This window comes from Pelodiscus sinensis, chromosome 11 (genome assembly GCF_052426305.1).
Source record: "Pelodiscus sinensis isolate ZL-2025 chromosome 11, ASM5242630v1, whole genome shotgun sequence".
In the NCBI taxonomy this organism is placed as follows: Eukaryota; Metazoa; Chordata; order Testudines; family Trionychidae; genus Pelodiscus; species Pelodiscus sinensis.
The window spans coordinates 10,234,261-10,378,439 of NC_143062.1; the positions used below are offsets into that span (position 1 = coordinate 10,234,261).

A 144,179-nucleotide genomic window follows, 5' to 3' on the forward strand; every position below is an offset into this window, starting at 1 on the left:
TACAGGATCCGAAGCCAAGCTGCTGAACAGGAACTGAATTCACAGAAGAGTAAGTCAAAGCTCAGAAAGGGCCATTCTAGCCACGAAGAGCATCGTTAACGTACAGAATCACAGGCCCCAATGTTTGCATGAATTGCTTGAAATCACCTTCCTCAATGGCATTTCTAAGGGTCCTGCTACCTCGGCATCTACACGCTGACTGTAATTTACAAGCACTAAAAACCTAAGCGCCGTGGGCAATCAACCAGCTCTAATTTCTCCACCTTCCTGGGGCTCCGGAGAATGTGGTGTGTTCATTCGGCACTCTCTCTAAAGCCCACCCAGGTTGTATCACTGACCTTCAGGAGGCTTTTTTGGAAGGTGGAGCTTCCATTTCAGTCTACATTTAACAAAATTCGTGGTCAGGTGCGGTCCTGCTGTTCAGATTGTCGACCACGGCTCTAAAGCATTTTCTCCTGTGCCCGCTGACTCCAATCTCCCTGTCTCTGCTGCGGTTGAAATGGTCTCTGAGAGATCCAGATCCTAGCTCAGGCCAGGTCTACACTACACCTGGAAGGTTGGCTTTAAGGTACACAACTCGTAGCCGGAGTCGGCTTACCTGAAACTACGTTTAGCGCCATCCCTACAGTGGGCAGCCGCCGGGAGCACACACTCCCATTGGCTTCCCTTACACCTCATGACTGCGAGGAGGAGTACAGGCGCCAGCCGGAGCTGCCCTCAGCGTTCGATTTATGGGTCTTAACTAGACCCACTAAATGGAACGCCGGAACGTTGATCTCCATTGCAGCGAGTGAAGAGCGCATTGTCAATTGGAACCAGTTCCCCCAGAAATCGATGTGGAGTCTGTGGAGTTTGGCTTTAAATCACCCTCCAGATCCGAATCCAGAGCTGCCCGGAGTAGGTTAGAAGGCAAAACCAGAACCCCATGCAGAAAGGCAAGTCACAAAGGCCTGGATTCTGCAAGGCGTCAGGGGATCACCCAACCTCTTGTTATTTAAGAGCTGGCCCTCATCCTGGGGCTGGAATGGAGCTTTACCCATGGATTGCATTACAGGCAGTGCCAACTGGATGCTGCAGTTTGGGGCTGGAATGGAGACTGTCTGCAAGGCCATGGAAACAACCTTGTGTGATACATGAAACGGGACCGTGTGTTGTCCGATGGCAGCTCGGGGGGAGGGGGAGGTACTGGAGTTCTGAATTTGCCCAGATGATTCTGTTTGCTGCCACGCTGTGCAAATAGGGTGCTTTGTCAGTAGCCGGATTATGGACGGACAAACTGCACTAGATAAAATCATCTGCATAATCTCAGCAAGGAGTCCGGGGGCACTTTAAAGATTAACCAATTTATTAGGGCATTAGGGCATAAGCTTTCATGAGCTACAACTCACGTCATCAGATGCCGAAGAAGAAAAGAAAAAAAGGATACAGAGAAGGCAATGTGATCTCAGTACTAATTAAATAAGAGTGGATGTGGCTTCTCTCCAGCCGTACCTGATTGGGAAACTACCTATTGTAATGCGAGAACCATGCCATGGGTCTATTTCAACCTTGGCTTAAGGTGTCAGGTTTGCATCGGGATGCCGGATCAGCAGTTTCCTGGTGCAACTCAAATCTTTCCCGAGAAGATGCAAATTGTGTTCAGTGTTTCTAACATTTTTGCTCATCTCTGTTCTCTTTGTCTTTGGGACTCTAAACAGAAACACCAAGGTTGGGAAAAAATATTTTCCGTGAAAAATTTGGGGAAAAAAACCCAAATGTATGTTGGGTGGGGTTGTTTTTAATGTTCACAGAAATTTTCCACTTTATGGGCCTTACTTCATTCCTTTTTTCCTGTGAGATTGTTTTGCTCAGCTACTTACAAGGAAAATCTCCCAGGATGGAATAGTGCCTGTATTTTGGCCCCTCTTTGTGTTGTGGTGGGAAGCAAAAGGTAGACACAGGCCAGCACTCACCCAGCTCTTGGGAGAGCCCAAATCTTCAGCACGGCAGCGTGGTACCTACAGGAGTCGTTTCAATTAGAGGAATCAAGTATAAGTAAATACTCCAAGGGCTTCAGAATAGGCCTCTGCATTAGAACTTCACCGGGGGGTGGGACTAGATGAAATAGCATCACTGGAAGTCATGGTGTCACGAGAGTTCACGCTGGATTATTGGTTGCCACTGTCCATTTAATCGTTTTTGTTTTAAATTCACACCCAGGGTACATCTCAACTACGTTCTTTTTTCAAAAGGAGATATGCACATTTGGCACTAATTTGCATATCTTCTTCCGATCGCTTTTTCGAAAGCATTTTTTTTGAAAAAGAAAGCAGTTTAGACAATGTTCTTTTGAAAAAAAAAACTTTTTTTGAAAGACTTTGTCTTCCTCAAAAAATGAGGTGTGCAGGGCTCTTTCGAAAAAGGTTTTTTTTCCCCAAAAGAACCGCATCTAAACTGCTTTCTTTCTCAAAAAAAAAAAAAAAACACTTTTGAAAAAGCGATCCGAAGAAGATATGCAAATTTGCATACCTCCTTTCGAAAAAAGAACGTAGTCTAGATGTAACCCCAGAGAGAAATACTTTTTGTGTGAAAAGTAGGAGGTTTAAGTAAGGTCATTTTGCAAAGGTAAGGACACCTGGCCCTGGTCTACACTAGGGAGGTATTTCAAAATAACCCCCCCTTATTTTGAAATAATAAGCGGAGCGTCCACACTACCAAGCCCGTTATTTCAAAGTAATGGATTGGTCATTTCAAAATCTGTACTTCTGCTTTCCCCAGGGAATAATGCTTAGTTCGAAATAGCAGCAGTATGGATGCTCCGCTGCTGCTCTTTTGAAATTATTCCCCAGTGTCATTTAAATCAATTACTCCCCAGTGCTTTCTGGGGCTCTAAGTCGAGGTAGTGTATTCATAATAACAGAGCTTAATTCGGACTCATTTTGAGGCTTCCCTATAGTGGGGACACACTATGTCTATTTTGTTATTTCTGGAGTTATTACTTCAAATTGAGTTATTTCAAAATAGTTTCCTAGTGCAGACATGCTTTTAACTCTTATGGAATGGCAATGTATGAAATCTGCCTCCTAGCTGAACACCAATGAGGATAATTGCATTCAGACTTCCTAACATCCCCCTGACCCTCCCACTAATGCGCGGTCCTTCTTCACTTCCTGTCCTAAACTCTGGCACAGGGCTGGTGTCCTTTGTCAAACAGCTCTTGGCCTCTACCTGAAATCTGCTGCCTGTCCGTGGTCTGAAGGAATTTAATACCCCTGTCTATCAGTTGGAGATCTGGCCAGAATGAAGGCTCTTGCTGGGAAATGGCTGCATGACCTGCTGTGGGAGCAGGTAACGGGCACCTTTGGAAATGGACGTCAGGGCACCTGGCTTACCCATGGGCTGGAGAGCCTGGGTCTAAGCCCTAGCTGATGGCAAGGTGAGCCCGGCTGGAGGATCCGGGAGCTGTTGAAGGAGTTGTGATTGAACGTGTAGCAGGAGACCTGGCAGGGAAGTGAGGGAGAGGAGCCTGTGGCATGAACGATGCGCTTTTGGACCGGGGCGAGGGGGGATAATGAAACCCGACTCCAAGAAGGGCGGTGAGGGCGTGAGACTCTGTGGGGCTTGTTGGAAGCACCCCAAAGAAGAGGAAAGCAGAGGCAACACACCGCAAAGCGACCTTTGGCTGCAAAGGGCAGGGCTGGATTGAGAAAGAGGCATTAGCGGCTGCAACCCTGGGCCAGTGATCCCGGTGTGCGGAATAAATTGTTTCTGTGCACCGAGGCACGCGGGAGTGTGCACCACCAGAACCGAGCTGTGGGCTCTGCTAATCAGCTGGTGGCACCGGACTCTCCTGAGCGGCCCACACACGCAGCTGACTGGGAACGTTACTCTGGGATGCAGCCACTAAAGCCCCTGTGTTCAGGGCCAGCGCCAGTTCCCCGCTGCCGGCAAACAGGGGACAGCATAGGCTGCACGGAGCCCCCTGTTTGCCCCCCCCCCCACCAGATGGGAGCTGCCCCAGCTGAACCCCTTGCCACAGCCCCCTGCTGCACCCTAACTCCTACTCAGACCCCGCACCTCAACTCCCTGCCTCAGCTGAGCCTGCTCCTACACTCCAACCCCCTTGGCTCCGGCCTGCAGTCCCCTCCTGCAGCCTAAATGCCTCATCCCCAGAGCCAGCAGCCCCTCACTTGGGCCCCACCCTGAAGTCCAGGGGCCCCCACAAAATCTACTAGCCCTGAGCCCCCACAAGAGTTAATCCAGCCCCAGGGGGGGCGTGGGCAGGTTCAGGCCAAGCCTTGTTCCATGGCCAACAGAAGGAAAGAGGCCTTGGGGGCAGGGAGGGGGCAGGCCCCGCGTTTTCCCTACCCCGGCCCCGGCTGGTGCTTTGAGCTGTGCTCCTTGGGAATGAAGCCAAATGGAGTAGCGCCTCTGAGGGCTCAGAGCATTCCAGCCACTCGTCGCGTCCCCCGGCCTCTCGAGGGCTCTGGCGTGTTTCGAGGAGCCCCGTCAGCACTTGTCCTGTGCTCGCGGAGGGCTTTTGAAGTTCTCCGTGTGATCCGCGGCCAGCGGTGCTGCGGCCCCAGCACACAAGACCTTTTTGTGTTCTCCCCACCTGGTCTCCCGGTGAGAGATAAACCAGAGACGGCCGGTGAGTCTCCAACAAACCACAACTGGGGCCACCGCAGCCCTCCGCGACTGGCTGACGATGCGCCATGAGGTGATCTTTATGGCCCTTTGCTTTGATGGCTGGCCGGCCTGCTCTGATGCCTGATCCCTCCTCTTTCTGTAGTGCCTACAGGCCCCACCATGCTTGGCACCTGACCCACACAGTGAGGGAAACAGAGACACAGAAAGGTGAAATATTTTACCCAAGTTCATAAAATCAGTGGCAGAGCCTCGGATTCGAACCCTAACAGTGATCCCTGTAAGCTGAGTGCTTGGTGTCCTCCCAGGAGGGATACCGATGCCACCCAGCTGATTAGCAGGTGTTTCTACTTGTGGTTCACCTCCTTACATGTCTTGGTGCACAGAACAAAAGTTATTCCGCACAGGGATGGGAAAAATTAGCGGGAACATTGCCTCCCACTATTAAACACCTGTCCACTAGTGAGATCCTCCAGATAATCCTGGGTTGTCGTCTTTGCTGTAAGATACCACAGTCTAAATGCCCAGATACACAGAATTTCATTGTACTAACAGTTTATTTGGCCCCAAATTAAAGATCCATTGGAAGCAGATAAATTGAAAGAATCCAGGAGGAAAGGGGCATATTCAGGAAAGATTTGCAGCCAGACCCACCATCTCGCTGGTCCGTCTAAACCTAAAGCAATAGCTCCGCCGTGGAAACAGGCCAGGGAACTCTCACCCAGCCTCTAGATCTGCTGAAATGCCCCATTGCTTTCAAATTACTTCCGCCCTTTGGGAACAAGAAGGGATTTTCTTTGTCTTGAGCATTCAGTCACCGGTGGGACCGCGCGTTCCCGCTGTGTTGGGATGGGGCGAGCGTGTCGTTTGGACCCATTCTGGGCTAACCGGCTGAATTTCCGGCCTGCCTGTGCTGCAATCCGAGACATGACCCAATACGTTCGTGCTGCCAGAGGCAGAAGAAATGCTTAAGGACCCACGGGCTGCTTGGTGTGCGCTGAGAGCTCTCATTAAGCTTAATTTCTTCAGTGCTGCCCTAATGCACGAGGCAGAATGAACCTTCAGTGCCGTGGTTGTGAGTCCTGAGACTCCACCTGCTGCGAAAAATGCCATTGTAGTGCGTCTAGTCAGAGGGAAGAATGGGAGGGTGGCAGGGCCCTATAAATCCAGCCCTGGGAGAGGGCTGAGATGGTGGAGCCTGCAGTTGAGGTAGATACAGACAATTAGGGCCCATCTAGGGCTGTATAAATAAGGGCAACTGAAAGGAGAAGACTCATTCGCTCTTGCTCCAGTTGTGGAGCAGGAGGGACCTGGGTGCCAGGGAAACGGGAGACTTCCTGAGACAGAGCAGGGCTGGGGAAAGGCAGGCAGAGCTGGGGAGCTCTGGCCAGGCAAACTCCCAGGCTGCAGGGACTGAGGCAAGGCCGAGGGTACGAGGGCTGCGGGGAGACAGCCAGGGCAGGAAAAGGCAACATGTCCACACCCCTTGCCAATGCTGAGGGGCCATGTCAGGCTGCAATTTGCCCCTGAGGGAAGGGGCTAGATGACACCTGGCTGTGGGTCACGGAGGCAAAGTGGGCCTGGGGGTTGGGGTTTCCCTGAGGCGAATGACCCCATAATGTGGGGCACTGCTGTGGGGCAATACTTGAGGAGAGGGACATGGGTCCTAACGCAAGGTGGCAGAGCCATTAATAGGCAATAGCCAGTGCGACACTAGTCGGAAGAGGGCGCTCCATTGTTGAGCAGAGCCAATTCCCAGAGTGACCAGCAGGAGGCGCTGCAGTGGTGAGACACACGCCTTGTTACAGGGAGAAGGAAGCGTTTTTGCACCCTGGGTACTTAGCAACCCCAAGTGCTACCCGATGGCCCTACGACCTCAGCTTAAGCTGAATGTGGCCTTGACTTCACGGAAGTTTTGCTTGTCCCAGGACGCTTCAGAATATGCAGCCGGAGAGGGGTCCTCGCACGTCGCACGACAGAACTTGACAAAAGTGTGGGGTGGAGTGGGCGGGACTGATGTGGCTTGGCTGGCAGGAGACGCAAAAATGAATCAAAGGCTTCTTGTCCAGACAGACATCGCAGCTGAGATTGACGAGGCCGGCTCGGGGATCCAAGCACCTGTCTTCTAGTCGTGCCCGTGAAAGCAGCCTGCTGGTTGAGGCCCAGATCAGGCTGAATTCCAGAGTCTATCACTGGTTTCCTGACTGACCTGAGGGAAATTGCTTAATCTCTGGCGGCCTCAGTTCCCGGGCTGTAAAACAGAGATAATGGCTGGAGTTTTCTAAAGCTCAAAGAGAATCAGGAGATCGAGGTCCATTACAAGTCCATGGGACTTGCGCTGCTGCAGCCCTTAGGGTTTTTTGAGTTTTTATGGAAACCCTCCCCTGGTCTGTCCAGTCAGATTGCCAGCCCCGAAGGGCAGGGACTGGTCTAACGTGTATTTGTGCGGCCCATGACTCAGTGGGGCCCCAGCCTCAGAGGAACTCTCTTGCTCCTGCCCCATCACAAGAATAAATAAATCTCAGTCCAACAGGCCTCGTGGGCCAACTCCTGAGAGGTTTTGGGCATCTCCATCGCCCGTCAATTCACTGTGCCTAACGGAAGTTGAGCATGTCTGTCAGGGCATTGCTGACCTCCCGACACGGTCCTGGGCTCAGCCTACCTCTGACAGGCTCTGCAAAGGGGGAAGAGGCAAGTCAGGTCCACCTGGGATTAATTAACTTACTGAGCCACTGAGAGGCAGTTCTCATTGGATAGGGAAGCACCCAGACATGAGACAGGAAGCTCCTCGCAGTGTGGAGGGGCTAGAGAAGAGGTTCGTGGGGAGAGGAAGAATTCCTGGCACACTGATAGAGAGATCTTGTACGGCCAGGCCTTCCCTGAGGGACATAGGGAGAGGGCTCACCAGCAGTGTTCCCTCTAATTTTTCCAATCAGGTGAGGAATACATTTTGTTATGTGCACCAAGGCATGTGCCGATGTGCACCACTAGTAGAAACCCATGCTGCCGGCTGTTGGCGCTCTGTTAATCAGTTGGGTGGCATTAGAATCCCTGCTGGGTGGCCACCCAAGTACACAGCTTATAGGGAACACTGGATCCTGGAAAGGAAACCAAGGAAGTGTGTCCCCAGGAGCAATGAATGAAGCAACAGCTGGCCCCATTGAAGGACTCCATCCGGAAATGGGGGGTCATGGTTTGACCCTTATGGGGCCCTTCCCCAGCTGATGACAAGAGGTCCTGGCTCTAGAAGAGGGTTCCAGGCCAAGGGGCATTCTCGTAAGTGACCTGTACATAAGTGGGGTCAGGGCCGGCTCGAGCCATTCCTGCGCCCCGGGAAGTGGGCACGTGACGCATGCGCCCCTAGGTGCTGCGCCCCTTAGAGCTGCCATCAGGTGCCGAGCGCCCGGGGCTGCATGGTGCCCCTTACAGCTGCTATCAGGCGCCCCCCATAGGTTGGCGGCCTGGGCAGCTGCCCGGCTAGCCCCCCCCCCCCCTTAATCCGGCCCTGGTGGGGTTGATGGGCTATGGTCACCTCAGTGCCCTTGTTTGCCCCCTGCCATGTAGGGACTCTGGCATGGAAGCCTTTTTGTATCAGATTCTCTGTTTGGGTAAAATAAACTAGATCCTTAAGCAGCTCTCTCTCTCTCTCTCTCTCTGTATACACACACATACTTTCATTGGACATATTGGAGCCCATTAGGGGAAACTGAGGCAGAGACATACTTGGGATGCTGCGCCACGCTGCCCAGGGGCATTCTAGTCAGGAGGGCAGCACCACAGTGCCTTAGGTGGTGATCATAGGTATAGAAACCGAGCCCATAAAGGGGTGCAAGTCTGTGTCACTGTGTTGTTCCCAGGTGGCACCTGAGCTTCCCCAGGATGGAGGCCTGGCTAGAAGACACAAGGAAAATTGTTAATATTAAGCAGAAGGGGAGACAATCTGTCCTGATTCTTAATTTCTAGGTCTGAAGCCCCAGGTCCGCAGAAGGCAGACGGCAGAGGTGATGCTGCCCACTGCCAGGAATGCCCTTGGCAGCTGACCTCTCATAAAGCCCCTTCCACCCACTAGCCACGACGGCTCCGGTGCGACTCTCTTAATGGCCGGGGGGAACATCACTGAGTCTCCACCAGCATTGACTTAACCCCTCCCCCACTTTACAAGGGACTTGGCCTCGGCCCTACCCAGTTCTTTCCCAGACAAGCACAGTCCCGTTATCAGCCCCTCACTTTTAACGGTTGCATTCACTTTCTCTGCTGTAGAAGCCGCGGAGGTGCAGGCTGCCAAGTGCCTGTCAGCAGTCTCCCGGAGGCTAATCTTCCCTCACCGGCTCACACCCTGCGCACAACAGCTAGCCCCCAAAATCACATCGCCTCTTCAACCCGCCCCAGTTCTGCCGGGCTGGGCTCATGATGGCGATACGCAATCTAGCTGGCTTTGCGCTGCAAGGCGGGTAAGTGGTGGGTTGTACACGGGGATGCTGTGCCCGCCAGGATGGGAGGTGCGATTGGCAAAGAGGGGAAAGGCACTCGGAGGGTGGAAACTTGGCTTTTAACCCTAAAATGCCTTCTCCTGAGGCAATGACCAGGATGTTAATTTGCAGTCTCCATGGGGTGGGCGAGGAGGAAGTCACTGCGTGGCAGCAACGTGATGCTTGTGAAGACAGATTTGTCCTTGCTGCCCCGATCTCTGAGGGCCTTGCAAGCCCCCCAGTTTGCAGTCCGAGGTGGCTACGTGCCGGCCATTTTGTCAAAGACCGTACTGAGTGAATAGATGTGTTGTTGCTAAGCCAGACTGTGCCACCTCATGCCAAGTAGCCCTTTGCTCTGTCAGTGGTGCCATTGATTTCAGTAGGCCTAAAGGACAACACGACAGGAACAAGGCGAGCAGAACATGGCCTCGAGCTACATTTATAAACAGCCTGATTCGCCAACCGTCCTACATGCTGCGCACGGCCCGCTTCGGGAAGCAGCCCCGTTGACGTCAGCATGCTGCCGTGGCTAATTGGCGCCCAGCGGGAGGGTGGGCTGCAGACGGGGCTGAGAGGGGTGTATCCAAACAAGGGGTTGTGAAGCAGGCCGGAGGCCCAGAGACAGCAGAGGCAGGGGGTGGATGACTTGCGAGGGCTGAGGTGCCAGCTTTGACGGTCTCACCTACGTCGCTCCCACCTAAGGACATCAGCAGGAAGAACGGTGCGCTTTGCCATGGCTATTTAATCGGCCGTGAGGGCTGAGAACACTGCCCTTCACACACATCTGTGTGGAAAAGAGAAACCTTAATATCCCAGAGCCCTCTGTTGGTGATTCATGCTGCTAATAACCTGCTAGTGTTGCTAGTTGATACAGCTGTGGTGGACTTGGCCTGGCCCCGGGAGACCTAGCTCTGGGGGGCTAACCGCTCCTAGACAGCCTTTCATTTAAAGGACCCAGGACTCTGGCTGCTGCTGAGCTAGTGGCAATGGTGGCTGGGAGCCTGGGGCCCTTTTGAATTGGGGGGCGGATGCCCCTTTGCTCCCCGCCCCCATCGGTGGCCCTGCTTGGACACAGAACAGGAAAGCAAAAGGTCACTTCACAAAGCCTGGAGACTTAGGGATCCAAGAGCTGAGTCCCCAGCTAGGCAACTGTGTAAATAATAGCAGAGCTCAGATCCCAGTGATACAATCTCATGCTTCAGGGTCTCAAATGATCTCCGGAGAGGCCGGGAAGGAATGTTCCTCTGTCTACTGGATTGTGAGTTTAGCCGAGGGGGCCAGATTTCGATGCTCCCCCAGTGGGACGAGGTATGGGCTGGGAATCAGGTTGGTAACTTTATGAAACATATTTTTTTCCTGTCCTCCCAGATTCCTGGTATTTCCCAGTATCCACCTGGAGCAGTGGTCTAAGTAACCATCATGACAGTTTAGTCCTATGTCTTTAAGAACTTCTTAGAGGCATAGTACAGGTTAGACCTCCCTGGTCCGGCACCCTTGGGACCTTGCTGGCCCCAAAGGAGGGAGTGTTCTGGACCAGGGGAGGTCAGACCCTCTTCCAGGCTCCCCTACCCCGGGCCACCAGGCTCCCAGCTCCTCGACCAGCCCCCCAAGGCTACCAGACTCCGCTGCTCTGCAGACACCGGGGCTCTGCTCCTCCGGAGATGCTGGGGCTCTGCTGGTCTGGGGCTGACGGAGCTGCATGGCCAGCCATGGGCCCGTGTGTGTGGCTCTTCTTCCCTGGGCCACTGGAGCTCTGCAGCCAGCCCAAGGGCCGCTGGCACTCCACAGCCCCGAGGCTGCCCTGGGGCACCAGGACGCTGCTGCCCCGAGCTGGGGCTTTCTGGTCCAGGGGCTCGCCTGATGTCGCTTTGCTGGAGAACGGGATAATGTTCCTGGCTCTAACCGGGGCCTACTGGGTTACTTGGGCAGACACGCCATGGTTCCGTGCCTCGGTTTCTCCATCTGTGAAAAGAGACTTACCTCCTTTGTAACATGCTTTGAGATCTGCTGATGAAAAGAGCTGGATGGTAATATCGTTTCGTGGGACGACTAGAGGAAATAAGTATGGAAATACATGTTTCCAGAATCAGGGTCTTGGTTTGATCTGAACTGAGCCTAAAGATCCAGTCTGTCTGTCTGTCTGTTTCTCTATCCATTTAAAATGTCCAGCAGAGCTTTTTCAGCATCACACAGCTACGGATGGTTTGTCGTTCATTGAGCTGGCAGCTCTGCTGGCCTTCTGAACTATCATTTGGTTTCACACACTGCAAACTTCCGCTTGCATGGTTCCAAATGCAAGGTTGCCACGTACAACAGGCTGAAATGATGGGGACACGCACACAACGCAAAATCAACCCCCTGTAGAAGCAAGCGAGTTACACTGCTCTGGAATTTGTTCCTGCTAGGATAGCGGTTTCACGATTCTTTGCCGGGTGTATGATGACTTATTTCTGAGCCAAACAATGCTCAGCAGTAAAAATAAGGGGAAAGCAAATGAGTGAGGACTATGAGCAACACTGGGAATCCAGGCATGGATGAATCATGATAGGGGATCTAGCTGCAGGGAATCCATATGGCTCCTTTTGCCGGGTCGGGGCCTAATTTTGGTACAGCGCTCACCCCACCGTTCCTGAGCGTAGAGACGTTACAATAAAAGAAAACAAACTGTAGGCAGCCCAAGAAATGGGCAGAGACTGAGGGGCCAACTCAGCAAAGCAGGTAGGTGTGGTCATAACTTTAACTGTGTGCTTACGTCTCATTAATTGTAAGGGAACTTAATGACTTTTTTACTTCAGTGGTGCTTCATCGTATGACTCAACGTTTTCCTGGATTGAGGCCGAGGGGACTCAGAAAGGGACTAGTAAGAGGAAGCATGGACTGGCAAACTGATGGATAGTTTGTGGGTTACTGGCAGCATAGAGGAAGTGAGCTTTAAAAAAGGCATCTGAGGTGGCCTAAAAATGGGTGGCTAATACCCACGCTCGGCTGTGCGTGTGTGAAATGCCAAGGGTTAGGGTTAGAAATTCCAAGGCACTGGGGCTAGAATTGGCCTGCTCTTGTTGGCCAATGGCCAGAGGGGGTGAATGGAAGCTGGCCCTGAAATTCTTGAAGTCTTACCTTCATTGTGAAAAAAGCTGGGTTTTTTCACTTCAGGGAGCTACTGCTCGTGTGCTATCCTGAGGTAAAATATTGTGAAGACAAGAAGGTTTCATTTTACCGTGAAGTAAACTAGGCGAGGTCATAGAGGGGGCCTAGCGCTGATCTCGGTGACTAGGCCTCGGCTGAAAACTAATGGGTCTGGTCTTTGCTGGACTTCGAGCTCTGGGTTGCTCTTTTGTGGTAGTTTCCAAAAGGCGCAAACTGCATTCGTTTTAGATGTGAATACAAGGCCACAGGCAACACAGGGAGTGGGGAACTGCCCCTGGGCTCCATGTACTCATGCATTTTGCTTGTCCCTGTGCACCCAGCGTCTTATCACCAAACTCCTTATCGGCATTAACAACACCTTGACCGGGGTTAATGCATGCGATAAGGCGCGGCCGCTCTTCGCACTGCAGTACCATTTCCTTCTCCACACTAGATTATGCGGATCGAAACCCATCAGGGCAGTCACCTTGTACATCCTTCCTCTGCTGCCAAAAGTGCACATGACACAGGGTTTATTCTAGACGGTGCCTAAAAGGAAAATTCAGACCGTTGCACTTTCGCACAAATGTGCTGGGTATTTTTCACCCATTTTATTGTGTGGAATTTATTATTTTAATGAATCACCGAGATTACGCAGCTGCAATCTGTGTGATAATAAAGATAGAGTCATTGGCTGACTAATACCGATGCCTTGTTTAGATGCCGTGTTAGAGATACAGCCAAGCAGAGATACAGCCAAGTGCGAGATACAGCTTTAATGTCACTACCTCTTGCATAGAGGACCAAACTGGGTGGGGAACCTGGTGTGTTGCCCTGAAAACACCAAGGCTGTGTCTAGACTGGCCAGTTTTTCCGGAAAATCAGCCGCTTTTCCGGAAAAACTTGCCAGCTGTCTACACTGGTCGCTTGAATTTCCGGAAAAGCACTGACTTCCTACTGTAAGAAATCAGTGCTTTTTGCGGAAATACTATGCTGCTCCCGTTCGGGCAAAAGTCCCTTTTGCGCAAAAGTTTTGCGCAAAAGGGCCAGTGTAGACAGCTCAGATTTGTTTTCTGCAAAAAAGCCCCAATCGCGAAAATGGCGATCGGGGCTTTTTTGTGGAAAAGCGCGTCTAGATTGGCCACGGACACTTTTCCGCAAAAAGTGCTTTTGCAGAAAAGCGTCCGTGCCAATCTAGACGCTCTTTTCCGCAAATGCTTTTAACGGAAAACTTTTCCATTAAAAGCTTTTCTGGAAAATCATGCCAGTCTAGACACAGCGCAACTGCTGGAACGTTCATCCTAATGGCCTGTTTTTATGAGCAGGATTAATCTTTGTAGTATCCTCCCATCGTTTCATCTGGGTGACCTGCTCATGGGGAGATGTCCACCACATTCCTGTAGAGTCCAATACCATGGTAAATGGCCTGATTTCCATGGCTGTTTCTGCAAATCTGTAGATATTGGTGTGACATTTTTTCCATCCATGTGTGGGTTTCTTCCATCCATGCGCGGAATAATTTTTTATGTGCACCAGTAGAAACATAACCTACTTGAGGGCACTTGGCTAATCAGCTGGGAGACATAGGGATCTCTCCTGAGCAGCTTACCGGGCACGCTGAGCAGGTCCCTACCGAGCCAAGAGGAGCACAGTGAGAAAGGCTAGCGCTTCCATTTCAGAGATTAGCGCTTTCACACACACCCGTAGATTGCATGGGATTCTGGGCTGGATTGACCTACTGTGTTTATTTAAGAACACAGTTCTGTACCGGCACATTAGCTTGCCAAGGGCTCTCTGGCTTTTCAGTGACAGAGAGGTACAGAGCTCCCCAGTTATACCAGAACAAAGCTGGGGACAAAGGGAGAGAGAGAGCTATGAAATATGGGCAGGTTGGCAGGTTATGTAGGGGAGCCCAGAACTGGAGCAGTGGGAGGGCTATGGGGCCTGGTCAGAGCTCTGTGGGAAACCCCGGACTAGAACAGCCAAAAGTGAGGTGCGTTGGCAGGCATTTCATTGTTTCTTGATGGCCCCTTTTTGCCATTCGTGGCCTGTGACTTAGGAGACCTGGTTTCAGTTCTCAGATGTACCACAAATGTCTGCAGGCACGTCATTGAGTCTTCAGGAGAAAACGGGGCCTGTTCATGGGCGGTAGGTGAACAGAGGGCTGGGGTAGGCAAGCACCCAGCCCCGCCCCCCACAGGAGCCAAGGTCCCCCCCGCACCACGGGGCCAAGGCTCCAGCCCCCATGGGAGCCTTTCGGGCCCCAGAGCACTGAGGCGGACGACCAGCCCAGCCTTCCCACCCTGGAGCATGGAAGGGCGCAGCGCCCCAGCCTCAGTGCAGCTGAAGCCCAGGGGGCAGCAATTCTCTGCCCCCCAGAATGCCTGCTGCTTCAGCATGGCTCCCAGGATGCCTTCTGGGGGCGGAGTGTGGGCGGGGCCATGCCTTTCCAATATGCTATCCATATTCCTAAATGAATACAACGTAACCAGAGTGTGCTTGACGCAAAATGTTTCTTGTGGTGCAAGAAAAGCAATAATCCGCTGAGCGTGTTTATTCTGCTTGTGCACTTGTGTCGTTCCTGTATTTGAAATTAGAAATACGAAAAAAGCCTGCGTTATTAAAGCAGTCAAGGGAAGTGAGGGCCATTAAGGGCACTCTGGTATCTTGATGGCCCATTGACAAGAAAACAATGAATTGTTAATTGATTTGCTTTCCTGTAAGCCTGCCAGATAGGGGCTATGATTGGTCCTACCAAGTCACGTGGCTATGTCACCTGAGACTGGGACCCATCCTGGATGCTGCACTTTGCCATGAAAGTGAGAAAAAGTTTAAACTGAACACAAAGGATTCCCAACTCTGGCAGAATCTCTGTAAAGGTGGGAAGCCAAACACCCCTACCGAGGGCCCCAGAAGATGGCTGGGAACATCTAAGACTGATGGGGAGAAAGAGACTTTATCTATAATGAGAAGGGGAAGGTCTCAGAGGAGTAGCCATGTTAGTCTGTATCTCCAAAAACAACGAGGAGTCCTGTGGTTCCTTAGAGACAAACCGATTTATTGGGGCATGAGCGTTCATGGGGAAACCCCACTTCGGCAGATGCATTAAGATTGATTTATCTGGAGTTCCGATCCCACTGGGGTTGTGCATTTGGGTGCTGAGTCAAGTCCCTTTGGCTGAGCCTTCCCCGGGCTGAGCTGAGCTCAGCGTCTGTGTTCCACTGCGGAGGGCTGGGACCCCGACTCTCTGTCGGTGCTGGGGTAGGGGTCAGCAAGAGAGAGGAAAGGGGTGACCAGGAAGGCAGGATGGTCGGCTCAGTGATATTTCCACACATCACGCACCAGTCTCAAGGGGTTCTCGGGCTGAACCCATCACGGGGCCAATAATACTGCTGACCTCGAGGCAGTGTGGTGATACATACAGTAATAGCCACAGAGGCCAACCTTTTCAACCCGTCTCAAATAACAGGAAAAGAGCAGGTAACACACCTAGGGGCAGGGACGGCTCTAGGCACCAACAAATCCAGCATGTGCTTGGGGCGGCACATTTCCAGGTAAGCAGCCGTCACCGGCAATGCCCGGCCCCACCCCGCCAATTTTAAAGGGCCGCGGGAGCTCGGCCCTGGCTGCGTGTCCCCTGGAGATGGCTGCGGAGCGCGGCGGCCAGGCTCTGGCCACCCCGCTGGCTCCAATCCTGCCACGGCCCCAGCCCCCTTCGCCAGCGAGAGACCGCTTCCTGCCGGCCACCCGCCCCACTGTGCCTGCCCCGCCCCTCTCTGGCTCTGTTCCTCCCATTCCCCACTGTGAACCCTGCTCCCTGTTCCTCATTCCCCTCTGGCTCTGTGCTGTCCCTGCACCCTGCTTCCCCCGTGGGTTGGGAGTGAGGGGTGCTTGTCCATAGGGAGGGGCTGGACAGGGCAGGGAAAAGGCTGCTGTGACCCAGCAGTGAGTGAAAGGGGAGGGGAAGTTTACATGAAGTGCCTTTGCCTTTATGGAAAAAAAATCATTAAAATTATATTTGCTATTTATAGGGCTAAAATGCCATGACGAAAACGGAAAAAAAAAAACCCATTGCAAAGGGCAAATGTGTAAAAGCCAACAGAAAAGGGGGGGGAGCAGCCAACTTTTTTTTTGCTTGGGGTGGCAAAAAACCTAGAACCAGCCGTGTCTAGGGCAGGTCTACATGAAGAAATTATTTCTCAATAACATTTGAAATAATAACTCCCAAAATAACAACATCAAAATAGTGTGTCCCTGCTACCGGGCAGCCTCGAAATAGTGGGAGGCAGACTCCGTGAATGTGGACGCGCTACCTCGTTCCAGGAAGCACTGGGGAGTAACTTCAAACTCCTCTGGGGAGTAGGTATAGCAACAGCGGAGAATCACACTATCGCTATTTCGAAACAAGCGTTGTTCCCCGAGGAAAGCGGGAGTCCAGATTTCGAAATGACCAGCCCATTATTTCAGAACAACGTTATTTCAAAATAAGAGGCTTAGCAGTGTGGCCGCGCCGCTTATTATTTCGAAATAATAGCATAGATAAGGGCCTAACGTGGTATGACACATTGTGGGAAGTGTTTTCAAGTGGCCAAGTAGTTTGGATTCCAAAGTCCCATTCTCAAAACAGACTCAGGCATTTAGAAGCCGGGCGCTTGTGCAGCCACTCAGGAGAAATTCCAGAGCCGCCCAGCTGATTAGCAGAGCTCCCCACGGTTAGGTTTTGTGTTTCTATTGGCAAGGCTGGCCTTACCATGAGGCGAACTGAGGCGGCCGCCTCAGTTGCCAGACTGTGTGTGTCGGGGGGGTGCCACTAGGACCCAGAGTGTAGAAAACTGTCCGCTGCTGGTGCATATATATTCTCTCTGCTCTAGATGGTGGAGTGCTGAGCTGGAGGAAGGAGGGCACAAGAGATATAACAGGCAGGCAGCAGGAGAAAAGGAGGCATGGGGGCATCATTTGAGCTCCCTACTTCAGGTGCCAAAATGTTGTGGGCCGGCCCTGTCTATTGGCGGTGCACTTTTGTGCATTGGTGCACATTAAAAATATTCCTCACATTGATGGGAAAAAACTCCGCCTATGGATGGAAAAAACAACATGGAACATTGTTTAGGAGACTGACTTATTGAAAGGCAAGGGGGTTTAGGCACTAAGGTGCTTGTGCAAATCCCACTAGGTAACTAGCTGCATCTTTAGGTGCCTGAATAGCTTTGCAAACCTGGCCCTACATCACTTTTGAAAATGAGCCTGAGGCCCCTAAATCACTCTGCTTTTGAACATCGTAACCCAAACTTTCACAGGCAGATGTCACTCCGATAAGCTGCCTGGCATTTTCGTGATGTGAGCCATGGACTTGGCTGCAGCTGGGTAAATGGGACCGGAGATCTGAGACAGATTCTGCTCTGTGTGCTGCATGTTGTCCTGCCCGTGAATAGGTGCCGAACAATAGCCCTTTCATGTAACTCACAGTCGTAATGACTTTTGCCCACACAGTACACACAGGGACAAAAGAACATTTCATAATTGTTTCTCCAGATAAACAACGCTGAAGCCCGCAGCTATGAATTGGTTGTGATGTCTTAAACCAGCCGTTATCAGCAAAGGCGCTGCTCCTATGCGATTGGCAACTCGGGAAGTGTTTGTGCTTCTCCTTATCGCTGGAGTTTTGTTGATCTTCAGCTGTTAAAAATCAGAACGAGTTCCTGCCCCTCAATGGGGCTGCACCAGTATCCACGGGTGGGAATTCTCCTGCAGAAAGCTGGCAAAGGTCAGGAGATGGGTTGCTATCAATAGACGGGCGCCCTTAAACGATTAGCTGTGAATTGGGTGAACTCTTATGTCAGCGACTTCCCCGGAGTGGGAGGTGGAAAGCAAAACTTGGAGAGAAGAGCTATTCTCTGCAGATTGCGTGTCATGGTGAAGCACATGAAAGAGGTTAAGTGAAAGTCCCAGAGGCTACGTCTACACTGCGGCGTCTTTTGAGTGTGCCTGTTAATTCTGCCTCTGTAGGGGAGTTTATTCTCCCTGGGCTCACTTTCATATCAGAAGCATGTGGTGAATGACGTGATGTAAGAGACAGTACAATACCACCTCCTATAGTAGTACCTGTCATTAGTAGGTCTTCATGTCCTGCCCAGACATTATTATTCCCATTTTACAGATTGGGAAAAGCAAGGCACAGAGATGAAGTGCCTCAACTAAGGTCATCAAGATCATCACTAGCAATCCTGGGTCCAGAACCCAGATTTCTTGTATGAAGAGCCAGTACTTTAGCCATTGGACGACACTGCTGTGCCCCACTGTGTTTCTAGGAAGAATTCTGCAGAGGACACTGTTCCTGGCAAAGAGAGCCTAGCATGCTTAGGAAATGAATTGCATGAAACAGACAAGCATAAATTAATGTGACCTATGAAACTGGGGTAATCCTATTTGGAACAATGACTAGGCTTTGTAAGCAAACAACACCATCCATTCGCCGGCTGGGTCCTCTTAGGAAAACCAGGTAACGAGTGCCTGGTGGATTAGTTCTTAAGTGACTAGCTTTTGGAGCGTGACCGATCTAATTTCTTTCTCCCACCCTGGGCCCTCCTGGAAGCTTCTCAGATGGATCAGGTACAGCGGGATGAGCCACTCAACTTGCTCCAGTTCAGCAACAGGCAAGATCTTCTTGGTGGCTTTCTCCCTGGACAAAGAGTGAGTTGTTCCTGGGACTAGGTTTGGCTCAGGAGTGCATTCTCGCAAAATAGCCCCGTGGTCGGCTCTAGCACTGTCCGCAGTGGGCGAGAACGACGTCTTGGCCAGCTGTGCTCCTGGGGGAATGGGTTTGAGCAGACAGGATTCAACAACCAAATAGTGTGCTGGCTGAGATGGACTCTTCCATTCAGAGACGCGAAGCATGTTAGGTGTCTGTTGAGATGGACAGGAGCACACAGGATACTGGAGGCGATAAGAAGTGTCTTGCTTTTTTCCTTAGGGCATTAGGAGGAGGACAAAGATTAGAGGGATCATACAAATAAAAGCTCTTACAGAACAGAAGAAATGTTATTTGTATTGCATTAGCACTGAGAGGCTGCAGCACTCCATGTGTGCACCTGGAAAGAAATAGACATTGCCTTCAGGGCCTACATCTAAACTGAGGAGGCAGATAAAGGATAGGAAGAGGAAGTAATAGTATTTCCAGTTTATAGATGATATAAACTGTCCAGAGGATAAATGACTTGTCCAAGGTCACACAAGACTTCTGTGGCAGAGGCAGGAACTGAACGCAGACTTCCCTTGCTATACACAGACTCTTACATACATAGAAAGATAGATTCTGGTAACTCTTAGATAGCATGGCAACATTAGAGGTGAATTTTGCAGATGCCGTCTCCTTTGTTCCTGCCAGGGCTGTATAATCGCAAACAAAATTAATTAACAAACACGAAACAAAGGAGAAAGCCAGGGGGAACACAACAGCACACGCTGGCACTTACTTAATAATGAACAATTAATAATGAAGTTAATATTTGCATCTGAATTTCCCCAAAGCTCAGGAGTGTTTGGATTTCAGATTTTATTTCGGGCCTCTCTCTTATCATTACCAACGTGCTAGCCGTTTGACTTTAAAGGTCTCTCTATGTTTGAGCTTGATGCTTTCAGAAGGGACTTGTGAACAGGGTTGCCTCTTTTGGCCTGAGCAGCCAGACAGTTCTGTAGTCTTGGGAGATGCTTCTGTGAGGAGGCGAGATTAACGACAGTCAGGCATTTGTTTGATGCAGGCCTGCTTGTTTACAAAAGGGGCTCACAAAGTCCTGTTTGCGTGCAGACTGTAGGATTCAAGCTGCAGGACTCAGAGATGGTTCCTCTTCTCGCTGTTCCACGCCTTCTTCCTGCCAGCCCTCTACCCCCAAAGCTCTCTCGCAGAGCTTTGTCTCGGGGTCACACAACAAGTACATGTCTGGTTGACTCTCAGGCTTCCTTGTTGCCTTATCTGTGTGCAGCTGTGAGGTTTCTGCTCCTTCCCTTACAAACACAAGGCAGCAGCTAAATCAATACCTCACTCCTGCATTTGGTATCAGACCTCAGGCCAGGTCTACATTAAAGGGGACGGTCGAATCAAGATACACAACTCCAGCTATGTTAACTACATAGCTGGAGTTGACGTACCTTATTTCAAGTTTCCCCTGTCACCTTCCCTTACTCCTTGTAGGAGTACCGGCTGCCAACCATGGCACCCTCTGAGTTCGATTTAGCGGGTCTTAACTAGACCCGCTAAATCGAACTCTGGAAGATCGATTGCGGCAGTGTCAATTTTCTGCTTATTGAAGACATGGCCTCAGGAATCTCCTTGGACCACATGACACAGGCATGCATGGAGTCCAGTCCTTGAGCAGTTGCTCATTGATAGCTGAAACAATAGAAAACCAAGGGACATTTAATTGTTTCCTCTCCTAACCTAACTGAAGCTAGCCCTCAGACTAACAGCTTCAAGGAGGGGCTGCAATTTTTTAGTGCCTTGCACAAGAACATAATGCATTGCATGGTATTAACACGCAGATTTAAAAGCCCCATGCTGTGTGACATTAGATAACAGGTTTGCTATTATCTCTGGAAGTCAATGGCACGGGCATATAGGGAACGAGTCCATGTCTCTCATCACATCAGCAGTGGTGGGTACAGCTGCAGAAGGGCCATTGCGGGCAGTGGGCATTCATCAGCCAAAACACGCCCCGCTCTGTACAAGCTGCCTCACGTTAGTGTGTCAGCAGTGTGAGGCGGCTGCCCGTTCGCAAACCCACCAGAGCACCAGCAACGGGAGGAAGCCACCCCCTCCCCTGCCTGCCCCACGCAAGCCTCTAGCATGGTGGGTCTTCCAGTTCTAGAACCAGCGCATCAGCACATGCCCACCAACCTCCATGGCCGCTTTGACCTTGGGCCTCGCACTGAATTGGAAGAGAAAGCTGCTCTAGACTCAGCGGAAGGATGGCTTGCGACAAGGTCCCAACAGGCTGTGAACCAATCGTAGATGAGGTCTCATTTGGGCTGCCCAATAGGAGAGATGCCTCATTCGTGAGGCTGGTACCCAGTGTTCTTCTCACCACGAGTGGAGTAGCTGAAGCAGAACATTCCTTGAGACGGTTCTACCAGCTGAGAAGGGGCTTGTGATTCGCTTTGCTCTTGTCCTGCCAAGTGGCCTCCAGTAACAACTGCTTTGTGGTGTGCGCGCAGGAAGGAGATGCTGGGTAGGATGTTTATATTGGAAAGCTTTTTTATCTCACTTGACTATTTCCTCATGACTTGCATTGTAGAATTCTGATAATTCCCTTCCCTAGCAGGCCAATAAAATTAAATTGCTAAATACAGTTTTGTGTAATTCTATTTGCTTTTTGTACGGCCTTAACCTTTATCATAGCAGCATGTATGTTGGGAAAGTAGCATAAACAAACAGTGTGTTAGGAGACTAAGGCAAAGTACTAGCTCAGGAAAACCAGCAGTGTCCTATTGGTAAAGGTCCTGCCGAAAAGGGAGAGAACCACAGAATGGTTGCTGCCCACATACCTAAAGCTCTCCTGCCTCAGAATTTGGTCAAAAATGTCTCCTAAGATGAGAAACAAAGGGCTTAAATTGCAGCAAGGGAGGTTTAGGTCGGACATCAGGAAAAACTAATGTCAGGGTAGTTAAACACTGAAACAAGGTGCCTAGGGAGGTTGTGGTATCTCCATCACTGGAGATACTGAAGAGCAGGTTGGACAGACACCTGTCAAGGATGGTCTGGATGGTGCTTGGTCCTGCCGTGAGGGCAGAGGACTGGACTTGATGACCTCTTGAGTTCCCTTCCAATTCTAGTGTGCTATGACACTATGATTCTAATAAGTGTAATAGTAGCAGACGTTAGCTCAAATGTCTCTTTTTATTCACTGGTTTTGGCAGACCTGGATGAACAGAAGGGCTGTGTCTACATTGGCACCCTTTTCCGGAAAAGGGATGCTAATGAGACACTTCGGAATTGCAAATGCCATGGGGGATTTAAATATCCCCCGCAGCATTTGCATGAACATGGCTGCCGCTTTTTTCCGGCTCGGGGCTTTGCCGGAGAAAAGCGCCAGTGTAGATGGGATCTTTTGGAAAATAAAGCCTTTTCTGGAAGATCCCTTATTCCTCTCAAAATCAGGAATCAGGGTATGTCTACACTACCCCGCTAGTTCGAACTAGCGGGGTAATGTATGCATACCGCACTTGCTAATGAAGCCCGGGATTTGAATTTCCCGGGCTTCATTAGCATAAGCGGGGAGCCGCCATTTTTAAATCCCCGCTGCTTCGAACCCCGTGTAGCGCGGCTACACGGGGCTCGAACTAGGTAGTTCGGACTAGGGTCCTATTCCGAACTACCGTTACTCCTCGTGAAACGAGGTGTACCGGTAGTTCGGAATAGGGACCCTAGTCCGAACTACCTAGTTCGAGCCCCGTGTAGCCGCGCTACACGGGGTTCGAAGCAGCGGGGATTTAAAAATGGCGGCTCCCCGCTTATGCTAATGAAGCCCGGGAAATTCAAATCCCGGGCTTCATTAGCAAGTGCGGTATGCATACATTACCCTCCTAGTTCGAACTAGGAGGGTAGTGTAGACATACCCTAAGGGATGTTCCGGAAAAGGCTTTATTTTCCAAAAGATCCTGTCTAGACTGGCGCTTTTCTCAGCAAAGCCCCAAGCCGGAAAAAAGCGGCAGCCATGTTCATGCAAATGCCGCGGGGGATATTTAAATCCCCTGCAGCATTTGCAATTCCGAAGTGTCTCATTAGCATCCCTTTTCTGGAAAAGGGTGCCAATGTAGACACAGCCAAGTAGTTTGGGCCTGAACTGGGTTTACTAGGAGGAGGTGAAGAGAACAATGAAAAGCCCAAGCATTAGAGTTTAAGTTTTCTACAGTTTTGGTTGGTGGTTTGACACTGTTTCAATTCTCAAAGCAGCATTTAATTACTTTTGCTCACATAGCTCCTACCGCTTCCCTTAGGAAAATCAGCAATACCGCCAAGACAACGTTTTTTTTGCTGGAATAATTTCTTAGAATCATAGAATCATAGAGCTGGAAGAGACCTCAAGAGGTCATCAAGTCCAGTCCCCTGCCCAAGGCAGGACCAATCTTCTGCATTGGTGATTTTGCAGATATAAAAATGAGGGGAGAAATCCTATAACTATACTGGCAAAAGTGTTTTTTAGCACCAAGTGTGGGATGGCTCAGCAGCAGAAAAGTGGCAGTGAGAAAGGAACTGACTCTGCAGCTGAGTCAGTCTAAACAAAAGATAAATCACCTAAACATAACGCCATCACCATGCGCACATGACTATGGTATCTGGGGACCAGAGCCCTATTTTATCATATGCTTCCTTCCTTGCAGCATTTCTTGCAACTGCCCTGTTCTGTCTGGGAGAGGGCAAATTACTTCCTGAAATGCCCTGAGCAAACAGTGCTCTTTATTTACCTCTGTTAGCCGACTGCCAGCCTGACCAGGTGGCCGAGGTAGTAGCTTGTATTCGATCAACCTTACAGAGACAAGTTGACGATCAGGTCTGAAGCTACATGGGGCTCACAAAGCTCGTCTCCTTCTCCAACAGAAGCTGTACCAAGAAAAGGTTTTACCTCATCCACCTTGTCTCGCTAATACGCTGGGACCAACAACACGTCAACTTGCTGGTGAGATGTACTCCACTATTTACAGCACTGTGAAATTGGCCCCAGAGGTTTCCATTGGAGCTGAATCCTGGCTGTATTTGGCCTGTGGGGTGTACAGTTAATAAAGTCTTGTAATTTTAAAATGTGTTTTTGTGCCCTCGTGAAAGTATTAACCTACATGTTGACTTAGAGCCAATCAAAAGCCATGGGAAGGTGAATTAGGTCCTTAGTTTCCTTTCCTTTCCCAAGGACTGGGCAGTGTAGCAATTTTGGGAAGGCAATACCTTCCCTTGCCTACATTACCCACTGCCCAAGGTGGCTGCGTAAAGATCTCAGAATCCAGCCCTTGCATACAGATCAAGCGTCCGCTGCTGCTTTTTTGGATCTATGTTCACTTCCCCGTCCCTTCAGTGTGACGTGTTTCACAGCTGTTACTGGGCCCTGGGATATATATATTGCTGCATCCTTCAGAACGGTCTGGATATCCTCCCTTACCACACCCAGCAAGTGTGGAGGGGAATGGTGCCTTAGCATACCTAGAAAGTTTTGCAACGCATAGGAGCAGTTCAATGGTTAACCAGAAGTCCAGATAGCCCGCAGTGAGATCTGAGAAGAGCGATGATTTGAAGGAATGCTGATCAGCTGGCGAGCCTGTCATCCCTACCCGATTAGCAGCCAGGGGAGTTTTGCTTGCGCAAGGCCCTAGCACAGCAAGCCACTTGAGCCTGTGCCTAACTCCCTTGAGCTCACATTGTGTATGGATCCATGGCGGGCAGAGAGGCCAGTTCAGCTCTGCGGTTATACGATGGGAAAACAAAGGCTGAGGGGAACAGGTGGGTTTATACAGACAGGAAGCTGGCACAGAGAAGGGGGCTACAGATGCTCCCTAGGAGAAAGGAGGAGTGTTTGGGGGCTACCGAGCTATTCTGGGGTGGGAGTTGTGGGGCTGGCAAACCCCGAGATGGGGGGGAAATCAAAAGTGAAGGACACACTCAGGGGAAAGGCAGCCAAACTCTGGTGGGTGCAGACACTGGCGGCTAACTAGGTGGTTCCTGAGCTGGAACCTGGAGCAGAAGGTGGGTCTGGGTTCCCCTGCCAGCCACGGGGAAGTGGCACCAAGGGCTGCCTGTGACGCCTGGTGGGAAGGGACTTCAGTACACCCCGGCACTCGAGGACCTGCTGCAATGCACGTGGCTATACATAACGATCACACTTCCAGCCTGAGTCATCCCATTAGGCACGAGTGCCGTTCTTGAAGCCAAAGGCCAACACGTGCTGCGGTAACCTGCTGAATCGGGGCCTAAGGCCGGAGGATCTGTCTGGTGCAGGATATGAAGTGACACAGACTCAGCTGTGATTTTATCACCTCCTCTTCTTCCCCCTCCCCTCCTTTGAGTTATGTAATGGAAAATGCCAGCTCTGCAGAACTTTATAGCTCTGGACTTTGGCACTGCAGAGTGAATGGCAACTGAGGATAATCTCCTCCCTTATCGCTCTGTAACTTTGGCCCTTCCTGTCCTGCGCTGGCAACAGCACTGGTCCTGTGGTTGTGGCACACGCCTGCCCTGGCAGCCTTCTGGCATTCCCTGGACCAAAGGAATCAGAGGGGGCGTGGAGCAGGGAGACACGGGATAGTCACAGAACTAGCCACTCTTGTTTTCAGAGACGCCCCAAAGAGCCACAGAGTTTGGACCCTGTCAGCCATGGTGTCTGTTTGCGCGATCTTGCCACGGTAGGCATTTGTGAGTGCCAGGAAGGCTTGTAAATGGCTCTGCATGTCTCTGCACACAGGGGATTGAAGGGCTCTGGACAGGAAGACACCCCCCAGGAACGCTCTGCTGTAAAGCGGCATTTCCAACACCCACCCAACACCGAATTAGCTACAGGTCCGACAGCAATGCTGCCGAGGAATCAGACCCCCAACCCCCTCACTCCAGCGCCTGCAATCTCCCCGCCTGTCTCCGGGTCCACAGAGCTAGGAAATGGATGTCAGGGCCATACAATATAAAGAGGAAACAGCCAAACGGCAGTCAGCTTGCTCCTAGGATGTCTGCCAATGTATCTTTATGCAGGAAGGTAAAGATTCCTCAGCCTCCCAGGTAGCTTTCATGTCCCCCAGTTTCTCTCCAGCTTCCTCCCCCTCTTCTTGGTCTTGTCTCTCCTTCCATGTTCTCCCTGGGTCTGTACAAAAGTCCCATTCGACCCAGAGGGTTTATACTTTGCTAGCCATGCTCTTTGGAACATTGCTGAGTGCTGTTGATTTCCATCTGCTGCGCAGACTGGCGAGGGCTCGGATCTGCTCTCTGGAGGGTCTGTGCACCTCGGCCTGCCAGGATCCGTGGCCCAACATAGCAGAGCACTTGTGCACGTAAGTATTGGGGCCTGGATGGAAAAAGGAGCTAGCTCTACAGAATCCACTGGCAGGCACTTGGGTTTATGATGTCAATACTTAAGGTGCCAACCCAGTTTGTATTTTTACACAGGGCTTAGTCTGCTCCTTAGACCCTGCTTTGGCAGATCACTTGAGCACAAACTGAATAGTAAGCATCTAAACAGGCCTGCTGGTTTCAAATGAGACCTCTTGTGGGTGATGTTTAGGCACATGGTTATATGTTCTTTGGGCTCTGGGGCTGAAAAGCCCTTAGAATCACAGCGTCCCCCAGGCCTCCTGTTTGCATGCGGAGACAGAAAACTAACCTCATTCACCCCAAACTGAATTCACCGTTGCAGCTTAAAGGGTTACCCTGAGAACATGGAAACCTGAAGGATCTCTTTTAGGCCAGTCAATACGGACAGAATTTTCTTCGGCAGTTGTAATGGGAAAACGAGTGTCCATCTGGTGCTAGGGAACTAGGAAAAATATAATGGTGTTCGGTGTCTTATGAAATTAGGTGTTCTGGTGAGGATCCGTGTCATTCAGTGCCCAGGCCCAGAGGGTATGTCTACACAGCAATGTTATTTCAGAAGAACTGATGTTATTCCAAAGTAACATAGTGCGTGTCTACACTACAAGCAGTTATTTCAACATTATGTTGAAATAATGTCCAGCCGGAGGACTTCTTACTCCAACTCCTGTAACCCTCATTTCACGGGGAGTAAGGGAAGTCAGAGGAAGGGTGCTCTGTCTCAGACTTCCTGCTGCGTAGACAGCGCCAAAAGCCGAAATAAGCTATTTCTACTTAAGCTACGCAGTTGACGTAGCTGAAGTTGTGCCGCTTATTTTGTCTTTAGTCCTGCTGTGTAGACGTGCCCAGATAATCACACGTCCATTCTCTAGCTCTTGTCTTACAAACTCTTTCCCATGAGGATCCGAACTGACCAATAGGATGTAGCTGACGTGCTGTAGGACGTTATACATGTTCTACAGTCTTATGACTCAGTTTTCAAATGCTCTTCAACACATCAATGGGCACAGTTTGATCAAACCTACTCATCATTTATCACATGAGTTTAATCGTCGTGGGAGGGGGGGTCCCTTTTAGTATTGTAAGCACAGAACCCAACAACTCTAGCGATCTTAGTCTGAAATGTATTCATGCAGCAGGTACAATATGGGGGTGGCTGGGTCTCCTGGGCAGTGGGGTTGCCTAGCGGTTAGGTCCCAGAGGTAGCTGGTGGCAAAGGGTTGGATGCCCCTGCCACTGGGGCCCCGGGCCTAGGAATTCTGGCCTCTTATCAGAGTCTGGTTCTTAAGTCTGGGGCGTGGGCCAAAGAGTCTAATTTCCCCCTCCTCAGTGGGGGTTCCTTGTAGGTTCCCCTCTTTGTGCTAAGGGAAGGGTTGGAGGCTTACGTGTTCAGGTGGCTGACCCAGTAGTGGCTGACTCAGGTCCTGCTGACAGCAGAACCAGCTCCTGTCTCTTCACTGGTCAGTTCCTAACTGAGCCAGGCTCCTTTCTTTTATCCTCCCTCCAGGTCTGTCATTGGCTGCAGGAGAAACAGGGCGGGGCTAGTTGGGCAAAAAGGCCTTGGTTAGCCCCTGCACTGCCAGGCCCTCCTCTTGCTCCCTCACAATGGGCAACCACCGTGCAAAGCCCTCCCCATGCTGCCCTGCCAGGGTGCCTCAGCCCAGATGCGAAGGGGGGAGCTGGCATCTCTGCTCAGGCCAGGCTGTGAATTGAAAGCCTGTATTTGAGTTCCATGAGCTGTGGACCAGTCCCCCAGACTGGATTTTCTGTGGTGCGTTTTCATCTTGCCCTCATTCGGTTTAGAAGGCACACTCCAGCCATTGCAGGAGTCGGGAGTATCAGCACGTGATGGAAATGGGAACACTGGCCTATGCACAGGAGGACTTTTGTGAGGGAGAGCCTCACCCCGTGATTTCTATGTCCCAGCCTATTTTAAGCAAGCCAATTATTCTATGGAAGAGAAGTTGAGTCACCTACCGGTTGAGCTTACGGTGCATCTATTCCTCCCACACACACATCTCCCATTTCCCCATGATTGTCTTTTTTGTGCAGGGGCTGGCAAACCCAGAGGGGTTTCCCTGTAACAGAGTCAGATCTCAAGTGCGTCGCTGAGTTGAGTTTTAGAGGCCGAATCGACACTCCAGTCAACAACATTGTTGGAAGCCTGGAGGGAATTCTATTCATAGAACCATCGAGCTGGAAGAGACCTCAGAAGGTCAAGTCCAGCCCCCTTCCCTAGGCAGGACCAATCCCAATTAAATCAACCCGGCCAGGGCTTTGTCAAGCCGAGACTTAAACACCTCTAGGGATGGAGACTCCACTACTTCCCTAGGTAACCCATTCCAGTGCTTCACCACTCTCCTAAGGAAATAGTTTTTCCTAATATCCAACCTGGACCTCTCCCACCACAACTTGAGACCATTGCTCCTTGTTTTGCCATCTGTCACTACCGAGAGCAGCCTCTCTCCATCCTCTTTGGAACCTCCCTTCAGGAAGTTGAAGGCTGCTATCAAATCCCCCCTCACACAGGCTCCCAGAGTGATTATTCTGCCATTCGTACAGTCCCACGTTTCTCTGTTCCTAGTGCCACTGCACTGCAGCTGCCCACTTCCTTCGCTTCTGGCTTCATCTACCTGACAGTCAGGCCTGGAGCTGGGAGGTTTCTGGTCTCGGGCTGCTGCAACGCTGACGCTACCACAGCCTGCATGGTGCTATTGACTGCACCCACTGCCACGTATGGCTAAGTTGCATGCTTACAGCAGCTCCCTAGTGGATAGCCTGCCAAAAGCACCACCTTTGGCATTATCCCAGCTGCCAAAACTACCAGCCCCGCCAGGCATCGTATCAATTGCTAGCAATGCCTTTGAGGGTTCTTCCAGTTCGCCCCTCTCCCCATGAAAATTGATGGAGGAAGCGTGGGTGACATCCATCATCCAGAGCTGATTGTTAGAGGGCCCACAGGCAAATACCTGGGGGTTGTTAATAGTGCAACTCACGTGGTTCTTAAAAATTGATGCTTCCATTGCCTTTTACCCTATTGCAAATAGGCGTAGGGTGCCTAGATATACTGGCATACTGGAAAAGGTTCAGAAAAGGCAACAGAAATGAGGAGAGGTTTGGAATGGCTGCCATAGGATGAGAGATTAAAAAGACTGGGACTTTTCAGCTTAGAAAAGAGGAGACTAAGGGGAGACATGAGAGAGGTCTATAAAATCATGACTGATGTGGAGAAAGTAAATAAGGAAAAATTATTTACTTGTTCTGTGGCAAGAGCCCCTCTCACCCAGACCACTGAGGGGGCCAGGTCTCTGTGGTAGGGAGCCCAGCCACGCTATCTGGGACTCCCTCCCTGGCTGATTCTGTTCAAATGTTGGTATGACTCGCTCTCTAACCTTCGCCTCTCTTCCATCCTCCCACACTCCACTCCCCAGCTTCCAACTGGTGAGGCTTTTAAAGGCCTTCAGCCAGCCAGCAGAGGAGTCAGCTGGCCCCAATCTGCCTGAGTCAGCTCCCTCCCAGCTGCATCTAATTGTCCAGCAGCCCTCTGCTTCTATTTACAGGTCTTCACCCTTTTAGGGCTGCCTTTTCCCCCCTCTGCAGCAGATCTCTGGCCTGACCCTGTTCCCATAACATAAGAACTAGGGGTTACCAAATTAAATTAATAGGTGGCAGGTTTAAAACAAACACAAGGAAGTTTTTCTTCATGCAGGCATAGTCAACCTGTGGAACTCCTTGCCTGAGGATGTTGGGAAGACCAGAACTTTACAGGGTTCAAAAAAGAACTTGATAAATTTATGGAGGATAGGTCCATCAATACTTATTAGCCAGGATGGGCAGGAATGGTGTCCCTAGCCTGTGTTTGTCAGAGGCTGGCAATGAATGACAGGAGAGGGATCGCTTGATGATTATCTTTTAGGGCATCTGGCATTGGTCACTGTCAGAAGACAGGATATCGGGCTAGATGGACCTTGGTCTGTCCCAGTATGACCGCTCTCATGTTCTTATGTTAGATTACATTTTTGCTCTAGGAAATTCATTTTCCCTAACTTTCCCATAGTTGGTATCTCAAATATAATTGTCTCATATGACCATTGCTCCATACTTCTCATTTCCCTTTCCCTACAGTATAGTGACCGTCTCTAACGTTCTCTCTCTGACACATACGGTTCAATATTTATTTGGAAAATGAAGACTTTATCATCCTCAGACTCTGTTCACTCATTTCTGTCTTCGTTTCACGGTTCTTTGAGCATGACTACATTAATAACAAGCGGTGATCTTGACACGTCTTCTCCAGGATGCAGTCTGAATGCGAAATAGTGCAGTGCTGAATAGCTTGGTTGCAGAGACCCACAACTTTCAAGCTTTCCAGACTACTGTACCCCTTTTGGGAGTCTGATTTGTCTTGCGTACCCCCCAAATTACCCCTCAGTGGGAAACAACTGGCCGACCAAATCAGACATAAACACATAAAAATGTCACAGCGCACCATTACTGACAAAGTGCTGACTTTATCTTTTTTACCATAGATTTATAAAATCAATCAGAATATAAATATTGTATGAACAGCTCTATAGACAAGTGATTGTATGAAATTTTGGTTTGTACTGACTTTTGTCTAGAGCTTTTTATGTAGCCTGCTGTAGAACAAGGCAAATATGTAGATGAGATGATGTACCCACTGGAAGACCTCTGCGTACCTCCACGGGCCCATGACCCCAGCTGAGACCCATTGGTGTAGAACATCCAACAGGTGCCCCTGAACTGCGGGAGTACTTTATCCATAAACACCATGTTTCCTCTGATGTCACTTTTTGCAGACAAAAGACCAAACTAACTGAGTGAAGTTCAGCTGCTTTTAACTCTTCATAGTCTCAACCCTCATAATTAAGCCATCTGCAATAACCAGGCAGACTCATCCCCGGAACAACTCCCTGGGTACTGCTAGACTGCGGGGGTTTTTTGGGATACTGGAGGTATCCCAAAAAAACTCCACCATGTCCAGGGAACGTGTTTGTTCTTCCGCTTACTTTTGCGGAAGCGCAAACACGCTCTTTTGGAAGCCCCTGTATTCTTCGTTCTACAAGGAAGAAGGGGGCTTTCGAATGAGGGGATTTTCCCGACATTTGGGCCAGTCTAGACATGTAGTCTAGACGTACCCCCTGAGTTCCTTGGCGCTACAACAAGGCTGAATATGGCCTACTAAGCAAAGAAAATAGTCCCCCAAATATGGGGCTGTTGTGTCTAGCATGATATTCTTCACTAGCTTTCAGATGCTCACCCCCATATCCGGGCCGCTTGTATTTCCCACACTGTTTTTAAAGTTTGTAGCCTCCTGGCTGAAAACAGCCAGGCAAAGTAAGGTGATGAGCAATACAGGCTTTCTAGTAGCTTATCCTCATTTCAGACAGAGAGGTGACACCATGTAGACCACCTGTAGAGAAGAGCCAATAGTTCCCTCTCCACACTCATTTGATGCTCCACTGTGCCTGCCAACCAGGGGGCGGAACTGACAAATCTAATAGCATGTTGTTGTTTTTTACTGTCAGACAGAGATTTCCCCCTTGCAGAGAAATCTCCCTTCTAACGGGAGCAGCCTTCCCGCTCTCCAATCTTTTCACACTTTGACCAAACGTCTAAAGAATAGCACTTGGTGTTTGTTGCCTGTAAATGAGAAGGGAACGGCTGCATTTGCTTGTCCAGGCCTCATCTGCTGTGGATTGTGCATTGCGCAAGTCCTTGTGCTTTCCCCTCATATGTTGTCCAAGGGAGGAATGCCAGGACAGATGGTTCAGGATCTGGGTGGGTCAGACCTGCATGTCGTAGTTGGGGTCTGTGGAGAAGGTTGTTGGCTTCAAAGTGCTAAACATATTGGCTGGTGGCATGAATTTCTGGAAATGCTTAAAACAGAATAGTTTTCGTTATAAGTATTTCTGGAAAAAGAGCGTCTACATTGGCAGGATGCTTTTCCGGAAAAGCCCTTTTTCCGGAAAAGCATCTGTGGCCAATGTAGACGCGCTTTTCCGGAAAAGAGCCCCAATCGTCATTTTCGCGATCGGGGCTTTTTTCCGGAAAAGGCTACTGGGCTGTCTACACTGGCCCTTTTCCGGAACAGTGTTCCGGAATAAGGACTTATGCCCGAGCGGGAGCAGCGTAGTTTTTCTGGAATAGCGGCTGATTTTGTACAGTAGAGCGTCGTTGCTTTTCCGGAAATTCAAGGGCCAGTGTAGACAGCTCGCAGCTTATTCCGGAAAAGCGGCTAATTTTCCGGAATAAGTGGCCCAGTGTAGACACAGCCATTCAGAGCCCGTGCCACACGTCTACGTCTTTACCGCGAATCTGCCAATAGTGCAGGTGGTGGTAGGCCATGGCCAAAGGGAAGTTTGTGCAGCCGCTGGTAATTTACTGTAACAGGCCTTAGCTCTCATCCGGTCTTCCTGCTGTGCTTGGGCCTCTCCGTTGGCTCTGTTGGGGTATGGAGAACACAGCCTCTATCCTCAGCCTGGGAGCTGCCCGTTCTTAGTGCTCCACGGTCTCAGACTGGGTTCAGGAGAAAAGATTTCTGTGTCAAAGTATCACAATCTAGCCTGGGGGCTGCCCAGCTATGAGCCTATAGTGGGGTGGGCAAAAGGGCCTCTGTGGGCCTGATCTGGATCCAGCCCATGGAGGCTCTGCTGCTCCCCTGCCCGCAGGCCAATTAGGGCCTGAGGAGTACCCAAAGCCATCTCTGCTCTGCCCCCGCCCTGCCCTGCGAGCAGCATGTGGTGCCTAGTGGGAAGGGGGGGCAAAGGGGCTCCTCCACTCCCAGACCAATCATGGTGTGGGGGTGGGGTAGCCCCACTCCTTCCCATTTAGGCCCCTCCCCTTCCGGGGTGGCCTGGGGCTACTTCAAAAATTTTTGAAGTGGCCCCCAGGCAAAAATTATTGCCCACCCCTGGCCTATAGGGTAGTGATGGAGTAAGAAGCCTGGCTCCCACCTCCTTTCATGGCCCAGGCAAAGGTAAAACACATTAGTCTGTGCTACCGGGGCAATTTGAACCTTGCTCCCTCTGTGGAACAAATCACCTAAAATGGAGTGGGGTGAGATTGGCAGTCAAAGCCTTTGGCAGTAGCCCACAGAGCGAACCAGGTCTCTTGCAGGACAGGGGACAATCGGTGTCCCCCAGTGGATAGTATGGAGCCTACTTCTACAGACACCCAGCAGTCCTGAAAGATGCGCAATCTCTCCTCATGCTGCTCGTGGGCCACAAAGCTTTGTCCTGCTCCCTATATTGAGGTTTGTCAACAAGTAGAGGAAGGAGCATGAAATAAGTAGAAATTGAACTGTACTCTCAGTCGATCATTTGAACTCACCCCTCCCGTCTGGAGGCAAAGGTGAAAACTTGCCAAGGATAACCCCGTTTTGTGATTGTTTTGGTCAACCCTTTGGGACAAAATGTCAGGAATTCTACACCGAGATTGTCACTTATTGTAACAGTCTTAGCTCTGGGGAGAAAATCATGCTCGGGCATCATTAACGTCTAGTGGAAATATTGTTGTGGAGATCCAAGTCACGTGTCTCTGTGGCGTTGCCTCTCCTTCCAGTAATTGGGCCTTTGAGGCAGAGCAAGCAAAGCTTTTAATGTTTCCATAGCGCTATCTTTTTTTGTTCTTTAAACCTTTTTGTTCTTTGAACCAGCTACTTCATCATTTACGCTTGGCCGTTTCAGAGCCCAGTGGGTGAGAGATGATGAAGGGAGCCAGCTATGGTGGCCTCCTAGAAATTACATTACATGTGATCTGTCCCCCAACATACCCATCACTCAATATCAACGTAATCAAATTCTATCCCGGTGTATTCGTTATTATATCTATTGAGTTCAGTCAGGGGCGTTCAAATTAAATTATATCAATAATATCAATGCAATACATGTTATTGGGTACAATTGCATATTATTGTGAGCCTCCAGTCAAAGCCGTAGGGTTAGGCCTACTTCCTTTCAGGAAGCTGGCCCTTTTGCTTATACATCCACGCCAGGTCGTGAAGCATCTCCTTATTGTGGTTCACAGACGACTTGTCTCCAGTGACTGACTGCTCCCCTTCTGACATAAGCATGGGGGAAGTAGGTTGTCAGAGCAGGTAGAGAACCGATCCCACCTCTCTGCCCTTGTTGTGGGATGCCACTGAATAATCATTCTGATTCATGCATATTGGTGTTTGTGGTCCCAGGTTACTGACTTTAAAAGACAAATTCTTAAAAAAGAAAAATTCCCTCATGGTGTACACTAAAAAATTGTCATCTTTCAAAATGGCTGCCATCCCTCAGTGCTCATGTCTCAAGTTACTGGATCTCTTTTCCAACTTCCTAGCTGTCAGACAGAGTCTTTGTAACTTTATCTCTGAGCCACCTCACAGTGTTTTTTATTTTTCATTGGGACACTTCCCAAAGGCTCCGCTTGCCCATCGTTTCTTTAGTATAAACACCGGTAGCTGAGATGTCACAATCTTCCCCTTTCTGTACTTATTTCTATCTAGTTATAGGAAATGAAAGCCTGCTTCAGAACCCATTGAAGCCAATAACAGTGTGCCGTAAGTTTGAGTAAAGGGTTTATTAGGAGTAACCACTGTATAACCAGATCATAACAGTAATAGTGTTTTAGATAAACAACTGTCTGCTTTGTTAGCTAAATAGGCTGACATTTGGCTCACCAGATGCTAGTTGTCTTGATGTTTTGGTAGCTAGAGACATATCTACTAGCTACTGAAGAAAAAGGAATTTTTCAGGGAACTTAAATGAAGCAGGGCTGAGGTCTGTAGAAGCAAAACCTTCTAGATGTCCTGTAGGTACTCCTTCCCCATCCTTCACCCCACTTCAAAGAGAACTTATGGGAGACTGAAATTAAGGATGCTGATCTCCATAGTTTTAGGCTGATAGGACACATTCTGTCACCTAGCAGGAGGCCTTCAGTCCCTATGGAAAAGCCCCACAGAAAGTCATAGGCTGCGTCTAGATTGGCATGATTTTCCCAAAATGGTTTTAACGGAAAAGTTTTCTGTTAAAAGCATTTTCGGAACAGATCGTCTAGATTGGCATGGATGCTTTTCCGCAAAAGCACTTTTTTTGGAAAAGCGTCCGTGCCAATCTAGACACGCTTTTCTGCAAAAAAGCCCTGATTGCCATTTTCGCGATCGGGGTTTTTTTGCGGAAAACAAATCTGAGCTGTCTACACTGGCCCTTTTGCGCAAAAGCTTTGCGCAAAAGGGACTTTTGCCCTAACGGGAGCAGAATATTATTTCTGCAAGAAGCACTGATTTCTTACAGTAGGAAGTCAGTGCTTCTGCAGAAATTCAAGCGGCCAGTGTAGACAGCTGGCAAGTTTTTCCAGAAAAGTGGCTGATTTTCTGGAAAAACTGGCCAGTCTAGACACTGCCATAGAGAACAATGTCGTTTCGACCGAGTCCCTTAGAAGGTGACAGAGCAGTGGTTAGTAAGATCTGCAACGTTTCCGTTTCTCTGACCATTTACCCTGCCTCCGCATGCCGCACAGTGTTACATTCCCTGGATGAGCCGACACAATGGCAAGAGAAACAGGTGTTAGAAGGTATCAGAGCTCACTCTGGAGAGAGAACCGGAGCGAGGGAGACAGCAGAGAGTGGCTGATTTCGGAATGCGGCAAATGAGTTTGGGTGCTTTCAGGCTAAGGTGCCCCTTGGGACAGGGGTGTGGCTTCCAGAAAGAGCTGAGCAACTGCTGTGTGAAAACCTGGCCCCTTCAGAGGGACTCAAGTCGGCACCCAAAAACAAAGACGTTCACAGCCTTGGCCAGAGGGTGCAGGTACTGGCCTAGCCTTGCTGTCATGCCTGTAGGGGCAATAAACCCAATGGAACTCCATGGACACGGTTGCTGGGTGACACCCAAGGCCCAGATTACCTCATCTCTTTTGCAGTATGCCCTGTGAGAAAGGCTTGCACCTGCCTCTGGCCTACAAATACGAGATGTGCTCGGCAAATGAAGTACTGGCACCCGTATATGGTCACTTACAGCACGTCCACACTAGGAAACTATGGGGAAGCCTCGAAATGAGTCCAAGGCAGGCTCCGTTAATGTGGATGCGCTACCTCAACTTAGACCCCCAGGAAGCACTGGGGAGTGATTATTTTGAATGACTCTGGGGAGTCGTCATTTTAAAATAGCGGCACCGGAGCATCCACCCTGCCGCTTTTTCGAAAAAGCTATTTTGAAACTAGCGTTATTCCCCGAGGAAAGCAGGAGTACAGATTTCTAATTAAGCGGCCCATTATTGATAGTGTGGACACTCCACTTATTAATTCAACCTATGAGGGGTTATTTTGTTCACCAGATCAGCCGACACAATGGCACGAGAAACAGGTGTTGGAAGGTGTCAGAGCCCATGCCGGGGAGAGAAATGGCATGAGGGAGACAACAGGGGGTGACTGATTCCGGAATGCAGAACCTATGGGGGGTTATTTTGGAACCTACGGTTATTACGGAACCTACGGAATTCAACCTACGGGGGTTATTTTGAAATAAAGCCCTAGTGTAGACCAAAGCTCAGAGGCAAGCAAATGTGTGCGCCAACTTCAATAACCCCTCCTTTCGGCCCATGGGACTTCATGATTTGTGTCAGTGGAGCTGGGGGCCGGGGCCAGCGGCATGCTGGGTAAAGTATGCTAAGATGTACACAGGGAAACCTGCTCAGCTATGCACAGGTTATATCTTGAGTTTCACCCAGAAGGAGCCTTGTATAAATACTGTATGTGCAGGCACTTCCTTATCTCTTCCCTGAAATGCAGTTCTTTCTGCGGTGCTGCTGAGAAACAGCCCAGGATAATGCCACGGGGCAGGAAGGGACACAGGCCATGAAGGGAGAGAGAACCCAGCAGCAGTTATTTGAACTTGGTGAGGACATTAGAGAAAACTTCTTCCAAAAACAGACTCTGCCATGGCAACTGTAAATGTTCTCTCTCCCCCACAGGTGTGACCTAAAACAGCACAGCGGCCTCCTCACTCCAGGCTGGAGTGTTGGTTCAATGTTGACTTAGACACCACTTCCTGGAGAACCTCTGAGGTCTCGTCTCCAGAGACTGGCCGCACCCAATCCCGCTTCGCTTGTGAGCGCTGACAAGTCCTTGCTTGAGGCAGGAGGCCTTCTGGCCAAGTTCAGAGCCATTGTTCCAGGACGACCAAGCATGCAAAATTGCCAGAAAACAGGCTGTGGCAACCTGTCCCTGCATCCCCTCGACATGCTTGCACCCTGCCGTGCTGGTGAGCACCTGCCTGTGAGTCACTCCATTCTGTTCCGTGGTCGTTTTTTATCTAAATGTCCTTTTGCAATCGGCGCCACCTTTCTAGTCCGATCCTTTTCCGACTGGCAAGTGCACATCGGTAGGGAATGTCTTGCAGGATATTTGGCTCAGCACGTGCAACAGTCTCAAATGTAACTGTTTAGTTTGGCAAAAGGCAGGGGGCAGTACATAAATATAGATTAAAGAGAGGATGAGGGGAGAGGATTTAGAGGGGCAGTGAGGAAACACAGGGCTGGGAGCATGGCCATTTTGAGGAAGCACTTTGAGCAAAGAGCCAATGTACTGGATCGATATGATGTTTTACATAAGCCAAATTAAGAAAGCGTTGCGGGGGAGGGGAAATCTGCACTAAGTGCATTTGCTTTTTGGCTGGTGCAAGGTTTATTTCGAAATATGATCTGCCAATATCGGTCACTGACTTCAAGCATGCAGAGAGGGGAGGAATCAATTTGCCGTTAATAATCTCTCCCCTTCCACTCCCATTTAGAGAAATATAAAACACAGATTGGAACAAAGCATCTAAATCTTGGATGTGCTATTTCCCTCCCAGAGGTATTTGTATTTGAGTGGTGGGTTTCTTAAAGTGGTCCCTGACCTCCACAGTGCACCTATGTGTGCCTTCTGTAAATCAATCAGTCCTTATCCAGCACAGTGTTTCTGGGATTTCTACAACAACCTTGCATTCACTAACACACTGATTTCTCTGTTACGTAGGTAACGCAGTATGTCAGGGGGCATCCTGGTGGTGATTCATGCACAAACAAACCTGCATCTTACAGCTGACTGCAAAAAGGTGAGACAGGGAAATCAGATTTTTTTTTCTGTTTTATTTTATATCCGAATGTTATCCAAATTCTGAAAATTGAAAAATTTGGATCAGCTCTATAATTGGGTTAAAAAATAGAGGGAGGGGGTTGAAAACATTTCCTGTTCAAAATGAGAAATTTTGACTTTGAGACCTTTTGACAAAATTTTTCATCCACATTTTGAAATCAGAAAAATTTTAACATGTTCTACTAACTGCTCTTGCGCTCTAACACAGCAGCTGCTCCTTCCATGGCAGGAGAGTCCCAGCCATCATACCGCACGTTAATCTTCTTAGCACTGACTTCTGTCTTAGGGGCAATGGGTACCCCAATAGATGGCAGCCACTACAGAAGCAGAACTCAGGACTGTGTGATATGCTAATTCATTGACCAGAAGATTTGACTGCTCATCTGGTCATGTTCTTGATGAGCAAATAATGGTGGTAAAATCTCCTTTTTTACTGATAGCAGTGGTGGTGAATGGTGCCATAGTGACAACAGTGTGTGCTAAGCACAGACTAAGTAAAGCAGGCCTCAGGCATTACCTCACACCCTATGTCATCTGTTCTCTTCAGAAAGACACTCCGACCCCCTTCATATCTGAGGTGGTAACAATCACCTACCTCACTGGTTCATCAGAAACATGTGCATCAGTTGTGATTGGCAAATACCACCTCTGCAAGAAGAGTAAGCACTTAGTTTAGTCTTTGTGCACTTTAATTACTTGATTTCCCTATTGGAAGTCCCAAGAAGAGGAGTCTAGCAGTCACTGTGGTAATGGCTTCCACGATGTGACCCCACATCCACTTGGTTGGTTGCTGAGACTATACTGCCCTGCCTTTAACGTTTGCATTTCCACATCAAAAGCTATGAATGGGACACATCCAGCCCACTTAATTAGCTTCATTAATATGGGCCCTACAATTGACAGGTACTTCTGCTGTTATATACATCTTGGATTCTGTTATTTCCACTCCAACTCATCTGATGAAGTTCCAACTCATCATGGGTTTTACCCAAGAAAGCTCACGATATATATTTTGTTAGTCTCTAAGGTGCCACACGACTACTCGTTTTTAAAGTTACAGACTAACACGGCAACACCTCTGAAGCCAAGTCAACACTAAAAGGGAAGGTCGAATCAAAATACGCAACTCCAGCTTCATTAATTACGTAGCTGGAGCTGACATACCTTGTTTCGTGTTTCCCTGCCTTCCCCACAGCGGGAGGCTGATGAGAGCAAATGCTCCCTTACTCCTACCAGCTGCCGATGGGGGCACCCTCTGAGTTCGATTTAGTGAGTCTTAGCTAGACTCGCTACGTCAAACTCCAGAAGATTGATTGTGGCAGCATCAATCTTCCGTTTAGAGAAGACACGGCTTGAAACTTTACTTCACTGTGCAAGATGAGCACATACATAATCGCTAAGACAGGGTGGCCCTGCTTGAGCACAGCACTGACCCCTGTAGTTGGGGTAGCATTGAGTGGATTCTGCTGGCTCCCTGAGGTAGGCGCTTGTCATCCTCTCAGATATACGGGAGGTGAAACTGGCTCTGTAGAGATAAAGGCCTAAGAGACAGGTATTAGCCGTCCTGAGGCAAGGCTCCTTGAAGCAAGCCAACCTTGGGGTGACGCTTGAGTCCAATTTTATGTTAATTTATTCATTTCCATGTTAATAAAGCCCAATCCCAGGAAGAGAGTTTTTGACTCAGCCCACTGTTGTGGATGTTGGTTCAGAGCTAGTTGGGAAAGGCACCTGCTTCCACTCACTAATACGGGAAAAGAACCACAGTGGTGGTACCTACTGTCTGCCTAGCCTTCAAAACTCTGTGCCGGGAATGGGCAACACAACGGCCATTCTTATCAGTGAACCCCATCTGTGTTGTCCACCATTTTCAGAGAATTCTCTCTGCCTGGGTTCTTCTGCCCCACCCCATCCTGACGCTAGCTGAGCGCTTGGCAGAAAAGTTGGGCAACAAGAAAAAAGGGTGATGCACCAGGACATGGTCGGGCTTGAATGGGCTGTGCAGCGCTGAATATCATGTCCTGCCTCTGACTGATTTTTGGGAGTGACTCAAGGTGAGAGGCCTGCGAATGATTCATAGAACAGCAGGTGCCGTTCGAGCAGGCATGAACTGCTGGGGCATGCAGAGAGGTAGGGCTTCCAATAGCCTACCCGTTTAGGGAGCTGCTCTCTTTTAGCCACAGCCTGGAAAACAGGGCGTGAAGCTGTTTCCACTAAGGTCTGCATTGAGAGGCCTGCAGGAATGATGTCTAAAGGGAAAAGCAAGATGTTGGCCCGGGCAAATGTAATGGCTACTGTAGGCAATAATCTGTCATCAGGCTAGTAGCCAGAGCACACTCTGGAAAGAAAACTCCAGATCCCAACCCTCCTCAGACTTTGGGGCAGTTTGGATCCAGATCCAAACTTTGCAGGTTAGTCCCACATTTGGAGTAACTGTGAGGCCCACGGCAAAAGCAAAGAAATGGTCACTAGAACACAGTGTGCGGAACTCAGCAAATAAAAGGGTGTGTGTGCTTCTTTGGAAGGTCACAGCGTTGGTGGTTATCCATAAAGGGAAGGCATCCTTGCCCAGCGCAGAATTTCCTAGCTCACAATTGCCCAGTGGCATCCACTGCATAAGTGATACAAATCAGAGAGTGGCCCGGATTGTCGGATGGTTTAAACTGGGGTAGTGCTGCTAAGAGGCAGTGGAGCCACGCAAATGAAGCACGAGACTGTCAGTCGGGAGAGACCAGGGTTCTAGTGTGAACTCTGGCCTCCTGGATGACCCTGAGCCAATCACTTCCTGGCTCCGTGCCTCAGTTTCCCCATTGGGAAATTGGGAAAATGATGGAAAGCTTTGGAGTGTGCTTGCTGATCTAATGAAGATAAAGAATGATTTGCGTAAAACAACATCGCTGCAGCCTCTTCCCTGCCCCAGGGCTGGATCTGCTATTACTTGTATGGTAACCTCATGGCAGAATTATTTCAGAGTGTTCTATTGTTCACAGATTTATGTCTCTTACTCATAAATTTCAATTATCTGTGTGATATCCGTAGTCACGGAGACACTGATGAATAAAATTAAGGCGTGATAATCACTTCTGTGTGTGGCAGAAATGAAGGTTAATGTGTTGCTTGTTAGGGAGACAACACACATGCTGCAACTGCATGTTTACACATTCTCAAAAGGTATATGTGTTTATAACCACCACCAGGTAGATTTGAACCTAGGACTTCTGGAGTTAAAGATAGGTACCTCTATCACTCGAGCTATAAAGCCAGCTGGTGCTCAGCTCAGCCTGTCGAGCTCTCTTGTTCTTATCTTTCATTGTAAGTGGTCTAAGTGCAACTGCACGGGACAGTGAACCACATGAGGTGTGTGGGTTACATGTTCACACACACAAAATGCAGCTGCCTGTTCTCTCTCTCTCTCTCTCTCACACACACACACACACACACACACACACACACACACACACTGCAACTGTATGTTCACACACACATACAAAATGCAGCTGCCTGTTCTTACTCACACACACAGAATGTTGCTGTATGTTTACACACACAGAATGCAGTTGCATGTTTACACATACACACACACAATGCAGCTGCATGTTCACACAGTCATGGGCAACCTTGGCCAGTGAGTAGGCCACATGAGTGGCCTCCTTCATCTCAGTGGGCTACAGGATTGTCAGAACCAAGACGGGCTCCGGGACAGGGTCATTCTACTGACAGTGTTTGCGTCCCCAGAGTTTGCGGGGTGGGTTGATGGAACCGTAGCGGCGCTTTGATTGGTGAAGAGAGAGAGCGCCTGGGTCTCCCAGTCATTGCTGTGCGCGATCGGCCTGTGCCTCACTGCACATGCCCTGGCTTTATGCGTGTCGCTCTAGTAATGCCGGTGGGAGAAAAACCACACAGAGGGAAACAGCAAAAACTGGCAACCCTGTGTGTTGACAATGGCAAACAAAATGTCTCACAGGCCGCACGTGGGCCGCACGTGGTCTGCAGGCCGCAGGTTGCCCACCACTGATGTAGCCATTTTGTGCTTTGGGGACAGTCATCCTGTTTTTATTTGTGTTTTTTTCAGTTTGCCACTCCAGTGAGATAAAGGCCCAAAGTTAGATGCAAAGTTGAGAAGGCAGGTCCTGCCCCCACCTGTTCCATTGCCCCACATCTACTGTACACCCGTTACTCAGTGCCTGGATCCCCCAGCACCTCTCCCAATGTAAATTCACCTCAGTCCTGACCAGCAGCACACCCGGCCCTGCCCCTCCCAGCCTGGCCTCTCTCAGCTCTGCCAGCGCACCTCTGGGCAGCTCTCCTGCTCATTCAATCTTCTGGGCACCATGACAAGAGGCGTGCTGTTGGCTATCCGGAACTAAAATCCTGGTGAAGACATGGCACTTGCGACTTTTTACACAACTTTTCACACTCAGAGTGAGTTGAAGGCCAGGCTGTGTCATAACCTGCCCTGCTAATTCGTGTGAAAAGCACAAGCAAGCTTCTCACTCGTGGTTATTATGGTGGTGCCTAGGAACCAGATGGGAATGGGACCTCAATGTGCTGGGTAAAACCAGAGACCCTCCCCGAAGAGCTAACTAGAGCAGACGGAGCCAGGGAGAAGACGAGGGGCAACACTCCAGCAGAGTGAACAATGTGGCAAATGTTAAATCAGCTTCCTGCTTTTGGCAGGGGATAACAAGAAGGGGAATGAGCTAACTGGGAAGGGGGAGGAGAGGGGCAGGGGTGGAGGAGGCTGAGGTGAAGAAGTGGACAAGAAGGGGTGGATCAAACAGTGCAGTCTGAGAAAGCCCAGTCAGAACTGTATAAATGCCTCTGACTGTCCTATGGGTGGGAGTGTCTGGTTGGCTGCTCTCCGCCATCTTCCCCCCAGGCCACTGGTGGGAGAAGGGGAGGCCATGTGGCTCCTAGTGCAAGTTAGCAAAGGGCTTGGCCTATGTTTCTGTGAAGGCAAGGCCTTAGTTATGAGCTCCCAGAGTCCTGCAAGGGCTCTCACACCCAGTTCTTGGCCCTCACCCGGCTCCGTCACGCCACGGCCTCCGGGGTTCCCTTTCTGGACAGACTCGGGGTACAGGCATACTGAACAGCGAGGCCACAGAGCGACTGACCCGTGGGAGCCGAACAGAATATGACTCTGAGCCTCATCTTACCCTCAGGCCCGCCTTCTGGCCCTCGTGCCAGAGAAGGGAGAGCGAAGGTATGGCTCAGCACAGCACGGTGGGATTCAAGAACCAAAGCGTGTCCCTCGGGGTGACGGTCCTGTGGCAGGGCCACAGCTACATTCCAATAACACAGGTTATAATTGAAATGTCTGGCAGACTTCCCACAGCAAACATGGTTAATCCTCACTGGCTAGGATTAGTCACCGCTTCTTACAAGCCCTGACACAAAGCTTGCAAGTTATTCAGTTAATCTCCACGTATGGGGAAAATATGGCATCCTGTGGGCAATTAGGCCGTGCCTTCCCTCCGTCCCACTGCACACGGATGCATTGCAGCTCATCCAGAGGAAGGGAGAGGGAGGAAAAAGCAGTAAGGTGTGATTGATGCCAGCAGGCGTCATCCGTCAGAACAAAGCTGGAGGAGCAAGAAAATGTAGTGCAAACTGGCTTACTGAAACACAAAACGGTAAATGCCTGGTTCTCCTCCTCACACCACTAGAGCAGGGGTTTTCAAACTTTTTTTTTTCATGACCAAGTTGAAGAAAATTGTGGATGCCCACGACCCAACGTAATTTGACTAGAGTGGGGGCTCCGGGGTGGGGCTGAGGAGGAGAGCTTTGTGGTGTAGGAGGATGCTCCGGCTTTGTGGGGGTCAGGGCAGGTGCAGTTCATGGAGCCCTGTGCGCTCACCCCTTTCCCCCCCACCTAGGAACCGGGCCTGTTGTCGGCTGCTTCTGGGGTGCAGCGCAGTCTGTGGTACCAGAACAGGCAGGTAGTTGCCTTAGCAACCCCACTGCTCACCTGACCCCCCCGAAACCCAGCGCCCAATATTCCACCCTCCAGTCCTGGGTCTCGACCCATAATTTGAAAACCACTGCACTAGAGCATTCCACTTTTACTGTTGTAAAACAATAACGAGCCCTCAGTTCTAACTCTTAATGTTTTTTCTTTCTCTCCCCCACCCCCTCCACCCGCATGCAGCTTCTGAAAGTGATCGTTTTGCCTGAAGGGTCCTGGGGATAATATTTTCAAAAGCACCTAAGACCCATTTTGAAAAGTGTCTAGGCGCCTAATGTCCACTGAAGTCATTGGGATTTAGACATCTACATAATTTTGAAAGTCAGTGTAGGTGCCTATCTGCATGTATAGGTGAAGTGCCTAAATATGTTTAAAAATCTGACCCTAGCTGCTTTTGAAAATTACACCTTAGGGGCTGTTAGTAAACACAGCAAGGGCCAGATCCTCCAATGTGCAGATGAGGTTTTAAACTACACATTTTGCACCCGTGTTTTTCCATCTGCAGTTGAATTCCATGGTGCAGATTTGGCTGTGAATGCAAATCAGGTCATTAGACCTGCAATTTTTCAATGGCTGTAAATTGTTTCGAAGGTGTGAAAATGCAGCTGCCATTTGCTTCTGCAAAATGCGGGGGGCGAGAGGGGGGCAGACTTTATAGAAATTACCTCAAAGATACCAATCCAGAGCTGCAGATGATTTAAATCAAAGGGCCTAGACTGATAGATGCTAAGGCCCTGACCAACTGTAGGAGTAAAGCTGGCTGGAAAAGGGTAAACATGTTCTGTGAAAACATTCAAAATAAATTAGAATAGTTTTTTTTATTTTCACAAATAGTGAAAATAATTGTTTAGGTTTTCTTCAAGGAAAAAAACCAAACTGGGCTTTATGGGGGGGAGGCTGTTAGGTAGAGAGAGAAAGTTGGTGGGTTTCAATAGACCAAAAAATGAAATTTTGTGGGGTTTCATCAAACAGCTGTAAATTTTCAAAAGAAAGAAAGAAAGAAAGAAAGAAAGAAAGAAAGAAAGAACTTGTCCTCTAATTTTTTGAAATAAAAATTCTTAACTAGGGCTTTGCTGATAAACCTACCTGCAACTAACCACAGCTTCCAAAGTTTCTGGGTCTAGCTTGCACTGAGGTATAGGTAAAGTCTGCCATGGTTTCATCAGGAATTTTTTCTGTTGGTCCTGGGTTAGTCTACAAAGGATTTGCTGTGGGTTTGATACAAACGAGGTCCTGTGTCTGAGTTTTGTGTGCCCCTTTTCAATCTCTTGCCCTGCGTGGTGGATTCCCACCCTGCTCTCCAGGACAGGTTTGGATTCAGATCCAAGCCACGGCAGGCCCAATTAACTACTGTTGTCCCAACTCTAAAAGCAGTGGGGTAGCACCAGAGGTGCTAATTCAGCAGGTACTCTAGTGTCGGTACAGTCTGACATCATCCATTTGTTTCTTCTGGTCATTTTCCTATTTCCTGGGCAATACTTGGGAAAACCTGGAGAAAAGAATCAGAGGGGGAGCTGTGTTAGTCTGTAGCCACAAAAATAACGAGGAGTCCTGTGGCACTTTAAAGACTAACAGGTTTATTTGGGCATAAGCTTTTGTTGGCAAAACCCCACCCCATCAGATTGTCTAGACTTTGTCTAGTTTTTAAGGTGCCAAAGGACTCCTTGTTCTTTTTAATCGAAAAAAGAGCTGTTAAATCATCTTGCGCATCACCCTGCCAGTGCAGGCATGTCCGCTACTGTAGGCCGATTTTAAATAAGCCCAGATCCAAAACCCACTGAAGCCCCACAGAAAAATTCCCTTTGATTTCAAGTGGCTTTGGATCAGGCCCTAAAGCTCTGCTATGCTTTTCGCTTCCTTATAGTTGTCGGTTCTACAATCTAATAAGCCTCACCATGAGACTATTCACCTTATTCAATAGTCAACTTATATTTTATTTGAGCCCTAATTACCTATTTGTTATTCCGAGGGGGAGGAGGAGGGGAAGGGGTAAACCCTCACACACTCTGGATGAGATGTGAGTTAATTTTTGAAAAACCTGAAGGTGGCTCGGAGTCAAATTGCTGAGTCAGTTGGCATTTGCAAGCATTATTTTTCTCCCCTTCCATACTTGCTGAGAATTTGGTGTGAGAAGGTTATTTTTCTGCCTTGCATGTTCAAAACTTTCAGAAGGGTAGCCGTGTTAGTCTGTAATTGAAAAACAAAAACAAAATACCCCTGAAAAAACACAAGACTATTTGTTGTTTTTTAAGGTTATTTTTCTGTTGTTTCTTCTCTGACATCCCTTGTCAGACAAAGTCACTTCCTTCACTGGGGACTGGTTAACCTTTAATTCTGCAGCCATGGAAAATTATTATCAAACAGGACTAGTTTTAATGCAGATAAGTAACTGGCATATCCGATGCCTGGTTATATTTTAACTGTATAATATTGCACAATTACCTTCAGCCGTAGTGAATCTTAACCCAAAATTAGAAAGGTTTCCACTGAGCCCTGTTCTTATTAATTTAAAATATACATACTAGGATCGATGGTGGGTCTGAGTATAAGAATTCTACTCTGGCCCTGCTCCGAACATGGTACCTCTCCTTGGGATGGGGGTGGGGATTAAGCTGTGTTTGATACCTGGCTGAGATGTGCTGGACTATGGCTAGTCTTCATTTCCAAAAGTTATGGGACGTGGCATACATTAGCGCAACCCTGGGGCTGCTCTAAATTATACCAGAGGCCAGGCAGCACCTTGCATGACCCCAGAGGACACAGAGCATAAAGCTGACTTCAAGCTTGCTCCTTCTATTCTGTGCTTGTCCCAAATGCAGCCATGGAGTCACTGACAAGAAACCCTGTTTCTTTAAAGGAAACATTGCAGTAAGCCGCAGCTGGGTTGGGAGAGAGGCGTCACAGATTGGGGTGTTCTCTGGAGAGTATGTGAGTGAACACCATTCATCACTCCAGTTAAATACCGCGTCAGTCTTTCCATTTCAGTTCCTCTTTGTTTGTAGCTTACATTAAGAAAAATCCCACAGAACTTGTTTCAGCCTGAAAGGGAGCAGGTAATGTTCCAGCCAAGGCCATTGCAAGTCGGATTCTCAGCTGCTAGAAATTGACGTCGCTCTGTTGACTGTGGTGGAGTTACACTATTCTACATCAGCTGAGAGACTGGCTGCGAAACTGTCACCGCTTCAGGCAGTTTTGTCACTCTTGTCATCTGAATGATCTCTGTGTGGGATGGCACCTCCATACGGGATCCAAAACCTGCACATTTTCTGACCGCAAAGGCTGGTTTACAGATGGGTCCTCCAGTCAACATTGGTCTTTAAAACACTGGGGCTACATCTACACGACAAAGCTTTTTCCGGGATACTTCCAGGGAACACATCTGCTCTTTCAAAAATATTTTTGGAAGAGCAGATGTGCTCTTTCGGAAGCCCCATAAACCTCGTTTCACGAGGGAGAAGGGCTCTTCTGAAAGAGAAGGTTTTCCAAAATTTGACCCAGTGTAGATGGGCCAAATTGCAGAAAAGCCTCTTCTGAGAAAAGAATTGGAAAAGGGTATGCAAATTGCAAAGTGAAATTTGAGTACCTTTTTCTGAAAAAGAAGTGTAGTGTAGACATAGCCAGAAAGGCAAATCCCTTGCTAGTGTAACTATTGACATCAGTGTCAGAGGGGGAGCTGTGTTAGTCTGAAACGTTAAAAACAACAAGTAGTCCTGTGGCACCTCAGAGACTAACAAAAATATAGAGAGAATCATGAGCTTTCGTGGGTAAAAGCCACTTCCTCAGAGGAGTTGAAGGTGACATCAGGGGAGTGATGCTGGCCAAATTGTGCAATAGGAGACACCCTGAGGCTTGGCTAGTATACGACTGAGGACTGAAATTGGCCCAATGTTTAGCTGTTACATAAGCTCATTTCATTGGCTAAACATTATGGGAGAAATCCTGTGATTGCAGAATGTGCAGACATAGCTGAGCTAGATTTGATTTCGCTAGCTTCAAGAACAATCACAGTGATGCCACAGTAACAGTGGCAGCAGGCCCACGGACAGGGGTGTGTGTGTGTGTGTCAAAAGGGGCAATTACCCCAGAGCCCGGTGATTCAAATGGACCAGAGCACTGCTCTGCATGGCTCTGAGGTCTCAGGGGAGGCAGTGCCATATTCCACACGGTGCTGAGGGCTGGCTGCCTCTGACCCCGCCCCTTCCTCCTGAGGTCCCGTCTCTTCCAGGAGCATAGAGATGACCCCACACACCTTGCCCAGGGCCTGCGGAAAGCTGGCAGTACAACACCTCATGGGACTTGAGGCGTGTAGCCCATGGCTGCATTGCACTGTTCCTTGAGACCGCTAAATCCAAGCTAACTCTGCTCTGACTACGTGCACGGATGCAGTGCAGAGACACGAGTGCTTGCTTTGGGATTAACACCATCCCTCAGAACAGTGAGATGCACGTAGAATGGTGTCATCTGGCTTAACAACCGAGAGGAAGTCTCTTTTGTCTCATCAACTGCTGTGGTTGCTTTCCTCTAGACCACCAGGAACCTGCTTAGTGTCTCGATGTTACCTATGTGTCGGATGCACGGGCATATTTCGGTCACACTTTCGACCTTTTCTCTCCAACCAGGGGAGCTAGCACCTTGCTTTTTATTAATAACGGCTGACAGGATCCCTGAATTATACAATACTGAGCTCAAAAAAGGCTCAAGAGAGCCAGCTTCACTGAACACCAGCCATGTGCAATTCTTTGAAATCCGCATTCTCCATGGCTGTCTGGAAAATGGAACCCCTCCACAATCTGAAAGTGTGGGGAGGGAGGCTTTGCTGGATTGCTGGAAAAAATAGAATAGTGGCTCATTTGAGGGTGTTTCCCCACCTTCTTGGGGTTTGGGAGAGGGGTGTCTAGTAGGGCAGGGAAAGCATCACCTAAATTCTGGGAGAGGCTTCTCACATGCCAGGGAGGGTAAATCTTTCCCTCCAGTTGAAGCTCCCCTCCCCTCCCCCAGCACAAACAGACAGTAGGGGTGTCAGTCTGAATTGCATTATCTGGCCTCTGTGTATACACTTGGACTGAGGTTGAGATGCAAATAGGTGACAGGTTTATTGAGAGATTCTGGGCAAACATAAAAGGAGGATGCCATGGTAGGGGTCGGCTCCACACCACCTAACCAAGAAGAGGAGTTGGATGAGGCTGTTTTTAAACAACTAACTCAGTCATCCAAAGCCCAGGACTTGTGGGTGATGGGGGACTTCAACTATCCAGGACATCTATTGAGAAAATAACACGTCGAGGCATAGATTATCCAGCAAGTTCTTGGAATGTATTGGGGACAACTTTTTATTCCAGAAAATGGAGAAAACTTCGAGGGGAGAGGCTGTTCTAGATTTGCTTGTGATGAATAAAGAGGAACTGGTTGAGAATTTGAAAGTGCAAGGCGGCTTGGGTGAAAGTGACCATGAAATGATAAAGTTCATGATTCTAAGGAACGGTATAGGAGGGAGAACAGCAAAATAAAGACCATGGATTTCAAGATGGCAGACTTTAGCAAACTCGGGGAGTTAATAAGATCCCATGGGAAGCAAGTCTAAGAGGAGAAACAATTGAAGACTAGACAGGCATCTGTCAGGGTGGTGTGGATGGTGCTTGGTCCTGCCAGCGAGGGCAGGGGACCGGACTTGATGACTTCTCGAGGTTCCTTCCACTCCTATGATTCTATCACAGGTAATTTATATCCCCCAGATGTTAGCCAGGTGGACAGATGCAAACTTGGACCGGCTTCAAGCTCCCAAATTATTCACAAAATCTCAGGAGCGTTTAAAATGGAGAAAGAGGTTTCTATCTCTTTGCTTCTGCAGAGCTTTGTGCAGTCTCCTTGGTAAGACTGCCTGGCAAATGGTATTCCATAGCAAGTGTCTCCGGATGGCTTCCCATCACCAGCTCCATGGGGATGTACTGTATGTAGTTATCCTGGTCCTTCGGATAACTACAGCCGGAGCTGGCACCTTTGCCACAAGACCAAGTAAGGGGCTGTGCTACCAGCCCTGCTCTTGTTCATGAGGGGAAGGAATCTGTGCTAGCCTCGTTGCTTGTTCTGATTAGTTCCCTCTCCCTGACTTCTCAGCTGCACTTGCTGGCGTGGTGGGGAGAGCAGGAAACCAGACATCACCCACTGTGCGCGCACCTGTGCAGAAAGGGAGCAGCAGCTGCTCCCGTGCCCCGCCACCTGCAGCAGTGCTGGGACCCACAAGAAGCGGAACCCCGACCGGGCAGGAAGGGGATGTGGGCACATGCTGCGAGTCACGGCGGCGCCTGTTTGCAAGGCTTTGGGGGTTGCTTTGGGATAAGCGGTTCAATACAAATGCGAGACACGCTGGAGTTAATCTGCAAAGGTCACCATGGCTCAAAGGACTCAGGGAATCAATGAGATCACAAGGCGAGGAAATGAACAAACGGGAGGGGAGGGGAGAAAGCAAACCGGAGAAGGCAAAACCAGTCCAATGACCTTTCCTTTAGACCAGGCATCTGCCCTCCCTTTCAGTCCCTCTGCGATGGGGCATGTAGACCCCACACTAGGCCTGCCGCGGGTTAAAGGTCAATACTGGACCCAGATACTCCACCCCTCCAGTCCCCAAACACCTCCACCGGGAGGAACAAGTTCACAGGAGCTTAGAAGCCCAGGAAAAAGGCTGGTGGGGAGGCTGCAGGAGAGACAAACCCTCACCTGGGAACCAGGCAGAAGGCTGACCCTGAGAGGGGACCACAGCGCGGGTAAGGGCCACAGGTTGGGCCTTCTCCGCCCACGTGGAGAACCAGCAGCTCCTGCAGGGCCTGGCTCTGTGGGGCTCTTTTGTTCCCCTATTGACCATTTGAAATATAGGGGCAAGGGAAGGAAACATCCCACAGTGGCAGCCTCAGACTCTGCAGGGAGGACCCTGCTGGTGTTGCTTCCCTCAGGGCCTTGGGCTTGGACCTAATGGAAAGGGAAGGCCTGGGTCTCCCTAAAATCCTCCCCTTTGAGGGCAAAGGCCCACGTGGGGGCAGAGTGGCATCTCCCCTAACCCAAGAACCAGGCACGTCTGCTGCCCCCCGAGGGACAGCCAAGGGGCTCGTGGTCTGATGTGCTAATGGCTAGGCCACGCCTTGGAGCGCCCTATCATGCTCCCTGCTTGGTCCTGTCCACACATCCAAAAGCCGGTGTTTCACTGTCGGGCTACGCTGGGATGCAGGGAGGAGTTTTGCTCAGGGCTGGCCAGAAGAATCCCAGTTATACCCGAAAGGAGCGTTGCACTGACTGCCAAAGCCCTGACCGGCGGGCCTGGGTCTGATCCCAGCTTCTCTCTCTCGTGTGACAACATCCGCGTTAGTTCAGTTGCTCCTCAGAGGCGCTGCGGAGTTGAATGGCTTTGCACCTGTTTACACCAGAACTGATTTGGTCCCTTTTCTTTACTCGACCGACTTTTCCTGTTGCTGAGGTAAAATGAATGTTTGCATTTTGTATTAGCAACCAGATTCCACTGCAATAAGCCACACGGCGAAGGAGGCGAAGGAGAGATACTGTAGTTCATGGTTTTGTCTGTTTTGCGTGAGTATAGTGACTTGGCATCCTCCAAGGTGAAAGGCGCAAGAAGACACGGGGTTGTTGTTATTATAAACATTCATCCTGATGCCGCGGGCAAGTCCCTGCTGTGAAGCTGTGCGTTAAGGGCCACAGTGAGGCATCCTCCCTTCAGAAAACACCGGGAAGCGTTCAACAAATGGATCCCAGACTGGTTAATGAAACTGCAGGGAGAGAAGTCAAAAGTGCTGACTGAGGAGGTCCAGTGTAGTCAGTGTGATGGCAGATTCTTAGAACTCACAGAATCCTAGGGCTGCAGGAGACCTCAGGAGGCCATTGAGTCCAGCTGCCTGCTCAAGGCAGGACCAACCCCAACTAAATCATCCCAGCCAGGGCTCTGTCAAGCTGGGACTTAATCGCTCGGGATGGAGATTCCACCCCCTCCCTAGGGAACCCATCCCAGTGCCTCACCCCCCTCTTATGGAAATAGTTTTTCCCTAATATCCAACCTAGACCTCCCCCACTGTAACTTGAGACCATTGCTCCTTGTTCTGCCATCTGCCACCACTGAGAGCAGCCTCTCTCCAGCCTCTTTGACCCTCCCTTCAGGAAGTTGAAGGCTGCTACCAAATCCCCCCCTCACTCTTCTCTTCTGCAGACTAAAGAAGCCCAAATCCTTCAGCCTCTCCTTGTAGGTCGTGTGCTCCAGCCCCCTAATCATTTTGGTTGCCTTCTGCTGGACCCTCTCCAATGTGTCCACAACTTCTCTGTAATGGCGTGCGGGGGGGCCCAGAACTGGACACAATACTCCAGATGTGGCCTCACCAGAGCTGAATAAAGGGGAATAATCATTTCTCTGGATCTGCTGGCAACGCTCCTCCTAATGCACCCTAATATGCCCTTAGCCTTCTTGGCTACAAGCGCACCCTGATGACTCATATCCAGCTTCTCATCCACTGTAATCCCCAGGACTTTTTCTAACAAACTGCTGCTTAGCCAGTCAGTCCCCAGCCTGTAGCAATGCCTGGGATTCTTCCGTCCCAAGAGCAGGACTCTGCACTTGTCCTTGTTGAATCTCATCAAATTTCTTTTGGCCCAACCCTCCAATTTGTCTAGGTCACTGTGGACACTGTCCTTGAACAGCATTTCCATTAAGGGCCTGATCTCTTTCCCACCACGACTCCTATACATGGCAGCATTATGGGTTCCATAACTACAACCCTTTTCGTGGCTTAGCTAAATGAGAATCGGGCCTGGGAATTCTCTGGGAAACCCCAGGCAGCACAGAGGCCTCCATGCTTATAGCAGGAGTTGACCAGTTCCTGGCAGAAGAGCCTGTTAATTCAGGAGGAGGCTGCTGCTGTCAAAATTTCAACCCAGAGTGCTGATGGTTAAAGGCAGGGGACTAGTCCTCAGTGGGTGTACATTGGTGAAGCTCTGTTAAATCCAACGGCCCTCCAGAGACTTCTGTGAATTGAGGATTTGGCTTCTTAAGTCTACTGCCTGGGCGGAAGGAGACACTTCAGTAACTCAGACAGCTGCATGCAGGCCAATTTAGCCACTAGTGAAGACAGTCATCGGAAGTGAGTGCTAAGGAAATTGCTGCTGTTCTAGAACATGACCTATGGAGTTACTTACGTTCAGATTTTGGCACTCGCCCACAATTCACTAAGATGGGGCCACCCATTCTCTGTGTTTTCAGAAAATGTTTCTGGACACACCTGCTATCTAAATAACAACCTATCCCAGCATACGGCCCTCAGCGCTTCACCAGTCCCTGCCTGCTTCAGATAGGTAGCCAATGGAGCTTGTGGCTCGTCTGGCCTGCTCTGACTATGGAGATAAGGCTGTGGTAGGAATTTCTCTGCAGCATCTGGGGTTGTGGTTGGTGTGGCGGCACCCCTTCCTCTGAGAACTGAGCCGTGTTTCAGCCAGAGAGGGGACCTTGGCTCTGGAGGAGGTGTGTAAAATACAGATCCTGGCTGAGTCGTATAATTAAAGATCTCATTCCTGACACACACACACCTGGAAGGGACCATTTTAACCTCCCTGGACATTCAATAATGGATTTAAAAGTATCCATCCTTCTACAAAGCAATTTTAGCACCCAATTACGAGGGAGACAGCAGAACTGGAGTTCATTTACAAGTTCAATACTATGAACTTAGGCTTGAATGAAAATCTTAACTGGTTAACACACTACAAAGGCAATTTCCCCACCTTTGCTATTCACATTTCCACACCCACTACTGTGAATGAGGCACTGACTTAATTAGCTGAAGTTAGTCTACACCAGGAATAAATTCCATTCTGTGTTGGAGTTGAGGACATAATTTAAGGAACCCAATTGAGAGGGTGACTTCTTTTGCAGTTATATATACCCGGATTCTGTCATTTCCATTCCAACTCATCCAGTGAAGTGGGTTTTACCCACAAAAGCTCATGACCTAATAAATGCGTTATTTTCTAAGGTATCACAGAACTGCTTGTTGTTTTTACAGCTTTCTGGGCTCTTAGAAGATATTTAGGAGTAAACTAGAGCTAAAGAATAGCACAGATACTGAGAGTTGGGACTCGTGGCTGTAAACAAACTTTATGGGAACACAGGAAACTTGGAAACACCCATGATGAGTGGACACCTGGCTAACTAAAATCATGCTGGACCATGGATGTTGCTGGCCTAGAGAGCTTCAACCTTACAACTGCAGGAGGACGAGAAAATGACTCTGGGGGTATGTCTAGACTGCATCCCTCTGTCGGCAGAGGGATGCAGATTAGGCAGGTCGACATTGCAAATGAGGCAGGGATTTAAATATCCCGCACCTAATGTGCATAAAAAAGGCTGCCGCATTTTGCCGACTCAGCACTTTGTCCACAAAAAGCAGCAGGCTAGAGGGGGATCTGTCCAGAAAGAAAGCCTTTTTCGACAGGTCCTGTAAACCTCCTTGCAGGAGGCGTAAGGGATCTGTCAAAAAAGGCTTTCTTTCTGGACAGATCCCCCCCTAGACTGCTGCTTTTTGTGGACAAAGTGCTGAGTCGGCAAAATGCGGCGGCCATTTTTATTCAAATTAGGCGCGGGATATTTAAATCCCTGCCTCATTTGCAATGTCGACCTGCCTAATCTGCATCCCTCTGCTGAGAGAGGGATGCAGTCTAGACATACCCTGGGATGCTTTTTAGCTGAGACGTACAATAGAAGGGATTATTGTTGTTGTGTTCCTCTTAGAATCCAAAGAGATGACCCAAGACTCCTTTATACTTGCTTATACAGGGCATGTCAAAGCGCCCCTGTGACACACATTGCAACCGCATGCAGTATCATCAGGGCCCATCCATGCAGTGTATAGGTTTACGAACGTTTTATGCCTCACTGCAGGCTACAGATTGCAATTCCATGGGGGGAGGGGCACCAAGAGAAAAATAGTGGGTGTGGTGGATGGGTGAGAACTCTTGTCCCTGAGACTGTACATGGCTCCCAAGACATCCCACCCCCTTTGCACAGACTTGTTAAGGCTGGGTTGTCCAGAGACTGGGAAACAAGAAGTGACTTTTGGTGTCTAGAGGTCCTGGGGGCCCAACCCTTGCTGAAAGGTTGTAGACTTGGGCTTGGTAGACTGATGGGTGAGGCCTGGCGGGCTGAGTAAGCACGTGGCAACTTCTATTGGCCTTCTTGTTTTCTCCGTCAGCTTTTTTGTCCTTAAAATGCTCTGCTGAGAGATGGGGAGAGAGCCACATGCAGGGCTGGGCCGTCAGGCAGCCTTGCTTGCTGGGGATATCCAAGTGTACGTAGGGAGCTATGCAGCCTGCAGACCCCTGGGCAGAAGGGAGTGGGGGATGTGAGACTCCACCCAAGAAAGGTGATGCCAGGAGCCTGAATCCACAAGGGAGCGATCACAGAGGGGAAAATAGCAGAGCAGCTACCCTGAAACCGTGGCAGCTCCATTATCACACGGGACCCTGGCTTTATTACTGTTTGTCTTTCCCTAGTGCCTGTGTGAAGAAAGGAGGCAGCTCCTGCCCTCAAATTGCTTATCATCTTAGTGCAGTTCTGCAGCCAGGTGCTTTGTTACAGTGAAGAGCGGGCTCTCGGATATCAATCTCTTTGGAAACCATGGAAAACTTCCCATCTTCATGAAGTATTTCATGCTCCAGAACTGAGTTACTCTCACCCAAAGGCTAGTGAGTCAGACCTGACAGTTTGTCTGGAAAAAACAACCAAAACCCAATGAGTCAGTTAATATAAAGCTGGAAAAGGCAGCCTTCGAAAGCAGGATTTTCTCTTTAAAACAGGAAAGGTTTGGTGATAGACAAAGATGAGGGAAAAAGCCTCGTTGGATGGAGCTGCAATCTTCTGTTCTTTCCCTCAGAGTGCATGAAAGGGGCTTTGATGGAGAGAGAGAAAACAGAAAACCAAATAGACTTACACAGTTAGGGCACATCTCCACAGCAGGGCTAAAGTTGAATTAAGCTACACAACGTCAGCTATGTCAATTGCATAGCTTACATCGAAATAGCTTAACTCGGCTTTTGGCGCTGTCTACACAACAGAAGTCGAAGGAAGAGCACTCTTCCTTTGACTTCCCTTATTCCTCGTGAAATGAGAGTTCCCAGGAGTTGGAGTAAGGAGTCCTCCAGCTCGACATTATTTGTACAAGAGCGAATTTTTGAGGGGGTCGAGATTTCCCCCAATACACATGCTCCACTTCTCCCTTCCCACTGTCAAAATCCTATGGAATACCAGATAGTCTCTGAGACGTGGACCAAAACCACTAGATTAAAGTCCTTCAGCTACCAAAAATCAAGATGTACACCTAAGCCAGGTATACAGCGGCAACAGCACAGAATCCCTCAACCTGCAAACTTCAACATACGGCCAAGCCAGAGATAATGCTCTCATGCCCAGGAGTGCGAACCTCACTAGAGAACCGAAGGAAGGTGTCATGTTCTACAGCAATCAGATGCCTCAACATGCAACTCCAAAGCCTAGTACAATCCAGCGACATCCACATCAGGAACAGGTCGCTGATCCTATGACTAACAAATAAATCCAGCCCCAAAATATTTCAGACAATAGACCAAGGAGCATGGAAGTTTCAAGCTGCTGGGTTGTTGGATAAAACTGACACCAATTTAAAGCCCCATCACTAAGCAAATTCACAACTGGCCCACATCATGCAGGGTATGTCTACACTGCATTCCTCTTTCGAGAGAGGAACGCAAATGCAGCCGAGTGAAATTGCAAATGAAGCGTGGATTTGAATTTCCTGCACTTCATTCGCATTATCGTGTCCGGCCGCTATTTTGAAATACCTATTTCGAAATAAAAAACGCTGTGTAGACGCGGTTATTTTGAGAACCAATCCTTATTTCGAAATAACTGTTAAACCTCATCTTATGAGGAATAAGGGTTATTTCAAAAGAAGGGTTGGTTCTCAAAATAACCGCGTCTACACAGCGTTTTTTATTTTGAAATAGGGTATTTCGAAATAGCGGCCGGACGCGATTATGCGAATGAAGCATGGAAAATTCAAATCTGTGCTTCATTTGGAACTTTGCTCAGCTGCATTTGCATCCCTCTCTCGAAAGAGGTTGCAGGTGTAGACATACCCTAAGAAGGGCCATGCCACATCCACCCAGACTGGGGGAGAAACCACACTGCAAACCTTTCATGGCAGGAACAAGACCATTCATTTCCACTGCTTCCACAGTTCATTCCTGTGCAAGGAAGTGCAAATCAGTGTAAATATTCCGGGACCAATCACACCGGTTAATCACTGGATTGTTCTGCAGCTATCGTACAATAGTTCCACTCTGCACTCTGCACAGGAGAATAACAACATGCAAAGGGCTTTGTCCATATGTTCCTTTGATTCACCTCTTAACTCCTTTAGGAGAAAACTGTCAGTCACTGTGGTGATGGGATGGAGGTGGGCAGCATGGGCTATAGAAACGGGGCCAGCGCTAGGATGGCAATTAAAGATTTCCCTTCCTTAACTGTCTGAGGTAAAGCAAAAACGACTGAGAGAGGCCTTGCAGGCATTAGCCGGAATGATAGCCTAGATTTCAGGGAGAATCAAATATTTACTATTGAGGGGAAGAAGTAGGGGGAAGGCAGAACCTGATTTTGATCGGACTTGCATCAGGGAGAATCAGGAAGAGTGCCACCGAAGTCAGTGGAGTGATTCGAGAGGGGCCCCAGTACAACTGAGAGCAGAATTTGACTCCCCGCAGCATTGCATGATTGCATGGGGTAGCCCAGAGCTGTCTGCAAGTCTGATCGTGAAAGCTGTCAGCCCGTGGGACCTGAGGGTACATGGTACATATCTGAATCAGGCCCTGAGCTGTAAGCTGAGCAATAGCTGACTTCAGAACCCATGGTATTTTTAGCACAACTGATGGTGATGATACTGACAGCAGAACAATCCAGCTACCGCCAAGTGCAAAATGATTCACACGCTGTAAAAATAACACTGGAGGAAAGAAGCCCTGGATCCCAGGAAAAGAGCCTCTTAAACTTGCTAGAATGGATCTTTTTTTCCCTTTTTTTTTTTTTGTTTTTTTTTTGTTAAGATGCATTTTTTTGTAGAGCGGTCATTTTTGATCAGGTCTGCCAAAGAGTAATGACCGGAGTCATTGGGCTGTTCTAGCTTACGTTGGGGACCAGCGTGGCACACAGCTAGCTGAGGATGGAGGGAGCACATGTGTGTCTCAAACCTCCCTTCTCACCTCCAGCCCAACCTTGAATTGCTTCTGAGCTCCAGCCAACAAGCTAGACTCACTTTCTCCCTCAAGTAAGTCCTGGGGAGGCCAAGAGCTCCAGGTATTTGGTAGGGGAACTCATTGGCTGAAAGAGTTGGCTCAGGATATTTCCAGAAAGCTCCCAGGCACCTTGATATTGTGAGAGAAGGAATGCTGGCCCTGGCACACATCACTGTTTCAAGGAGGTTTTGGAAACGCTCCCTTATTTTAACATTTGCCTAAGCAAGGACGCGTGCCTTTGAATTTTACATAATGTCTCCCAGGTTCATGTAGCTTTGCGCTTTGATTACAAGGCTGGAACTCGAGCAGAATCTTGGAGCTCTCTCTCCCTGATGCCTAAGCTGGCTCTATTTAGCGCTGTACAATAGCACTTGAAAGTACTGCCCAGGGCCCTACCAGGAGACATCTAAGACTCTAAGATGTCTAGACTACATGCCTCCGGTGAGAGAGGCCATGTAGATTAGGCTACCCGGCATAGGGAAATGAAGCCGCGATTTAAATAATCGCAGCCTTATTTAAATTTAAATGGCTGCCGTGCTCTGCCAACCAGCTGATGATCAGCTGTTTGTCGGCAGATCGGGGCAGTCTAGACGCGCCGCGGTCGACAAGGAAGCCTTTGTCGAATGGCGCAGGTATACCTGGTTTCATGAGGCATACCTGCGCCGGTCGACAAAGGCTTCTTTGTCGACCATGGCGTGTCTAGACTGCCCCGATCTGCCGACAAATAGCTGATCATCAGCTGGTTGGCAGAGCACGGCAGCCATTTAAATTTGAATAAGGCTGCAATTATTTAAATCGCGGCTTCATTTCCCTATGCCTGGTAGCCTAATCTACATGCCTCTCTCTCCAGAGGCATGTAGTCTAGACATACCCGAAGGGTCCAGCCATGCTTATCTCCTCAGTGCACTCAAATTGCTCTCCTACTGTATCTATAAGCCTTGACACTTCGTGGCCAATGACTCCCTCCAGGGAACCACCTTCTATTCCCCTCATACACATCCATAAATTAGCAGCCAGAAATGAATGACCACACCATAACATCTGCTACCATCACATCTGATGCTTCAATGGCTGAAGGTCAAGCCGTACGGGAAATTCATTATCAAAGAGACAGTTCCAAGGGAGAAGCTGGATGTAAAACTTTAGCTAGTTTCTGTAGGGGGGTTTTTGAGTATTTTTTAAGAGATGAAATATTTCAGTTCCCTTATTTTGCTGACGAGGTATTACGTTGGTATGAAAATTTCATGCCAAAGTGGGCTTTAAAAGCAACCTCAAGGAGTTGGTATCTCTTTTAATGAGTAAAATGAAAATGTTGGTTTTCACAGTCCTTACATGAGGATGTTACTCATAGGCTTAAATCATCTACTTTTTTTTCATTTGTAATCATCCCCAATGTACCGTAGCTAGGAATTAATAGCCCTGTATGGGCCCCGGCATGAGAGTCACACTTGGTAGCTCTTTGGAAACTCTAGACTGTCCAGTGCCAGAAGTAACGTGCGAGAGTAAAGAGATGGCAAATCCTTTCTGTGGTGATTATTCCTTATGTAGCAAATGCTCATCCTGGCTCCCCTTGATCAAATGATGGGGCTTTGGCCTGGGGAGTTTTGCAGGGTTGAGGTGGCATTGCTGGGAGATGGTTTTGGTTTTGACACCCCAGGATGCAATGAATGGGGCCTCTCAGCCATCGCAGAACTATTGTTTCAGGGTCTCTGCCACGCCAGGCACCTCTGCTTTGGTGATGCTTGAGTCACGTTTTAGAGCTTTTTGTTTCCTGGCCATGAGGGCTAGGAATTCACCCTGCATTTAAATGAGCGCTGAGATGGAGATTCTGAGGTAATCTCATGAACTGCCGAGCCAGTCGTGTAGGCCCAGGCCTGGCACTCCCTGAGTTACACACCTCAGACATACGCACACCTGCATGTACAACCAAAAGCCCACCCGCAGTCTTGGGGGGTCGTGTCCAGAAGCACAAGTGCTGGCCGGAGGACTCTAGAAGAGCAGGTGGTGGATGTGCAGCGGAGAAGCAGTGCTTTGAAGGGGCAACCACTCCTTCTTTCCAGCCGCCGGCTGCACGGCCGCCCCTGCTTCTCCAGAGACCTCTGGGCCTGTGGTCATGCCGCTCACCACCTCCTGGTAAGCGTGGGCTGGGTGCAGCCCACAGGGATGGTGGCAGGGGAGGGCTCTGGGTGCAGGGGTGGCTGGGAAATGCCCAGAAGTCCCCTTCAGAATTTCCACCTACCTCCCTCCACCTACCTCCTTATCGTCCAATTAAACCTGCCTTTCCTCCCACACCAGCATTCAGAGTTACATTAAAAACTGTTTCTACTATTTTTCATTGCAAATGTGCAGTATTTCAGCTGCATTAAATAGGCTGTGTTGAGCTAGTCTGGGAACCTAACTATCATGTATAACGTTGTGTCTACGCTTCAGGAGGCAGCAGAGTTAATCAGTGCAGGATAAACTTAAAAAACAACAAATGGTCCGGTAGCACTTTATAGACTAACAAAACATATAGATGGTATCACGAGCTTTCGTGGGCACAGCCCACTTCTTCAGATGGCTGTGCTCCGAGTTCCAAACAACCAACTTATAAATGAACTTTCGGAACACAGCCCTTTCATAAATTGGGAACTTCCTGTACTGTAATCCCAGACGAGCTGGGGAAAGTGAAATCACAACTTTATGTGCAAGGAAGCAACCACTAGTACCAGCAGAGGTTACTTCCTGGTAGGTTTGCAATGCAGAGTTGCTTCAGCAGCGTATGTCCCGGTGTGGCATGCACTCAGCCACAGGTACTGAGATAATGAGTCAAGTCAAACAGCACTCTGATAAAAGCTGCAGGATGGCAAGAGCCTAGAGTGGACTTCACCCTGTTCTAATAGCCCCTCTGACCTTTAGCAGAGTGAGACATCGCTTATTCAGAAGAAAAACCTGCCGCAGGAATCTAGCTTGTTCATAATATCGCTTGACCTGCACATGACATTATTTCCTCTCCCTTTCAAAAACTTGGTTCTCACATTTTAAATGGCACCGGTTTTACTCTGGGAAGAGTTGACGGATGCCTTAGCCCAAAGCTACTCAACATGTGGCCTGCGGCCCGTTTGTGGCCCGCGGTGCGGTTTGGGTTTACACAGGGCTCAGCACATGGCCTGCAGGTGGGATCCTTTGAACGTGGCTTCCAGAACAGCGAGTCAATCTAATAGTCTTCTGTCGATACGCATTTTAGTAGTTACATTCCTGGACTGTCAGTGCTCATTGAAAGTGTTGTTATATGGGTGGAAAGCTGGTAAATATCACATTTTATTAATATCAGCAGAACTGACTTAAATGGGGCCTGCGTGTTGTGTAGTCTTGCCATAATCTTTGCATTCATGCCTGTCAGTGTGAAAGAAGCTATTTGTATATATTTGCACATATATGTGCATGTATATGCAACCACACTAAAGATGGGACCCTCAGCAGATGCTGTGAGTATCATTGTGGCCCTCAGGGCTTCCAAAGTGGGTAGTCTTCCTTAGTCACATCGTCGACAAGTCTAAGGTTGTACCGGGGTTAAGAAAACAGCCATAAGCTGGCAACTGGGGACTATGTGGTTGCAAAGGTGAATAAATCTCCAGAGTCCTTAGTTCAAATCCTGCTTAAGGTCACCACTTAAAATGAGTTTCAAGGTCTCCTACGAGTTCCTAGTGAAGCTTTTTTAAATAACAAATTAATCAAACTGCTGCGCAACTTTAAACAACTGGCATCTTTGCTCCAGAGCATTCTGGGAGTGGAATAGCAAGGGTATTTCAGGTCAGAATTAAGTTGAATTAGCAGCACGCAGAGGGAGAGGACCCAGAATTTCATAGTGCCCATTAGGTTGCAGTGCTATAGGTATATTGCTGCATATGTCCCCAATATAAACAGTCTTTACTTAGGTTTCCTCAATTGACTCAAACAAAAGAGGAGAAACTAAAATGCTATATATATATATATATATATAAATCTCTCTCTATATATTTTAGAGTGTGTCTGTGAGTCCATCTGTCTGTGAGTCCGATTGTTCAAGAATTTCTCCTAAGTGGTAAGAGCGAGGGCCACCAAATTTGGTATGCAGCTTTCTCTTCGTCTATCTTAAAGCAAGGTCAGGGTTTGGTTGTGCTAGGAAAATGGGAAGTCCCTGGAATGGGACTGTTTTCCATACCATGGAAAGGAAGGGGGCACAGAGGAGGGACGTAATACTCACAGTGGCCACTGGGGGCAGTGAGTCCAGGGGAGAGCTATACTGCAGACTCAGCACTGGGGCAGCTGGGTAAGTAGGCCCTCTGCCCCAAACCCGTCCTCCTCCCTGGCCCTGAGGTGTGGGGGGAGAGAAAGCCTCCCGCCCTGAGCCCCTCTTCACCTCCCAACTCGCACTCCCTTCTATACTCCCAGCCTCCTGCTGTAGCCCTCCACGTCCCCAAGGCCCTCCTGCACACCCTCCCTCCCACTGCCAGCCCTCTACCCTGAAGGACCTGGCCAATGCCGGGTAAGTCTTCTAGTAACCTATATGTTGGTCTTGTCTTTTTAAACTGTTTCAAAATACCGAGACCTCTGAGTGATTGCTGGCTTTTTTTTTTTTTTTTGGCTTATGGAAGCTGCGAATTTGAAAGCCTAAGAAATACACCAATGTAGGAATCCAGAAAAGCAAGGGAGGTGATAGCTCTTGAAAGCAGCACCATTTAAGTCTAAACAAACATCAGATCCACTGACTTCTATGGACCTATCACTGAGATTACAAATTACTGGTAACAGTGAATTGGCTAGGACAGCTTTGGTAGGTACCATTCTCTCACACTGCCTCAATGGACTCAACCTGAAATTTCAGCTGGCTCTTGAAATATTTCAGAACCATTTTCTTACCACCATTTTTTTTTAAATACACAAACAAGACTGTACGCAAAGGCCATGACAACCTCCTATTTCTAATGGGTGACCTAGTAGGCTACATCTACACTGCAACGCTATTTCAGGATACCGGAGTATCCCGAAATAGCTATCCTGCATCTTCACAGCAAGTCCATTATTTCAAAATATAACAGGCTTGCTATTCCAACGTCCCTGTAAACCTCATTCCATGAGGAGTAAAAGATGCTTCGGAATAGCAGGTTATTTCGAAATTTGGTGCGACGTAGACAACACCAAATGACAAAATAAGCTATTCTGAAATAAGTTCGAAATAAGATATGCAATTTATGTAGTTCAAATTGCATATCTTATTTCGAGCCACGGAGCAGTGTAGACTTAGGGTATGTCTACACTACAGCGCTAATTCGAACTAACTTAATTCGAATTAGTTAATTCGAACTAAGCTAATTCAAATTAGCACAGCTAGACTTAAAAACTAGTTCGAATTAGCATTTTGCTAATTCGAACTAGCATGTCCACACAGAGTGGACCCTGAACAGAGGTTAAGGCTGGCAGGAAGCAGTGCCGGCAGGGCATCAGATGAGGACTTAGAGCGTGGAGCTGCTGTCTCAGGCTAGCTGAGGGCTGTGCTTAAAGGGACCCGACCCCCACCCCGGACAGACAGTTCTCAGGGTTCCCCGCTTGCAAAGCAGTCCTGGCTTGGATTGCCTGCAGTACCCAGACTGGGCACATCACAGCACTCGGCCATCAGACCAGCTGCACTTGCCACAGGCTGCCATCTGGGGGGAGCGGGCAATCGGGGGGCTGCAGGAGAACTTCCACCCTGAGAAGCCCGCAGAGCCAGCCCAGTCCTCCCCATCGGGGGCGCATACCCCATTCCTCCCTCACCTCCTTCCACTTACCCTTCCCTAGCCCCCCTTCCTGATGTACAAAATAAAGGACACGTGTGTTCAAAAATAGAATCTCTCTTTATTGAACAAAACTGGGGGAGACTGAGAAAAAGAGGTGGGAGGGGGGAAGAGAGAGGCTGGGAGAGGGGAGGGTTAGGGTAACAGAAAGTACTTCTTCACAAAGCAAAGAGTCAACCTGTGGAACTCCTTGCTGCAGGAGGCTGTGAAGGCTAGAACTAGAACAGAGTTTAAAGAGAAGTTAGATCAAGTCAGGAGGTTGGGTCCATGGAGTGGTATTAGCCAGGGGGTAGAAATGGTGTCCCTGCCCAAAGTTTGTGGAAGGCTGGAGATGGATGGCACGAGACAAATGGCTTGGTCACTGTCTTTGGTCCATCTCCTCCAGGGTACCTAGGGCTGGCTGCTGTCGGCAGTCAGGCTACTGGACTAGATGGACCTTTGGTCTGACCCAGTATGGCCATTCTAAGCTCAGGGCTCAGGGTCGGGAGTCTCAGTGGACCACCTTGATTTTCATGCAAACCTGCTCCTGAGTGGCCAGGCTGGCAGCTATTCTGCCCTAGACGGCCACTTTCCTGTGCCTAGTGCGGAGTTCATGGACGAGGTCCACGATGTCTGCACTAGACCAGGCGGGTGCCCACCTCTTGCGGTCCTGGCCAGGCTCCCGAGAGCCGCCAGCCTGGTCCCAGGAAGAGGCGGAGGGCTGGGGGGCATCGGGTGGCTGGCTCATGGCGTGCCAGGTGCAGGGTCTGCTGGCAGGCTTGCACCTGACACGGGCACCGTAGCCAGCCTGTGCCCCTTTAAGGGCTCTGGGGCTGGGAGGGGGGCTACACAGCCCTTAGTTCGAACTAGTTAATTCGAACTAGGCGTTAGTCCTCGTAGAATGAGGTTTACCTAGTTCGAACTAAGCGCTCCGCTAGTTCGAATTAAGTTCGAACTAGCAGAGCACTAGTGTAGCGCCTATGAAAGTTAATTCGAACTAACATCCATTAGTTCAAATTAACTTTGTAGTGTAGACATACCCATAGAGAGACTGGACTGGGTAAAATAAAATTTTGGATCCTGATTCTCCTGCCATTGACATCAGTTTAAATCAGGAGTAACTTTCTGAAGTCAATACAGACTTAACTACACAGTTGTAGCTGATATCTCCATATTCTAGGGAGGCCTGGTAACACTGCCTGTGTTCTAAAGGATGCCCAACACTTCCCATGAGGTAGAAGAACCTTTTTTAGTTACTCTCACTTTGCAAAGTAGCATTTCCTGTCAGGTGTCTGCCTGCAGCTGAATTTCTTTAGAGAGTGTCAGCCAAAAAGGCTCACTCATTTCTAAGAATTGTCATGTTAATAACTAATCTGAGGACTGTTTCTTTGAAATGCTCGATTGCCTCTGTGGCCAAGATTGGAATTTCGTAGGGTGCAGCTTGGGAGTTAGGGATGTGTCTTTTGCTGTTCCTGTGGCAATCTGTCCACATGTGGTCAAGTTTAGCAGCCTCTGAAAAAATTCTGGCTTTGGGTTATCAGCAAGGTTTACACCTTCAGCTCTGCAGCGGAAACCTCTGCTCTTTCATCTAACACAGTAACTGGTAGCAGTAGTAAACTGTTATCCTCTGTGTTAACCAGTCCCTGGAGTGGGATCAGACAAACTTGGCAAGTTGCTTTCACAGTTCTTTGCTGACAGCAGAAGAATGAGGAGGCATTTGAACCCAGTAGTCCTTTCAAGATTTTGGAGAGAAGCATGCTCTAGTTATTTTGCTTCTGTCCCTCCCGGAGCTATCCGAGCCTCCTCCCTCCACCCCCACCGGCCCTTTTACTCCTATCTGCCTTTCCTTACCCGTCCCTCTCTCCTGCTATTAACCCTTTCTCATCCCAGCTTCTACCTCCTGTGCCTATCCACCCCCCATGCTCTGATACCTGCCATAGAAAAGTTCAGCCTGAGCAGTTAAGATTTGCCTGTAATGTCCTGTATAGCTAAGTTTGGGTGTGTGGTAGGAGGAAAGTGGAAGTTGTGTAGTTGCAGTACATTTAACCTGGAGATGCTGAAACTTCATGATAGCAAATCTGTCGGTTGGTTGCCACATTGTAGCAGGCCAGCTTGATTAATATAGCATGGTGGAAAATGACTGGAAACCTAGATCTGCAAATTCTAGAGCTTCATAACATTCTTTTGATCTCAGTTTAGACGTACTAAGGAATCCAGCAGACACCAGCATGCTTACCTGAGGTTAGTTCATCAGGGTTTAAGTGTTAGAAAAGATCGGCTTTATTGTCCCTGCTGTTACCTTTGGTTTCCTACAGCAGCTCCTGCTATGTTCTCTCACCCCCGTCTCCCTTAGGAGCCTCATTTCTAACTCAGCTGTTGTGCTTCATGTATATGATTGTTTTAGCTCAGGACAGCTCTGTCCACATCCTCCCCACAGTCTTTTCCAGTCACCTCTGTGTGTTGGGTCACTTATTTCCCTAGGAAAGCACAGCTCAGTGTGAGCCTCAGGTACTTTAGGATCCAATCCAGGCCCTTCCCCATGTAGGATCCCAGTTTGGCCTACCAGAGAAACCTAGATCCTCTTGTCTGCGTAACATGCTGGCGGTGAGCGAGCCCCCAGACCTGAGGCCCGCAAGTGATATGTTGTGAACACAGATGTAAATGCAGGCCCTCGTTCTGAGGTATGTCATCTTCCCTGAGCCCGTGTGAGAGGGTGTTTACACCACACAAGGCACAGGTGGCAAATTAGGATAATTAAGCTGATAGGTGCCCCGGAAGAAAAGCCAGGGATTTTGGCATGGGACGGCTACCGTGAACTGGCCAGAGGGCTGATTTCTGAAGACTGAGCTGCCCTTATCCCAGAGGAGAGGAGAGACCCCAGCGTGAGAAGCTGACAGAAGGGGGCATCAGATGGGTGTGGGCTAATCCCCAGAGTGGCCACAAGGAGGCACCACCCGACGGTGAGGGGACCCTATGACACCCAGTTTCATGGACAAGATGGTAGATGGTACAGAGGGAACAACACAGGGCAGTGAGGGAACTTAGTGTCGCCTGTGGCTTTCGCACTGTCTTGAGACAGGACTGGATGGGATGACTCAGCAGTAGTGGCCTCATTCAAAATGCTGGTGTTGGCCGAGAGCTGAAGGCCCCGAAATGTCAGGGCCTATGCCACATAGGCCTACGCCCTCAGCAGCCGCAAAAGGAACAAGGGGAATTCTCCTCAGATAAAGGGAGGTTCTGATGTAAAACAGGAAATGGTACCTTAGTCATCAGAACTACAGCAGTGTTGAGAGAGAACATTAAACCCTGAACAGACAAACAGGCAAAATACTTAGCACATTGGTTTAGAAGCTTGAAGAGTACCAACGAAAGTGTTTCTTTTCCCCACAGTGTCTGCTGTGTGTGAATACAGTGATGACCCATGTCAATTAGGTACTCACTTAGGGTGTGTCTACACAGCAGGGCTTAACTCAAAATAAGCTACAAATAGAGCTGTCAATTGTGTAGCCTATTTCAAAATAGATTATTTTGAATTTGGGAGTGTCTACATAGCACTTATTTCGAAACAGAGCACTCTTCCTCCAACTTCCCTTACACCCCGTACCATGAGGCTTATGGGAGTCGGAGTAAGAAGTCTTCCAGCTTGACTGTATTTTGTCATTATTTCAAAATAGCTGCCTGCTGTGTAGACGCGGACTAAGTTATTTCGAAATAACACGTGATTTTGAAATAATGTTGCTGTATATATGCACCCTAAAAGGTCTCTCATTTGACAGCCTGTGCTCTACCAGTGGCCATGAGTCATTATGATCTGATTCACTGTGGGATGTCTGAAAGGATGTAGGATGGCTGATTCGCTAAAAGGATGGCTCACTGCTGTGCTGCAAGTCTTTGTGAGGTGTAAAGTCCAATGGTTTAATCGGTGTCCTTTCACAGGGAGAGCCAGAGCCAGAAATCCAAGGGACATTTTCAGAGATACATTTCTGCTCTCTCACGCTGACAGTTCTTGTTGGGATAGGTGCAAGACAAAAGATGGTATCCATCGTCTTTGTGTCTAACTATTCCCTACCACCCCCACCTTCAGAGAACAACTTCAGCAGAGATCTTTGTTTCATTTTGATTACCTTTTTCCTGTCAGCGAAACAAGGACTGTGCCCATCCCCACTGTTCCCCGTGTGCTCTACTTGAAAACCTGGCTTTCAAACCACGGCCAATGCCACCCCAAAACCACCAATTTTAGTTGTCAAGCTCAGAATGCTGATCTGTCCCCGTCTGAATGGGTGAGGGTATGTCTACACTTGCAGCCTAATGCGAACTAGGGCTGCAAATGTCGGCATTCAGAATTGCAAATCAAGCCCGGGATTTAAATATCCCCCGCTTGATTTGCATCTTCCCGGCCGGGCACCATTTTTTTGAAATTTACAAGCCCGAAGTAACTGCCTGCGTCTACACGCGGCAGTGAAACGGGCGTTCGAAATAAAGCCCTAGTACGAACTACCTGTTAAACCTCATTGCAGGAGGAATAACAGGTAGTTCGAACTAGGGCTTTATTTCAAATGACTGTTTTGCTGCCGCGTGTAGACGCGGGCAGTTACTTAGGGTTTGTAAATTTCAAAAATGGTGCCCGGCCGGGAAGATGCAAATCAAGCGGGATATTTAAATCCCGGGCTTGATTTGCAATTATGAATTCCTACATTTGCAGTCCTAATTCAAATTAGGCTGCAAGTGTAGACATACCCTGAGACTTAAAAAAAAAAAAAAAGCAAAACATGGAGTGAGATTTGAAGGGTCTCATTGAACCAGAGCAAACTTCTGCATTCTAAGAGCAAGATGCCTTTTTAAAAGGCCTTTAAAATTAGCGGGAAAGATTGTCACCTTTATCTTCAGTGAGGAGTATCTTACTCAGTGATTTCAACATGGTATAGAGTACTACACAGGCAGTACTATGCAGTGTAGAGTACTACACAGTACTACACAAGCAGAATCAGGCCCACAAATAATGGAGGTGGAAGTGGGTGTAGTATGGAATGTGCAAACTCAAAATCCAGGGGTAGTTTTGATCCTATTTTACTTGACTCCACAACATTTGGGGATGGGTGTGGCTAAGCACACCTGATTTTTGGATCAGTTCCATTTTCCTAGTAATCTGAAAAGTGAGTCTCTTCTCCGAGTGAGCTGGTTCTAGGAGTGTTGTAGCTTGTAGTGCTGGTGAACACCTTCGCCAAGAGGTGAGGCATCTGTGTGGTGCTTAGTCTCTGACGTCAGTGAGTTACAAAATCTTATTCATAAAGAAGTCAGTAACACAGCACGGTAGTAAATGTATTGTCTTGTCTTGGACAAATTCCATGGAATGTCAGTCTAGATATAACACATTTCCCTGGCACCTTGGTTGTGGAAACACAGTAAGTTCCCTTTGAAGTCAAACATTGACGTTTCGGTGGCCAACTTTTCCTTGCTATCTCTCTGTAAAGGCACAGCTGGGCTCTGCGTTCTGCCTGCCTCTTCTGTGCCACATGTTGTCATGTCTGCTTGGAGCTCAACATTCATAGGCTGTTTCATACCAAACCAGGAAGGGGAGTTGCTTGCAGACGTGTGCGGGAAAGACAGCTTCAGACTGCTGCTCATCGGAAAGAGTCAGCGCCATTCTGTGAATACAGGGACTTCCGCAAACACCAAAGGAAAAAAGCTGGGCCCTCTATGTCCTCGTGAGGAAATTAAAGAATTCACATTTGGGCTGAGTGTGCCTCAAAACGCTCTTTTGACTTGAACCAGATTATTCCGCATCCAGGTTACAGAATCGGGCTTGAGCCACTTACCTGGGTTAAATCTGACTCAATTTTACAGATTTGTGGCAAAAGCACTCAAACTGTACTCAAGTGCGTCCCTATTCAGCAAACCACACGCATAATTGCTCTGCCAAATTAGCCTCTATGGTGCAGGTGCTCTGCCGGTATTGGAGCTTTCTGTGAAATGAATTCTACAGCCTGGAGAATTAACACGTTTCCTACAGGCACAGAAAATGTTCCCAATACCCCTGCCAAGATGGTGCAAATCAGGAGGGCCTCTGATTAGCTGACTAGGGCTGCACCAGGGTAAGTGAGAGGAGAGCGTGGCCCAGTGTTCATCACTCTTTGATTCCTTTACAGATTGAATCTCTCTAGTCCGACACCCTCGGGACCTGACTGGTGCCCGTTCAGAGACTCTGCTGATCCGCGGGAGGGAGGTCACTATTGTGTAGCACTATTACCAACACTTGCGCTGCTTTCCGGGCTCTTAGAAGACATTTAGGGGTAAATTCGAGCTAAATAACAGCACAGAACTCTGAGAGCCAGGACTGGTGGCTGTAAACCAACTTTATGGGACCACGGGAAACTTGACCATATCCATGATATGTGGACATATGGCTAACTCAAATCATTCCAGATGAGGGATGGTTCATTCCACACCAGAGAGTTCTGGACTAGAGAGATTCAACCTTAGTTGGGATTGGTCCTCCCTTGGGCAGGGGGCTGGACTTGATGACCTCCTGAGGTCTCTTCCAGCTCTGTGATTCTATGAACCTGCAGGACTGTGGAAGTGATGGACTAGAAAGAACCTCAGGAGGTGGTCTTGTCTACCTCTTCCCCTTCTGTCCCCAGCCTCCTGACACAATTAATGACACCTAGTCCGTCCCTGGCTGATGTTCAGATACAGGCCAGTTGTATGCTCCCCATTAGAGCTCTGCTCAGCATGCTGGAAGGACAGCCCAACACAGACACAGAGCAGAGCATCAAAGAGGGGAAGGATTGTAGATGTCATGGGCCAGCTTCTCAAAAATTGCCCAGCTGTTCCCACTGTGCCATTTACAACCAGATCTGTAGACGGGCTGTGGTGTTCTTTGACTGAAACATGAAAATACAGATCATCACTGCAACCACTGTGGAATGTTTGTGACAAATCTTGCACGAAGAGGGTCAAGTGATGTGTCTATGAAAAACTTTGCTGGTGATGATTTTGCCATTCATATGCATGCATCAGTTTTGTATGGGAAGTGCTGAGGTTTGGCTAGGAATGGATTCTGAGGAGCACCAGTGAGGCATTTGGCCAGCCCATTGCAAAAGGACTATTCCCGTGGAGTAGAAGTACTTGACTGACAACGAGCCTTGGGAGGTGCCAATCCACCTCTGATTAGCCTTCATGTGAACGTTGCAACTAGCATGGGGGTAATGGCGTCCATCAGCCCATGTGATTCCGAACACCATCTTGTTGCTCTACTTTTCCCCAGCAAGATCCATGGGATTCCCTCCACATGGCAGAAGATATAAAAGGCCCAGGAAACCCCTCCATTTTGTCTTCAGTCTCGCTCCTTAGCTCTGGCGGATCTTTGCCACAGCCTGAAGCTCTAAGCTAAGGACTGAACGACCCATCCAAGTTGCGGATGTGCTCCAGAGACTTGGGTTAAGCCAGCAGTTAGTCCCCCCGCCCAAAGCAGGACCAATCCCAACTAAATCAACCCAGCCAGGGCTTTGCCAAGCCGGGATTTAAAAACCTCTAGGGATGGAGATTCCACCCCCTCCCTAGGGAACCCATCCCAGTGCATCCCCACCCTTCTATGAAATAGGTTTTCCTAATATCCAACCTGCTACAAGCCTGAACCAAGATCTTTGCAATCGTGGGTATTTGATTCCTTTTCCAATTCTAGCTCTCACCCTTTCTTTCTTTTTATGAATAAACATTTAGATTAGCAATACTAAAGGACTGGCCCAGCGTGATTTTGGGGTAAGAGCTGAGTTAAGTTTTGACCTAGGCATGAGGCTGGCCCTTTTGGATCGGAAGAACCATTTATTTGAAGGGCCTGGTTTTCATTACCATTCATCTGTTCAAAGATTGCTCCTGGTGGCGAAGCAGGGGAACTGGAGTGTCTGAGGGAATTGCTTGTCTGACGTATCAGCCAGTGTGGTGAAAGAGCTGTGCTGTGTGTGACTGGCTTGGTGCCTGATAGATAGCAGAGGACCCCCTGTCTGGGCCTGTGGCAGCCCTGTCTCCAAACAGCTCGCCCTGAGTTGATAAGTGGCCTGGTCTTCCAGAGCACCCTTTGTTACGTGGACTCAGTGCTGGGAGCTCTGGAAGACCAGGCCATTTATTCAGAGGCCTTTGGAGGAGCTGAGCTCCCTTGAACACTTGGCTGCAATTGTGAGCTGTCCTACAAATCCGGCCCTCCAGAATATTATTTTTCCTCTGTTAAAATCTGTGTGTTTGATTATAGCGGCGTGGAATGTAGGCCCAGCTCCTCCGGGTCATGTAGGAAATCAATGGAAGTCGGAGACGTAACTGCCTTCGAGGGGCTGGGCCTCAGACCATAAATACAGAATCCATCCCCTGATCCTTCACCGTGCTCTGACCTGGCTGGGCAGGAGGCTCTGGCCACTTGGGAGGAGCAGAAGGGATCCTTAAAGGGTCAGTGGCAGACCGCAAGCTGTAGCCCACCATGGCCCATCCCCCTTTGTGTATGGGGGGCCTGGCGTATGACAAAAGCACGCGCCAGTGTACGCTATTGTGGAGCCAGACACACACTGTCTAATGGCTCAGGAATCTTGTCCTGTCACTTCATACCTCCCCGCTCTTTACACCATTCTAACCACACTCCCAGCCGCTTTCAAATAGCAGAGTGCCCGGCAAGGCGGGACTATTGACTTTTGCAGCCTGGGCCTCTCTGAATGGAGCTGTCTGACTGTTTGCTTCCTGGTTGGTGTTTGTAGTGGAAACACATAAAATAACTTGCCTGGGTTTTGCTTGGTTCACAAAATCTCAGTGACTTGGTTTATACTGTACTCTGCTATACCCTACCCGGTCAGAGCCTCACAGTTGTCATAGACACTGGTCTCTCTCTCTCAGGCTGTGTTGAGAAAGGCACTAAATGCTAATTCATATAATATCCAAACCCTACAGAGATATGAGGCTTGTCGCTACAGATTCAGAGTCCTGTCCTCAGCGGGTGTAAATCAGCTAAGCCGATGGAGCTCAATAGAGCTACGCTGCTTTACGCCAGTTAAGGGCCTGGCCCTCCATTTTTAATAACAGCCCGAGGCCTTCTACTGCTTTCATTCCATCCCTGGTGCCAACAAATGGTTTGCACAGAGTCTAAATCTTTTCTGGTGCTGCTGTAAATCAGGAGTACGCCGACTGGTGTGAATGGAATTTCACTGACATGGAACCGATGCAGGAGGGAGATCCAGTCCCTGGGTTCGTTGGGCCGGGGATGAATGGGGAGATGCAGCCGATGTGTTTTTGCACCTCCTAATGAATTTGGACTGTACAGCACGACAATCTGTTTTGTTCATTTTTCAGAGCGGCGTACGACTGATCTAAACTGGGGCAGCGTATGTCTGGAAGTTCTCTCTCCATGGAGAACTCGTTAACGTGCTTTTTATGGTGATCCTCCCCCCGGTTAGAAATCCTTCTGGGATTTCTGGGTTTTTTTCTGAGCACAATTAACGTACAGCTCCCTGGGCAAACATTAACCTGCCATTCTAAAAGTGGAAACCCGAGGGGCCTGCCAAGAAGAGCTGGTCAGTGCAGGTCCCATGAATCATGCAACCAGCTTGGCTTGTGATGACAGCTCTCTTACTGACACACAGAAGGGGGGGTGACTCATTTCTCAAGCTGCTACCTTTAGGTTATGGAAACTGTTGTCAGGGCGCGCAGCACTGGGCCAGAAGTAAATGAAGTGGAACGAGGAAGGCTGGATGATTTCACAGCACGGCGGGGCCGTGGGGTAGGAGCAGTGAGCGTGCAGTGCCTGTTCTAGTTAACGTATCGCTTTTAATATCTACATGTATCCGATCCCCTTGCCTCATAGGAGCTGAGGAGGAAACGAGTTAATTAGGATCAGGAGGGCACGGATTCCAAATTCAATTTCAGCTGAAATTCAATTGCTGCCCGCCGCTGGTGCCAGCTCCCATTTCAAGATGTGGCACTTGTGCTGTTTGCGCGGCAGCAGCAGGCAGGCATTGTGTGCATCCCAGCAGCTCGCTGAGCGGGCTTCATCTAATTAGCATTGAAATCCCTGACACTCTGGGGTAATAAAGCAAGAAATTCATACTAATGAGTAATGGGAGGCGGTGTTCAGGCAGGAAATTTCTCAACTGGAACCACACACACACACACAAATCGCCTAGGGACTAGTGAGGAAAACAAAGGGAGAAATAGAAAGGAATTGGCCAGCTTGGGTGAGGAAGCTGGAGACATGAGTCCTACCTAGTGGGAAAGAGGAACATGCTTTTCATTTTGCTGGCCCTCACCGTGGGGAGGGACCTTCTCAAGCCACCCCTGTCTCTCTCTTGAGATGAACCCAAATCCGGACTCTGAGCACCCCTAAACTTTTGTATGGTCAGAGTAGAGGTAGCCACACCACGTCGGAACACGGTCCAGCCAATCTAGAATCCTGTCTCTGACAACAGACAGAATTAGGTGCTTCCGAGGAAGACTGAAGAAACGCCATTCTAAAACCACCTTCGCTTGGAGGGGAAGGGAAGGAATTTAATTCATGCTGTTTCTAGTTAGCCATTAGTTTATTGTCTCTGAGCATGAGGGTTCACCTTCTTCATGCAGCTCTCCTGTCTAATGTAACTGCGGATATAATTGCTGAAGTGCTAGTCCTGACTGAGTCCTCCCAAATATGGAGAATATCCTGTGGCAAAGAGTTACACAGGTTACTTGTATAAAAAGTATTTCAGCTTTCCCTTTTCTGCCTGTCAATTTCATGAATGTTCTCCCGCCCAGGCATGTGTGTAAGATGATGTAAGTTTACAAATAATGAATAGCAGAACCAGAAAGGATCAGAATTATTTGTGGTAAACCATTTACTGGGTCAGACCGGTTCTTTCCTGAGATGTCTATGAACAAATAATGGCTTCAGCTGCTGTATTCCGAGGCTTTAATGCCAGGAGGGACTGTAAGATAATCTAGTCTCAGCTCCTGCATAACACAGGACATATGAGACTAGCATCTTTCAGAAGACCCTATGGGATTTAGGAGCCCAAATCTTTCCATTTCAGTGACAATTAGGTACTTAACTTCCTTAGATTCCAGCCTTGGTGATTTTCAGGTAGCTGTTTGGTCAAGCTGGATGTATCCACCAAGACTGTGTATCCTTCCCTTTCATCAATAGAAACATGACCACCATATTGGTCATGCAAGTCCAGTGTCTCCCAATAGCTTCCAGAACCAGCTATTTCAGAGGAAAATGCGAGAACCCGACAGCAGACAGTTGTGGAATAATCTGCCGCCCTTGCAAGTCTTATCCTAATGCCTAAGAGTTGCAAATACACCTCAAGTTTTATTTTCTTGCCATTTATTTCAGTGGGACTAGCCATGGAGTAAGGTGCTATTCACCATTGGTATGTCTAGACTGTTGGCTTTTGTCAACAAAACTATATCTGCGTCTACACTACCGCTGCATTCTGTCGACAGTAAATCGACAGAATGTGGCAGTGTTGTCGACAGCGGTAAACTTCATTTTATGAGGAATAACCCCTTTTTCGAAAGTGCTCTTTCGAAAAAAGGCACTGTTGCATGGAAACTGTGCTTTTTCAAAAGAGAGCGTCTAGACTTGACAATACTGATCATAATCTAGAGGCTCTTTTTTGACAGAGGCTTTGTCGACAGTATCTGTCGACAAAGCCTCTGTCAGAAAAGGCGTGCAGTCTAGACATAGTCCGTGAGTCAAAGTATCGGAAGGAGATACTCCTGGCCCACAGGAGAAAGTCACATGAATGGTGTTCAAGATCCTTTGAAGTCCACAGAAACATTCCTACAGACATCAGTGGGCTCTGGATGAGGCCCCCAGCCAATGCAGTAGAAGTAGCTGGCAGCGATGACTTCTCAGAGAGGTCAAGGAAGGTGGAAACCCTTGCAGGCAGTAGGCAACCCGATAACGGAGAGTGGCACGATGCTTTTACAGCCAAAACTTTGCATGGCAGGTTTCCAGACACCCTCATCTCTGCGGGAGATTTTTCAGAAGTGCCTGTGGGATTTAGGAACATGCACTGACAAGCCAACGGGCCTTGTGCTCCAAATCCAGGAGTCACTTTTGGTAAACTGCCCCTCTTAAGTATTAATCCTAATAAAAAACGTACCCTCAAGTTCCCTTCCCTCTCATCAGTCTGCTCCATGAGTAGGGGAGTGTTTTGAAAAGCAAAGAGAGCCAGGAGTTAGTGGAGGCAGGACCACTGAGAAGGCTGTGGCTGTAGGAGAAAGGCACCTCAAGGTCAGGAGGTGCTAGGGAGGGGTCAAAGGGAAAAGTTAGCATGGAGACAAAATGGTGTGCCCTTTGCTCCACTAGTTGGGGGGAGGTGTGAGGGGAAGAAACAGCCCCTGTAACAGCCAAAAAAGGAGTCCCTCTAGCCCTTGGAGGTGTGAACGCCAGAACAATTCCCCCTTAAAGAGAAAAGGGTGACACATGCTGTCTCTGCCCATAGCCGTTTGGCTCTGAGGCAGTCGGTAACTTGACTCAAAGGTCTTGTTTGCACTCGAGGCTGCTCTTGAAACCTTGAGTCACTCTTTACCCAAACTCACCCTCAGACACAGCTGTTTGCTCTGTGGTTATATAATGCCTGGGAAAGTCCTGGAGTGCAAAGAAAGAAGAACCTGACAACATCTTAAAACTGAGCCCTGCTCACAGAACGGGAAGTTACAAGCTCATGTTCAGAAATTGGGTTCCTTGATGAATCACCCCTGATTTCAGCACAACAGCTTTTCAAGCCCTGGCGTAAAAGTTGGTTGAGCCTTTGCAATGGGAGATCTTTGTGGATTTTGAGTCCCCTCCCATTCCCTGTGTTCTAAATTGTCCCCTCTCTAAATCACCCTCCAATGACGGTATGAATAGGTTTTCATTTGCCACCATAGAATCATAGAACCACAGAGCTGGAAAAGACCTCAGGAGGTCATCAAGTCCAGCCCCCTGCCCTAGGCAGGACCAATCCCAACTAAATCAACCCAGCCAGGGCTTTGTCAAGCCGAGACTTAAACACCTCTAGGGATGGAGAGTGGGTGCTGATCATTTCTTTGGGTCAGCTGGTGATTCCAGCTGATTCAACCCAAAGGGCATGGATGATCTTTGGGTGCCTAGCCTCTTAGAATACAGAACTGAGCTGTTACACTGTCAGGTTTCGCTGTTGGTGCTATGGAGATTTTAAAAATCCCCCCGCCCCACCATCAAGCTCAGAAGAAAATTAGCTGAGTATTCACACAGCTAGGAACAGTTACCATTGGAAAGCCCCTACAAAAGCATTAAAAAATCTATTTCAAGCACTGAAGAGACAAATAAGATGGTGTCTAAGCAAACCTCCCTGCCTATGAACCCCTGTGGCTTCAAATGAGGCTCATTTTTCCATTTCAAAAGCTTTTGATTAATAACAGCTCTGCCTTTCTTATTGAACACCTCTCGCTCGTGGATCTCCAAGCACGTCACCGTCTTTCAATCTAGTTACCTTCACAACAGCCCTGCGAAGGAGGGAATCGTATTATTATCCCCTCTTTGCAGATGGGGAACATGGCTAAATGACTTGCCCAAGGCCACACAGGGGGTCTGTGCAGAGCAGCGGGTTGAACATGTGTTCCCCATGGCCCCTACTGCTGCCCTACCTGCTAGAATCACCCCTTTCAAAGGGGACTGCAAATCACATTGCATTGGAAGTTGCAGTCACTGTTACATTATCCAAATGTTTGCAAATCAGCTGAGGTCTGAGACCAGGCATGGAGAGAGGTTGCACCAGAAGGATTCAGCTGAGTGAATAATACGCAGCTGAGAAATGGGAGCATGGAAAGGAAACCTGAGATACAGCTGGCACAGCAGAATAGAAACAGAAGTGATGATAGTTAAATAGAGTTAAAGTTAAATAGAAACAGAACTGATGATCAGGATCCATGTGTGAAATGATACAATATCCTTTGGGCAAAGGAACTGGCCAAAAAAACCCTGCTGCTCTTTGGTCCAACCGAGCAGCAAAAATCCTCTCCTGGCCTAGTGAATTTGCTAATGATCCTTTCCCAGCTAGGTACATTACAATGGAATAAGCAGGGGATTTTTTCCATCATGTGCAGAGACTGGGGTGAGCCCTCTTTAGCGCTTGTCTTTGCCAGGCCAGCTCCTGGTCACTGTCTGTGCCAACTGCACTTGCTTAATTCTGTCCCTTTGGTCCTGGGTTTCCAGTTTCCTCCTTGCACCTCAGAGCCATCTCTTTCAACCTAGATCATCCTGCATGCAGGAGGCAAAAGAGAGGCAGCAGATTTAAAGCAGTAACGTGTAGGCCAATGACTCTGAGAAAATGGAACTGTAGATAATCAGACTGGATCCACATGTACTTCCCAGTTGGGCAATTCACTTTCATCTGGCTGTTAGATTTCAATCAACAGCCCTCAGCTTCACATTCTGTTATTTTCATCTAAGTCTGGAGAATTGAGGGACCTCCCCCAACCCCATGATTTCTGAAAATTGGCTAAGAATATGAAGAACTTGAAGATGCTTTAAAAATGACATGTTACACGCCTTGTTTTGCATACATCTGTTTTGCAATCTGCTGAATCTGTATCTCCTATTTTTTATGACTGTATCATTTTTGTATGCGAAGTCAGAAATATGAAGTGTTAGTATGGTTTGAATTCTAAATGTGCTAATGAGGGCCATACTATAGGAATTTAATGGCTCAGTGCACAAAGCAATGGCTCATGAATGGTTTTATTCTTCCTGCAGTGGGTCCTACCAAGACATGTGACCAGGCCACTGGCTACTGGAATCTATCTTGAATCGAGTACTTTTTCATTGGGACGGGGAGACTGAACAAAGGGTTCCCACCTTGGGGGGAAAGTCTATTTAAGGAATAGAAAGCAATCAGATCTTTGCCTTCAGTTGGCTTTTGAAAGGCTACCCATGAAGAAATTTGGGAACAAAGAATTGTTGTGAAAGGGTGAAGGCAAAGCTGGTGGGCCCAGGTCAGAAAAATATCAACTCTGGCCTGAGATAAGCACATCTGTTTAGGGTAAGAATTTGCATGTAACAAGTTTCTTAATGCATTTGAATTAGCTGGTGTCTTTTGTTTATTTTACCTTAGTAACTCACTTTATCTGTCCGTTTTCACCTGCAAACACTTAAATTCTACTTTTTATACTTAATAAAAACACTTTTATTTATTATCAAGCCCAGTGTAAATAATTGTTCCCTGGGGGGAGCAGGCCCTGTGCATCTCTCTTGCATTGTTAAAGGGGGCAACCATCTTTTTGAGCTATCTCTGTGTAAAACTGTTACGCAAGGTAAGATGGATTTATCTGGCAATTTGGCCCCTTTTGGGGGGTTGGTTTCCTGGGTGCAGCCTTATAGCTGAGTCCTCCCGGTGCTGAACTGGTTCAGCATCTGTGTTGCTCTGCAGGAAGATGGTAACCCCAACTCTATGCCTTGGCTGGGGGAGACCAGAGCTTCTGATCCAGCAGGATGGATATTGGGGAACAAGAAGGCAGGCATCAGTGGCTTGATCAACACATGTGGGCTACATCTTAGACTACAGGCTTCTTTCAGAAGAAGCTTTTTTCGGAAGAGGTTGGAACTTCTTCTGACAGAGAGCGTCCACACTGCAAAAGGGCATCGAAAAAGCGATCTGCTTTTTCAAAAGAGAGCATCCAGACTGCATGGACGCGCTCTCGCATGTAAGCTGTATTGCTATGAATAGAATGGCCACCTGGGCATCTGTGTTTTTTCCTCTTTCCTATTCTTCCGAAAGAACTTCCCTGTCCACACACACCTGTTTGTGAAAGAGCTCTTTCGGAAAAAGGCTTCTTCCTCGTAGAATGAGGATTCCCAATGCCAGAAAAACCCCTCTGTTCTCTTGCTTTTCTTGAGGAAGAATGCGATTGCAGTGTGGACTTTCCTCAAGTTTTTTCAGAAAAACGCTTGTTTTCCAACAAAACTCTATAGTGTAGACATACCCTTGGGGCCAACCCCAAAGGGATTTCTGTGATCCCACTCATCACACCCTACCCCTGCCCTTTAGGAACTTTCTTCCCTCTCTGGTAAGCTGTAGTGAGAAGCCGATGCTTATCGGAACCCTCCAATTTTAAAATCTCCTGGCCTCCTCTCCGCAAAAGTATTGAGGTTCTAAACATTCGCTGATTATTTTAAATGATTTTTTTTAGCCCTGTCCATTTCAGTTCCATGGCATCAGGCAGATGATAATCAACCCTCCTGACTTTGCTGGCAAGGCTATAACCAAAGCCCCCAGCCTCCAAAGGATCTTTCAGGAAATAACCAAGAATGTCTCTTGACTCCGGCTTCAGGGCTAGTGAGTGACGCCTTCGGGTGGCAGCTGGGGTGATGGTGGGAAGTGAAACCTCTCTGTACCAAAACCCTCTCACCTTAGCAGGTAGGAAAAATATTGAGACCCAAGCAAATCCTCTAAAGAGCCCGAGAGTGCCTCCAGAACGGAGCGTTGTAAAGAAAGAGGGGAGTGGGCAATTCTATTGATGAAGCCATGTTTACTTGTAGGTTTATTGGTTGGAAATCACAAGGAGCAAGCAGCTCTCTTGCTGTGCTTTGGGGACCTCCTTTTTCCATGCTCAGCACAAAATGAGGCATGCCAACAGCCCCAGTGCAGGGCAGTGGCGAACCAGGCCCATTCTATGAGTCAGTCTTGAAAAAGCTGGCTGCACAATGAGCAAAGTGAGAGCTCGGTACATTCAGCGGCTTCAACCGCCATGCGTGTGAAAGCCACGTCGGCCCTGCCGCCTGGTGATGTCTGGACTGTCTGTTAGTAGAGCCGTCAGGAGGCAGGGATGTCATTGAAACTGACAGGAGGGCCGTGCATAAGGGAATCGGAATGACTGGTGGCATCTGCTGTGCCACATCAGAGCCTTTCTTCTCCAGGACGTTTCTGTCCTCGTTGATAGGAAGCTTCGAACAAGAGAGAGCGGATGTGTCATCTTACAGCAGGGGCATAGCTGAGGGTGGTATATGACAGGACATCACTGGTAGGGCAATAAAGTGCCCATTTCGCACCTATGGTTGCCCTAACAGGAGAAAGAGGAGAGGAATCTTGTGGGGTACTCACTTTTCTCCGATGGGCCGGTATGGATCCCAGCCTCTCCGGAGCCGATCTATGTGATACAGATGGTGCAAATGTTGCTGTTGAAATCCGTTTTCAATAGGACATTTGTGATTTTGTTTTGTCTTTCAGCATGATGCTCTTTATGGACTATACCTTGCTTCTTTACAATTTTCAAATGTTTCTGTCAAAACAGACATTACAATTTTGAAGGTCTTTGGCGAACAACACCTTTCCACCTCAATGTTTCAGTTTTCAAGGTTTTATGGGTTTTGTTTCTAAATGATACCTCAAAGTTTCTTAAAGTAATTGAAAACGAACAGGATTTGATATTCATTAAACATTTTTCAAAGAAGAAAACATGATTTCCTGATCCTCTCTAAAGAGTTATTAACCAAGGCAAACAGAATGAGGGATAGGAGAATTGAAAGCGCAGCAAGCAATTGCTGGTATGAAAGGTGGCTCATTTCCACTTTTATCAGCTTTTCTTGTCAAGTGCCTTTTCTGCCCTTGCCTTCCCCTTCCTTGTTGTCAGTCTGCCTGTGTGCCTTGTGGACGGTCAGCTGTTTGGGGCTGGGCTGGTTGGGGCTGTCATGGTTGAAAAACATCCTCTACATTGAGAGCACTACTAGAAAAACATAACAAGAGGATGAGAATTATGCATAAAAAGAGATGTCGGTCTGTTCCTAGCGGGATGATTATGCATTTTGTCTGACGCAGACAGAGAGATTCATACAAAGGAACTCCCTTCTAGTGATCCCTCTATTTTTTCTGTGTGTGCACAATAAATTTTGTTATGTGCACTGAGGCGTGTGAAAATGTGCACCATCACTATAAACACGTGCTAGTCACTCTGGGTGCTGTGGGAGCTCTGCTAATCAGCTGGGAGGCAGTTTGGATCTCTCCTGAGTGGCTGCTCAAGCAGCTTACGGGGAACGCTGCTCTCACCTCTCCTGTAGGCTTGCACGCTTGGCTAGGATGTTGGGGGAACTCTGGAAGGTATAACCTATGGGTCTCAGTAACCCTGTCCCCAGCAGCAGTGAAAGCAGAGTGCATGCATCATTGGTTTTTTAGTTTGAACCAAATACACCAAGAGTTTTGGTTGCCCCAAAATGGCATTTTGTAGAAAATTTCCTGTTCATGAAAGAAAACTTCTCTCAGTGCTAGCAGCAGACGCCTGATGTCTCCACCGCATTTCAGAAACTCTGGGTGCTGCTGAATGAGAAGGAGCTAGCCAGGGCCTCGATGCTGTTTTCCAAGAGACCCTGGTGCAGAATGCAGCCATGAAAATGCAAGCGGGACAGATGTGGCATCTCGCAGGGAGCAGGACTAGGAAATGCCACGGCCATTCGCTCCTGGACCAAATGCAAATGCAGCAACGTCAAGGAAAAGTCGCTCACAACAGCTCAGAATTCAGGAAGTTTGCTGGATGTTGTCGAGCGCAGAGTGACTGTTCAAATGAGCCCCACAATGAATGACTGAAATTATTTACACTGTCAATTCTTTGGGTGCGGGGACTATTTCTTCCATATGTTTTTGTACACATGGGAGCAGACAGACATGCCAGGCCACTGGGCGGCTGGAGGCGGGGCTGGCTCTGCACTCCTGGAAGGGGTAAAACCTCAGGAGGAAGGGGCGTGGGGATTTGATAGCAGCCTTTAACTACCCGAAGGGGGATTCTAAAGAAGAAGTAGAGACAGAACGGGGAGCAGTGGTCTCAAGTTGCAGTGGGGAAGGTCTAGATGGGGAATTAGGAAAAACTATTTCCTTAGGAGGGTGGTGAAGCACTGGAATGGGTTCCCGAAGGAAGAGGTAAATCTCCATCCCTCGAGGTATTTAAGTCCTGGCTTGCCAAAGCCCTGGCTGGGATGATTTAGTTGGGATTGGTCCTGCTTTGGGCAGGGGCTGGACTCGATGACCTTCTGAGGTCTTTGCCAGCCCTAGGATTCTGTCTCAGAGATGACTGTGAGAGCAACAACGAACATGTACACTTGCAAAACGGGGAATCTCACACGCAGCAGACACCTTGCAAGTATCGGTCTGCACGTGCCATTTCTCTTACGCACACATATTGTATCCATTTCACCCATCGAGCTCCCCACGTTTGATAGTCTCCTTTGTGGCCATCTGGGGTGCAAGACCAGTCACTGCATTCTGTTCAAGCACTTCCCAATGGCCTGCATTGAAATGAGCAGATAGCTAAACAACCCATGCTAACCAGAAATCAGCATCCACCCTACCCCCCGGACTTCAGAATGTCCAACCCGTTGTGCCAAATTATTCTCTTCTTTCATCATCTCTCCAGTGGGAAGGAAGAGTCCTCTTCATGGGAAAAACACCGAGAGACATTAGCATCCCCAGCTGCTGCCTAAGCCTACACAATAGTCCTCTAAACGTTAAGATATGCAAAAACTGCTTCCAGCCAAGACAATCAGAACACGAATCCTGTCTGTTTGGTCAGCTGGAGGCTTCCTCACAGGTCTCCCTGGCTGCACTGCCGAGTCTAAGGCAACGTGTGAACTTGGGATGATCATTCAGAGCTGGGTCTGGGTGTATAATATTCCAGATTCTGCTGTCTTTGGAGTTAGGGTCATGGCTAAACAAACACCATGGCTGTGTCTTTACTGGCACGATCTTGTGCCAGAGCTATGCAAATGAGGCTCAGCGTGGAATATCGCCGAGCCTCATTTGCATAACTAATGAGCCGCCATATTTGCGGAAGAAGCTCTTGCGCAAGAAAGGGCTGTCTACACTGCCCCGTCTTGCGCAAGAAAAACCCTCTTGCACAAAGCCGTTATGCCTGAAAATAATCAGCATAACGGCTTTGCGCAAGAGCCTCTTCCGCAAAAATGGCGGCTCATTAGTTATGCAAATGAGGCTCAGCAATATTCCATGCTGAGCCTCATTTGCATAGCTCTGGCACAAGATTGCGCCAGTATAGACAGAGCCCAGGATGAAACCTGGGATCAGCATCTGAATTTTGCCCTCCACCTTGGGCATGTAGATGCCAATCGGTTTTGTTTTTCACAAACCTCTCAGTAAGGGGAGGTTTTTCTGGATGTAACAGCAGTGCCAAACCAACAAGGGCCAGGCCAAATCCTAACCCTGGGCGGGCCCAGACCGTTGTTTGCAGTGTGACTGCAGTACACGGAGCGGCACCTGAGAGAGTTTGGATCTAGCTAGTTTGGACAACAATAGCAGTGAAGCCATCCCCAGGGCCCGGAACAGGTGTGCCATGCCCAGGCTACGGCCAAACTGCTACCATCATAGAAGCATCTTTAGTCCTTATTCGCACAGATCTCCCACTGAGCTGGGGAAGCTGGATGCTCTTCCACTAGTTTTATGCCCCACGACTATCTCTAAATTACTTTCCTTATTTACAGTGGGGATCGGGATCAGGATCAGGTCTATTTTTCACCTCTTTGTGACAAGCATCATGCACTGGTCTCTTGCTGATCTCTTTCACTCACCTTTCAAACTCACAAGAATCTCCGGTGAGAGACGTTCCCTGCTAACTGTCATCTGATGAAGTGGGATTTGCCCATGAAAGCGCATGAAACTATTTATATATTTTTGTTAGTCTCTAAGGGTATGTCTACACTACCGTCCTATTTCGAAATAGGAGGGTAATGTAGGCATACCGCAATTGCAAATGAAGCCCGGGATTTGAATTTCCCGGGCTTCATTTGCATAAGCGGGGCGCCGCCATTTTTAAATCCCCGCTGGTTCGAACCCCGTGCTGCGCGGCTACACGCGGCACGAACTAGGTAGTTCGAACTAGGCTTCCTAGTTCGAACTACCGTTACTCCTCGTGGAACTCCTCCTAGTTCGAACTACCTAGTTCGTGCCGCGTGTAGCCGCGCGGCACGGCGTTCGAACGAGCGGGGATTTAAAAATGGCGGTGCCCCGCTTATGCAAATGAAGCCCGGGAAATTCAAATCCCGGGCTTCATTTGCAATTGCGGTATGCCTACATTACCCCTCTAGTTCGAACTAGCGGGGTAGTGTAGACATACCCTAAGGTGCTACCGGACCATTGTTGTTTTTTAAGTTATTTTAGCTACAGACTAACCCAACTACCTCTCTGAGGGTATGTCTACACTACCCCGCTAGTTCGAACTAGCGGGGTAGTGTAGACATACCCTGAGACCGTGCTAACTGGACCTGCTTTTATGCCAAAGTGGGGACATCACATAAGTGAAATGATTCCTGATCTCTTTTTCAGGTTTGAGAATGCTCTGAACGACTGGCAATTTTGTGTGACTACCTTTCCCAATTGAGGAAACTCTCTAAGGGCAGGTCTACACTAGGAAATTATTTCAAAATAACCAAATTTGGAATAATAACTCCCGGAATAACAAAACCGAAATAGCGTGTCCTCACTACGGGGGAGTCTCGAAGTTAGTCCAAAGCAGGCTCTGTTATTGTGGATGCACTACCTGAACTTAGAGCCCCAGGAAGCACTGGGGTGTAATTACTCTGAATTACTCTGGGGAGTCGTTATTTCGAAACAGTAGCAGCGGAGTGTTCACACTACCGCTATTTTGAAATAACTATTTCGAAATAAGCATTATTTCCCATGGAAAGCAGGAGTACAGATTTTGAAATAACCAGTCTGTTATTTCGAAGTAACAGACTCGATATTGTAGACGCTCTGCTTGTTATTTTGAAATAACTCCCTAGTGTAGACCAGGGCTGAGTGTTTTCCATTGTAGACTGTTTCTAAATGACCCTGCTATCTCCTGCATGCTGAGTCAGCTGTTTGTCATGTCCTAGAGTGAAGTAGCTGTCACATAATCCTGCCTCAGGGTTATTCTATGTACATCCCCCGTTCAGTGGTTTTGAATTTCCCTAAATTATATTCACATAACTGTAAGTAGGCAAGACAAAATGCCCCCACAAAGATTATGTGAGCTTTGAGCTCTATGATTCAGCCTCAAATGTCATTTCACAACTGAGAAAATGACCTTGATCATGAAAAACCACAGGCCTGGTTTTTTTTGCTTTAGTAAAACTTCTTCCATATCAAGGCATAGGATACCATCTGCATAATACTCGCCCTGCACTGGAAGAGCGTTTGTATCCCAGGCCGGGTCTGTGCGGGAATCACTGTCCAGTGCATACTGTGTAGTGAGGGAGTTAATCCAGTACCCATTCGAGTCAATGAGAGACTTTCCATCTACTTTATGTTTGAGAGAGTTTGTCTGTTGGTTTGTCCGCTTGTTCAAGAACTCCTACACAGTAAGAGCTAGGACCATCACATTTGATATGCAGCTTCCTCTTCTCATAACTTAAAGCAAGGAAAGGGTTTGGCTGTGCCAGGACAATGGGAAGTGCCTGGAATGGGATTGCTTCTCAGAAAACCATACAGAAAAGAGACAGAATCACCAGGCAGGTGAAAGGGGCTGGCTGGGGGCACTTCCTCCCCATCCAGAACTGCCCTACCCCTGAGCCTACCTCCCAGGCACCTTGGGAGGATGGGGTGGGGGCTGGAATCCCCCCTCTCCCCAATTCATATGGGGATGTTGCTGGCTGTTTTCCTTTGTCAGGGAGCGAGGGGAAAGTGCACAGTTTGCTGCATTCCAAACTGTGGCTGGGGAGCGCAGGGGGCAGGCGAGCTGTGCACTTTGCTCTCACTCCCTGACAGGGGCAGAAAGGGGAAGGGCAAGCAGTCCTGATACAAATCTTGGGGGAGGGGGCTTTGGCCCCCCTACACATACACACATACCCAAGCCCCTGCTCTGAGCCCCAATCTGAGCCTTATGCCCCAATCATGACTCCTTCACCCTCCCCCATGCCTCCAGCCTGGAGCCCCTCCTTGTGGGCCCGAGCAACCCAGATAAGTGTGCTAGTTAACTCTATTGGGAGCTGAATCCTTAGGCCCTCGCTTTGTTTTAATTACTCAGGCAAGATTCTCCTGCACTTAAGGCCAGTCCTGTAACATGGCGCGACTCTGCCCCAGGTGCCTCCTGCTGGACACTCTGGGAATTAGCTTTTCAGCTCTGGAGCGCCCCCTTTCGGCTGGAGTCTCACCCGCTGGTCCCTGTTTTTCCTCCACCTCTGTGTTAGGAGCCACGTCCCTCCCAGACGGCAGCATCCTCCCCTCTGGGTACTGCCCTGTTTCAGTGTCCCCACACTCTGGGGTCCTCCCCCTCTGAGAACCCCCAATCCCCGATGCTCATCTTGTCTCCTTGACCCACTGCCAGGTATCACCTAGCCCTTGCCACAGTCTGAAATGGCCACTCATCATTGGCAAGGGACTCCACAGCTCCACCTCTCTCCCGGGCTGGGTTTTAACCCTTAAAGGGCCAGTGCAGGGCAGACGCTCTGTCACAAGCCCTTGCTCAGGAAAACTTCCATTGTCTCCATCGAGATAGGACCTTAGGAGTTGGCCTCACAGAAGCAAAATTGCAGTAAGCTGTAAGCTAGTGCTCTGAATCCACCGGTGACAAATGACAGGAGAAGCTGCCCCCTCAGTCCATCATACTGTAACCCAGGAGTCACCTGGCATATTCGTAGGTAAAATCAGCAAACTTCTCAAGTGACAACATTGCCAATAACATGGTGAGGTCTAATGATTTGATTGCTCCCTACCTCGCTTGTGAATTAAAGCTTTGGGCGGAGAAGGAATGAAGGGGGAGAAATGTAAAAATAGAGCCATTAATTTGGATAAATCTAGATAAGTCATGTAAGGCTAAAAACCTGCCCTTCGCAGTACATTCAACGTAGTGGGAGGGAAAAAGAAGGGAGTATTTTTAGGCTAGAGGGGCTGGCTTTTTTTATAAGAAAGGGTGAGATTTGTTACTATTATACATGCTGCTTCAGAGAATGAGAAACAATATAAAGACGGAGGCAAAGGGCAGAACCTCTTTTATGGTGGTGCGTGGGCAAGGAGGAATAACGTGCTATAAATACTGGAGCTGACACAACAGAAGGCCCATTTGGACAGGAATAAAGAGCAATAAAAGCCATCAGGTGATTCCTGGGTGCTTTGTGAAGGCTGCCAGGTAGCGAAGAGGAAGCAGATCAGGAAATAAATGTGGCAGATAAGGGTGGCTTGTAGGGAAGCCAGTGTTCATGTGACCATGAATGGGTTTAATGAGTAACTGTATGGAAAAACTAAAGAAGAGGGAACAAACTTCTAGGGGTCACACAAGATTGCTCTATTGTACTGTTAACTTGATAGCTGCCTGGGCAGAGCCAGGGACGGGTCTGCCTGGACCTCCTCATGGACTATGAGCCATGAGCAAAATGGAAGGAGCTTCTAGGATCTTAGATCAAAGAGCAGCTTGATTTGGAATGTGCCCAAGGTTTGAGGGCAGCAGTCAGAATATCTGCCTCTGGGGAAGTTGGCCAAGGGGACCTAAAAGGTCCTCAAGGAATCCTGAGGGGGAATTCTGGAATCAAATGAAATCCATCCCTGCAAAAGCATAGATTCCTAGGGCTGGATGAGACCTCAGGAGTCATCGAGTCCAGCCCCCTGCCCAAAGCAGGACCAGCCCAACTCAATCAACCCAGCCAGGGCTTGGTCAAGCCGGGACTTAAAAACCTCTAGGGATGGAGATTCCACCCCCTCCCTAGGGAACCCATCCCAGTGCTTCACCACCCTCCTAGGAAAATAGTTTTTCCTAATGTCCAACCTAGACCTCCTCCACTGCAAGGTGAGACTACTGCTCCTCATTCTGACACCACTGAGAACAGCCTCTCTCCATCCTCTTCAGGTAGTTAAAATGGAAGCAAAGGGGAGGGCAAATTGGATTTTTCAGGTGTTTAGGCAGGAGCTGGGAAGAGGAATGAGTGCTTTGCCTGAGTAAGTACTGCAGGACTAGGATATAGGTATTAAGGGCTCGATTCATTGATTTACACCACTTGAGACCCTCCCGTGAAGCCCATTTGCACCAGATGATGTTTTGGCCCTAGGATACTATTTTTGAATGTTTTTCTGTCAGTTTCCTTAAAGATTGATGGGAGCAGCACATGGCCATACAAGTAACGCTTGCCAACATGGAAAAAAAGCACAGCCCCTTTAAATGTTGCTCTGCTCGCCAGCTGCTCCCTCCGCCCCAGCCATGTGTACGCCGAGCCAGGAAAAAAAATGGCAGCCAGCCCAGCGCTGCGACCCCCCTGAAGACCGCCGCGACCTCGACCCATGGGTTGCGCACCACTGCCCTACAGTATATCAGAGCTGGAATGCTTCGATTTCCATTTGTGCAACTGGGCATGCAAAAATGCACACTTATAATTTGCTCACACAGTACGTAAGAGCCCGTGGCTGCTGGGTCAATCAGCTGCACAGTTACCATGAATATACATGTAACCATGAGGACTTTATGGGTAACGCCAACAGGCAAAACCGAACCTTGGACAGCGCCAAATGACAAAATAAGCTATTTCGAAATAGCATCAAAGTAAGATATGCTATTTGCGTCGCTCAGACTACGTATCTCATTTGGAGTTATGGTGTAGTGTAGACACACCCTAAGTGGTCTAAGTGCCACTAGATGGAACCATGGCTAGATGGGTGACATACGCCCACAACTGATGCATACAAATATACGTAATAATCTTGGCCTGGATACCTACTACGTGGTAGTTTCTCAGAAAAATAAATATGAACGTATTATTCATTATTCCAGGTGATCCATAGGCTCTGGTTCTTCATGAAGATACTAAGCACATGCTTTGGTACTTTGCTGAACTCAGTGGGAGAGTTGTTTAATCGTTGGCGTGTGCTTGTTGAGGCCTCTGTGATTTCGCAAGTAGTGTAAATCATGGCTTAGGTGCAAGATGTGGACTGCATAAACAGGATCCTTTAGTTGAGAGCTGCCCTCCATAAGTAGAAGATCGTTTCTATTTAAAGCCAAGGAAGGAAGGAAGAGGACAGTTACAAGTAAGTGCATTTGGGTACCTCCGGCTGCTGGGGGCCAGCTTACTCAGACAAAGTGTTGATGCCAGACATCATTCATTGTGGAGCGTGTAAATGTGTTTCAATTGCTTTGGGCTGCCCTTAATGAATGATTGTCCTAGAACACTGTGTCCATGAGAAAGAGAGGACTTATTTATGGAGAAGCAGTGAAGTGTGGCAGTGGCTTCTGCAGTGCGTACTGGGAGAAATAAAAACATTGACTCATTTTCAATGTACCCTTGTGCTGTACTGTGTGGCTATTTACAGACTGGTGGCTGAAAGCTGATTTTGTAAACAGGCCTCTATTTTAAGGACTGGAAATCAACAGTGATTGTTAGTGGATTGTGTCCTGGGCTCTTAGCACATTTATTATCTGGCTTTCAATTTTCTTACTCAGTTCAGATTGGGTCATTGAGTCTTTTAATCAGTTCAGTAATTATCCCCTAATTGTAATACATCTCATCCAATTAAAATGCCTTACAAACATTCACTTATCCTTGTGAATCCCCAGAGAGAGTCCACTCTAGGCGGGAGAGGCACAGAAGTCCAGAGAGGTTGGGGCCAGTGTTTCGAAATGCAAATGCTTACAGTTAAGCAGCACAGGTGAAATTTCCCAGTGCAGGTAAGTGTTTTAGAAGCCTAAGGGGCTATTTCACTCTACTGTTGTGTGACTTCTAAAGAACACAAACCTGTGGCCCATTAATTGGTCTGGGTTGTGCATACCCACAGAGTCGGAAAGTTCCCTCACACAGTTTCACGAGGCTGAGTTCACACAGGAGGATCTACACAGACCAACCGACGTGCAACACACCAGGACCCTTTAGAAATACCCCCTCCCCCATGCCAGAGTGCATTACCCCATGGTGTGGAGAAGGCTGAAGTCCTGAGGGAAGTGGACTCAGACAGCTTCGACACCTTGGCCTCAGTTGAGACCACTGGAAGCAAGATGCTCAAAGACCTTTTGTGGAGCTGGACTTGAGGCACGCTTTGAAAAATGGCCCCCAAATCCATCTTCAGGCATGTCCATTAATACTCGGACTAAAAAAGCGCATGAGCTTACCTTTAAACATGCAAGTAACCTTGTCCTTATTGAACAAAGCATACACCTAGGGTGTGTCTAGACTACAGGGTTTTGTTGACAAAAGTCCACTTTTGTCGACAAAACTATACCTGCCTCTACACTGCCGCTTTCTGTCGACATAACGTCGACAGAACTGAGCAGTGTTGTCGACAGCTGTAAACCTCATTCTACGAGGAATAACACCTTTTGTCAACAGAGTTCTGTTGACAGAAGGCATTATTGCATCTACACTGTCCTTTGCGTCTACAATCTCATGTCGACAAAGCGTCTTGCTTTGTCGACAGAACTGGATGTCGTCTAGATGTTCTTTGTTGACAGAAGCTTTGTCGACAGTATCTGTTGACAAAAATTCTGTCGACAAAAGCCTGTAGCCTAGACGTACCCCTCAAGTGTAGCACACATGGGCTCTGTTTGAATGAAGTTGGGTCTAAACAGGTCTCAGGTTCCTGATGCTTCTAGACTGCCTGCCCATAGCAGAGCTGTGGGAGATGGACTATAAAGCCTGGGAGATGAAGTGCTGCCAGCTGAAGACCCTGATATCAGCATCCTTCCTGATATCTGATTGGTCCACGTACACTGTTTAAGCATAGGGAAAGTTCCAGGAAGCACGCTGTGCAATTTAGCAGACCTGGGCTTGTTGCTACAACAGGTCCTGCGCCTGTTCCCTAAATTAATTCCAGCTCTGTCCTTCTGTTCCCATGTTTTTGGTTTGACTCCCGGTTTCTAACTCTTGCCTTGATGCCCTAGTCCTGCTCCAACCACTAGGCTTGACTCCTAGTCGTGACCAGAAGGCTAGCCCGCGCCCTTCCCGGCTGTGATGAATGTGCGATTCATGTGAGCCATCTCATTACTCATCTAGCTGAATTAGGACTGATCTGTCTGATTCTAACAAGGGTGGGGCACCTAGCAGTTTTGTTGCTGGACAGATTTCTTCTTGCTGTTTGGTGGAGCGAAGAGAGGAGGCTCCCAGCTTTTTGTAGTCCTGTTAAGAAAGAAAGAAATGACACACTCGGATCAAGGAAAGGGTCTCTGTGGTGGGGTGACTGCCCCACACTGGCCCCTTGGTTAAAGAAGACTAGAGGGAGCCTGCACAGTGCCCTGGCCAATCAGTGGGAAGCTTTTAAGAAGCCAACCAGAGGGCAGCTTGCTGGGGCACCTCAACCATCATCTGTAGTGACGGGCGATGAGACAAGAGCTCTGCCTCCATACCCATTTGATGAAGGCAATGAAAAGACTCATGTTGATTCCAGTCTCCAGTGGCCTTTTGGATAGTCCCTTCCCACCGAGGCTATCCAACATGCTACCATTCTTAAGGCTGCCAGATACAATGTAGTCCATCCCGCCCCGTGTCTGTAACACGGGCCAGCAGCCGTGCCTGCCCAGTGGTCCAGCAGTCAATGAGCACTGTGGGACCACTGCAGAACCATCTGCTTGGCTAAGGGAAAGGACAAGTGTGGGTGAGAGTAAGTAGGAGAAAAGGACAGACCTAGTTGCAAACAAAATAAAATAAAGCCTCGTTAGGAGTCTGATGCTTAACTGAATGATCTAGACAAATTGGAGGGTTGGACCAAAGGAAATCTGATGCGGTTCAACAAGGACAAGTGCAGAGTCCTACATTTGGGATGGAAGAATCCCAAGCATTGTTACAGGCTGGGGACCAACTGGCTAAGCAGCAGTTTGGCAGAAAAGGACCTGGGGATTACAGTGGGTGAGAAGCTGCGTATGAGTCAACAGGGCGCCCTTGTAGCCAAGAAGGCTAATGGCATATTAGGGTGCATTAGAAGGAGCATTGCCAGCAGATCTAGAGAAGAGATTATTCCCCTTTATTCACACTGGTGAGGCCACATCTAGAGTATGGTGTCCAGTTCTGGGCCCCCCAGTACAGAAAGGATGTGGACACATTGAAAGTGATCCAGCGAAGGGCAAGAAAAATGATGAGGGGCCTGGAGCACGTGACCTACGAGGAGAAGCTGAGGGATCTGGGCTTGTTTACACCCCAGAAGAGAAGAGTGAGGGGGGATTTAAGAGCAGCCTTCAACTTCCTAAAGGGAGGTTCCAAAGAGGATGGAGAGAGGCTGTTCTCAGTGGTGACGGATGGCAGAACAAGGAGCAATGGTCTCAAGCGGCAGTGGGGGAGGGATAGATCTAGGTTGGATATTAGGAAAAATCTATTTCCCTAGGCGGGTGGGGAAGCACTGGGACGGGTTCCCTAGGGAGGGGGTGGAATCTCCATCCCTGGCTTGACAAAGCCCTGGCTGGGATGATTGAGTTGGGGTTGGTCCTGTTTTGGGCAGGGGGCTGGACTTGATGCCTCCTGAGGTCTCTTCCAGCCCTAGTAGTCTATGAAATCTTGATCTCCAGCAATTTTTCATTTATAGTCTGTTCCCAGAGACTTCAGCTGCCATAGTTGAAGGATCCACTGTTCATGGTGTTCAAAATCTTTGGCTTCTTCTGCCCCATAAGTGATAGATAACAAGTATGTCTTTCTGCCCCCCCCCCCCCCATATTGTTCAAAGTCCACTGTAACTGCCTCAAACACCAGCATGAATTTCTGGGGCACATGCTCTGCCCACTTGTGTGCTTCTTATTAGCTTGATGGCCTTGATTACCTTATGTCTGTTTCTAGAGTGGCAAGTTTTTCCGCAAAATCATCTGCTTTTGCGGAAAAACTTGCCAGCTATCTACACTGGCCGCTTGAATTTCCACAAAAGCGCTGACGATCTCATGTAAGATTGTCAGTGTTTTTGCGGAAATACTATGCTGCTCCCGTTCAGGCAAAAGTCTTTTTCCGAAAAACTTTTGCGCAAAAGGGCCAGTGTAGACAGCAGAGATTTGTTTTCCGCAAAAAAGCCCCGATCGCGAAAATGGTGATTGGGGCTTTTTTACGGAAAAGTGTGTCTAGATTGGCCACGGACGCTTTTCCGCAAAAAGTGCTTTTGCGGAAAAGTGTCGTGCCAATCTAGACGCGCTTTTTCGAAAATGCTTTTAATGGAAAACTTTTCCGTTAAAAACATTTCCGGAAAATCGTGCCAGTGTAGACGTAGCCTTCATGTAAGGTACCTTGATTACCTTTCATTGTCCTCTCCCTCTAGTCAAGCCAGTCAGACAAGGAAATCCACATTCCTTTGTCAAAGGCAGGCTGGGTTTGTGAACTGCTTCTCAAATATGTTTAAAGAATGTATTTCCGGGACTCTTTGCACACCATCTGTACATACATCTCACACCATCACTTTAGCATCACCTAGGTCTGTCTGTTCTTTGTTAGTAAACTTACTCTGGTTTTATTACAAAACCTTCTCAGTGCAGTGAAACAGGCTTCAGCTAACCCCACATGTTGGAGACAGTGACTTAAATTTGTGTGAGTGCCACACAGAGAGTGGACTCTACAGTGGGACGCCCTTGGGGAACTCAGGAACTGGGATTCGCTCACAGTGACTTGCAAGGCAAAGTTTATGCGGAAAGAGTCGTGAGGAATTGGCTGGGGAGTTTGTCTGGAAGGCTTGAGACATTTAAGAGCGTGATCTCGATTCTCGATTTGCTGCGTGGTACTCTACTCATTACTGTGGGATCCACGCTGTGCCAAGTGCCCAAATAGCCTCTGACTATGCTATTTGTCATGTTTGCTAACGCTTTCAAGTCTCTTCCTTTTTTTAAAGGTTAAAACATCACCGAGTCTCCCAGGCCAAAAGTATCAATTACACATACACACATGCACACTGATAAGCAATTGTAGCCTACTGCTGTTCTGCACTGTTGATGTGATACAGCTAAAGTTCCGCTGAGGACTGAGCTGCTCCATTGTATGGAGGGCCGGCATGACCTATCTTGCCAAGGGCCAGCATATAGATTTTCCTGGAGTTTGTTGAGCCAGTGTGACTACACTTTTAGATACCCATTATCAGGGCTCGACAAACTATACAATCTACTCGCCCGTGGCGAGTAGATTTCAGCCGCGTGCCCCGTTCATTCGCGGTGTGCGCATGCGCAGTCCGGGGCTGGCGAGTGGTTTTCGCCGCCGTTTGTCAAGCCCTGTCCATTATGACAACTGTATGTTAGTGGGTAGTGAGTGTGTTAGGTCTGATGCCAGTTACAGTTGGGGGCAGGGGCCCTCTGCTCGCGTGCACTGAGGGTCTCCCAACGCTTGGGGACCTATCTCCATAATACTCCTTTGCAAGTCCCCACCTAAGTAATCAGAGAGAGATTTGCTTATGAACCCGAATCCTGACCTCTCTGGCCCGACCAGCTCTTCCCGTACTTCCCCTCCCCACCGCTCTTTCAGCGGACCTCGTTTCTGATCTGGAGCGTCCCTTGCCGTTTCAGTTCCTCTCTTGTGGAGACGTTGCATGGTGGGACCATTTTACACAATGGTTTTATAATGCACACATATTTATGAGGGAGCCTGCGCTAAAGCAGCAAGTCCTTTCAACTGCTCCTAGCCGACACCCTGGACCTGGACACTTCAAAGGTGGGTGAATGTTTGACACCAGATCCAGGCCCATACATCTCAATCTTGTCTCTATGCTGCGCCCAGCCAGTTGGGGAAAATCTGAATCTGGGTCTGCTCTCTGCAGCCCGCCCTATCTCCCCAGGGCCTGGTTTGATAAAGTATATAAAGAGGAGTTAGTGGCTCGGGGGTTGGCAATCCTACTTCACGTGCAGGCTAAGTGTGACAGTGTGGTGCAAAACACTCCATAGTTAATACAAAGATTTCTATTGACTGCAGTAGGTTTTGGGTCAAGTCCCTAATGACTAGGGACAAGTGACAGTGTCTGGATTATTCAAGGACTAGCATGAACCTTCACCCAGTAATCCTTATCTGAGGTCTGGCCGTGCTCCAACCATAGGCCACGTAGGAGAGCTGACATTCTGCAGGAAGGCCTGTTATAAACATGAAGCCTGTTTGAAATTTGTCAGGCTCCAGAGCTTTCGGCCGTTTAGATATGGGCTAAAATGAACCTCTGAGCAGTCTTAACTTTGCCCATCACTGTCTTCTCACCCCTCAGACACACTCACCCCTCAAAGTGAGCCCCGTGGAATTTACTCGTTGTGTCTGTCTGGGTCAGAGATTTCAGGCATGCTGCAAGTGGCCTGAGTATTGGAAAATGCACTAAAAAGCGAGCTGTGCTCTTGTGAATGTGCAGCAGAGCTCCATGTGACAGATTTTGCCGCGGCATACACTATCTCTGGGGAGATTATTATATTCAGTGTATGCATCACTATGGCCCAGGGACTGTATGCAAATCCAGGTCGGGAGAATTATCTCAGCTCCTCTAGAAGCCGAAAATGGGAAGCGGGGGCAGAGAATCCCCCAGGTTGTAAACACCCCCAGAGAGGTACCATTCCCATCATAGGGATGTAAAACCCTATTTAATTGGTTAACCGGTTCAACATGATGTTTAACTGATTAACCAATTAAAGGGGGGACACAGGGAGCGGCCCCCCTCCCACTGCAGTCTGGGTCCACAGTGGACATGGGTTAGTGAGGTGGGTTGTTCATTTTTTGGTTTCAGTGGTAGAACTGTTCCATTCGACTGTACATAAAATACACGTGGAAGGCACTTTATGATGCATATTACAAAGGCAATGTACAGGGAATTTTCTCTTTCCAGTGTTGGAAATGGCACAGTCCAAAAAAGAAGATGTGGTATAAATTGGTAGTGATGCCACATGTTTTATATATTTGGAAGTGCCCGTTTTTATCTGGAGAATCACAATGAAAAAAATCCAGTTTGGGATCTTCAAAGTTGCCTCATATCGCTAGGCACTTAAGTCCCCCTCAGTTTCAGTTGGAATTGAGTGCCTAACCCCCTTAGGGTATGTCTACACTACAAAGTTAGTTCGAACTAACGGACGTTAGTTCGAACTAACTTTCATAGGCGCTACACTAGCGCTCTGTTAGTTCGAATTTAATTCGAACTAACGGAGCGCTTAGGTCAAACTAGGTAATCCTCATTCCACGAGGATTAAGCCTAGTTCGAATTTACTAGTTCGAATTAAGGGCTGTGTAGACCCTTAATTTGAACTAGTGGGAGGCTAGCCCTCCCCAGGTTTCCCTGGTGGCCACTCTGGCCAACACCAGGGAAACTCTATGCCCCCCTCCCGGTCCCGGAGCCCTTAAAGGGGCACGGGCTGGTTACGGTGCCCGTGCCAGGTGCAAGCCTGCCAGCACCCAGCCAGCAGACCCTGCACCTGGCACGGATCGAGCCACCCACCCGATGCCCCCCAGCTCACCCCCTCTTCCAGGGACCAGGCTGGTGGCTCCCAGGAGCTTGCCCGGGACCGCAAGAGGCGGGCACCGGCCTGGGCTAGTGCAGACATCGTGGACCTCGTCCACGATCTCCGCACTAGGCACAGGAACGTGGCCGGCTAGGGCAGGAGAGCTGCCAGCCTGGCCACCCAGGAGCAGGAGTGCATGAAAATCAAAGTGGTCCACTAAGACCCCCGACCCTGAGCCCTGAGCTTACAATGGCCGTACTGGGTCAGACCAAAGGTCCATCTAGCCCAGTAGCCTGTCTGCCGACAGCAGCCAACACTAGGGACCCTGGAGGGGATGGACCGAAGACAGTGACCAAGCCATTTGTCTCGTGCCATCCCTCTCCAGCCTGCCACAAACCTTGGGCAGAGACACCACTCCTACCTCCTGGCTAATATCACTCCATGGACCCAACCTCCATGACTTGATCTCACTTCCCTTTAAACTCTGTTCTAGTTCTAGCCTTCACAGCCTCCTGCAGCAAGGAGTTCCACAGGTTGACTCTGTGCTTTCTGAAGAACAACTTTCTGTTACTAGTTTGAAGCCTGTTACCCATTCCTTTCCTTTGGTGTCCTCTAGTCCTTCTTTATGGGAACTAATGAAGAACTTTTCTGTATGCACCCTCTCCACCCAACTCATGCTTTTAGAGACCTCTATCCTGTCCCCCCTCCGTTTCCTCTTTTCTAAGCTGAGAAGTCCCAGTCTCTTTAGCCTCTCTTCATATGGGACCTGTTCCTAACCACTGATCATTTTAGTTGCCCTCCCCTCTCCCAGCCTCTCTCTTCCCCTCTCCCACCTCCTTTTCCCAGTCTCCCCCAGTTTTGTTCAATAAAGACAGATTCCATTTTTGAACACAATTGTCCTTTATTTTGTACATCAAGAAAAGGGGCTAGGGAAGGGTAAGTGGAAGGAGGTGAAGGAGGAATGGGGTACACGCCCCCGATGGGGAGGACTGGGCTGGCTCTGCGGGCTTTTGGGGTGGAACCTCTCCTGCAGCCCCCCGATTGCCTCCTCTCCCCAGATGGCAGCCTGCGGCAAGTGCAGCCGGGCTGATGGCCAAGTGCTGTGATGTGCCCAGTGTGGGCACTCCGGGCACTCCAAGCCAGGACTGCTTTGCAAGCAGGGCACCCCTGAGAACTGTCTGTCTGGGGTGGGGGTCGGGTCCCTTTAAGCGCAGCCCTCGGCTAGCCTGAGACAGCATCTCCACGCTCTAAGTCCTCCTCTGATGCCCTGCCGGCACTGCTTCCGGCCATCCTTAAGCCTGGTTCAGGGTCCACTTAATGTGGACATGCTAGTTTGAATTAGCAAAACGCTAATTCGAACTAGTTTTTTAGTCTAGATCCGTTAGTTCGAATTAGCTTAGTTCGAATTAACTAATTCGAACTAAGTTAGTTTGAATTAACGTTGTAGTGTAGACGTACCCTCTGGCATCTAGCGGGAGGAAATAGCCAAAGGTACCACTGTAAACATTAGGGCAGAGATGGGGAACCTCAGGCCCGGGGGCTGCATGTGGCCCCCGGCTTGTCTGGATCTGGCCCCCAAAGCTCAGGGCCCCCTCTGCATTGGGGGGCCCGTATTGGTGCTCCAGCTCCTCCTCCTCCTCCCCCCGCTGCTCCACCCCGGGGCTGGAGCACACTAAATATGTTAGGCTAGGCCCCCGTTGGCTCTGGTGTGCAAGGGGGATGTGGGGAGTGTCTTTCTCCTTCCCAACTGGGCACCATGCCAGTGAGGTGTTTTGTGTGTGGCTCTCAACTGATTTTTTCTGTGGGTCTATGGGCCCCCGACCCAAAAATGGTTCCCCACCCCTGCATTAGGGGGACGTCTTGTCCTGTCAATGCACGTTCTCTGCGTTCCCATCTAGGAGTCAGAAGACCCCTATTTAGATGCCTACAGCGAGGAGATAGGAGGAAGGAACAGCACCCATTAATGTCTGCCCTGCAGGATGTTCATTGCAGGGATTAGGTTCAGCAGAGCCTAGGAGAGGTGATCCAGAAGAAGGGAACTCCCCCAAAGTCCTTGTCAATACAAGGTGCGGGAAATGTCTGAATGTGTTTAGTGGGAGGTTGTGTTGCTCCTCAGTGAAAGGCAGAAGTCACAGGATGTGACTCTGCTGCAGTTCAAACAAAACATGGGTGGATTCTGTTTGCCATTCAGTAATGGGCCTGCTGTGAAAACAGGCTCTGCAGTTTGCACTGTAATAAAGCTATTGAGCCGTTTCCTATATGCAGATTGCCTTTAATTTGCTCCCCTTTTACTGAGACTGCACCATCATTCACATTTCCGGTAGCGCCCGGCAGAACGCTTCTGCTGTCATCGGGAACGCTAGCAGTCCATGGATTTCCATGTTGTGTGCTCATGAATCACGGCAGTCACAGGCAGAGCTGGGCAAATGATTGGCGGGGGTGTTTTTTTTGGTAGCCATCATGAAAAATCAGGGGCAAACTCTCATTTCAAGTGGGCCTAAAAGGGTCCTATTTTGATTTTGCTCAAGGAAACAAAAACCAAAATAACATTTTGTTTGTTGTGAAATGAATTTTTGTTTCATTTTTCCGGTGCTTTTTCTAGAAACCTATCTACATTTGCTTTGAGATGCCACATCTAAGTGTTTCATTGACAAAATGTTGAAAGGAACCATTTAAGTTTTGGAGAAATGTTCAAGTTTTTTCCAGCTGAAGCTATTCACTGATTTTGCCAAGTGCTTTCCACCCCACCTCCCTTCAATGCAATTTTTGGTACATAAGCTATTTATCCAAACCACTTTGTCCTGTAACTAAGCTGTTGACTTACATTTGCATCTGTAATGGGACATGTGCATATGTGTCCTCCTAAAGGATGGTCTCTGCTTATTGAAGGCAGGCTCCCTTTCTCATAACCCCATGCCAAATAGATTGCAGGGCACAAAGCAAGATGCAAACCGGTAGTCCATCTCCATCAGTGGTGGGGTGGGAACCCTTTTTCTGGTGGTTTGATATGTAGGCCAAAGTTCAGTGTTATTCTCACCCCACGCACCCTCCAAAATGCAGCTTTGCAAGGACATGCTCAAAGTCATCAATTGTTCCCACGGTGAAATTGTGCAGCTGGCAGAACAGCTCTTTGTGCAAAAGATTTGCTACCACTTGGGCTTCTAACCCAAGAAGGTGCAATTCCAAAGTGGTTGCCGCTCTGCTGTGTGCTAAGAGCAGCAAGTCTTCCTTGTTTTCTTTGGATTCCCTCTCTGAGTGGGCCTTGAGGGTTAGCACGCATGTGTATTTACCGGGTGTTTATCTATAAATTGTTAAATAGTGATAGAGATGCAGCTGTGTTAGTCTGGTCTAGCTGAAACAAATGAGAGGACTATGCAGCACTTTAAAGACTTGTTAGTCTTTAAAGTGCTGCATAGTCCTGTCTTTTGTTATAAATTGTTAGTTTAACAGTGTAACCAGATTAGTCTGTAGATGCTAATTCTCTTTAATGTTTTAATTGCCTTAATTATGTATACATCTGCATTCGGTTAACCTGAAGATCAAAGATATAAGAAACTGAAGACAATGTGTATAATATCATCAATTTCCTGCAGCATTGCTAGCTGTGCTATAATGAAGGATCAGTTAATTGCCTTATGTGAAGGAGAATCTAGTTTATCTGTGTATGCATAGGAAATAGCAGATTCGTTTCAAGACAAAGAGCAAGGTTGCCTCTTCTTCTTTGGGTGGGGGTCCTACTGTGACAAGAGGCCTCTCAGCCTGCTTAGGAATTGTAATCCTTTTTTAAAAATCTCTGATCTGTTTAAGCTTTTGTTAGGGGAAGTTCAAGTCATAAGATTGGGGTCCCCAGGTTTCTTCTGGATTATCCCTGCAAATTCTCCTGGAAGAATTTGAACAAACACTACACATGGACTATGTATTGGACTGTAACCTATCAAGTTGATTCTGGAAGGACTTTAATAAATCAGCAGCCCCACCATCTCTGCTATAAAACTGACCTGAGAACTTTGTTTATATCTGTATATATAATAACATTTAACCACAGTAACCCTTTTAGATGTGGTTAATAAGAATTGGCTGCAAGAGTGTATTTGGATAAGATCTGAAGTACTCATTGATCTGGTGGGTAGTGTGTCTGACCCCTTGGGGTTAGTAGAACGTTATATACGGCGAATAAAGTTTAAATAACCCTCACGATACAGGGTTGCTTAAAGGGAACTGTACTTTAACTTCTTGGTAACCAGTGAGGTATTACAGAAGCTGTTTTGTTACTGGCTTGGTGAATTTAATCATCAGAATAAAGCACCCGTTTGGGGATCCTTTGCCCCATTCGTTGTAGTTTGCCCTCATTAAGCATTCTCAGTATAGCCCCTCTGGTGACAACAGTCACAATGGTGCTTTGTGAACTGATGAACATCTTGGGGGAGAACAAAAATGCACCTGTTATGGCACAAAGCTTTTCTCCTTCCTTGGTTAGTACTTCTCTGACAGTAGCACCTATTCCGGCTCCACTGCAGTAGGCACCGTTGTTAGGGCTAGCCCCGCCCGAAAGCGCCCACAGTCTCTGTAGCTAAAAGGTGAGCGGGGAGCTAGAGATGTGAAGCAGCTGCTGATGGTCAGTAATAGACCTGAGATTAGAAGCCCAGATGCCTGACTCATCTCCAGGACTTTAGCCATGTCAACGCCTTGCCTTTACAGAGCTAAATTGTTGACGAGAGGTTTGGTTTTACATTTTGTGCTCTCTGCCAAATGCCCGGCATACTGTAAGACAGCCTCTCTCAGAAGACTTCTGATTTGGGTCTGAGGCCTCTACTGCACTGTGAACCAGAAAGACTTTCTCTGAGATCAAGAGCAAGTGAAATTGGAATCGGGTTCCTGGAGTTTTCAAAACCAGGTCAGATGCTTCAAATAGTTTTCCAAACATCGAATTTAGATAAGCACCTACCACGGATGCACTGGAGGTTTGTCCGTCTCTCCAGTTCCTCTTTTCCCATCCCAAAAATGTCTCCTTTCAAAGAACAGGAAGATCCGGCATCTCCTTCCAAGCAGCCAATGAAATCCTGATTTTCACTAACTCAAGGGAGAGCTTCAGCAGGTTATGAGAAAACTTCTCACCCCCCCCCCCCCCATGCTTTCAGCTCTTTTACTAGCAAGGACTGTGGTGTACTTGTTTGAACAAGCTCCTGAGACTCAGCTATACTGGGTTTTAGTTCCATCTCTGCTAGTGATTGCCTATGTGGCCTAGGACAAGGCACTCAATCTCTCAGAAATGTGATGTGCATTAACCACAAGATCTTTGGAGGAGTTTCCTATGGGCCTGATAGGGTTTCCCAGGCTTAAGAACATAAGGATGGCCATACTGGGTCAGACCAAAGGTCCATCTAGCCCAGTATCCTGTCTGCTGACAGTGGCCAATATCAGATGCCCCAGAGGGAGGGAACGCAATAGGTAATCCTCACGTGATCCCTCCCCTGCCTCCCATTTACAGACAAACTGAGGTTAGGGACACATTCCTACCCAATAGCCATTGATGGACCTAACCTCCATGAATCTATCTAGGCGTATGTCTACACTAGCCCCCAGTTCAAACTAGGGAGGTTAATGTAAGCATTCAAAGTTGCAAATCAAGCCCGGGATTTAAATATCCCGCGCTTGATTTGCATCTTCCCGGCTGGTCTCCATTTTTTAAATTTACAAGTCTGGACTAACTGCCCGTGTCTACATGCAGCAGGGACCCGGTAGTTCGAATTAAAGCCCCTAAACTGAACTACCTGTTAAACCTCATTCCAGGAAAAATAACAGGTAGTTCGAACTAGGGCTTTAATTCGAACTACCGGCTCCCTGCCACGTGTAGACACAGGCAGTTAGTCTGGACTTGTAAATTTCAAAAATGGCGCCTGACCAGGAAGATGCAAATCAAGCGTGGGATATTTAAATTCCGGGCTTGATTTGCAACTTCAAATGCCTATATTAGCCTCCCTAGTTTGAACTAGGGGGCTAGTGTAGACATACCCTAGCTCTTTTTTGAACCCTGTTAAAGTCCTAACCTTCATCACATCCTCTGGCAAGGAGTTCCACAGGTTGACTGTGTGCTGCATGCAGAAAAACTTCTTTTGGTTTATTTTAAACCTGCTGCCTATTAATTTCATCTGGTGACCCCCAGTTCTTATATTGTGGGAATAATGAAATAACATTTACTTATTCACCTTTTCCATACCCAGTCTTGATTTTATAGACCTCTATCCTATCCCCTCTTAGTCTCCTCTTTTCTAACCTGAAAATTCCAAGTCTCTTTAATCTCTCGTACATTGGTGTCATTCCCTTGATTTCAATGCAATGGAAGGAGCATAAAACTAGAGTAAGACAACGGGACATTAGGTGCCCTAGGAGCAAAAAGCCTGTAGTGTTATTGATGGATGAGGATACATTTGAAAGACATCTGTGGATCGGAAGGGTGGGTAGTAATAAACCCAGGCAAAAAAAAATGGTGGTGTTCTTCGAGAAGAAGCGAGCTTCTAAGAATGCTACAGATATTCTGAGTGCAGGTCCCCTGGGTTTTTCAGAGGAAGGAAGCACTGAGTAATTGCATGGGCTAAGAAGCGATATTGTCCCTCATGATGTGCTGCAGGCTTATTGGAGACAACTGTCAGCAGTAAGTGTGGTAGAATTCAGGTCATGCTGGGAGACCGGCAGTGTGGAGCTGTGGATAAGTCTGAAACTGGGAGAATGGATTCAGCTGACTTGATGGAACTTGAGCAAGTCCCTTTCTCCTTCTGTTGCTCATTTTCTCCATCTGTTGCTTGCTTCCTGTGTCAAATGCTTTGAAATCAACAGAAGAAGAGATTCTGGTATTGTGTGCCTAGCTTCAAAGGGCTGTCTATTTTCCATCAATAGGCAGCAGGAAGCATATTTATTAGGGGAATTTTTCTATCCCTTCCTTCAAAGGCCGAGATTGTAAGCGATCAAACCAAGACGTTATCCATCAACCATAACATGACAGGAGATGTGGTTAGACTAGAAGCATTCCTGCCTGGGGGTGATATGATCCAAAGGGTGCCAGATTCTCACGTGCCTTAGCAACACCACAGGGCAAGGTCTGTACTTTTTACCAAACACTTGTATGCCTCCAGGGCAGTCATACACAGCAATGCGTGGGGTGATGCTGCATATACCAGCGCTTTGTGTATTTTGTACAACCGAGGTTCTTCAGCCATCTGAACAGTGCTGGTATGTAGGAGAACTGAATTTCCTGGAACGCTGGCACCCTTGTGGAAACATGATCTCATCCAAAGTATTTGCAACAAATTGACTAACGAAGCTGGCCGCAACCAGTTAGTCTGAACACCCGCTTATATCAACCTCGGTCAAATTGTTAGGGTACTTTTGTAGTGCCCAGATTATAACGAGGAGCCAGTTACATGTGTGAAGATGTTAATGAGCTCAGAACTATTGACAGCTCACCTGTAGAACTCACCACCCCAAGATTGAGGGGGGACATGATAGCTGTTTTCAGGTATCTAAAAGGGTGTCATAAGGAGGAGGGAGAAAACTTGTTCATCTTGGCCTCTGAGGATAGAACAAGAAGCAATGGGCTTAAACTGCAGCAAGGGAGGTTTAGGTTGGACATTAGGAAAAAGTTCCCAACTGCCAGGGTGGTTAAACACTGGAATAAATTGCCCAGGGAGGTTGTGGAATCTCCATCACGAGATATTTAGGAGTAGGTTAAATAAATGTCTGTCAGGGATGGTCTAGACAGTGCTGGGTCCTGCCATGAGGGCAGGGGACTGGACCCGATGTCCTCTCGAGGTCCCTTCCAGTCCTAGTGTTCTATGATTCTATATCACTGAAGGCAAGAGCTTTCCAATAGGATTAGCCCTTCCTGCAGATCTCAAGGGAGGATGAAATCACCTAACGGCCAGTGCCCTCGAAGTGAAATCCTACTCTCAATGAAGTCAACTACAGGCCTCCAGTGGGACCAAGGCTCCATGTTTGATCACTGGACATAGGCGTGTATGTCTCCCTAAAAAAGAGGGTGCGTTTTGTGGATGTTATAACCTTGAAGGTCTATTTTTCATAGCACAGAGTTCAAGTCCCACAAAGTTCAAGTGGCTTATGCATGGTGTTTTTTCCAATGTCCTCCCAGAATGGAGAAACTTGGGTTGGCCAGGGGATCTGGATCATATTCATTAATGGATAACAGGTATAAACAAAGAAGGCTTCTGAAGAATATTTTTTGGCATAGAAAAAAACTGTGGGTATACTACAGACTAATTGGACAGAGTGATTATTGCATAGTGAAGTCTAAGCTGCTTTTGCTGCTCTTTCCCTGCATTGATGAATTTACTGTTGCTTTCCGTGTTGGTTTTAGCAAGCCTTGGTCCAAAATTATGTCTTGTAGTTGATGCTCTCTAATCCCTTGCTTGCTTTTGTCTTGTCTTCCTGGCATCAGGACTGTTTCCTGTTTAGACTAGTATTTATTTATACTGGACCCCTGTCGCTTGCCAAAGGTTATGGTGGCAGCTTAGCCAACTACTGAAACTCAATTCATTTAGCAGCCCCTGGCTGAATACTTTATGGCTCTTTTATCAGACCCAGGCTGTTCCCAGAGTGACAACTTAAATAGTTTGGATGCTCCTACCATGCTCACATCAAAGGTTCTCATTGCTCTTCCTAGATATCAAGCACCGTGCACGCAACTTAAATCAACTCTGTCACTTTAAAATGGTTGATCGCCTTGATTCTGGGCTCAGAGCCCAGATCGGTTAGAATGCAAGTGAGAACATGCAGCAAAACCTGAGCAATCTGTAGACACTCTTCCACATCCTGTGCTGTGTTTGTTTCTTTGACATGCTAAAAACCTGCGGTGGCTAAATTACGACAGCTTTCCAAAAATGTCCTGACCACATACCAGCCTTGGTCCAAAATCTCTTTACTAACCCTAACCAAGAGCCTGCCAAGACTCGAGCAGAGGCGCTGTTTTGCTCCGCTGGAGGAAGTTGAGGAGCTGAGCGTTGTCAGGTATGAGACAAATGTTCTAATGGGAGCACAAGGCAACCCAGCCAAACTCAGTGAGTGTGGAGAGGCCTCAGTACCTTTCAGGGCTACGTCCTCTCAAGCAGCAGATGGAATTCCCCAAGTGCAGAGGGTAGCAGCTTGAGTAAAATTAGGGCTTGAGGTGCAGTGACCATTGTTCTCAGTTTACGGATGAGAAACTGAGGTGCAGAGTAATCGAGTGATTTGCAAGAAGTCACACACGAAAGCTGGGCATTAAACCCACAACTGTCCCGGCCCTCTCAAATGCATAAGCCATAAAACAGTGTTGTGCTGGGCAGTATGTCTGTCTCTAGGATGCTTTATAACCTACAGGCTCAGAATGTGTCTGGCCTGGCCCAAGTGCACGATGGTGGGGGGCACACGGAGCCTACTCCGTTTGCCTGTGCATCTTCAAGATCTTAATGTGGTGGGAAATGCGGGCATGGCACGAGTGTCCTGAAAGTGGTAGTGAGTTGTGTCTTCCTCCTTCCCCCACGCCCGTGGCTGCACAGCCAGCCATGCTGACCCAGTGCAAAGGATGCTGATCCTTGCAAATGGATGTCAGAGCTGCTTGCTTCTACAGGGTCTGCACTTCAGAGCTCACGCTAGCAGCGGCCCCTGCTCTGCACCCCCTCCCCCGGAGGATTGCTCTTGGATGTACAGCCAGTGGTTCCTTCCTGCATGGCTCACAGTTTCCGTCACGGGACTGCCTGCCATCGCTGGAACAGAAACGAGACGCTCGTTTGAAATCCCTGTCCACCGCCCCATAATTAAGAACACGAGCTAGGGTTGCCATTAATTAGCTTGCACTGACCCAGTTTTGAGCCTCCACATGGTGTTACGGTGCGCGAGGTCTCCAAGAAGGCATGGATGGCCTCCTCTCCGGGGAGAGATTAATCTTCATTACTTATATTACATTAGCCTGGCGCTTTTCTTTATAGTCTCATTACGGCGTCACGTGCATGAGAGCCGCTGGCTGAGAACGCAACACCTTCTCGCTTGCCCTTATGCAAACCATGCAGGGCCATTGCTGTAAGATACAAGCCCAGTAGCAAATAGCCAATCAAAAATGGTGATCGGCAAGTATGGTGTATGCAGCTAGTCTGAGCTAAAAACCCCTATTTTTTATTGTTGTGACCACCCTCCCTTCCCTGCCCACTTGTTCATCTCATTCACCGTTATAGTTTGTCTTAGAATGTAAGCTTCTTGAAGCCAGGGTTTTCATTATGTTTGTACAGCACCTGGCACTATGGGGCCTCTAGGCGTTATTGGAAAATAAATGTTAAACAGCAACACAGGCCCAGATCTGTTAAGGATCCAGCTACTCTTCTGGAAGGTTTCGAGTTATTATGCCATGATTCCGGACTCCCCAAATGTAAACAAAGACTGATCCAGGGAATTCCAGCTATAGAATTAAACTGAGTACAATGAATCAGGAAATTTAGTTTACTAACACCCCCCCTTCAATTCTCTGTCAAAAATAGGTTTGATGGAAACGTTTTCACCAGCCCTACATATGATTTGATTATGTTTGCACAACAGTAGCACTGCAAGCCTGCAGTCAGGGATCAGGGCTTCATTTTGGTAGACCTTGTGTATGAAGACTCATGCCTCAAAGAGGCCAAAAGCTGAACATATTGGGTATGTCTAGACTACATGCCTCTGTCGACAGGGGAATGTAAAATAGGCTACCCAACATAGTCAATGAAGCGGGGATTTAAATATCCCCGGCTTCATTAAAATAAAAATGGCCATCACGCTGTGCTGGATCAGCTGATTGTCGGCACAGCGCGGCAGTCAAGACATGGATTGGCTGCTCCCTTATGCCTCGTTGAACAAGGTTTACAGAAGCGGTCTACAAAGGCTTCCCCTGTCGACCGATCCGCGTCTTGACTGCCGCGCTGTGCCGACAATCAGCTGATCCGGCACAGTGCGGCAGCCATTTTTATTTTAACGACGCAGGGGATATTTAAATCCTCGCTTCATTGACTATGTCGGGTAGCCTATTTTACATGCCTCTGCTAGCAGAGGCATATAGTCTAGACATACCCATTGTGAGAAACAACATAGAGAGAAAAACAAGTCGCAATCCTAGTATGCCCACTATGTGATAGCAAAAAGAATTGAAATGCTGAGAATCAGCTAAGTAGCTGGTGTCACGAACCCATATCGAGATGGGGAAAAGAAGGTCTGCAATTTTCTTCTGATTACAGTTGCTGGAGGTTGGGGAAAGGCAGGACCTGTTTGGGAGACGGCAAGCCAACATGGGGAAGTTATTACAAGTGTTTTTAAAAATAGAATTAAGCTCAAATGTTGTAGAGTAGGTTACATGGTTAGCTGCTGCTCAAGGAAGACAGGTGAAGATTATATAATTCTCTGGGGAAGCATTACCACAAATGATAATAGGATCAGCTGAAAGCATGGTTATTTAAAATAGTTTCTGAGTGCTGAAAACTGTGGAGGTGGATAGCAAAGTAGTGAGCTTAAGAAAATTCTAAATCTATGCAGCACAGTGGAGGCAAAAGACAGTGAAGAAAAGAATATATCTGACACATATCAATTTGAATCAGTGGCATAGGCAGTCTCAGCTCTAGCGACATCTGTAAGGGGTAAGTGGAAATTTAAAGAGAAGCATTTAGAACAGAAGCCTCAATGCACTTTAAGAACAATACATTAAATAAAGCAAGGATACAGGTGTGGGGTGGCAAGCTGGCTCTTTCCGTGACCACGTAAAGCTATTTCTCTATATCACAGTTCAGGGCATTAAGACCATGTCTTCACTCAGCAGAAGATCTACGCTTGATCGATCTTCCGGAATTTAATTTAGCGGGTCTGGTGAAGACCTGCTAAATCAAAGTCAGAGGGCACCCCCATTAGCACTGATAGTCCTGTTCCTGTGAGGAGTATGGGAATCCTACAAGAGTCAGCCTCCCGTGGTGGGGATGGAGGGGAAACTCGAATGAAGGTATGTCGACCCCAGCTACCTAATGAACGTAGCTGGAGTTGTGTATCTTGATTTGCCTTTCCCCTTTAGTGTAGACCTGGCCTAACACTAAAACAGCTCAATGCTGAGGAATTAGGGCCGGATCCAAAGTTCATTGGAGGGAGACTCCACAAGAATCTAGAAAGGACAGCGGAGATCAAGGGGAAAGGATTCTTTGAGAAACCAAAAGCTCACAGCTCCTTGCCCCCAGAATGTCACAGGCTAAGCCAGAGACTGCAGAGAAGATGATCAGGCCCCTGTGTTCTCTTCCTAGCTCTGTCGTGGACTCACAAGCCACTTCACTTCTTGGTGTCTCATCTGCGAAATGCACTTAATGGTATTACCGTTGGATGAGCTGGTCAAATTATTTGATTCAAAACTATTTTGGAAGAAAAAAAATTTTTTTTTTATTTGAATCAAATTTCCATCAGGGAATATCTGCTTTTCTGGAGGAAATTCTCCATCTGGAGTCCAAGTTTTGTTTTTGTTTTTCTAAACCAGTGAGAATTTGTCTTGGAAACAAAACCCATTCCCTGACTGGTGTCGTCCTTAGCTTCCAGGAATAGGCTGGAGCACAGTGAATTAATGGCTGTACAATGGTGTGTGATCCTGGGATGTAATCTGTTCTATAAGCACAACATGTTGACAGCCTGGATACACCTCAGCTCCTCTTGCTCCAAAAGCACAAGCCCCTGCCCCTTGATCTCAGGAGAATCTCCATTAGCTGTTAGCAGTATAGAGTGCATGGGCTATGGTTGAGCAGCTTTAATTGCTTGCAATACAGGTCAGTTGTGTATGAGCGCACACACTCTTGGTAGTAAGTGTCACAAGGAGTCCAAGTGGCTCGTTAAGTACGTAAGTAGCAAGTGCATTACACTAATACACGATCCGTTCTTTTCAAAGTGAGCATAAAGTACTATCCAGTCCATTCTATCGATGCTCTGGTCGCACGGGCGTAAATGACTTCACAAAATGTAGGGCAGAGGAAACCTGGGTATTTGCTGTTTTCTTGGCTGCCTTCTCTTGGTACGTGACCTCTGTCGAGTATACTTTGGCTCTATGAGGCTTTTTAAAGGAAAAGACACCACAAGGAAGTTTGTTGATTAATGGATCTGAGATCAGCCTCTTTGAGCACAGTCTTAACTTGCCTGACTTCTGGTTTCTCATTGTCTTTCAAAGCTTTGTGTGGTACAGCACTGTGCCAGCCTGGTTGCTTTCCACATAACCTATCAGATCACACGTAGCAATAATCTCTAACAGGACAAGGTCTCCTTTGGTTAATAATCCTATGTCCCACTGATTTCAATCTCTGCAAATGTCAAGGGTACTAATTTGTATCTCTCTTATTTCAAATAAACAGGAAGAGCAAGGCGGGAGCAATATGATATCCATACTATGTCCCTGGGAGTCTTTAGTGCCTAGTTTAATGCAGAACATTAGGCGATGTCTGCGAGCTGACATATCGAAGGCTTTTAGAGCGAGCCACGTCAGTAGCTGAGACTAGGAAGCAGTACCCAAGTGGTATAAGGAAGAGAGAGAAAAATTCTGTAAATCTATCGGACGATTTAAAAAGGGAAATAGAGATGGGAAAGACGTGCCTCATTGTGAGCAGAGAATCTGATTTTCAGATGTAGAACCTAACCTGGGCTTTCTGATCTCTGCTTCGGACATTTGCCATCTGTAGGTTTCACTTGTGCCCATGTCTCTGAGTAGTCTACAAAGTTCTCTGGGGGTTCTATAAACGTACAGAGTCCTTTCCTCTTTGTCTAGATATGTTCATCAGTATCTTTCAGAAAAAGTCCAAAATCTTTTTTACTCTTAGATGTCTTTTGCTAAGGTCCCCAGAGGTCCTCAATGAACGACCATTTATTTATTTGGTTGGTGTTTAAAAGTCCCCATTTCTGACACTGGTCCAAACCATAGAGAGTAAACCAATTGAGGGGGGTTACGGTGACATGTAGTTTGAAAGACAGAGACTTCAGTTAGGGTACATCTACACTGGACAGCTATTTTGGGATACTTGAGGTATCCCGAAATAGCTACCCTGCATCTTCACAAGCCGCCTATTATTTCTAAATATTTTCCAAATATTTTTTGAAATAATGGGCATGCTATTTTGGCATCCTAGTAACCCTCATTCCATGAGGGTTAAGGGATATCTCAAAATAGCGTGTTATTTCAAAATTCAATCGAAATAAGATATGCAATTTGCATAACACAAATTGCGTATCTTATTTCAAGTTCAGGGTGTTGTGTAGACACACCCTTATACGGATAACTGAGGGAATATCAAGGGTATAGCACGATCTTTAGTATATGAGGGTATGTCTACACTACAGGACTAATTCGAACTCACTTAATTCAAATTAGTTAATTCGAACTAAGCTAATTTGAACTAGTGCATCTAGACCTAAAAACTAGTTTGAAAGCGTTTTGCTAATTCAAACTAGCATGTCCACATTGAGTGGACCCTGAACTGAGGTTAAGGATGGCCGGAAGCAGTGCCGGCAGGGCATCAGGTTAGGACTTAGAGCGTGGAGCTGCTGCCTCAGGCTAGCCGACGGCTGTGCTTAAAGGGACCCGACCACCACCCCGGACAGACAGTTCTAAGGGGTTCCCCACTTGCAAAGCAGTCCTGTCTTGGAGTGCCCTGAGTGCCCACACTCGGCACATCACAGCACTCGGCCATCAGCCCGGCTGCACTTGCCGCAGGCTGCCATCTGGGGAGGGAGGGGGAGTCAATCGGGGGACTGCAGGAGAGCTTCCACCCCGAGGAACCCGCAGAGCCAGCCCAGTCCTCCCCATCGGGGGCTCATACCCCATTCCTCCCTCACCTCCTTCTATTTACCCCTCCCTAGCCCCCCTTCCTGATTTACAAAATAAAGGACATGTGTGTTCAAAAATAGAAACTCTCTTTATTGAACAAAACTCAGGGAGACTGGGAAAAGGAGGTGGCAGAGGGGAAGAGAGAGGGTGGGAGAGGGGAGGAGGAAACCTGGGATGAGGGAGCTGGAAGGTGGAAGCCAGGGGAAGAAGGAGGAGGGGAAGTATCAAACTATGGTACGCCATATCTTCAGTACTGTGTACAGATGTGATCTCCTCACCCCAGAAAAGATATTTTGGCCTTGGAAAGTGTTCAGAAAAGGGCAACTAAAATGATCAGGGGTTTGGAACAGGTCCCATATGAAGAGAGGCTAAAAAGACTGGGACTTTTCAGCTTACAAAAGAGGAGACTAAGGGGGGATATGATAGAGGTCTCTAAAAGCATGAGTGGTGTGGAGATGGTGCATAAAGAAAAGTTCTTCATTAGTGCCCATAATAGAAGGACTAGAGGACACCAAATGAAATGAATGGGTAGCAGGCTTCAAACTAATAAAAGAAAGTTCTTCTTCACAAAGCAAATAGTCAACCTGTGGAACTCCTTGCTGCAGGAGGCTGTGAAGGCTAGAACTAGAACAGAGTTTAAAGAGAAGTGAGATAAAGTCATGGAGGTTGGGTCCATAGAGTGGTATTATCCAGGGGGTAGAAATGGTGACCCTGGCCTCTGTTTGTGGAAGGCTGTAGATGGATGGCACGAGACAAATGGCTTGGTCGTTGTCTTCGGTCCATCCCCTCCAGGGTACCTAGTGTGGGCCGCTGTCGGCAGACAGGCTACTGAGCTAGATGGACCTTTGGTCTGACCCAGTATGGCCATTCTTATGTTCTTATGTTCTAAGCTCAGGGCTCAGGGTCGGGGGTCTCAGTGGACCACCTTGATTTTCATGCAAACCTGCTCCTGGGTGGCCGGCAGCTCTCCTGCCCTAGACGGCCACTTTCCTGTGACTAGTGCGGAGATCGTGGATGAGGTCCACGTTCTCTGCACTAGACCAGGTGGGTGCCCACCCGTTGCGGCCCAGGGCAGGCTCCTAGGAGCCGCCAGCCTGGTCCCGGGAAGAGGCGGAGGGCTGGGGGGCATCGGGTGGCTGGCTCATGCCGTGCCAGGTGCAAGGTCTGCTGGCTGGGTGCTGGGAGGTTTTCACCTGGCACGGGCACCGTAGCCAGCCCGTGCCCCTTTAAGGGCTCCGGGACCGGGAGGGGGCAGAAGAGTTTCCCTGGCTTGGCCCAGAGTGGCCACCAGGGCAAGCTGGGAAGGGCTAGCCTCCCACTAGTTCGAATTAAGTGGCTACACAGCCCTTAATTCAAACTAGGCGTTAGTCCTCGTAGAATGAGGTTTACCTAGTTCGAATTAAGCGCTCCACTAGTCCGAATTAAGTTCGCTTATGAAAGTTAATTCGAACTAATGGCTGTTAGTTCGAATTAACTTTGTAGTGTAGACATACCCTAACAGACCAAAATTTCCTTAGCCTTGAGTCAATACATGTTTCCGTGTTTTGCTTTGGGATGGACATTGGCATAATACTTAGTAGTGCATCTCATAAACTAGAAACAATAGCTGAGGACATTGCTAATAAGACCAAGATGCAGTGGCAGAGAAAACCTGAAATATCAGCGTTAAGTGTTTCACCGCTTGTCAAAGCTGAGAGGAGAGAAGAGTAATGGTGATATTAAGAAGTTTCTCACAGTTTCCTGTGCATGACATCTGATTTTTGTGGCCACTAGTGGTACTTGGCAGATACCAGGTGCACACTGGGATTTTGCTAGGTGCCTGACTCCCATTGACACTAATGGGAATTAGGTGTCACAGTGCTTTTGAAAATCCTTCCAAGCCCACAGCTAGCTGCGTCTTTAGCCTCCGAACTACCTTTAGAAATCTGGCCCTTGGACCTAGATTCACAAAGAGACTTGGCATGTAAGCCTCATTCTAGGCACCTCTGTGACCTAGAAAATCCCCACTCTGCTGCCCCCTGATTCTGTGGGAGTTTCCTAAACACCAGTGTTTCTGCCTGTGGGCACCACTTGTTGCTGCCTTGCTATCGGTGGCTGGATGCCTTGTCTCCTGCCTGAGCTGCAGTGTGATCTGTGAACTGGGGGAAGATGAGTGAAGGAGCCCCTACTTCACATGCGGGACCGGATCCAGGAGGCACGCTGAGGGCACCTGCCAGATTGGGTCCTCTTCAAAATCCCTCTAGAGGAGAAGGTGGGGATGTGACTTTTTTTTTCATCCAGTGGTTAGAGTGTTCACTTGGGATGCTGGAGACCCTGGTTCAATTCCCCATCCTCTGCCAGAAAGGGAGAAGGGATTTGAACAAGGGTCTCCTAGCACACAGGAGAGTGCTGTGAACTCTGAGCTAGGGAACTTCCGATGGGGGGTTCCCAGTGAGCAGTGCCCGGAGGGGCAGGTGCGTAGGCACCTAGGGAAGTGATAGGGGAAACACTACACGTGGAGTGCGTTCAGGTGCTTCTGGGATTAAATGGCAGCTGACAGGAGTTTGTGGTCACCTAAAAATGGGAGTTAGGCTACTAGCCCCCACTAAGCTCCTTTGGCCGATCTGAGCCTTAAGCCAGACTCGGAAGACAAGTCTGAGGCATCAGCACAGATCATGGAGAGCATCTGCTATTCCCCCTGGCCAGCCATGTGCAAAGGGCCCAGAGAAGCATGTGTGATCAGCGATTGTCATTTATTCAGGACTGCAGGCTGATTAGCACCACGAGGCCCTCACCACATGGAAGCTTCTAACCCGTAATGCATCAGATATGTCAGTTCATCATCACATTTTGCACATCTGCGCAATCTACTGTGAGTGGCGTCTCATTTAGGGTGCCTGTATTTTTGTGGGGTGGGGCCTATGTTTTTGGCTGGAGCCTGGGAAAGTTTCATTACCTCCCCCTGCCTCTCCATTTGTGCCTTACATTCCCATAGGACTAGAACCAAGCAATTGGGACTGGACCCAGCTGCGGTGAGACCCAATGGCATGCAATGTAGCAACCCACCGGGCACGTGAAAGGAGGACCACAGGCTGTTGGAGGGAAGCATTTGGAGGAGGCACCAGGAAGTCAGTCTGTGTGCACATGGCTGGAACACAAGCTGTAGTTGCAGCTTCTCGGTAAGTAGTTTTTCCTGATAAACAGCCAATTCAGTTTTTCAAACCTAGAGTCCTTGGCTACGTCTAGACTGGCATGATTTTCCACAAATGCTTTTAATGGAAAAGTTTTTCTGTTAAAAGCATTTGCGGAAAAGAACGTCTAGATTGACATGGATGCTTTTGCGCAAAAGCACTTTTTGCGGAAAAGCGTCCATGCCAATTTAGACATGGTTTTGCACAAGAAAGCCCCAATCGCCATTTTCGCCATCGGGGCTTTTTTGTGCAAAACAGTGCTGAGCTGCGTACACTGGCCCTCTTGAGCAAATACATTTGCGCAAGAGGGCTTTTTCCCGAATGGGAGTATCATAGTATTTGCGAAAGAACACTGACAATCTTACATCAGATCATCAGTGTTCTTGCGCAAATTCAAGTGGCCAGTGTAGATAGCTGGTAAGTTTTTCCGCAAAAGCACCTGCTTTTGTGGAAAAACTTGCCAATCTAGACGCAGCCCTATTGTGTTAATACCCAGCATCTGGTGCATAAAATACACACATTGCTCTGCCTTTATTGTCACGTTTTATTTGCTCTCTTTTCTGTGCCTGCCTTTTTCTCCCCCCTTTTGACTGGAGGAAGATAAAATCCAGACAACACCTGACATCTGGCATCTGAAGGAATCTGAATGTGGATCTACACCAGCCACCCAGCTCCAAGAACGTGAAAGGGGGGAAAAATGATTTTGGTGTTTGTGAGGCAATGTACAGGTTGGGCCATTGATCTGACTGAAATCCTGCTTCTTTAGGAGGTTCTTCAATGGATCCGTAATTTAGGGAACGGGCTTTGAAAGCCCTTTTGTGTCACGCACAAGAGGGAGGACAGGGCTGAGAGGGTTCCCAGTGTCTTCTGCAGAGTACTGAGTGCAATAATTTCAAGCTATTAATGTAGCTCATCTTCCCTCCCTCCAAAAATGCACTGAGCCCCGTGGGGTCTTGATGCCTGAGAGTGAAAGGCTGATCACCCTGGCTAAAGGTGGTCGCTGCATAGTCCCCGCCCCCGACACTCAAAGCTTGGTCCACCCTAGAGCTAGGTGGGAAATTAAAAACAAAACGAATCAATGTCTTTGAAAAGCATCACAACATTAATTAACACTGCCTGGAAGCTGCTCAAGAGCCGTTTGCATCCGAAGACCTTTTAAGACAATCTTGCACTGCAGGGTATAAGCCAACCATTAACTAACTGAGGGTGTGTCTAGACTACAGGGTTTTGTCGACAAAAGTGGACTTTTGTCGACAAAACTATACCTGCGTCTACACTACCGCCGTGTTCTGTCGACATAACGTCGACAGAACTCAGCAGTTTTGTCGACGCTAGTAAACCTCATTTCACGAGGCATAACGCCTTCTGTCGACAGAGTTCTGTCGACAGAAAGCATTATTGCATGTAAACTGTCCTTGCGTCTACACTGCCATGTCGACAAAGCAGCTTGCTTTGTCGACAGAACTGAATGTAGCGTAGATGCTCTTTGTCGACAGAAGCTTTGTCGACAGTATCTGTCGACAAAACTTCTGTCGACAAAACCCTGTAGTCTAGACGTACCCTGAAAGAGGTTAGGAGAACATCCTATCAACTCTTTTACCTGCTCATAGTCATCTGGTCCTGTCCATTTGTCATATACAGAATACCAGTGTAGAGGGGCCAATGGGGTTTTCTGACTTGGCAATTCTTCTGCTCCTAAAAATGCCTAAAAGAAGAAACCATTAGAGCATATTGACGTTCCACAAAAGAAATGATTGATTCTTGCAGGGTCGGGTCAGGCTTACACAAAGATATGAAACAGTAGAAAACAGAATTACTTAGCAATTAGCGTCTCTCCCTCAAAAGGTTAATTGCCTCCGCTCGATTACTTCAGTGAATTAGGCTGGGTTTTTGTTTACATTTATTTGACACAGGAAATGTAGTCATGGCCTTTCTTTGTCTTCATCTGCTCTATTCATGGGTAAGAGGAAATGGCTTTGTAAATGCTATGTAAAAGGACTGCAGTGATTTAATTAACTAATTACGAATTTAAGATCTCAAAATAGTATTGGAATAGATATGTCAATTTTAATAAATATATCTATTGATTTAAATCAATTCTTCCTTAATTATTGATTTCTTGTATGCTATGACTTCGGACAGTCTGGTGTTTAGGAGAGCAAGAATGGTCTTGCAGTCATGGCTATTCACGGGGACTCAGGAGATTCTGGTTAAATACCCAACAGCTCTGCCACAGATGCTGGGTGTGACCTAGCCAAATCACTTAGCCCCCAGGTCAGGGAACAACATTAAGCATGCACTCGAGTGGCAATGTGAATAGTTTTGTGGACCTCAATGGAGCTACTTGTGCATGTAAAATTCGGTATGGGCTTCAGTGCTGAGTTGAACCAGATCCTGAATTTCTCTGCACCTCCGTTCCCCACATGTAAAGTAGGAATAATCATCTCCTATCCATTCTCTGTCTTGTCTATATTATTCCCAAACGCCTTGGTCAGAGAGTTATTAGCTTTGATCACAGGTGCCCAATAATGCTAGAAAATGCAGCCTCTGCAACAAGATTGAACCACAACAAAACATTAGTGCACTCAGGCATCAGTGGTAACAGGGAAGTGACAGGATAACTGGACAACCCTGGGATCTAAAGAATTGCTCTCGCCTTAGATGGGTTTAAAGGCCCTGATAAAGCCAAAGAAATGAAAACAGTAACCCAGCCTAGAAAAGAAAATGATTGTGAGGCTGGAGGAAAACAAATAAGATTCCATGCTTGGTTGCAAGGACTTTCAGATGGCTCCAAGCAAAGCTTACTGGCTCCTCTACAGAGCCCTGCAAACCCGTGGACATCTGCAGCTATGGACAGAGATATCCGCAGCTCATTTTTGTGGATATGGATGCAGATGCGGACACACATTTTGTATCCGCGTAGGGCTCTACTCATCTCAGCCATCATCAGGATGCAAAGCAATCCCTGGGGATTAATGAACCCCTGGGAGGAGCTGAGGCAGTAATCTGTTGATTCTCAATTGGTGTGATCACAAGGCTACTGATGTGTGTGTATCGTTTTATGGATTTGGCATTTTTGGAGGATCCTCTCCCATTATATTCAGAAAATCCTGCTTGAACTCATCATCGAATCTATCCTACTTTGCTGTGTAGGAGATGGAATGCTACTGTCAACCACAACCTTGTTCTCATAACAGATCATGTGCCTACCAAAGTCTTAATATAGAAAATGTCGAGAAAAAAGTCCACTCTGGGTATAAGAGATTGTGGGAACTGTGTTATCAGCTGCTAATAAATTGACTGCCTTGCCAGATTATGGTATAATGTTGAACAATTATTTCAGGGGCAGTGTTGAGTACTTGGGGAGAGCTATGTCAATAATGAAGTTTTCAGTTCCAACAAAGTGGCAATTCCAACAAAGCTGGAAACAAAATTGTTTCCCGTCAAACAGAACTGAAAAATAGTCACATTATTTGGCAAATTGAAAAGCTGAGAAAAATGCTGCTTTGGGCGGAACGAAACATTGGGTCCAACCCAAAACTTTAGGCTGTGTCTAGATTGGCATGATTTTCCGAAAATGCTTTTAACGGAAAAGTTTTCCGTTAAAAGCATTTTCGGAACAGAGCGTCTAGATTGGCACGGACGCTTTTCCACAAAAGCACTTTTTGCGGAAAAGCGTCAGTGCCAATCTAGACGCGCTTTTCTGCAAAAAAGCCCCGATTGCCATTTTCGCAATCGGGGCTTTTTTGCAGAAAACAAATCTGAGCTGTCTACACTGGCCCTTTTGCGCAAAAACTTTGCGCAAAAGGGACTTTTGCCTGAACGGGAGCAGAATAATATTTCCGCAAGAAGCACTTATTTCTTACAATAGGAAGTCAGTGCTCTTGCAGAAATTCAAGTGGCCAGTGTAGACAGCTGGCAAGTTTTTCCGGAAAAGCAGCCGATTTTCCGGAAAAACTGGCCAGTCTAGACACAGCCTTAATGTTCCATTTTGACTCTCAGCATTTAAAAAAAAATTTTTTAATGAATCAAGTGGAAGAACATTTCTAAACAAAAAAATCATTTCAAACAAAAACCATTCAAAATACTTTGTTTCAAAAGAATGGAAATGAAACATATTTTTAACTTTTTCAGATTTTGTGTGTGCGTGTAGCTGAACGTGTATTTTTTTCACTGGAAAAATCTTACCGACCAAAAAAGTTCACCCAGGTGTGTAGGGAGTGTGTGTATGCATTTTGCACAAGTTAGAATGCTACCAAGCAACCTCTTCCTCAAAATACTCTTGTCCATTGACCAAAAATTACCTAGTTCCCCTGGAAGGATGCATAGTGGCAGGAAGCAGCAGCCAAAAGATGAAAGATCAAATCCTGAATTTGTGACCTCAGTGGAATTACGCCAGTTTATGCCTGTAGAGGATCTGGCCTCGGGTCAGGAAATTCCGCAGGTTGAAGTCAGCGGGGAGCCTGAACACAAATGTCTTCTAAACCCCCACTCCAGATTGGATGCATCCAGTAGCTTAAGTGTGGCTGTCTTTGTAGTAATGCACTTGGGATGAAGAGCACAGTACACATACGCGGTTGCTTTTACCACTCGTGACCCCAGCGGAAGAGGACATAACGTTAGTGCAGAAAATTGTTGCTTGGCATTGGCAGCAGCTAAAAGTGGAATGGAAAGTATGCCTGGCCCAGGCACTCCTAAAACTAAGTGCTCAGATTGTGATAAGTGGGTTTCAAACATGCCACTCAAGTATTGGAGCAGGGACAAAATGTATTTTCTATGAACTGGAGAGAGAATGGCCCCTCACATTCCATGCAAGGCAGATTACATTGGCTGTCAAACAAAGCTGAAAGGAAATGGAATCCCATCCTGAAAATTCTCTTGTCCGCCTTCTTGACTTAAAAACAGAGGGATTTTTGCAATTTTTTTGGAGGTTGCTGACTGCTAATGCTCAAGGAACGGAGTTGGACCTTTACTGCTCTAAGGTTAGCCCTCTGGTCTGATTACTTCTGAGCTGCGTGGGAACCCAATTTTTCGATTTCATGGGAAACACTGTGAGTTATGTTATTTTTTTCCATTTGGATGCTGAGGTTTTAATTTTTGAAAAAATTGACATAACATATAAAATACATTTCTAAACAAGAAGTTTTGCTCCCCCCCAAAAAAATTGTGTTCCAAAAAGATCCAAAGAGAACTTTTCAACATCATCTAAACGTTTTGTCAAAACTCACAAAGCTTCCATGAAACCGTCTGCTTTCGACAAATGGATGTTTTCTGGGGAAAACCATTCCCCTGGAAAGACCTAGACTAGTGCACACCAAGCGCTAAACTTAGCATACCAATTTGATCAAACAATCAAGCTGCTGCCCTTTCCTCTTCCAAAAGTCCCCTTGTAGCTGTCTGGGCCCCTGCACACTACATATCTCTGGGTGTAACTGGCAACGGAATGCTGGGAAATGTAGTCTGAAGGGAGGCTGGGAATTGTAGTCCAGGGGGGGTCACATGACTGAGGGAATCTCATGACTGAAGTCAGGTGGCCAAGGTCTGTATAAAAGGCAAGCTCTATGCTCAGTCAATGAGGGTGTGTCTAGACTACATGCCTCCGTCGACGGAGGCATGTAGATTAGCCAGATCGGCAGAGGGAAATGAAGCCGTGATTAAAATAATCGTGGCTTCATTTAAATTTAAATGGCTGCCCCGCTCTGCCGATCAGCTGTTTGTCGGCAGATCGGGGCAGTCTGGACGCGACGCGCCGACAAAGAAGCCTTTCTTGATCGGCACAGGTATGCCTCGTGAAACCAGGTTTACCTGTGCCGATCAAGAAAGGCTTCTTTGTCGGCGCGTCGCGTCCAGACTGCCCCGATCTGCCGACAAACAGCTGATCGGCAGAGCGGGGCAGCCATTTAAATTTAAATGAAGCCGCGATTATTTTAATCGCGGCTTCATTTCCCTCTGCCGATCTGGCTAATCTACATGCCTCCGTCAACGGAGGCATGTAGTTTAGACGTACCCTGAGAGTCCAGGGTGTGGGCAAGATGTGGGGAAAGGGTCCAGAATGGTTAGGCTGAGAAACAGCTAAGATGGGCTGATCATGTAAAAAGACTTCCAAGGGAAGGTGAGTGAAAAAGGAGCTCTGTCCACTGTACAGTGTTGTCTCAGCTGGGATTTCCACTGAGCTTCCCCCTCACCTCCTTTCTCTGGCCCTTTGTCATCAAGGACAAATTAACTGCTGAGCCCGGGGTCAAGTGTTACCCAGCAAGATGCTGAGTGGACGATTGTAATTTGAGTATTTTCATTACGTCCCAGAGGGAAAAAATCTTATCTGAAACTTGGCTAGAGTGGTAAACCCCAATCCACCCATCTACCAGTGGGATACTGCAGGCCACTAGGAGGGAAACTGAGGTACAGTACATATTATGCTCAGTAAGGGGATCAATATAAATATGAAGTTTGTTTTCCTGCTACACCCCGACAATACCCTGTTATTTAAGTGTTCCTGAAATAAACTGGAACAGCTCATGTTGAAGATGTTGTAGGTGACATCTTTCAACGTCTGCTCTTTCTCTTTCTGCTCTTTTTAAGGAAAGAGATAAGGGAAATGAAGAGGCAAATTAAAGCCCAGTGTACAAATACAGACACAAAGAGAAGGTATCTGATAATCAGATCGCCGTTTCATCAGTTCACCAGTTAAACATAACATTTAACCAGTTAATTCAATGGGATTTTACATCCCTAAATGAGATGCATACTTTTAACACGGACGGAGGGCAGTTCACTATTTGAATAGCTTCCCCAGGCTCAGGGGAAAGATTCACTCATGGAGTCTCAAAATCCAGGCCGCGTAAAAGAGACACGCTGGAGTTGTTGGACTAGAGGCAGGACCTGCGATGTTATGCCGGAGGACAGCCTCGCTGATCCTAATGACCCCGGCTGACTTTGAAATCTATGAACTCCTCCTGATATGAAAAGTCAGCTTCTCTGTAAGCTTCCCAGAGACACAGACACGTGCCCACTGCATCAGTCAACAGTGGGCAGGGAGGATCAGTATTGTGCACTAAACAGTATGGGTCAGGGAGCTAGCTGGGAAGACACAGCAGGCAAGCAATTTTCTTACAGTGCAAGAACCTACTTGAACAATGTAAGGCCTCCTTTAGTGTGCTCTTCAGGAATATGTGCATTTGCCTTCCTGGTTCATACTGAGTGTCTCTACATATGAGTGTAACTTGAGAATAAGGAAATGGGTTTTGTGTGTGCATTTTTTGTATGCATGTGAATGCCTTGGCTTGCTAGGAAGCAGGGAATTGCAACAGGTTGGCCATACATTATTTGAAAGCACACTAAAGGTTACAGAAGCATTAACACTGAGGCACTGAGAAGGAAAGCAACGTGATACCTGCCCCATTTGGCTGCCACAGTGCCGTACGAATAACACTGATCCGGAACATCTTCCCAGTATTCCGTGCTATTAACTTCTGAACTAGGTAGTGAAAACTCCACCACTGGGACTTTTTCAGAAGAAGATCTAGCAGGATAGTAAAAAATGTTCTGCTGTATTGATGGGGGCACTGGTTTCTCTGTCTTCTAATTCTGTAAAGCCCATTCAAAGTCTCCTGTTCACTTCAATGGTCGGACCCTAGTTCTGCGAACTGCTGTGCCATGCTTCCTGTTGCTTTTGTGAAGGAGGAGACAACTCCATGCTCTGTCCCCCAATCCCGTATGTACTGCTTCTTCCATGGACATTAGAAACTTAGAATCTTAACATCTAAGAACACTAGAATTGGAAGGGACTTTGGGAGGTCATCAAGTCTAGTCCTCTGCCCTCACTGCAGGACCAACCACCATCTAGCTCATCCCTAATAGATGTCTATCCAACCTGCTCTTAAATATCTCCAGTGATGGAGATTCCACAACCTCCCTCGGCAATTTATTCCAGTGCTTAACCAGAGAGACACTTAGGAAGTATTTCTTGATGTCCAACCTAAACCTCCCTTGCTGCAGTTTAAGCCCATTGCTTCTTGTCCTATCATCCGAGGTCCAGGAGAACAATTTTTCTCCTCCTCCTTATAACACCCTTTTTGGTACTTGAAAACTGTTATCATGTCCCCCCTCGGTTCTCTTTTCTAAACTAAACAAATCCAGTTCTTCCCTCATAGGTCATATTTTCTAGACTTTTAATCGTTTTTGTTTTGTCCTCTTCTTAGGACCCTGTCCAATTTCTCCACATCTTTCTTGAAATGTGGTGCCCAGAATTTAGGCCCAGAACTTAGGGCCTAGAACTCCAACTAAGGCTTAATCAGCACAGAGTAGAGCGGAAGGATGACTTCTCATGTCTTGCTCACAACACTCCTGTTAATGTATCCCAGAATCATGTTTGCTTTTTTTTTTCCAGTGGTGTCACACCATTGACTCATATTTAACTTGTGGTCCACTATGACCCCTAGATCACCTAGACATTTTTTGAATGTGAAATCATTGGTATGACTATTTGAAGAAAATCGCTAGAAAGGAAGCGGAGTCCATTAAAGTCCCTGATTTTTCGTTGCACAGATGATAGTGAATACTGTTTTTGCAAGATTTTTCCAGCTCTAATGTTCGGCAGTACTCCTTCCTAGACAGTCACTTCCCATTCTGTGTGTGGGAAATGGATTGTTCCTTCCTAAGTGGAGCACTTTGCATTTCTCTTTATTAAACATCATCCTATTTACCTCAGACCATGTAACACCTTTGTACCCATCTCTGCTCCCAACAGTTTCCTACCTGCTCTCTGTGGCTACATCTATACTGCAATGCTATTTCAGGATACCAGAGTATCCTGAAATATCTATTCCACATCTTTACGTTAAGCCCGTTATTTCAAAATATAACGGGCACGCTATTCTGATGTCTCTGTAAACCTCATTTCACATGGAGTAAGGGTCTTTTCAAAATAGTGGGTTATTTTGAAATTTCCACCAAATTAAGAAATAAGCTATTTTGAAATAAGATCGAAATAAGAAATACAATTTATATAGCTCAAATTGCATATCTTATTTTGAGCTACAGCGCAGTATAAACGCACCCTGTGAGGTAGGGAAGCATTACTTCCCCCCTTTACCTTTATACTGATGGAAAGAAGGAGGAACTGAAAGTCACTCGCATAGTTTAGTAATAGACACCACTGTTATTTCCATGCTAGGGTTCACATCTGATGAAGAAGTTTTACTCCTCACAGCCAAGAGGCTGTTTATGAGCTCTTCCCTTTGGATGCTCTTCACTGTTGGGTGCTGTTGGCTCTGACTGGTCTCCTATGTATCTGCATTTTTGCTGGCTCACTGAAACTTTCCTAAGCAGAGAGATGGAGGGTTATGTGAGCCCTTGGGTACAAACATTTTAATGAGTATAAGCTGGCATATCCAGGAATCGCCTGCTGCCTGCTGACATTTTTTGAATGTAAAATCTCTGGTATGACTGTTTGAAGAAAATCGCTAGAAAGGGTGTCCATTAAACTCCCTGGTTTTTCATTGAACAAATGATAGCGAATACTGTTTTTGCAACATTTTTCCAGCTCTAATGTTCACACTGAAAAGCAGCGCTAGTTGAGTTCATATTTTAATCCTTTTTTTATCTTTGTCTGTATTTGTCTACTCTAGCTGTTTTTTGAGGCAAATAATTGAAACTTTTGGTACATTGATTTAATTCTGTTATGCCAAGGCTGGGCAAAATATTGCCTGTGGTCCAGATCCAGCCTATGGGAACCTTAGACAGGCTCCCTGCTTGCCCTATCCCTGCTTGGTGCTCAGAAAAACCTGCTGTAGGGCCATATGCTTCTGTGAATGCTGAGAGACTGGGGAGGGGGAAGGCTTCTCATGCTGCCTCTGCCCCCAGCATGATCTTGCAGCTCCCATTGGCCTGTTGCCAGCCAATAGAAGCTACCTGTTTGCAGGACAGGCAGCATGTGAAGTACCTCTCCCGCCCTTCCCCAGGATCACAGCATTCAGAGCAGCACACATGGTCCCTGCATCTGCTCTGATCATGTGCAGGGACATGGAAGGCAGGGACCTTGGCTAAGAAACCTGCCTGGCTACTGGCCAGGAGCCACCCAGGTAAGTGCCTCCCAACCAGAGCCTGCCTCTGCCCCCCAGGCCCTCCCTCCCCTAACTCTCTGACCCCACTCCTGTATTCCTAGCCCACATAACCCAAACCCTCTGCACCCCTGCTCTTGCCCCCATACTCCTTCCTAGACCCTATACCCCCTCCTATATCCCTCCTCCAGGTCACAACCCTCTCCCAGACCTTGTAACCCCCTCCTACCCCTTCTCTGGGTCAGAACTCTTGTTCCAGTGGTGATAGAGGGAGTTCTTCATAGTTTCATTTTTGGTATTAACAAGCTGTTTTCCAGCAGCCAAGCCAAAAACAATTGTTTTTCAGGTATTACTCACCCATTGGTTATTACAGTATTTATGAGTTGTTATTCTAACATAGAACTTCCTCATATGCAGACCATATCTAGGAGAAAGAATGTCAGTTTCCTTTAGCACAAAAGACAAAGCATCATGAAAAAGGGAGCGTGAAAGGGCAAGATGAAAGAATACTTATTTTGTCAAGTGAACAGGGAAGGAAGACAAAGAGGACATGACCTTTCAGCATGGCTAGAATGTCTCCTTCAAATGTTCAACAGTGCAGTATGGATTGTATTGAATACATTACTAGATGTCGCTCTGGAAAAGTATCCATATAAATGAAAGTCAATAAACCTTTTCTTGCTGCTCAGGATGCATATTGACTGTGGTTTTCTAAAATTACACATTAGAAGGGGCTTGTTTTTTTCAGAATGTGTTGAGCATGTGTCTTCCAAAGAGGAATCCCTTTGTAAGATGTCGCTGGGCACCCAAATCTTTAAAAACAACAAGTAGTCCTGTGATACCATAGGGCATGTCTTCACTGGGGAGTTATTTCAAAATAATTCCCCTTATTTCGAAATCACAAGGCGTGTGTCCGCACAGCAAGCCCGTCATTTTGAAATAATAAATCCTGCTTGTGAAGAGGAATAACACTTATTTTGAAATTGTTATTTTGAAATAGCAGTAGTGTGGACTCTTAGCTGCTGTTATTTCGAAATAACTACTTCCCAGACTCATTCCAAGTAATTACTCCACAGTGCTTCCTGGGGCTCTAAGTCAAGGTACGCGTCCACTTTGAGGCTACATGTAGACAGCGGATACTGGAAGTATTCCAAAATAGCAATTCCACATCTTTAAACGCGCCGTTATTTCAAAATATATTTTGAAAATAACGGGTGCGCTATCCTGGCATCCCTGTAAACCTTGTTCCGCGAGGGTTAAGGGCCTTGTCAGAATAGCACTTTATTTTGCTTTAAGGGTAAAAGTAGATACACCCTAAGGGAGCCTTCCTCGGACTAATTTTGAGGCTTCCCTGTAACGTGGACACGCTATTTCAAAATAGTTATTTCAGGAGTTATTATTTCAAAATAATTTCCTAGTGAAGACATAGCCAGAGAGACTAACAAAAATATACACGTTGAGTTTTCATGGGCAAAACCCACTTCCTCAGATGAGCTTTACTGAGCCTTGGATGTCTCTTTCTGCCAATGGGGTCACAGAGTCTTTGTCACACAGGTGGTCACGAGCTGACTGGCATTTCCACTTGCTGTTAGCAGTGCTCCAAGGAAAGAGTAGGAGGGGTGTGGCAGGGCGCGGGACCGATAGGTTTGAATGAACGCCTTTCAAACTGCCAAACATCAGGTTCAAGTCTTGGGGAAAGCTTGAGATGGGATCTTATTTAATCAAAGCCAATTTGCCCATCCTTGTCTCAGCTGGTGGGAGGACTCTTCGTTAGCAAAATTGCAACCCTGGAGCAGACCGCTAGTCTATCAGTGAACTGATGGCTCCAGTGTGTGTGTGAGAGAGGAAATACACACCCTCTCCCTCCACAGGACAGGTTAAAGACTTCGGTTTGCTCTCCAACGTGGGATGCTTCTCATCTGGAGCCAGTTAACTTACGACATGCAGTCCTAAACGTGGGTGTTCTTTGTAAGTTAAGTATATTGCACTTGTACCACTAGTTCTATTTATTCAAGCCTTGCTGAGCCTTTTACCTGAAATCTAAGAAGGGGACCTGCCAATTCTGGGGGTGGGAACTGTCCACCCCCTATCTTCCCCCGGGCCCACAGTGGCTATCAGCCCCGCTGACCTCAGATGACAAAAGAAATCAGCCCCCATGACTGTGGGATAGATCCTGATCTGAAATTTGGTCAGTCTTGTTGCTGGATGGAATTAGAACTGCTTAATCATGTCACAGACCCAATCCTACTACAGGCAGAACCTCTCTCATCCAGAACTCTCTTTTCCGGAAACATCCATCGTCCAGAATGATGTTAGTGAGCTGAATGTCCACTTTTCATGGGGGTGGCCAAGTTTCCCGTGGTCCCATAATGTTTGTTTACAGCCCCCAGTTCTAGCTATCAGTGTTCTGTGCTGTTATTTAGCTCTTATTTACCCCCTAAATGTCCTCTAAAAGCCCAGTAAGCTGTGGAAGTGTAGGTAATGCTGCTAGATAACACTGAGCCCCCATGGTCCCGACAATTCTCTCGTTTGGAACTGGTCTGGTCCCGAGAGTGCTGGATGAGAGAGAGTCAACCTGTAATGGCTAATTGAGGTACTCTTGGGAGAGGCTCTTGGACTTCTCCAGCAGGGTGATGGGAGCCCTGGTCCCACGATGGGGCAGAATCACGGCAATCTTAGCTTTGCCCACTCGATTATTTTTAGAAGTGCAATAGGGACAGCAGTTTTCAAGACTTCTAAAAATTCTCCATTGGGAGGTTTTAAGCTGGAAAGCTTCCCTCCCGTCTGTTCAGAACATCACTTTGTAAAGCAAGGAAATGTCAGGCAAGATGGAAGTACTTGAACGGCAGCCTAAGAATAGTTCAAAAAGACGGGGCAAGCTGTTCATTTTCTGACACCCGTTTGTAGGACTTTGAAAAATTTTCGTGCCCTGTCAAGGAGCGGGAAAACCTTGCCGCCTCGTTCTCCTGTCAGTGGTGAAGAACTGGCTGCTCCCCCGTTGCAGGAACACAGCATGTTGTTGCCATAGAGATGCGCTCGCTCTCTCCAATGGATTGCCAGTGCACTGTAAAGAGATGGAGTGGTGTTGTGCTTTGAGGAGTGTATCTTTTATTAGGAGGGAATTCGCAGCAGGAAATATGCTGACCAAGCTACAGAGGCAAAGTCCTAACAAGGTGAAAACTCTTGGTAGTCTTTCTGAACTTCAGCTTCTTACCCATGTACAGCCTTCGGAGCTACCTTATGTTTTGGGGAGAAAGCACAATTTTAGAGGTGAACTTTGAGGTCGGGGCAAAATATTCTTTGTTGGCCTGCCTGCCAACAGTGGTTGGGGTTGTTCATTTGTTGTGTTCCCTTCAGGTGAGGAAAAGAACAGGAGGCAGTTATGGATCCAAATCAATCTAGAAAGACTATAGACTTGAGATGCACTTTGGCCCATCTAAATGCCATTGAAACTCATGGGGTAGGAGTTCCAAACTGAAACTGGACCCAGAGCCAAACTTTGCAACTAGTTCCGGGATTGACAGTGACGTCGCCCTGAGTCTGAAATTCAAATGCCTGCAACATTTATGGTGCTCAAAATCTAGAGTCAGAGCCAAATTTTCCAACTTGGCTCCATACCACGTACTAGGTATCCAGTAGGTCAGATATCTAAAAAGTCTCAATTCTCTTCATTTGCCTACCCTTTGAGACTGCATATCCACTCCAAACAATACCACCTGCAATAATATAGGACAGTTTGGGGCTCACAGTGGGATACCTGCAAGAAACAATCCCCTGTCGGCCTGCTGCTTTGTCGAATGACTCACACTGACATTTTCTAATCTAATGGGAATACAAAACAGCCGCTTTAATTCATCTGGCAAATTCACACTTGTACTCACAACTGTCTCCTGGCACCTTGTCTCTGGTGCTCTGTGTAGCATGTCTGCACTGCGTGTACCACACAAGATCTGCAATAATCCTGATTTGTAAGATGAGGTGCAGGGCAAGCTTTCTGGGAACAGAAAGTCATTCTCCAAATAGGCCTTTCTCTTTCTTAAACAGCCTTTCTCATGTTACGCCGCAGAGCCGATGAGGTAACTTTCTAAATGGGCTCAGTAAATTTGAAAAATGTGTGCTGCATCTGATGTGGAAACAATTTCACTCTGTGTGCAATAAAAACGCACCGCACAATTCCAATGGGAACCTAGGAATTAAGCCAGACGTGGTTCGCCTGAAGCTACTTCCCGAACAAGGCCCCTCCCCAAACATCGGTCATGGTATTAAATATTAGCAGCCAGGAAATGAAAAATTCTCTCTCTACGAAGTCCCTCTCAGGCCTTGCACTTTCTCCCCTGCACAGTTTCACGGTGACTGACTTGTGTGCATGTGTAAGAGGGGAAATGGGGCCACAATTGTGAGGAACTTCCCTGGTTTCTGCGCTACCCTGGTGAAATGGGCCAGCGGAAGGATCGGAGTCCCAGCTCCCACTTCCTGTACCCAGAGGCCTCCCTGACCTCGAGGGCTCCCCTGCCACTCTCCTGTGAGGCAGAGGCCTCGTAACCCCAACAAGGCTGGGCCCAGGATTATAACCAGAAAAAGATGGGGAAGGTGAAGAGAAAACACATCGGCCCGTTCTGCGGCAGGGGACATCACAAGCAGTGTCTCTGGAATGTCAGGCCAGGTCCCTGGTTGTTCCTTGTAGGTCCCAGGCTGCCTCCTCAGGCCCTGGCTGTGCTGCAGCCAGACTTGCTCTAGTGGTGGCCACGTGCCTTCTTCCCAGCGTCAGCCCCCTTTCCCTTGGCTGGGGACATCTTCCTGCTCCTCTGGCTCTGGTTGCCGCAGCTCTGCTCCCAGTACAGCTCTGCTCTCGGGGCTGCTTCTGTGTCGGCTGCCCTGGTCCCTGAGGCCCTGGCTTCCTGATCCCCTCATTGTCCTGCCCACCCTGTCAATCAGGCTGACCGGAGCCTTGGCCTCTCCATACTGACTCATGGCAGTCCCAGGATCCTGCTTGCTCATCAACCCTTCCTCTTCCTTTTGGCGCTGGAGCTAGCCCTCCAATCTCCCCCACTGAGTTTTGGTAAGGGGCCAACAGTTCCCTTACAGCTGCTTGGCCATTTACAACATGCTTCCAGGAAGGGTGGGGTGAGCTGCAAAGGAGTGTGCCTGGAAGGGGAGGCTTGGACAGAAAGTGGAGAAGAGCCATGGGAACGTGTCTTTATACCCTCACCCGTTTCATTACAAACTTTTACCAGGTGCAGTTGCTTAGATTGTAAGAAACCAAACAAAAGTTCATCCTTGTTCACCCCTCTCCACACACACAGACTAGGGCGTTAAGGGATCTACTGACTGGAAAGCTAGCTCCTTGGTTGTGAGACGAAGCCCAAAGAGGACCTGGATCACCTCTCACAAGCCTCCTCAGAGGGAAGTGACATACCTACCCCAAGTCCTGGCACTGGGCTACCTTTGCCTTGTTACTCCCCCGTGTGATCCCTCAGGCATGTTTACCCAAGAGGCCTCTCTAGCCCCGGAGAAGTGGTGTCAGCTGTAAGGGAAGGAATGTAAAGCGTGTGCGTATGTACTCGGCTGGAAGTAAACAAGAGGATGCCGGGGAGGAGGGGCTGGGGGATGATAAGATGCATGTGGAATGCTCACAAGGTGTGTATCTTCAGGGCTTCCTAGGCTGGTCTTGAGGTCAGTGGTGCTGTAATGGAAACTTGTATTTGACTTAATCTTTCTTAATCTATCCGAAAAGACAACACACAGAAACCTGTTGGAGAACACTTTGACCTGCCCAGGCACTCACTAATGGATCTCAAAGTCGCCATGTTGCTTCAGGCCAATTCCACAAGCTAAATACACAGGGAAGGGTTGGAACTTAACTGCATCTACAAATTTGATTCCTATCAGAGAGAAATAAATAAAGACATCGGCTGACTAGCATCCTAGGGTATGTCTACACTACCATCCTAGTTCGAACTAGGTTGGTTAATTTAGGCAACCGAAGTTGCAAATGAAGCCCGGGATTTGAATTTCCTGGGCTTCATTTGCATCTTGCCGGGCGCCGCCATTTTTAAATGTCTGCTAGTTCGGACTCCGTGCCCGCAGCTACATGCGGCACGGACTAGGTAGTTCGGATTAGGCTTCCTATTCCACGGGCTTCATTTGCAACTTTGGTTCAATCCCGGGCTTCATTTGCAACTTCGGTTGCCTACATTAACCACCCTAGTTCGAACTAGGGTGGTAGTGTAGACATACCCCTAGTGACTTAACCAACCAAACATTGGGTACTTAAAGAGGTGCAAATTGTTCTTATCAGCTTCTTGTAACTTGAACAAGCTAATTCACTATTTTTTTCTTTTCTCTCCTCCCCCGCTTTCCCTTATTTATTCTTGGTTCTGGACTTTTAATACTCCAGTCATCTGAAGAAGTGGGTTGTACCCATGAAAGCTCATGATACCATCAACATGTTTTGTTAGTCTTTAAGGTGCTGCTAGACCATTTGTTGTTTTTTAATCTTTCTTGTTTGTCTTGAAGTACGTTGCTAAGGAGAAGGAGGGCTCTTAACGTCCTCTCTCGCACCAACCTTTAGAGTGGGAAGTTCACAGATGCTCAGTGTTGGCTTACTTCTCTCCCCGCTTTACCAAGAGTAATGGGAATTAGTGTTTAATGGCCATTGGCCTTTGAACATCTTCTACTCCTCCTGCATGAGCTCAGTGCTGAGTGCTTCTCAGAAATCCCACCCATCCTTACTGGGACACGTCAAGAAATGTTTGAAAAAAAAGGAAATAACAGCTCTCCATCCACTCCTCCATCACTGCCCCTCCCGAAGGCTCAGGAAAGACGGAGTTTTGACGCAGCCCCAAATGACATTCTCATAAGCAAACCAGGAAATGTGGTCTGCATTGCATTAGTAACAAGCGGGTGCACAACTGGTTGAAAAACCATACTCAGAGTCATTACGAATGATTCACTGTCAAACGTGGCATCACGCTGGGTCAACTCTATCTCCAGTACTAGTCTATATTTTTATTAATGATGGATAACAGAGTGAGGAGCATGCTTCTAAAATGTGCAAATGACACCAAGATGGGAGGGTTTGCAGCCATGTTGGAGGACAGGGTTAGAATTCAAAGCGACCTGGGCAAATTGGAGAATTGGCCTGACATCAACAAGATGCAATACAACACGGACAAGTGCAAAATACTACACATAGGAAGGAAAAATCAAATTCCCATCTGCAAATGGGGAATAACAGGCTAGGCTGCCATGCTCTTGAAAAGGATCTGGGGTCACAGTGGATCACAAATTGAATATGCACCAATAATGTGATGCAGCTGAGAAAAAGGCAATTATTCTGGGGTGTGCTGATGAGAAAGATGCTGACCTTTAAGGGACAAGTGGGGCTCTACAAAAAGACAGGTAGTTAGAAGCAAAGGAGGCTGCAGGGAAGGACACTGGGAAAAAGGGTCGTGGGGTGGGGGAGAGATGGAGTGACAAGTTGCCTAAACTTATCCATGGGAGGAGGCAATGAAGAGATTGGCAAACCCATTCTGGAGTAGAATGGAGAGACTGGCAAACCCATTCTGGAGTAGAATTTTAGCGTATGACCACACGGATGGGTGTCCTGTCAACTGATTAATATAGTCTGTTTAGGTTGGGGCTACTATAACCTGCTGGTGAGTGTGATAAGGCTACCTCTGTCCTGATCTGCAGAACATATGAGTCGGTTACAATGCCAGCGAGGGAGGTGTTGCTCTTTTGCTCAAAGGCATGAGCCTCTATTATGTAGTGGGGGAGGGCTAGGTTGGATATTAGGAAAAACTAGGAGGGTGGTGGTGAAGCACTGGAATGGGTTCCCTAGAGAGGTGGTAGAATCTTTACCCCTGGAGGCTTTTAATTCTGTACACCTATGCAGCAAACCCTTTGAAGCTGAGCTAGTGGAGCAGGGTAGAAATTTGGCCCCATAAAGCACTTCCAGGAACTAAACTGCTACGGAAGGTAGAGCAGATTGGCTGATTTCAAGTGGTTGTTCCTTCACATGAGGATTTCTTTGGCAGAGGTGCTGAACTTTCTATGCTGGTGGCAAAGTATAGGGATTGGCTGGTTGTGCAATGATTGCAGGTAGCACCATTATCAGCTGGATCCCTGACCATCTTTTGAGGTACAGGTTGGAACTCTCTGGGCCGGCACCCTTGGGACCTGATTGGTCCTGGATGAGCGATTTTTCCAGACCGGGGAGGCCATTTCAGCCCCACCTCCACCCCGCTGGTCCTCCCTCTGCCAGCCCCCAACTTCCTGGCTCCCCGGCAGCCCAGCTGAACCACACACCAGCTCCTGGCCTCTCCCCAACCCAACTGAGCCACTCACTGGCTGCTGGGACCCACTCCTTGCAGTGCGCCAGGACTTTCTGATCCTGGAACATCTGTGGTCATGCTGGACCACAGATGTTGCTGGACCAGAGAATCCTGGATTTTAGAGGTGAATCATAGAATCATAGAATACTAGGATGGGAAGGGACCTCGAGAGGTCATCGAGTCCAGTCCCCTGCCCCCATGGCAGGACCAAATACTGTCTAGACCATCCCTGAGAAACATTTATCTAACCTACCCTTAAATATCTCCAGAGATGGGGATTCCACAACCTCCCTGGGCAATTTATTACAGTGTCTGACTACCCTGACAGTTAGGAACTTTTTCCTAATGTCCAAACTAAACGTCCCTTGCTGCAGTTTAAGCCCATTGCTTCTTGTTCTATCCTCAGAGGCCAAGATGAACAAGTTTTCTCCCTCCTTCTTATGACACCCGTTTAGATACCTGAAAATGGCTATCATGTCCCCCCTCAGTCTTCTCTTTTCTAAACTAAACAACCCAATTCTTTCAGTCTTCCTTCATAGGTCATGTTCTCTAGACCTTTCATCATTCTTGTTGCTCTTCTCTGGACCCTCTCCAATTTCTCCACATCTTTCTTGAAATGCGGTATCCAGAACTGGACACAATACTCCAACTAAGGCCTAACCAGCGCAGAGTAGAGTGGAAGAATGACTTCTTGCATCTTGCTCACAACACACCTGTTAATGCATCCCAGAATCATGTTTGCTTTTTTTGCAACAGCATCACACTGCTGACTCATATTCAGTTTGTGGTCCACCATAACCCCTAGATCCCTTTCTGCAGTACTCCTTCCTAGACAGTCGCTTCCCATTCTGTATGTGTGAAACTGATTGTTCCTTCCTAAGTGGAGCACTTTGCATTTGTCGTTATTAACCTTCATCCTGTAACAATTCAACCTGTACCATGTGAATTGTTTGCTGCAGAGAGGCTAAAATGGGAGATTTGGATGTATGGGCTGTGCATTCTGGTGAAACACAAACCTGCAAGAGTGCCATCAGGCCTGCTGCTCGATATGCAAATGAGCCATTCCACTTATAGAAAAGCTGCTTCTGCCTGGCACATGGTTCATCCTATTTTTGAGATGTGGGGGTGGCTTGAACTGTGCGCTCATCTGACTCAGACATCAATGCAGCTCACCTCCCTGCATGGATTCAGATGTGGGGGAGTCCATGAGATGCCAGGTGGTCCCAGGGTAAACAAGGAACTGGAGAAGCACTCAGAGAGAGGGAATCTGCTAGAGAACCCTTCTGAAAGTGGGCAAAGGGAAACCTTTCTGGGTGCCAACTAGAGCAGCTCTAGTGTGATTATCCCTTATTTCAGACTGGTAACAAAACATACCTTTTAATTTAATCCAACTAATTGTTCAAACAACTCGCCAAGGGCTGGTGTAGATGCTCTGGTGCTGACCTCTTTACAATCAAGTGTGACTGTTTTTTCTAAAAGCTCTGCTCTAGGAATTACTCAGGGGAAGTTCTATGGCCAGAGTTATACAGGAGGTCAGACTAGTCAGTTATGAGCCTCTCTTCTGGCCTCAGGATCAATTAGTTAAATCTTGATAGTTTGTGGAATTAATATTTTATCTATGATATATCTGAGAGCGTTTGTGCATCTGTCTCTCTGTGTGTCCATCCGTCTGTGAATCTGCTTGTTCAAGAACCCTTCCTACATGGTAACAGCCAGGGCCACCAAATTTGGTAGGCAGCTTCCACTTATCATAGCAAGGTCGGGGTTGGGTTGTACCAGGACAATGGGATGTGCCTGGAATTTGATAGTTTCTCATAAAGTGGAAAGGGAGAGGTCTGGCAGGAGGGAGTGATACTATAGAATGACCACAGAGGGCAGCAAGGGGCCAAAGATGGCGATGAATCATAGAACCATAGAGCTGGAAGAGATCTCAGGAGGTCATCAAGTCCAGCCCCCTGCTCTAGGCAGGACCAATCCCAACTAAATCAACCCAGTCAGGGCTTTGTCAAGCCGAGACTTAAAAACCTCTAGGGATGGAGATTCCACCACCTCCCTAGGGAACCTATTCCGGTATTTCACCACCCTCTTAGTGAAATAGTTGAATGGAACAGCTATAACCCAATTGGGCCAGTAGAAAGCTGGAGTGGATAAAGGGACAGCCTTGTCTGTTTGGGTGTGTCTAAACTACATGGCTCCGTCGATGGATTCATGTAGATTAGGCTGATCGGCAAAGGGAAATGAAGCTGCGATTTAAATAATCACGGCTTCATTTAAATTTAAATGGCTGCTGCGCTGAGCTGACAAACAGCTGATTAGCTGTTTGTCAGCTCAGCGTGCTAGTCTGGATGCACCCTCGCCAACCTGAAAGCCCTTTATCGACTTCCCCGTTATGCCTCGTAGGATGAGGTTTACCGGGGAGGTTGATAAAGGTCTTTCATGTCAACAGGGGAGCGTCCAGACTGCCCCGATTGCTGACAAACAGCTGATCGGTAGAGCGGGGCAGACATTTAAATTTAAATAAAGCTGTGATTATTTAAATCTTCATTTAAATGCTTCATTTCCCTTTGCCGAACAAACAAATCTACATGGCTCTGTCGACAGAGCCATGTAGTTTAGACATACCCTTTGTGTGTCTGTCTGCTTTTCTGCCCCCCAGCCAGGGGGACATGCATCTCTATCCCAGATGTGCCCACTGCAGCTGCAGCAGCCATGGAGAAGCGCTTCTCACCTGGCTGCAAGCTACTGCGGTGGGAGAGGGGCGGGTAGCCTGCAAATTGAACCCTTCTTCCCCAGTCACACCCCTACCTCAGAGCAATGAACAAAACAAAATGTGCTGTGTGAAGTGCTCATGCAATGCCGGGTAAATCTTCTAGTGAAAACATATTACTGTATACATGATATAATATTTGCATATGTAAATACATTAGAGTTCTGACCCCAAATCCTTTGAAGTAAATAGACCAATGGTGGGATGATAGGAGTTACTATAGAGAACTTTTCCTGGGTGTCTGGCTGGTGAGTCTTGCCCACATGCTCAGGGTTTAGCTGATTGCCATTTTTGGGGCCGGGAAGGAATTTTCCTCCAGGGTAGATTGGCAGAGGCCCTGGAGGTTTTTCGCCTTCCTCTGTAGCATGGGGCACAGATCACAGCTGGAGGATTCTCTGCATCTTGGGGTCTTTAAACTATTTGAAGGCTTCAATATCTGAGATATAGTCAAGAGGATTATTCCAGGAGGGGTGGGTGAGATTCTGTGGCCTGCGTTGTGCAGGGGGTCAGACTAGATGATCATAATGGTCCCTTCTGACCTCAAAGTCTATGAGTTTATGAAGTCACTAAAAAGACCCCCCATTGACTTCAGTGAGCTCTAGTTCATGCTGCATATAATTACCTGGGCCCAGTCTTGAGCTCAGTTTACACAATTTTCTAAAGTCATACAAGCAACCAATGTTGAAACCAGACCTGTGTCTCAGCTAACTCAGGACTTGTCTCTTTTCTGTATCTGTGAAAACCAAAAATGTGAAGCTCTTGCAGACTTTGTGGCATTATGAGTTTTGTACTTTGACTTGGGTCTCCGATCATTATTCAGCCACTACAAGCTGCCTGCCATGTACCTAGTTACTAATTATTAAACAGGAGGAGTATGGCATTTGTGCCTTGCAAAAGCTTTATTTGCTGTTTTGTTTGATTGCATTTCAGAACCTCCAAATCCCACCTAATTGGCCCAGACTCACTCGGCAGGTTTGAAATCCTGGTCCCATTCATAGATTTATAACTACACCTGAAAACCGGTTAACCTAAGTGATGGGCTTGTGCCCCACCACAGTGGGTGGGTTAGGAAAAAATCAAACACCTAGGCTGGAACCTTTGACCCAAGAAACTGATCCTGGAGCCTACAAATGGGTCCCATCTTGTGCAACCCTGCCCCACCACCTGAAAAATAAAGCAGTGATGTCCCTTATTTTGCGTTGACAAGTCTCAATCCATCTTTGAGCTGTAATCCATCCCACTCTGCATCCACTGGGAGGTAGTTATTCTACCTCTGAGGGGGAGTTGTTCTACCAGAGGTAACCCGAAATAGCTACCCCGCATCTTTTGAACATGGCTGCTGTGACGCAATATAGCAGAAGCACTATTTCAGCATCCCTGAAAACTTCATTGCACGAGGGATAAGGGAAGACTTGATATAGTGCATTATTTTGAAATTTAGTGCTGTGTGGGTGCGCCAAATTTCGAAATAGCTTATTTCGAAAAAGAATTGAAATAAGATACACAATTTGCATAGTGCAAATTGCGTATTTTCTTTTGAGCTAAGGGTGCAGTGTAGATGTAGATGTAAGGCTACATCTACACTACAACAGAAAGTTGACTTAAGCTAAGCAACTCCAGCTACATGAATAACGTAGCTGGAGTTGACGTATTTTAAGTCAAATTATTTCAGGGTCTATACCACGGGGTGTCAATGGGAGAAACTCTCCCATTGACTTATCTTACTCTTCTTGTTCAGGGTAGAGTAACAGCATTGACTGGAGAGTAATCTGCAGTGGATCTGACAGGTCTTCACTAGACCTGCTAGATTGACCTCTGGTGGATCGATCTCAAAGCATCAATCTGGGCTGTGGTGTAGATGTAGCCTAATTAACAAGTCTGTGTTGAAGGAAGATCTCCAGGTGGTCTCCGCTTTCCTGTTTTTAGTGCAATCCCATGGTAGTTTTGATTTAAACATCTGATGCAGAGCAGGATAGGGAATCAGAAGCTCTCTTCCAGAGTCAACTTTATTGTGTTTGTCTTATTTGTCCTTATAATGTTTTTGGGAAGAGTTTAAACCCAAAGTCGTTGCCATAACACAGATGTATAACTGGAGAATTACTTTGCTCTGATATTTCGGCCGTCCTGAGCCTTTGGATTGAAACACTTAGCGGTATTATAACTCAATTTCTTGGTAACTCAGTGGTTGTTCTTGGCACTCCTACACTCTCCTAGACCCACTCCCAGCACTCTCTGTCTAGGCTTCCCAGCACATGGGATCACTGAGGGTATGTCTACACTACCCCGCTAGTTCGAACTAGCGGGGTAATGTATGCATACCGAACGTGCAAATGAAGCCCAGGATTTGAATTTCCCGGGCTTTATTTGCATAAGCCGGCCGGCGCCATTTTTAAATGCCGGCTTGTTCGAACCCCGTGCCGCATGTAGCCGCGCGACACGGGGTTCGAACAAGCTGGCATTTAAAAATGGCGCCGGCCGGCTTATGCAAATAAAGCCCGGGAAATTCAAATCCCGGGCTTCATTTGCACGTTCGGTATGCATACATTACCCCGCTAGTTCGAACTAGCGGGGTAGTGTAGACATACCCTGAGAGATGAATAGTTTGTAGTCACACGGCTCCAAGTGCTCATGTCTTCCTGTGGGACTCTAGTGTCTTTGCACCTCATGTTCTCTCTCCCTAAGGATAGCCAAGGCGTATGGTATAGACTCACGTGTCAGTGCTAATGTGGGGAAAACTAAGGACTGGATTCTCAGCTATGTAAACCACATGTAACAAGCAGCTTTAAGAGGAGTAGGAAAGAAAGGCTTGTGGGCAGACCTGGGTTTGATAACTGGTTCTGAGAGAGGCTTTCTACACTTGAATCCTATGGAGATATGGGCCATCTAGGAATGGATGAAAGAAGCTGTGAATTACCTGCCACTCCGGGGTGAGCTGGCACATAGGAATCGCTGTATTGGATTGCACCAGTGGCCCATCCCTCTGGTATTATCTTTCTGATGGAGCTGATACCAGATGTTCCAGAGGAAGTTTCAGTAAACCCCAGACTGGAATGATCTGACAACAGGGGAATATTACTCTTTGCCCTATCAACAGATGGCTGGCTTAGGTCCTGAAGCATAACGTGTCCTCATGCCTTAGACTGTTTTTGCCCAATGTTGAAGAGTTTGGAGCAAGAAGCCCCTCTGTGGTTGGAGTTTAGTGGAAGAGCTAAAGTCAACATAAGAAAGCTGGAGTAATTATTTCCTGTCTCCCACCTCCCATTTGCCCACCCTGCCTTCACACACCAGCTGCCATCATTTAGCACCAAACCAACCACATGAAAAAAAACTCAGCTGAACTTTCCTGAATCCCTTGCACCGCACATGGTTGGTGAGTATATTTATCTCTGCATGTGGGTATTGTTCAGCTTGGCTTTCATTTCCTCTTCTGGAGGGGAGTAGGCATTTAACCCCATGAATCACTGCAGAAACCATGAATGCTGCCAGCCCATCTCACGAATGGGACCCATGAGAATGCTGACTTAAAATTCAGCCAGCCCGCAGGACTTTCAGAGAAGTTCACCAGTGTCGGAGGCATGCCACCGGCCCTGGGGTTCAGCGAGGACAGGATGTTTTCATTTGGCTGCTAACCATGTGGCAGGCTGCTGAGGAGTGTACGTGGGGGGGGGGGGGGGAGTAGAGCAGTGATGGATTTTCGTGCTTCCATTCCTCAGGTAAATTGGTTGCCTCCCATGAATACATGCCTCTTTGGCATCTAACGGAGCTGAGTTCTGCTTGGTAATGTTCCACTCATATCTTCTCCACAGGGAGCCTTAAATGTTTTAGCACACTCCTTCAGTTTCTGAGATGCCAATACCTCCTACAGCCAGAGGTGTCATGTTGGGGGGGGGGCTGTCACCTCCTCTCCCGCCCGATTTGCTGCTTAGCTTGGACTGAGCATGCTCAGTAATGTCCACCCCCCCTACTGGCAGGCATAGGTTGTCTCTGCCTACAGCAGAGTCTCTCTGCATATGAGTGACTAGTTGTCACGGAGGAAGCAGTTCATGGATTTTTTCTTGTTTGTTTACTGTGCTCCTTGGCTCAGTCCTTGGACCTGCTGGCCCCCAAGCCACTGTGCAGGGCCCATGGCACCATTTCAGCAGGTCTGGAATATCCACTTTACGAGTTCCGGAGCACAGCCAGGATGGGGCCTGGCTGTGGTGAGCTAAATGGAATAGACAGTTGCTCACTGGAGTCTCTGCCCCAAGGGGTAGCTGCTGCTCCTCTCCCTGATAGAGACACAATGCAGGCTTGGGACACGCCACGGTGCTGAGCTTTTGTTTAGAAGCTAAAGTCACAATGAAGAATCAAGCCAAACTTCCGGTCATCTGAAGAAGTGGGCTGTGCCCACGAAAGTTTATGATACCATCTACATGTTTTGTTAGTCTTTAAAGTGCTACCAGACTATTTGTTGTTTTTTAAGTTTATCCTGTACAGATTAACTTGGCTACCCCTCCAAAGCTTTTACACTGAGGGGTGCAGGATTGGGTCTCAAGGACCAATACTAAGCTCAATGAAATCCATGGAAAGACTCCTGTGGATTTCAGTCTGCATGAGATCAAGCAGGCATGGTTCCCAGCTGTGGATGGCTATTGTGGGGCAGAGGGCTTCTGTTTAAAAATAACGGGAATAGATGAGACAGAACGCGTCTCTGTGATTTGTAACAGCCATCTCTTTTTGGCTTGGGATGAATCTCTGATCAGTAGTGCGGTAGCAGAATCTATAACTTCTGCCCTGGAGCTGTCTTGGATTTTAAATCCTGTTGGGAAAGAGTTAAAAGCAGAGAGCAAATTAGCTGCAATTTGTGTTACTTTTTGTACAGTGCTCTTCTGCTAATGATTGAATAATCTACCCAAAGTATAAATTGCCTTGTTCTTGAAGAGCTATATCACATAGTAAGGTATATATATTAATAACAAACTGCAGTAGACCATGGTGGTAGGTTTCTGGCGCATTTGATTTAGAAAGGACACCAATTGAAGTTAAGAAGAATGGGGGAGGGGGGGGATTAGCATGTCAGGAGGGACTAGTGTTTTATTTGGATTATAGTAATTTCTAGAGAAAACAACATCCATTGAGTGGGTTAGGGAGACTTTCTGCATATGTGTATATAATTGGGAAGAGTTTACAACTTACATGAATATGACTGCCAAAGGATGGGACCTAGTGGGAGGGATGCAACATGCAGGCAGTGGGCAGCATAACACCCACTCAACACCATTCTATTGATTTCAGTGGAGCTATGGCTGTTACAGCAGCTGAAAATGGTACATTACTGATGCTCATAGAATCGTAGAACACGAGAACTAGAAGGGACCTCGAGAGGTGATTGAGTCCGGTCCCCTGCCCTCACAGCAGAACCCACACAGACCATCCCTGATAGATGTTTTCACTGGTCTTCCTTTTAGCTTAGGCCACGCCTTCACTACCGGGAAGTTTGACACTGTGGCGGTCAATATTCCAGAGTTCAATTTAGCGGGGTCTAGTAAAGACCCACTATCTAGTAAAGACCCACTAAATCGAATACTGAGGGCATGCCCTATCAATGCTGGTATCCTCAATTCGCGAGGAGTAAGGGAAGCTCCCATTGACCTCGTGCTGTGGAGACAGAGCCAAAGGTCAAATTAAGATACATCGACTTGAGCTATGCAGTTAACGTAGCTGGCGTTACATATCTTAATTTGACCTTCCAGGTAAGTGTAGGCCTTAGTGTAGGCCTTAGAAAAATAATTACACTAATTTCACATTTTAGTTAACTTTTCATTAGAAGTGATGAGTTCATGTTGATGTTATGTTAATTTTTGCAAGTCTATATCCAAATATTACACAGAGATTGTACGAATCATGCGAAAAAATGCCGACAGGTAGCAAAGAATTCAAACCAGTGCTCACTAGGCATATCATAGAATCATAGAGCTGGAAGAGTCCTCAGAAGGCCATCAAGTCCAGCCCCTGCCTCAATTAAATCAACTCAGCCAGGGCTTTGTCAAGCTGAGCCTTAAAAACCTCTAGGGATGGAGACTCCACTACTTCCCTAGGTAACCCATTCCAGTGCTTCACCACTTTCCTAGGGAAATAGTTTTTCCTAATATCCAACCTGGACCTCTCCCACCGCAACTTGAGACCATTGCTCCTTGTTCTGCCATCTGTTACCACTGAGAACAGCCTTTCTCCATCCTCTTTGGAACCTCCAATCAGGAAGCTGAAGGCTGCTATCAAATCCCCCCTCACTCTTCGCTTCTACAGACTAAACAGACCCGACTCCCTCAGCACAGTGCAGTGCTTGAAACTAGAGATGGGACTAAACTGCTGTGTTTGAACAGGGATCTGAATATTTCCGAAGTCAGGTCCAGGATTTGAGCTGTGGTCAGTCTAACTCACAACTGGGGTGGATGGCACTGTTAAAGCCTCTGGTTGTAAGGTCAATACTTGTGACGGAGGATGGGAAAGAAATCTGCCTTAAGATGAGATCAGAAGAAAGCATCGAGGAAGTGATGGGCTGGAGAAAGGAAATCTGTTCTCAATGGCATGAGAGTTGAGGAGTATCTCATGTCAGTGATGACATGATTTAAAAATAGAAGGATGCAAGAAATCACAGAGCAATCAGTGTAACTTTGATACCTAGAAAGTTACTGGAACAAATTATTAAGCTATCCATTTGTAAGCATCTAGGACGCAATAGGGTTATAAGGCATAACCACCACAGATGTGTCAAGAACAAATTATGCCAAACCAACCTGTTTTTCTTCTTTGACAGAGTTCCTGGTCTAGCGGAGAGGAGGAAAGGGATAGTCGGGACACATTTTGATTTTAGTAATTTTTTTTGACATTACATTCTCATAAGCCAACTAGGGAAATATGGCCTATATTAAATTATGATAAGGTAGGTGGTTGAAAGGCTATATTCAAATAGCAGTTAGCAATGGTTCACTGTTGAGAACATATCCAATGAGATCACCCAGGGATCTGTCCCGGATCTGGGCTATTTGACATTTTCATTAATAACTTGGATGGGATAAGAGCGCGGAGAGGATGCTTATAAAATTTGAAGAGGACATCAAGCTGGAAAGGTTTCCAAACACTACAGAGGACAGGATTAGAATCCAAAATGACCTTGAGAAATTAGAGAGCTGAATTCAAATCAGATGAAATTCAATAAAAATGAGTGCAAATGCCCAGCTACAAAAGCGGGGATAACTGGCTAGGCGGTCGCTTTGCTGAAAAGGGGCTGGGCATTC

General features: G+C 47.8%; 1 long non-coding RNA gene across 2 annotated transcripts; it reads left to right on the forward strand.

The window, feature by feature from the left end:
* The first annotated feature begins 38,008 nt into the window (after positions 1–38,008).
* Positions 38,009–119,024, forward strand: LOC112546519 (uncharacterized). Of its 2 annotated transcripts, none has more exons than XR_012906531.2 (4): positions 38,009–38,134; positions 38,297–38,375; positions 115,546–115,729; positions 116,338–119,024. It is a non-coding gene; the product is annotated as an uncharacterized LOC112546519 (long non-coding RNA). The 2 variants fall into 2 exon arrangements; XR_012906533.2 differs by having other exon boundaries at positions 116,342–119,024.
* Positions 119,025–144,179: the final 25,155 nt, after the last annotated feature.